At 29.6% G+C, this 139,874-nt stretch overlaps 16 protein-coding genes across 18 annotated transcripts; 10 read left to right on the top strand and 6 right to left on the bottom strand.

The window, feature by feature from the left end:
• Nucleotides 1-11,502: 11,502 nt before the first annotated feature.
• LOC124911999 (anthocyanidin reductase ((2S)-flavan-3-ol-forming)) lies at nt 11,503-13,082 on the bottom strand. Its single transcript, XM_047452549.1, has 6 exons — nt 12,912-13,082; nt 12,675-12,841; nt 12,390-12,590; nt 12,160-12,322; nt 11,881-12,094; nt 11,503-11,820 (listed from the first exon to the last, which is right to left on the bottom strand). Exons 1-6 carry the CDS (start codon nt 13,036-13,038, stop codon nt 11,676-11,678), a joined length of 1,017 nt encoding a protein of 338 aa, XP_047308505.1. The 5' UTR covers nt 13,039-13,082; the 3' UTR covers nt 11,503-11,675.
• Nucleotides 13,083-14,175: 1,093 nt separating this feature from the next.
• Nucleotides 14,176-15,790, bottom strand: LOC124912502 (NDR1/HIN1-like protein 26). Its single transcript, XM_047453138.1, has 2 exons — nt 15,375-15,790; nt 14,176-14,637 (listed from the first exon to the last, which is right to left on the bottom strand). Exons 1-2 carry the CDS (start codon nt 15,717-15,719, stop codon nt 14,308-14,310), a joined length of 675 nt encoding a protein of 224 aa, XP_047309094.1. The 5' UTR covers nt 15,720-15,790; the 3' UTR covers nt 14,176-14,307.
• A 7,509-nt stretch (nt 15,791-23,299) lies between these two features.
• Nucleotides 23,300-24,641, top strand: LOC124912537 (CRIB domain-containing protein RIC10-like). The gene is made up of 5 exons (XM_047453174.1): nt 23,300-23,600; nt 23,686-23,783; nt 23,865-23,962; nt 24,049-24,151; nt 24,335-24,641. The coding sequence occupies exons 2-5, from the start codon at nt 23,726-23,728 to the stop codon at nt 24,493-24,495; spliced, it is 420 nt and encodes a 139-aa protein (XP_047309130.1). The 5' UTR covers nt 23,300-23,600; nt 23,686-23,725; the 3' UTR covers nt 24,496-24,641.
• Nucleotides 24,642-34,103: 9,462 nt separating this feature from the next.
• LOC124911769 (polyadenylate-binding protein RBP45-like) lies at nt 34,104-36,993 on the top strand. The gene is made up of 7 exons (XM_047452282.1): nt 34,104-34,478; nt 34,613-35,066; nt 35,717-35,799; nt 35,875-36,005; nt 36,100-36,193; nt 36,408-36,569; nt 36,722-36,993. The coding sequence occupies exons 1-6, from the start codon at nt 34,176-34,178 to the stop codon at nt 36,564-36,566; spliced, it is 1,224 nt and encodes a 407-aa protein (XP_047308238.1). The 5' UTR covers nt 34,104-34,175; the 3' UTR covers nt 36,567-36,569; nt 36,722-36,993.
• Nucleotides 36,994-46,154: 9,161 nt separating this feature from the next.
• Nucleotides 46,155-49,190, bottom strand: LOC124911519 (protein DETOXIFICATION 40-like). The gene is made up of 7 exons (XM_047452018.1): nt 48,875-49,190; nt 47,549-48,180; nt 47,422-47,478; nt 47,106-47,344; nt 46,858-46,976; nt 46,424-46,510; nt 46,155-46,357 (listed from the first exon to the last, which is right to left on the bottom strand). The coding sequence occupies exons 1-7, from the start codon at nt 49,175-49,177 to the stop codon at nt 46,283-46,285; spliced, it is 1,512 nt and encodes a 503-aa protein (XP_047307974.1). The 5' UTR covers nt 49,178-49,190; the 3' UTR covers nt 46,155-46,282.
• Nucleotides 49,191-58,913: 9,723 nt separating this feature from the next.
• Nucleotides 58,914-63,505, bottom strand: LOC124911325 (tRNA wybutosine-synthesizing protein 2/3/4). The gene is made up of 9 exons (XM_047451794.1): nt 62,715-63,505; nt 62,246-62,645; nt 61,136-62,167; nt 60,938-61,067; nt 60,632-60,870; nt 59,687-59,822; nt 59,523-59,599; nt 59,342-59,448; nt 58,914-59,219 (listed from the first exon to the last, which is right to left on the bottom strand). Exons 1-9 carry the CDS (start codon nt 63,409-63,411, stop codon nt 59,107-59,109), a joined length of 2,931 nt encoding a protein of 976 aa, XP_047307750.1. The 5' UTR covers nt 63,412-63,505; the 3' UTR covers nt 58,914-59,106.
• A 19,209-nt stretch (nt 63,506-82,714) lies between these two features.
• LOC124912632 lies at nt 82,715-83,250 on the top strand. Its single transcript, XM_047453275.1, has one exon. The coding sequence runs from the start codon at nt 82,767-82,769 to the stop codon at nt 83,223-83,225; it is 459 nt and encodes a 152-aa protein (XP_047309231.1). The 5' UTR covers nt 82,715-82,766; the 3' UTR covers nt 83,226-83,250.
• Nucleotides 83,251-92,409: 9,159 nt separating this feature from the next.
• On the top strand, nt 92,410-95,565 carry LOC124911364 (arogenate dehydratase/prephenate dehydratase 1, chloroplastic-like). 2 transcript variants are annotated; one of them, XM_047451838.1, is made up of 11 exons: nt 92,410-93,048; nt 93,168-93,235; nt 93,309-93,401; nt 93,470-93,670; nt 93,753-93,833; nt 93,904-93,999; nt 94,746-94,823; nt 94,893-94,982; nt 95,057-95,124; nt 95,223-95,307; nt 95,442-95,565. In XM_047451838.1, the coding sequence occupies exons 1-11, from the start codon at nt 92,772-92,774 to the stop codon at nt 95,499-95,501; spliced, it is 1,197 nt and encodes a 398-aa protein (XP_047307794.1). In that variant the 5' UTR covers nt 92,410-92,771; the 3' UTR covers nt 95,502-95,565. The 2 variants fall into 2 exon arrangements, with proteins under 2 accessions (XP_047307794.1, XP_047307795.1); XM_047451839.1 differs by having other exon boundaries at nt 92,411-93,048; nt 95,226-95,307.
• Nucleotides 95,566-96,758: 1,193 nt separating this feature from the next.
• Nucleotides 96,759-98,950, top strand: LOC124912111 (glucan endo-1,3-beta-glucosidase 1). Of its 2 annotated transcripts, none has more exons than XM_047452671.1 (4): nt 96,759-97,030; nt 97,095-98,381; nt 98,453-98,480; nt 98,557-98,950. In XM_047452671.1, the coding sequence occupies exons 1-4, from the start codon at nt 96,916-96,918 to the stop codon at nt 98,690-98,692; spliced, it is 1,566 nt and encodes a 521-aa protein (XP_047308627.1). In that variant the 5' UTR covers nt 96,759-96,915; the 3' UTR covers nt 98,693-98,950. The 2 variants fall into 2 exon arrangements, with proteins under 2 accessions (XP_047308627.1, XP_047308626.1); XM_047452670.1 differs by having other exon boundaries at nt 97,080-98,381.
• An 8,572-nt stretch (nt 98,951-107,522) lies between these two features.
• LOC124912094 (5'-tyrosyl-DNA phosphodiesterase-like) lies at nt 107,523-108,611 on the top strand. Its single transcript, XM_047452653.1, has 3 exons — nt 107,523-107,680; nt 107,760-107,870; nt 107,953-108,611. The coding sequence occupies exons 1-3, from the start codon at nt 107,552-107,554 to the stop codon at nt 108,538-108,540; spliced, it is 828 nt and encodes a 275-aa protein (XP_047308609.1). The 5' UTR covers nt 107,523-107,551; the 3' UTR covers nt 108,541-108,611.
• A 3,800-nt stretch (nt 108,612-112,411) lies between these two features.
• LOC124913209 lies at nt 112,412-115,907 on the top strand. Its single transcript, XM_047453808.1, has 3 exons — nt 112,412-113,957; nt 114,838-115,183; nt 115,270-115,907. Exons 2-3 carry the CDS (start codon nt 114,983-114,985, stop codon nt 115,855-115,857), a joined length of 789 nt encoding a protein of 262 aa, XP_047309764.1. The 5' UTR covers nt 112,412-113,957; nt 114,838-114,982; the 3' UTR covers nt 115,858-115,907.
• On the top strand, nt 112,916-113,974 carry LOC124912892. Its single transcript, XM_047453528.1, has one exon. The coding sequence runs from the start codon at nt 112,916-112,918 to the stop codon at nt 113,972-113,974; it is 1,059 nt and encodes a 352-aa protein (XP_047309484.1).
• A 755-nt stretch (nt 115,908-116,662) lies between the features above and the next one.
• LOC124913207 (tyrosyl-DNA phosphodiesterase 2-like) lies at nt 116,663-118,415 on the top strand. The gene is made up of 4 exons (XM_047453807.1): nt 116,663-117,140; nt 117,224-117,378; nt 117,457-117,567; nt 117,666-118,415. Exons 1-4 carry the CDS (start codon nt 116,687-116,689, stop codon nt 118,251-118,253), a joined length of 1,308 nt encoding a protein of 435 aa, XP_047309763.1. The 5' UTR covers nt 116,663-116,686; the 3' UTR covers nt 118,254-118,415.
• Nucleotides 118,416-118,697: 282 nt separating this feature from the next.
• LOC124912890 (putative pectate lyase 2) lies at nt 118,698-120,065 on the bottom strand. Its single transcript, XM_047453527.1, has 4 exons — nt 119,481-120,065; nt 119,265-119,368; nt 119,038-119,176; nt 118,698-118,919 (listed from the first exon to the last, which is right to left on the bottom strand). The coding sequence occupies exons 1-4, from the start codon at nt 120,063-120,065 to the stop codon at nt 118,698-118,700; spliced, it is 1,050 nt and encodes a 349-aa protein (XP_047309483.1).
• A 1,693-nt stretch (nt 120,066-121,758) lies between these two features.
• LOC124911445 (O-fucosyltransferase 15-like) lies at nt 121,759-125,027 on the top strand. The gene is made up of 10 exons (XM_047451928.1): nt 121,759-122,336; nt 122,416-122,505; nt 122,569-122,668; nt 122,768-122,829; nt 123,126-123,214; nt 123,338-123,458; nt 123,551-123,694; nt 123,782-124,110; nt 124,199-124,439; nt 124,525-125,027. The coding sequence occupies exons 1-10, from the start codon at nt 121,965-121,967 to the stop codon at nt 124,834-124,836; spliced, it is 1,860 nt and encodes a 619-aa protein (XP_047307884.1). The 5' UTR covers nt 121,759-121,964; the 3' UTR covers nt 124,837-125,027.
• A 1,319-nt stretch (nt 125,028-126,346) lies between these two features.
• LOC124911446 (homeobox protein knotted-1-like LET6) lies at nt 126,347-129,130 on the bottom strand. Its single transcript, XM_047451929.1, has 4 exons — nt 128,699-129,130; nt 128,222-128,465; nt 126,626-126,882; nt 126,347-126,551 (listed from the first exon to the last, which is right to left on the bottom strand). Exons 1-4 carry the CDS (start codon nt 129,056-129,058, stop codon nt 126,348-126,350), a joined length of 1,065 nt encoding a protein of 354 aa, XP_047307885.1. The 5' UTR covers nt 129,059-129,130; the 3' UTR covers nt 126,347.
• Between the last annotated feature and the right edge of the window lie 10,744 nt (nt 129,131-139,874).

The raw sequence follows: 139,874 nt of genomic DNA, 5'->3' as shown, positions 1-139,874 counted from the left end.
CGTTTTATTTTAAAGAAACTAATAATAGCCAAGAGAAACAGGCGACTGCTTTTGGTAAATATGAATGCTCTCATTAATAAATTAAAGTTTTCTCCGAGAGCCCTTATGCCCTCTCAAATAAGTTATCACTGAGAGCCCTTATGCCCTCCCAAATAATTTATCACCAAGAGCCCTTATGCCCTCCCAAATAAGTTATTTCCGAGAGCTATATATGCCCTCCCAAATACTCTATTTTTTACACCGACAGGTCTATCACCGAGAAGCTGCGAGAGCATTCATCGCCCTCGGTGACCACTATCATCGAAGGCATATTATATTTCTTCGAAGGGTTTTTGCTCTTCTTAAAGATCAATTTTTTACTAGTGTTGGGTATAAGTCTGATATTTTCTTCTTTAATTCAGTTTCGTCTAGGAGAAAGATTATATTGATAGATATTCTGGGATTTAAAATTGGGATTTTTCTGTTTACGTATCTTGGGCTCCCTCTAAGGGCTAAAGCTAGCCCTTAAGCTTTTTGGGACTCAATCATTAGTAAGATGAAGTGGAAGCTTCGCATTTGGAAAAGTAAGATGATTTTTAAGGGATGTCGTTTAGTCCTTATCAAGAGCGTTCTTTCTTCAATGCCAACTTATATGATGTCTCTATTTGTCATCTCAAAGTGTGTGGTAGTGAAGATAGAGAGAACTATGTGTAAATTTTTATGGGGATCATCTAATTCCTCGTTTTTTTGTTTAGTGAGTTGAGATAATATATTATTATTAAAAGAGTAGGGGGACTGGGAATACGCAATCTTGTTTCTTTTAATAAAGCCTTATTATCCAAATGGTTAAGTAGATTTGTATATGAGCAAGAGAGTATTTGAGCTAAATTGATTAAATGTAAATATGTTTAGCATAAGTCTAGTTGGTTCACCAAGAATTCTTATAGACCCGTGGGATGCAACATTTGGGTGGTATTTTTGCCATGTGGAAGGTTTATCGGGATCATTCGAATTTTATTGTGGGTGATGGAAGTTCAATTAATTTTTGGGACGAAACTTGGTGTGGTGGTAAATGTTTGGCGAAGGTTTTCCCCGAGCTTGCTTCTATTTCTATTTATAGATATGCATCGATCAAAGATATGTTTAACATTTGGTCTAATGGTTTTGCTAACCGTGTCAAATATAGAAGAAGACTAGACAGAGAGGAAATCATATCCAATGATAGACTTTTGTTCATGGTTAGAAATAAGGGATTAAACTCGTCTTCTCGTGATTCTATGCGGTGACGTGATATGAATAACTTTCATGTGGGATATTGTTACACTTTATTCAATAAAATTAGCCTAACTGATCTTTGCTGGAAAATTTATGGGAGTCTAATATGCCTATAAATATCTCGTTTTTTGGTTGGAGTGTTATTCACAGCGGAATTTCACTAAAGATAGATGTATGAAAAAAATATGATTATCGTGAGTCGTTGTCGTATGTGTTACAAAGATGTTGAAACAAATTCTCATATACTTTTATATTGTCACGTTGTTGCAAGTATATGAAGTCTTTTATGAAATTTGACTATAATACAATGGCTAATGCTGAAAATCGTTACTAGTTCTTAGGAGTAATGGATTGAGGCGACTAAAAATGCGAGACACTTAGATGATGGGTCTCTATCCCTATAATTTTCTGGTGGACTATCTAATTGAAAAGAAATCAGAGAATTTTTAACTACGAAAGTAGGTCCATGATGTCGGAGATTAGATCCGTAAAACCTGTGAATTCGTGTGGAGATCTTATTGCTCTTCTTAAAAATATTCAAGTTAATTAATTACTCTAATGTATTCAATTTGTACATAACATTTTTTCATGTCATGTTTTTATCATTGTGAGTTTTTTGATTTTTAGATATATATAATGTATATATTTTTTTAAAAGGTTCATTTATATTAAAAATAAAAAAAAAATGTTTAAACATAACGTTACAGAATTACATTAAAAAAATACTTAAGTTATTGAAATTTTAAATAATTATTTTTTTATACCTAGTTTCCGATTTTAAAATATTCCGTGCCCATGCCTCCCCTCCTTTATAATGACAAAATAGTGAACATGTTTTGTTTCGAAGATTTGACTTCGGAGAGATCAAATCATCATAGACTTCTCTTTCTCTTCCATTTCATTTGTCTTTTTCTCTTTGTCTTCTTCACTCAGATTTAAAGACCCTTACTTTTCGGAAATCAAAGCTCTAGTCTTGAACGATACTGCCATTGTCGGAGGAGGATCCTTCACAAGCTACTAATTTATCTTTTCTTTCTTTCTTTTGGGATTAATTTGTTCATATGAGCTATGAAAGATTTCTGTTGTGATCTTGAAATAGATGTAAACGGAGAACAAACTTTCTTCCTAAATAAGGTAACGTTTTTTTACGCTTTTCACGTTTTTGGTACGCTTAACACATTATTGATACGTTTAACATGTTTTTCACACATTTAATACGTTTTTCACGTTTTGACACATTTAACACATTTTCACGTATTTGACACATTTAAACGTGCCAAAAACGTGTTAAACATGTTAAAACATGTTAAACGTGCCAAAAAAAGTGAAAAGCGTGTTAAATGTGTTAAACATGTTAAACATGTCAAAAATGTGTTAAATGTGACAAAACGTGAAAAACATGTTAAATATATCAATAATGTGTTAAATGCGCCAAAAATGTGTTAAATATGCCAAAAATGTGTTAAACATGCCAAAACGTGTTGAACGTGTCAAAAATGTGTTAAACATGTCAAAATGTATTAAACGTGTCAAAAACATGTTAAACGTACTAAAAATGTGTTAGATATGCCAAAACGTGTTAAATGTGCCAAAATTTTGTTAAATGTACCAAAAACATGTTAAATATTTCAAAACATGTTAAATGTGCAAAAAACGTGTTAAAATGTCAAAAACGTGTTAAATGTGCCAAAAATGTGTTAAACATAACCAAATGTGCTAAAAATGTGTTCAATGTGCCAAAAACGTGTTAAACTTGTCAAAACGTATTAAACGTGTCAAAATCGTGTTAAACGTGTAAACATATCAAAAACGTGTTAACCATGACAAAAAAATGTGAAAAACGTGTTAAACGTGTGAAAATATGTTAAGTATGTCAAAATGTGTTAAACATGTCAAAAATGTGTTAAACATGTCAAAATTGTGAAAAACATGTTAAACGTGTTAAACGTGTGAAAACGTGCTAAACGTGTCAAAAACGTGCCAAAAACGTGAGAAACGTGTTGAATTTGTCAAAAAAATGTTGTACGTATTAAACATGTCAAAAACGTGCTAAACGTGTGAAAAATGTGTTATAAGTGTGAAAACGTGTTAAACGTGTCAAAAACGTGTTAAATGTGTTAAAACATGAAAAAAGTGTTAAACGTGTTAAAATTTGTTCGATTGTAACGAAGATCAACGTAGTAAAAATCAAGAGAATATATTAAAGTTGAGAGATGATTTGTTTATATTTGATTAATAAGAGAGAATTAAATTAATATATAATTTGGGTAATCCTAACTTAACCCAAATTAAATCCAACCCAAATTAACTTATCCAAATTAATATTTTGGGTTAGGGTTTGGGTCAACCCAAGTTATGCTCACCCCTACTTGTCTCTCATGAGGATAGGCTGAAAGGTCTCGTTTGGATGCCCGTGAATGATTTTTAGGTCTTGTTTGATTCAATTGTTCATCGCGCTAAAAGTGGGAGAGATGGCCATAATGTTAACACTCATTGCGCGATGGGAGACAGATTGATAATATATGTGTGTGAATTTAGAAAGTCGAGAGAAATGGAGAAGTTGAAACAATGTAACAAGAGGAAACACAAATCATTACATGTAATATGTTATTAATTATCGCGACCAATTTACGTTGGCATGAGTTTTCACCTCAATGTTGAATTTGAGTTTACACACTCCAACCAACTACATAATAAAATGTGGTATGAGTTCTTTATGAATAATCGTGTGAAGACTTTGTATAGTAAATTTTATTTGTGATCCTCTTTATTTGTTTTTTTTTTCTTTTAATGGTCCTAGTCTATTTCAACATTTTTTTGTGTTACTTTTTTTTATGATTTAAGGCATGGACAGATCTATGTTGGGTTCAGCCCAACTCGAAAAAAAAAATATGACATTAGGGGGGTAATGTCATATTTTTTACGGTTAAATTATGACACTACCCCTAGTTTAAAAAAAATCAATAGAATTCACTATTTTGTTTATTTAATTATTAAAAAAAATAATAAAACTTACTTTTTATTATTCGTTTTATTCAAAATTTTCTCATTATTTATTTAAGCCTACCATAAATTTTTTTTTAAGCCCACCCACCACCGAATCCTGGATCCGTCTTTGATTTAAGGAAAGTGTTAAGTTTTGTTATTGTCATTAGAGTCAACCTTATTGAAGTAGTTAGATAGTCATAGATGTTATAACCTTTCATAGATAAATTTTTCAATTTTCGGTGACCGACTCTGAAGTGCAAAATCGTATTAGCATCCACATCTACCTCAGTTACAAGATCGACAAATGCTATTTTTTTACACTTTTAGATACCCGAGATTATTTTTTATTATTAAAAGTTACGCATTCAATAAAAATTAAAATATTTTATGTATCTTAATTAGGAGAGTGTAGGGATGGACACATGATTCAGATGTATAGTTCGAAAAGATTATTGTAAAATATGAAAATCGAGAAAGAAAAATAGAAAAAATGTAAACGTTTTGAAAATGCATCTATTTATTTATTTTTGACTTAAATTGCCATGCCAAATTTGTCCAGGTAAAATCATGTATTTTTTTTTATAAATATGTTTTAAACACAATGAAAAATAAATAGTACTCAAGTGTATTTATCCCAAATATAATTTTGAATAAAGTTTTCATACCTAATTGTTTTTATTAAAATTTAAATACTTAATATTTGATGAGTAAGCCCTAGTGGGCTTTGCTTCTCAAATGTTATTACATAATAAGGCTAATTGCTCCAACAAGTTGGCCTTTGTTAACCCTTAACGATTCTAATGGGCCAGCGTGGGAGAGTGGTGTTTTGGCCCATTTGTATACGCCCTACAATAGGCTAGTGAGTCATGCATATTTGTTAAAATGAATCCATGTTAAGAAAAAATAAATATATATTATAACTAGTTGCATTTTTAAAATAAAGCATAAAAATACATTTACAACTAAAATAATGGGAAGAATGTCAATTTTATCATTGAACTATAACGAAATATTAACGTATATCACTCAACTAATTTTTGTTCGCTCATAACACTGTATTTGAGTTTAATGTTCATTTATGTCACTGCTGGACAAAAACATTCAAACCCGTTAAATTTTCCGTTAAATGATAACACTTGTGATTGACATGTCATTTTTTTTAAAATTAATATATATTATATATTTATTTTTATTCACTATTTCTAAATAATAAAACTTAATTTACATTTTCAATGATATTAATCAAATAAATTATACATTTTGAGAAACATTAATAATAATTCACTTTTTTTAATTAATATATTTTCAACATTTATTTTTATTAACATTTTTAAATAATAAAATTCGTTAATAAAATTAAATATTGAAAATATATTAATTAAAAAATCAAATTATTATTAATTTCTCTTAAAATATCTAGATTGTTTGGTTAATAAATCTGAAAATATAAAAGTTTTATTATTTAAAATTATGAATAAAAATAACAATATATTATATATTAATATAAAAAAAATGACATATCAATCACATGTTTCATCACTTAACGAAAAACTTAACGGAGTTAGATGTTTTTGATAACTAGTGATATAAATGAACATTAAGTTCAACTACAGTGGTATGAACGAACAAAAATTAGTTCAGTGATATACATTAATATTCAACTATAGTTCGATTATAAAATTGACATTATTCCCCTAAAATAATGTAACAACATTTATTTGCTTAAAATAAACATTTATTTTAAAATTACAACTTATAAGTTTTGCACACTATCATTTTATTTTTTTGAAATGATCTTTATAGTCGTAATTACTCTTAAGAATAAAACTCGTAATTTTTTATTTATTTTGTCCGTCATTATGGCCACTTGAACTATTTTAGTGTATTCGAGCTATTTGTTCCGTTGTCAATTCTCCGAGTAGATATGCATCTACTTAATTATCAACTAATTAGAAGAAGAGTGTTATATTCATCATATCGTAGAAAATCACATATCCTTCACAATCATGACTTTCATTCACCACGTTTTTAATGAAAAATCGAATTCGTGACTTTTAATCTTTTAAAATTTATTATTCATATTGAGTTCAAATTTGTGATATTATTAAAATTTTCTTATAAGAGTATAATGCTTATAAAAATGTGACTTTTATATACAGAGGAGACCTACATAAAAAAAATATGATTAAAGAGTATTATATTGCACATTTTGAATACCAATTCTTTTTTTGAACTTTTTCATTCTTCCAATATATTGCACAAATTTTAATGCAACAAATTGTATTAGATAATCTGTAACATGTATATCCCAAAAGAATATTAAGTTTAAAAAATAAATTCGTCCAAAAATAATATACACAATATTATATCGTTATGAATTTATGTGAAAAACAAATACTAAATTTATTTCTTTTCAAAACAATTTCAAATCTTTCCTCACATATTTCCTCACTCCAACCATTTTCTACATTTTCGAATGTGTAGATCTCAAAAGATATACTTACTTTAAAAAACAAACGTATAAATATAATTTCATTTATTGAGGTTACAAATTAGAAAAAAGAAAATGATACTCCAAAATTTTAAGAGACGCCTGTGGAGTGGTATCACAAATTTTGACTAAAATTGTGATACTCGTTATGATATGATCTACTATGAGTTTTCAGATTGTTTTAACGAAGAAAAATATAATTAATTATTATATAATATATAGATGAAAATAAACTAAGGATAAGTTAAATACAACTGGCCCTGAGTTTCTGGGTTGGAGTCCGTCAGGCGGCAAATTCTGCGTCTGGTTAAATAATTAAGTGTGTTTGTGGGCTACATAATTAATCCTTGCCCCATTTTCGTTCTAAAAAAAATACAACTGGCCCTGGTCCCTAAGTAATATATTAACATGTGAGCTTCACTTCTATAAATAGCTAGCCAATTACCGAACAAGGCCTAACTTTTGAGGTTTACTTCTATAAATGTAGACCAATCAAGTTTCAAAGCATCATCATCCCAAACTCACACTAATGGCATTAATCCTCGTAGGGTTGTCTTCTTCATTGCACTTGCAGAGGATTAATGGTTCTGAAATCCATTTTCACAGAAGAAACAACAACAACATTATGATCAGTTACAAAACCAAACAACCCGTCATGATGATCAAGAACAACAACTCACGTGACCAAAACCACCCTTCAACAACAACAACTGATCATAGAAATATAGCATGCAGCACACATGATGTCGAGAAGCTGATTAAGGAAACCAAACAAGTCATTTCCAAAATGAGATCAGATCAAGACCGGCGAGATGAGAGTCTGGTAATGATCGATGCCGTCCAATGCCTGGGAATCGAGTACCATTTCCACGAAGAAATTGAAGTCATTCTTAGCCGACAATATGTTCATTTCAACAATACTCATCATCATCAATACTATGAGCGCCTTTACGAGACTTCCACCTGCTTAATTTCGACTCTGTAGACAACAAGGCCACTACATGTCTGCAGGTGCGTTACTATTTTCATAAGATGATTTATACAATTTAAAATAAAAGAATGACAAGAACAAAAGGGTCAAAACTTAAAAAAAAGATTAATTAAATTATTGATAACTACGCACCTGAGGAGACGTAATAGCCTTGTTGCCTTAAGAGTCGAAAGCATGTGGAACAGTGGAAGCCTAGTAAAGGCGCCCATTGATCATGATTATTATTATTATTATTAGTAGTACCATTGTTGAAATGAACGTAGTGTCCGCTAAGAATGGCTTCAATTTCTTCGTGGAAATAGTACTCGATTCCCAGGCGTTGGACGGCGTCGATCATTACCAGACTCTCATCTCGCCGGTCTTGATCTGATCCCATTTTTGAAAGTACTTGTTTGGTTTCCTTAATCAGCTTCTCGACATCATGTCTGCTGCATGCTTTGGTAATTCTATGATCAGCTGACGTTGTCGGGTGGTTTTGGTCATGTGGGTTGTTGTTCTTGATCATCACGATTGGTTGTTTGGTTTTGTCACTCATAATATTGTTATTGTTTCTTCTGTGAAAATGGATTTCAGAACCATTAATCCTCTGCAAGTGCAATGAAGAAGACAACCCTACGAGGGTTAATGCCATTAGTGTGAGTTTGGGATGATGATGCTTTGAAACTTGATTGGTCTACATTCATTTATAGAAGTGAACCTCAAAAGTTAGGCCTTTTGTTCGGTAATGGATTATTTATAGGAGTGAACCTCAAAAGTTAAAAGCCATCTATTACTTAGTAAACTTAGGGGCTAGCTGGGGTTAGGGCTAGTTGGATTTAGCTTATTCCCGATATAATTTTTTCTCTTAAAACTATAAATAATCGTGAAAACTCACTCTTATAATATATAATGTACGATGCTTAATGTATCACCCTTTTAGTCATTAAAAGTTTTGTTCTAAATTGACAAAGCGTCTCTTTTAATATTTCTACATATCAATTTTTTTTTCTAAATAATTAATTACGTCTATAAATGAAAAAATATTTATACGTTTTTTTTAAATAAGTATTTTTTCGAGATCTAGACATTCTAAACTGTCGAAAATGATTTGAATGACTTAAAAAATATGTGAGGAAAATTTTGAAAAACATTCGAAAAGAAATAAATTTAGTATTTGCGTTTCACGTCACTTTGTAACAACGTAACTTTGTGTAAATCATTTTGAACGAAATTATATTTTAAATTTATTAACACATTTTAAATTGTCGAATTACAATGATTTGTAATGCTCTTTAATCATTTTTGTTTATGTAGTCTCTTTTGTATTTTATCTCCCTTTGTTAGGTAATATTTTGGTGGTGTGTATTAAAGTCACGTTTTTTATTTGCATTAATTAGACCTTTAAAAGAAAACCAAACAATATCACAAATTTTAAATTTTAAACTACTAAGATAGCTCAAAGTGAAAATAATAAATTTTACAAGTCAGGATTCGATTATCACATAAAACGCCGTAAATAAAAGTAATGAGTGTAAGGTAATGTTATCTTTCTACATTAAAAAAGATAATATTTTGATATAAGTATATACATATCTATTCAAACAATTGTCAACGAAACAAATAACTCGAACTCACTAAGATAGTTCACTAAGATAGTTCAAGTGACAATTAACACCTAAAAGACCAAAAATTACGAGTTCAATTCTTACTTAAAACGTTTTAAACTTTTAAAAAATAATTGAACAAATAACTCGATAAATAACCACAATAATTACACTAAAAAGGCTATACCCTTGCTAAGATGATGTATATCTACTGAAGGGAGTTTCTGTTGAATATATCATTGTACTTAAATTTTTCACTTTTAACCTAACTCACCAAATTAAAAAAAGAAAGACCTAGAGGAACCACTAACTTTTTATTATTTTCTAAAATGTAAATAAGTGAATGATGAATCATCAATATTAATGTTAGGAATATATATATATATATATATATTGAATATATTTTTTAAAAAAAAAACATTATCAAGGATGTGTGCAAAACATACTAGTTATAATTCTTTTAAACAAATAAATGATGTTACATTATTTTAATTTTAAATGTTTATTTAAGAAATTTAACTTTTAAAACGTCTTAAATTGAAATAGTTGTTTTTTTACTTTTATCATCTTCCATTTAAAAAAATAATAAAAAAATAATAATTTAATAAATGTAACTAGTTATTATTTATATTTATTTTTCTTAACATGGATTCTTTTTAACAAGTATGCATGACTCACTAACCTATTGTAGGGCCAGGTATACAAATGGGCCAAAACACCAATCTCCCCGTAGGCCCATTATAATCGTTAAGGATTAACAATGGCCAATTAGCCTTATTAGTTGTTATTAGGTAATAACATTTGAGAAGCAAAGCCCATTAGTGATTACTCATCAAATTTTAAATAATTAAATTTTAATAAAAAAAATTATGTACGAAAACTTTATTCAACACATTTGAGTACTCTTTCTTAAAATACAATATTATATATATATATATATATATTCATCGTATTTACAAAATACTTTAAAAAAAAAATACATTTGTTTACCTTGGCAAATTTGACTTAACAATTTTAAATTAAATGTGATTAAAAAAAAGGTGTTTTCCCACCTCGCTTTCACTCCTTAATTAACTCCCAAATTACTTATTTATTCCTATCATTTTTATATATTTATCTTTCTTATTTTATTTTATTTACTTATTTTATTTTATTATTAAGTTTTTTTATTAAATATAATTAATTAATTAATTTTTAATATGTTTTTTTAACTTTATTTATTTAATTAAAAATATAAAATATTATTATTTTTATATTATAATTATTTAAAATATATTTAATATTGAAATGTGTACTAATTTAATAAAATATAAATATTTAATATTTTATTATATTAATTACATATATATATATATATATATATTTTAAAATACTTATAAAAATTAATTTTTTTTATAAATAAAATTATTTAACAAATAAAAAAGATAAAGTCTTTAATATATTATATATTAATAATTAGTCAAATTAAATATAATGTTTTACTTAATAATATAAACGATAACATTTGCATAATATTTTTAATAATATTTTTTATTAAAATATTTCATATTTAACTTTTTAAAATATTTATTTTATATAAAATTATTATTTTATTTTAATTAATTTATTATAATTTTATTATTAATATATAATATTTGAAATTAATTATATATCTTTTAGATTTTTTATCTTTTAAATAAAAAAAATATTAAAAATTAATTAATTAATTAATTATATTTCATGATCAAAAATCTTAATAATTAAATAAAATAAAATGAGTAAAATAGATAAGATGAAAGGTAAATATATAAAATTAATATGGATAAATAAGTAATTTTTGAGTTAATTAAGGAATGAAATGGAGTGGGAAAAACAATTTACTTAAAAAAATACATTTCCAAAACATTAACATTTTCAGTATTTTTTTCCTTCTCAATTTTCATATTTTCCAATAATTTTTTCAAACCATAAATTCATTCACCTAACTAAGATACATAAAATATTTTAATTTTCATTTAATGCTTACCTTCTAATAATAGAAAATTATCTCGGGTAACCGAAAGTGTAAAACAGATAGCATTTGTCGATCTTCTAACTAAGGGTAGATATGGACGTTAATACCGATTTTGCACGTCAGCATCGGTCATCGAAAATTTGTCCGTAGATACACATCAATTTCTTTTTTATAATTTTAACCCATTATATTTTCATATCCCTATTCTTATAATTAGGGAAATTGAAGCATTTTCATTAATTCACTTGATTAAAACATTAATGCTTAAGATAAAAACACACATAAAGAAATAAGAGCAGCCAACTCAAACAGAGCCTTATTTTAATAAACGCGCCCTTAATCTCAATCGCGATCGCAAACGCAAACGCAGCCGCATTAATTCTTCAAAACCCCTTTCTCCTTAAAGTAATCAATGGTATGATCATAAACATCTTCAATCCCATACTTAAAGACAAACCCTTCCTTAGTAAGCTTTTCAGACGACAATATCAACTTCGATTTCGACGGAAAATCCCCAAACCTACAATCCCAGAATCAGAATCGATTTGTAACCTTGTAAAAACAAATTAATCAAACTTACTCTGTCGGAACCTTGTACTCAGGATATCGATTGTTCAAGAACTTAGCAAGCTCCGGTAAGCTAGTGTTAGACGCACAGCAAATATACCGACCAGTAGCCGATTCTTTCTCAGCCAAATATATATGAGCAAGACAAACATCTTCAACATGGGTTATTGATATAGACCCAGAAAGCATTTGCATTCCTTTCAACCCATTAATCAAGAACTCATTTCCTGCAAACCATTTGATTGATGAATATGTTTTTTGATTTATAGTTTGGGTTTTTTTGAAAATGTACCTGTGATTAAGGCGGTGGCGATACGGATGCTGGAGGGGATTTCTTCAGTTAGAGAATGACCAGCCATTAAGGTGGGGATTATGGTTATTAGATCGAGATTTGGGGTTTCTTCAGCAAATTTCCATGCAGCTTTCTCTGCTAGTGTTTTGGATAGAAGATATCCCTGCATATTTAGTTAATGTTTTGATTAAGAAACGTTAAAGGAGTATATTATTAGTTGTTTATATTACCCAAGTTGGAGGTTTAGCAGATGCTAAGAATTCTGCATCAGTCCAATGAGTTTCATCCATGATTAAACCGGTTCCTGTTTGTTCATTTACAGAAACTGCAGCTGCTGATGATGTTAAGATTACGCGTTTTACAGTTTTCGCATTCGAACAGGCGTTTAGCACGTTTAAAACTCCTTTGATTGCCGGTTTAATCATGTCGTTCTACATACAATTAACAAAGAATTAATTTCAGGAGTTTTTTTGTTTATGATTTATGAATCATGGAATGATTGAAATTATCTATACCTCTGGGTCTTGAGAAGCAAAGTTAACTGGCGTGGCGACATGGAAAACGTAATCGCAGCCAGCGATTGGAGCATCGAAACTATGTTCATCTGTTAGATCAGCTTTGAAGATTTTTAAGGAACCCAATTTCTGAAGTTCTAACAGATGGGATGTTTTTGTCTGATTATCTGTATTCATAATCAATTAAAAAAATCAAGAATCAAATAAAACTCATTTGTATAAATTAATAATAATTACCAGGGTCTCTAACGGTAGTGTTGACGGAGTAACCCTTCTGAAGGAGGAGTTTGACTAGCAAAGCCGCCACGAAACCGGTGCCGCCGATGACACACGCCGTCTTGTTTCCGACAGGGTGAACTTCCATTTTGTAGAATCTGTGTTTTGTTGGATAATATGATCTGAAAATTGTGTGGTTTTTTATGGGGTTTCATCTTTTTTTACACTTATAGGCGTTGCTGTTTTTATCTTTCACTAGAAAAGTAAGGTGAACACGTGACCCACCTAAAACATGCTGCCTAACTCCTAGGAACTTGTTTGATATTTTTTTCAATAAAAAATATAATTATATTATTTGATTTTTGTTTTCATTAGTTAAGTCAAACTTTCATATTTTTGTTAAGAAAATTTGAGCCATATGTTATATATTATATTTAATAATTTGAATAATAAAATAAAATAAATAATTGATAATATGACAATAATTTATTTAAATTAAATACTTTGATGAAGAATATTCATTAATGGATGAATTAGTGGACCACATCACTTGGTGAGATCAAATCATAAATGAGTTTGATAAAGTTATGAAAAAAAAAGTGAAATTAAAATCTATCATAAATGAAAAATAATTTAGTTGATTGAGAGATTAAAATGTCTTAAATTTTATTCTCACTTAAAATTCAAGGGTGTTCACGTACTAATTCTCTTTAATTTAAAATAGTAATAATTTAATAGGACAACAAATTAAGTATGTAACTCGCAAACACACTTAATCATTTAACTAGACGCAGAACTATCGCGGGCTCGAACTTATGGTTAGTATCCACCTCTTATTGCCACTAGGCTAAAAGAGGGGAATAACAGATTAAATATGTAGCCCGTAAAGCTGTCTGAAGGGCTCGAACCCAGGACTTTATGGTTAATATCCATCCCTTGTGGCAACAAGAAATAGATATAGTGTGTAAATCTTATTCATTTAGTTAGTTAATGTTTGTTAAATACTAAAAACAGTACTTTTTTCTTATTGGGGTTTGACTAGCTGGTCTCTATTTAAATTGAATTTTTTTTATATCCGATGAAATTAGATGAAAAGTAATAGGTAAAGGGGTAGTTAGCTAGTGAACACTGGTCACGTTTTCTATCTGCATTGAATATTTATAACTTGTAAGTGGTAGGGCAAGCACATGCATTATCAAATCTTACCTATTATTATTTTATTAATCATGTCCCTCACTTCAAATGTCTTCTCCAATCTATACATATATAGATCAATATTGATAAATAGTATAAAATAATAAAAGCTTGTCCAATTGATACATGTCCAATATGTTCACATGAATTTAGGGTTAGCTCCATTTCTATGTTTGTTTCCTTTGGAAATGATCGAACACATGAAAACATGCATGATGGATTATCAAGTGAAATAAACACGGAATTTCTTGTCCTTGTAACTCGCCAAAACCATTCCATCGGGACCTACTCCGATCTCGCAATTAGCATGCACCTTGTGTCGTCGGCTGTTCCACGACCAGAGCTTGAAGCGGATCGCCGACATGAAATCGAGCCTAAATATCACTACACCTTTTGCCCGGTCTGCCTGGAATTGCATCCACCGTTGATTGTTAATCGTTAGGTTTTTCCCGCTCAGCACACCGTGAAGCAACGTTATATTCTTCTTCTCTTGGAAGAAGGGAGATAACACAGTGGTGGATCCAATGTCCTGGTCTTGATACGACAACACTACCTATACTTGGAATTCATAGTAAAAAAGAGACAACTAACAACAATTCGAGCAAGAAATAAGAACGGTATAGTAGATAAAGAAGAGAACAATAAAAAAAATAGATAAAAATATTCAAACAATATAAAAAGTTTAATAGTACTTTTAGGGAGGAAACTAAATTTTCTCATCCACTTTATTGTTGATGTAATTTGTTATTGGTTTATTGTTTGGTTATTTTGTAATATCGTGAATGCATGAGAATGATTTTGGATGCTTTGTTTGGATGTATTCTTTAATATAAGAACCGAAAATGTATCGAACATTTAAAATGTTTTTTTGGAGTATAGATCTGTTGAATTAGAAGATAATATTTACATATTTTGATTGATATACTTAAACAAGGAGTTATTTATAAATTTTTTATTTTTTTAATTAAGTAGAATTAACATGACACTCACATGTAACTCGCTCAAACGTTAAAAAAATATGATAGATGTGAGTCATGTGACTCAAATACAAATTGTGGTTTCTTATTAGTCGGAAAAAGACACGATTCTTATAAATAAAGATTTTGTCAACTAATATTCCCTAAAAAAAATGACTCCGCGGAGACATAAACATTATTTGTTGAATCTCGATTTTGTTATTTTATTTTAAGTTAGTTATAATATAAATGTACTAACTTTTGTCACACATATATAATTATAAGGAGATCATCAAACATAAATATATAGATATATATATATATATATATATACCTGAATGGCATCATAGGAATACCCCATATTCTGATTAGGGTTACGAGCAGTGACATCGAAGATCACTTGAGCGCCCTCGAACACCTCGACTTGATCGAAGCCTGAAATGCTAAAGTCTTGTAAATTGAACTTGGGCCGGTGGGGACGAAGACTGAGCCATAGGATGAATGTTATGATACCGACAATGATAAGAAGCCCAATGAATGTGGCACATATCAATTTGAAAACCCTAGTTGTGAGTGTTTCATGAGCCCGTTCTATGTACCTTTTTGCTGAATGGGATTTGCCGACTTGTCGATTGTAGTCGGGGGTATTGTTATGGATAGGTATTTCATTATGATGCATTTCTTTTACTCCTAAAGGAGATGTAATAGATCGTGAGATATAAACTGACCTAATAAAAGGAAGAGTTTTATCATATGATCATCATGAAAGAGAGATTCGGTTTATATGAGGAATTTAATATATAGATTCCATAGCCTTTTGCATGGGGGAAGAAAAGAATAATATAAAAAAAAAAAAACTAATTGTGGATATGTTGATAAAATGAACAAATTGAAGATCCTTTTGGTGCAAGACAAAGCAAAGAAAATACTTGAAGTGAGGGATACCAATTTTACAAAAGTAATAGTTGTCGACAAGAAATTATATTATTGGTCTAAATAATTTGTTTGTTTGGGAAATAATATTCCCTAAGAATATGTACATTTGAAAGCCATGTTTGCCTCACAAAATTTATGGTAATTGTTATATATATGGCATTTGTTTTTGTTTCACTTTTTTCTGAATTTCTTTTCACATGTAAATTTCTTAATGAGGCTAGCTCCATTCTATTTCATGATATTTTTATTTTTAATAAATATTTAAGTAAATTCAGTGTCAAGAAAGTGAATATGTGACTATATATATGCTGATAGAGGCAATATAAGTAAATTCCGGGTACCCTAGTAGACTTCGCCGGTCTTCTTCTTTGAATGGTAAAAAATAGAAGCTACCTTAAAGTATAGATCTCGAATTCTTAATGGATGTTCTACATATATCTTGGGTTAACGCTGACATTGGTTCGGACAGACCCAATGGTAATGCAACATATGCATCTGCATATCCCGTACCTTAGAGGGGTTAAAACAATATGTTCTTCCTAAGTAAACGGCTTGAACCCTACCCCTATAGTCAACAAGCCTTTTTTTTCCACTATGTGTACCTTTGCGGTTTTGAAGAAACACATATTACAATAGGGTTTAATTTATCATTTATCTTTTTTTTCTTCTTTGTGGTATGCCTTTTTAGAGGATGATATTGTTGAATCATGGTTTTAATCAAGTTTCTTAATTGTTTTTTTTAGTATGTTAAGGTGTGGAGCTAGAAAATTTTGGGGTTCATAAATGTTCATATGTACCTTTTTTTTTCAACCCAAACTCAACATCTATAAATGTTTGACGAACAAATTTTGGGTATTGAGATAACTATTTTCGATAATTTGATTTTTTTTATTAAAGTATGTGTTGTAAGTTAATTTGTGGAGACTTTTACATTCAGTTTGTGACGAATAATTGGAGTATGAATGAAATCCACTGAATTATGCCTAAAACCATTGGCTCCTAAAGTTTTTAAGCATGACAACGTGAATGGTGGGTCTTAAGAATGGGCTAATATTAATGTTATATTATCGTTAATTATTTCACTAGACAAAAATGGTTGAACGCTTAATAATTGCATTCGTATTATGAGGCTCAACTACAACTGTGTTACCATAACTTTAACTGAGATTCGTTAGAAGAATTTGATAAATTCGATAGAAAAGCTTAATATTTTGATAAGATAGTTTGGGATTTTTATTTTTATATGTTATTTTTGTGGGTATTGTTAGAATTTTTAGTCTAAATCTTTATTCTTTTAAGTCTATATTCTTAATACTCTATGTCGATAAATTAAGACAAACATAAGTTGCGGAAAAATACATAAATCTGAAATGAAAAACAGTTCATTAAATCGTTCTTCGTTATTTTTCTGATCTTCTCTTAATCTTGGATCTTCTTGTTCTGGATCTGGACCTGAATTAGAATGTCTGATGTGGTGGGGTTTAAGTCTTCCAACCATCTATCAATAGCCTTATTGAGTGTTCTTGAGAGATGAACATAAACCTTAATTGTCTGATGAGAAAAACATTTTAGGTAGGCTATCTATATGGGTTGGGAACTTGGCCCTAATATACCCATCTATTATTCGGCTCATAATGAAATAATAAATAGTGTTTCTGTTTCTACACAAATATATCCTCATATTTATTATTGATGTCTAAATAAGTTCATAATCTTTATATTTTAATAGATCATTTTAATTGAGGTTTAATCTTTATATGATTAATAGATGTTTGAGTTCGGATATATTAAATTGGATTCAGGGTCAATGTGAGAGACAGAGAAGGAGAAGATTATCCGATTGGATTCGGATATAGAGTATGTGAAACCCGATTTCGAGATCTGACTATATTAAAACTAAAAAAATATGTTTTTTTTTGTTAAGGCTTTAGAGTGATTTTTCATATATTACATTATTAGGATCATTACAATAAATACCAAACACAAATTTCTCTCTAATGACTCTTCATTTTTATTTTTTTAATAATAAAATATTATTTTTCTCTCCCTCACTATTCATCTACAACTTTACTCCTTAACTTCTCTATTCAACCTATATTATCTCTAACTTTTATCATCTATAATAATAACAAATATATTTTCATCTACGAAGTATTTAGGTAACTAATATTTTAATTTGTGTTTTTAAAAATTCAATATTTCTATTTTAAAGATATTTAATATTAAATAATGTTATGTTTCACTGTTCACACACGAACCGATTAATTAACTGAGGATCAGTTACCTGAAAAATTGTCATCTCTTTGTAGAAATAAATATTGAAAGTTCAATATTCTTTTATTGTTTCACCATCATGTTTACTCAGATTCATACAAATCATTTTTAAATCATGAGTTACTGAATTTGATTTTTAATATGGAGAAACTCTTATGTGTATCATTGATTTCTCATGACTTGACAGAACATTTTTCGAAATTGTTTATTACAGAGAAACTCTTACAAATATCCTCGATTTCTCACTATTTTGGTAATATATATAGATAGTTCATTTTGACTTGGTAGAACATTTTTCAGCAGATAAATTTAAGTGCCGCTAATTTCTTTCCACGCCGTTTCATTTGTTTGTCTAGTTTGTTTTACTTTTAACGCTTATTGTTCAAGAATTAAAATGAATTTGTCTTTGAAAAAATTTTCACCAAATTAAATAATTGTTGGATTTTTTTATTGGCAATTTTATTTTTGTGATTTTTTAATATAAACTGATATTTTGATCATCAATTGTTTATTTTAATATTTGTTTAAATGTTATCTTGTATTATTTACTATTGTTTCTAAAACAATTCACTTAACTAACATTTTATTAAATTTATTTTAAAATTATTATTTTTTAATTATGTTAGGCCTCGTTTGGTTTGGGTTATTTGAATAACTCAAATCCAAAACATATATTTTTCACTTGCTCTCCCATCAATCTTATCACTCAATTCATTAATCAAAATACTAAAATATTTTTTATTTTAAATTATTATTTTTTATTTTATCATTATGTATTAATATTTTTTTAAGTTTTTTTATTCAAAAATATTCTCACATCCTTAAAATCACTATCAATCATTATTTTTCAGATAACCCAAATTTTTTAAAAACCACTTATCCGAACCAGGCCTTAAAAAAACAATCATCCTAATATTTCATCTTGAATATTTGTGCTTTCACTCCATTTAATCATAGTATGCATTTTAGTGTATATTTACATCTCGGCGTCAGCGGCTTCGTGCCGCACTGGAGTGATCCAATATGTGCTTCCGCACGTTCCACCACTTCTCCGTTCATTTCCAATATAACTTATTTGGATCTAAAAATGACAATTCCTACAGTAATGTGGATGAATATGGATCTAAATTGGTCTAAAATTATAATTTCAATCATATTAATAGTTATCCCAAATTGACGGATTTTTATGGTGGTCATAAAAAGAAAATTGAAGAAAAAAATAGATAACATGTAGCTAAAGAGAATCAAATTCATAGTGTGATTAAAAAATTTGTCACACTAGTTAACTAATACTTATTTTAAAATTGTATGATATATAAGACTTTCTAGGTAATACTTCTTTTCTTTTAAGGCTTACTTGACAAGTATATCACCCATGTAGATCGGTCTTGATCACAAATTCACAATAGAATATGAGACTTATCCCAACCCATATACTCTTAGTTGATCTAGAAGTACCCTAAATACTTGGGATTATTTGATCTCAAAAGTGCCAAGTTTCCACTATGGACGTCGCTCTTTGGCCAAGCAAATTCATCGTATGTTTTCGGAAATACAATACTCATCAATTGTTTTATAAGGTTTTGTATAGGTTTTTTTACCCTTTTTATTTTGATTTCAAGCTCATTTTCTCTTTACTATTATATATAAGTCTAACAAAGTCATGAATAGCCCTCGGATCGAACATGCATATTATGATATAAGACTAGCATGAATATATGTCTACCTAATTAATTGTAAACCAAATGTTTAAAAATAATATAAATATTTTATAAGGAGTGTTTTGAAATGGTGGTAATTTTTTTAATCTAAACCAACATCAAGAGGGAAGCTTATTTTTCGTGCGGAATGATAATTTTGGCCTCAATATATTATGCCATTGTTTATGTAATATTTAATTATTCTCTTACAAGATTAAAGACATACATACATTGTATTGTGCTCATTCATAAATATTAAAATCACTACTTTGTCATTTGCTTAAATTGTTATATATTATATAAGCTTGTCTTCTTCCAGTTTTGCAAGTGAATGATTGAATGAATAAAACTTCTCCATGTTGACTTAGGGCCTGTTTGAATTGAATTAAACAATATTAAATCATCAATTATTTATTTATTAAATAATTAATTAAAATATTCTTATTTTATAACATTTTTCATAATATGTAATAAGGAGGATTAATTAAGCAGAGGTTGGTGTAACAAGAACAGATTAGTTTGAAGATCGAACTCGTACACTCGTAAACTTTAGAATTGGTTTTTATCTTATCATTATGTCTTTCTTTCATCTCTTCTATCTTTGGGTTATTGTTTATGTTTAAAATAACTTCTAAAAAAATATTAGGTATAGCCAATTGAATTCCAGTAACATTTAACACGAGTTCAGATCTATTTTATTTCTGGCATTAGACCCAATTAAATGAACCCCCATTTTATTTTGAGATGAACCTTTCATATTTTATATACAAGCGGTCTTGCAAAGAGATATTAAGAAAAATAATATAGTATTTGAATAACTTCTTATTGTTATTTTTGGATGGGTGAAATTAAAATTGAAATTGGCAATGGTATTGAAATTTTTTTATGAGAATTGACATTAAATTATAATTTAATTTCTATATTTTAGAAAACTATATAATTGTAATTAAATATCAATTTTTATGTTTAAAAAAAAGAATATAATAAAATAATTTTAATATATATATTATCTATTTTATTAAAAAATTAATTTGATATATCCAATTAGGATCATGGGTTAAACATTTTTCAAGTTTCTATTTTTATTAAGAAAATATATCGGTTAAAAACGTCAATTCATAGATTTAAAAAATAAAATATATAGGTTCAAAATATTTTAACTTTGTAAATTCAAAAATAAAATATCGATTTAAATATTAACTTCTTAAATATATATATATAACACATTAACTTACTTAAAAAAAGACATCGGTTCCATATTTTATCATCATAAATTAAAAAAGAACAATTATTAATTGAAAACTTTAATTGTGTTTTAAATGATAAAATAATAAATTATTTTGTTTGAAAAAACATAAAAAAAAAATTGGAATTACAATTCCGACCTAAAAAAATGGAATTGAGAACTATAAAATTACACTCTATTGAATTTTATTAAAATTTTAATTCTAAATCTAATTATTAAAATTAAATGGTCTATCACATTTAAAAATTAGAATTGAATCTTTTAATTCCAATTTCAATATCAATTTCAGGCTACCCAACACTCTTCAAATTTTAAAGATATATTTTTAATTGTTAATAAAATATTATAAAAGGAGAAATATTTAATTACAACTAAGAAGACAGTTAAAGAAAAAAAATAAAGACAATAAAATAATAAAAATTATCATAAAGATAATAGAGATTGTAATCACTAGAATCTAGATTCTTTAATCTTTATCCATTGTTTTTATGATTATATACACATATTTGGATTAATTTTCATTTAAATTTGGGATTTTAATAAGGATCAAAACAGGATTGACCCAAACATTATTTTATAAATAAATATAAAGTTATATTACTGAAGACCCTATATTTTTAATAATACAATAATAGTTAAATAATATAAAGATTTGCTTGTGTTTTCTTTGTTTGATGATTGTATTTATTTTCATCTTCCTTCTTACTATTAAAAAAACTCAAAAAAAATTAACCATATTATAGTATTGGAATCAAGTTTAAACCATTATTGATTTTTTTGAGTCTTAATTATTTGTGCAATAGTCATTTTATATTTACACAGTTTTTCAATAAATAAATAAAATTGTGGATTTGATCATATTCTTATGCCTCTATTTATATATCAAATATGTATGAGTATTTCTTGAGAAAAAAATGAAATCATGTCACAATTATATGTTATTTTGGTAGTCTATTTCACATAAGTGGGATAATATTATTTTTTTTTCGATTTTTCAATCACAACCCTCCAAGGTGTTGTTATTGCTGAGCTATTAAAGTAAATAGAAATATTTATGTATTATAGTGTAAATAAAATAAATATATTTTTACTAAATTTGTGATGAATAAGACTATAAGTAGACAGAAAAACATATTTGTTTGTTAAATTCTATAATTGTAAAAATAAAAATCTAAACCTATACTCAATCAAGCCATAACTTATTGAAAACAAATTAGAATCAACTTTATTTTTAAATTATACTTATCCCTTATTAGATGACAATTATTGAACTAAATCCAAATATAATAACAGATCATTATAGATTATTTTTTAATTATTTAATTCATTATTTAAAACATCAAGATATATTTGATTTATTGTTTATCATATTTAATATAATAATATTTTAATTATGACTCAAATAATTTGTATCAAATAGATTATTCTAAAAATAAGTATATTTCAAGATACACCCAAATCAAACAATACATTTAGCCTTAGGAGAAAAATAAATATATGTGTTTAGGAATGACATTGTGTCTTGTTCTACTTCTAATCATCCCGCCTAATTCGGTTATAAAAAATTCAGCGGGCACAATTTATATTATATTCTTACAAAAATAATTTATCGTTTTATATAATATATTAAAATTTATATTATTATAAAAAATAATTTTAAAATTCTTATAAAAATTGAAAAATCAATATTATATATTAATTTGTTTTATTAATGTTATACAAATATCATTACCAATTAAACCGGAAAAAAAGTATTGAACAAGATTATTCAATTCAAAAATTAAGGGACGAATTATAATTGATATTCTCTTTTAGCTATTAAGGGTTAATTAGTTGAAGTTATTTAAGAATATATATATATGGTAAAATATATTTTTTTTCAAAAAAGGGAATTGATTAATGAAGATAGGTAGTGTCATTAATTTGAAATAACCTAAAATGAAAAAGGATTAAAAAATATGAAATAGAGTAATAAATGAATAAATTGGGATAAAATGAATGAAACTGCAATTACAATTGAAGGAATTTGTCAAATAATTATCTTTGACAGTTGGATCCCTATTATTGTTTTTCCTCTTTTGAAAGAATTTCCATATCATACCATTCACCAGCTTTCTGATGTGGTCATCCCTCTTCCCCCTTTTGTCTTCCTCTCTCTTTCTTTCTCAATATTTTCAAGAACCCTCCATTTCCATTTCAATTTCAATACCCAGATCTCAAATCTCATATTAAACCACCTCTTCGTCTTCTTTATCTTTCCATTCATTCTTGGGTTTAGCATAGAACTGTTCTAGTGTCCTCCATTGTTAGTTGAAATGCTGGAGTCAATTGGAGAAGAAGGAATGTAGAAAGAGAAGAAGTTGTTTCTTCCTGTTTGATCCTTTCCAGCTTCTCGCTGCAATAGGTATAATCTGTTCCTTCTTTTCATTTCAATATAGATTTAGTATTTGGGAAAAACCCATGTTTCAAGATTTATGTTTGTTTTATAGGCAAAACAGATTTTGGATTGTGTCTTTATGGTTTATATGAATGGCTGGAAAAATTAAAGGGATTTATAAAAGCTTCAAGTATATAACCCAAATCTTTGGTATTTCCTTCTTCTTCTTCATCTTCTTCCATAGATTTCTTTCTTGTGTTTGTTTGTTTACAAGAAGAGTTTGGTTTGCAGTTGTGAAGGAAAGAGAGATGGAAATTGGGTATCCGACAGATGTGAAACATTTAGCACATATTGGATCGAATGGATCATCTGGCAATGCTCCAAGTTGGGTATGTTTTAAACAATTCAATTACTGATTGACTGATTGATTGATTGATTCTTTATTAAAATCGAATTATTTTGGTGAAATCCATAGATGAATGAATTCAAGACAACATCCCAATTCTCTGCAACTTCAATAGGTAACATTCATCGCACAGGAGACTCCAATACAGCTATCTCAACATGGTCATCTCAAGGTTCTTTCTTTTTTACTTAATCGTAGTTCGTTAGTTTGTTTAATGAATTGAGTGATTTGATTGATCGTGAACTCTATAGAATTAGGGCTAATGTAGCTACCCATATGCAATGTTTTCACATTTGGACTATACTGATTTCAAGAAGTGTAAAACTCAGTGTCTCTGTTTTGTATTGCTTAACAGATTTTCAAACTATGGATAGAGAACCAATAGAAGATCAACTATTCAAGGATGTTGTTACTGATAATATCCCCAATAAGAAGCAGAAACGAAAGAAATCAAAGTCTGCAAAATGCAAGTTCGTCGAAGAAAATGGAAGACATGAAAGCATAGAAGTTATGTAAGACCGAAATTGGCGATTGTTTGAAAGGGAATCGACTTGTTTCCTAAAGTTTTAAACAAACATTATTGTGACTTGTTTCTATCTGCTTGTTTTCTATGAAAAAATGCAACTTTCTTATCATCATTTGTGATGATAATTGAAGTTTTTGGTTTAAAATGTACTAAAATATGCACTTCTTTAGTGATGCAAAGAATAGATGGATACCCCATGTGTGATTATCAAACTAAATGAATTTTGCCTAAGAAATTAAATTTCAATTGCCAAATAAATTATAACAAATGTGTGACTTTTCATAATTTGGTCGGTTTATATATAGAAATACAAAACTAAATTGTTGAAGTTTCGATTTTATTTTGTTCGTCAAAAATCATCGTTAAAGAATTAAAGAATATATACAATTATTTTAAAAAATAACAAAATATATTAATAAGCTAACATGGGTTAGCCATAACATCCATTTTTAACATAAACATTTTAATTCTAAATAAACAATAAAACTTTCTAATATTAATATTTATATACTTCAAACATTTGTTAGTGTTAAACAAAAAAAAATCAATTTTTTAAATTTTAACTACGAAAAACAAATCTAAGTAACCTATGTCGGTTTCATTCGTTTTAACTCGATCTTTTTTTTACATCTAATCTCTACCTCTAAAGAACATTGCTTTTTTTTTATTATTTAGAAGTGTGACAGTCTATAATGATAAAAAAATAAATGGTGAAATTTATTACTGGATTTTTGTAAATGATATAGACATTTAAAATATATTTTATTGTGAGTATAGATAATATAAAATAGAGAAGACGGAAGAGCCATCGTCATTTCAATTTCCAATCAAAGTTAGTGGTCCATTCAATAGCCTTTAAAGTTAGTTGAAAATTTGTTAATGGGCGGATTGTAATTTCACGGACCCTTTAAAAAAACAATTATAAAAGAAAGGGAAAAATTCATGAAATGTTCAAGGGTATAATGATCATTGTGGAGTTAAATGGCAGTTGCTTTCCCGCCAATTATCTGACTTCTAAAAATTGAAAATTACAAAAGAAAAAAAATTAAGAAAAGCTATAAAATAATTATCATGTCTAAAACTGTAAAAGTTTTAATTACAATGTAATTAATAATATATATGAGATAGATAATTTCTCATTTAAATCATGCATGAACAAAATACATAAATACATTTGGGTGTTTAATATTTGGTCTGAATTAAATATCTGATCAAATTCGAATAAATCAAATTTGAATTATATTTTCGGTTTTCTAAACGAATTTTAAACCAATTTGAATTCAAATATGGTTTTCGGTTTGATTTCGAGTTGAAACAGAAAACCAATTTATTATTTATTTTTATTATATATATATATTTTATTAAATATAATTAAATAATTATAATATATTAAATGCTAGCTCTTCAAAATATATAAGACCCTAATCCCTTGAAATTTGTTGACAATGAAAGTAAAAATAAATACAGGTGCAATTATTGTAATAATGAATATGCGATCGAATTTGAATTCATCAAATTTCAATATTGGATTCAGTTTTGGAATTTGCTTAAAAAAAATACAAATTCATTATATAACTTTTTAAATAAAAATAATTATTTCCTATGTTTAACTAAAAATACTTAGTTATTGTACATTTCCTCTTTTAAAATATATAATAAATTATGTTATATATATTTAAGTTTTAATCTCACTATTTGATTGAGTAAAAAAAATTTTTTATAAAATAAATTAAAAAAATTTATTTAAACGTGTATATTTATATATTTGTTGCTATATGTATAAATTATTAAAAACAATTATCTAAACTGATGGAGAAAAATAAAAAGTCAGAGCATTTTTTATTTTCTAAACAAGATGAAAATGTTGAAAAAGAAAAGGAAGAAGTAGATTTTTTTTTTTTGAAAACTAGTATTTTATCATTTATAACATGACAATAACAATCATTTTAAAAGCTGTTAAAATAAAAAGTAAAAGTGATTTTGTTTTTATTTGATATTAAATATGTAATTATATTAGATAAAATATTTTTAGGGGAGAAATTAATAAATAAAAAAAAGTAATGTTTTGATAATTTATTTAATCAATTTATCAAAAATATAAATTAATCAAACATTTTCTAAGATTGGTTATGATTTTTGATAAAATAAAACAAAATTCATAACAAATAAGCTTGACTTGATTTGTTCACTTGTTACAATTTTTTTTATTGATTTAAATAGTTGTAATTACAACTTTTATTAATTATGGTATTATTATATTATTTTTGGTAAATTGATATTCATGTTCATTTAGCTAATTATATATACAATTAGATTTATTCTTTATTATTTAAAAGTGGGTATATTTAACTTATTAAGATATTTTTATTTTATTTTTCTTAAAAGACCTGAAAAGGGTAAATGATTACGAGAGTTCATGATTCACACAGAACAATCATTTGTCAAAAATAAATGAACTAACAAGATAAAACAGAAAAATAACCAGAATGAGAACAAACTGAAGGATACAAATAATGAAACTTAAAGCGCATTGAAATTAGAAATAAGAGTGACTTTCTCATATGCAATGCTCCATCTTTGACAAATCAACCAATTTTTGTTCACAAGTGAGAATTCACCCTCACGTTCGAATGAGTGAGTTTCCATCAAAGATAATTTCATTCCAAACAAACTCCACATCATTTCAAACCCTTGAAAATGCTCTTGCGTTCCTCTCCATCAAAATATGATAAACAATATTTGCAAAGAACCTTTTGAAGACATTTAAACTAAAGTCATTACCCTTTGTCTCGATGATTGTCATTTCCTTGATATCAGTCCATTCTTTTGGGAAGCTAAGAAGACTCATTGATGTGAAGAACTTACCCCAAAGCAAGAAAGCGCGCAAATGGGCATTCCATAAAGAGATGGTATATGGTCTCCTTATTTTCCATACAAAGAAGAAAATTGGGATTTAGGATATTCATATACTTCTTAATTCGATCGCACATGTTAAGTCTTTCACGGAACGCCAACCACAAAATGAATTGTTGTCTATGAATAATTTTCTTGGACCACACTAAATGGGACCATGAGACCACCTCACCTCTATCGCGAACAATATTTCATATTAATCCCAAGTTAAAATTGTCTTCATTTTCAACACTCTAAACTCGAGAATCCTCACAATTATTAAAGTCATAGGAAGATAGAGTATTGAGGATCCTCGTACCTTCAGGAATTTCCCTCAAAATGTTATTACATTCCCCGTTTTGACTTGTTGAACAATAGACAGTTGACATTTCTGTCTTATTCGAATAATAGAGAGGACACTATTATGAATAATAAGGTGATCCCCGAACCAGGGTCATGCCAAAATAGAGTTCCGTTCCATTCCCAATCTGAAGTTTGATCATCTTACCAACACTATCTTTGAGCTTTAGAATTTTTTAAGGGACCATGCAATTTCCATATTGATCTTGCACGTCCAAATGTTGATTTCCTTTCTAATGAACCTCAAATTAACCCATCTGATTCATATCGAGTCTTGTTTTTTTCTCCAATGCCCAAAAATGTCGATAGGTGAAAGTTTTATTCCAAGTAGCGTAGTCTTTAATTCTAATTCCACCTTCTTTCTTCAGCTTATAAACATCAAGCCACTTCACTTTTTGCCTCTGCACCCTTAAGTCCCCCCGATGAAGTTCATCATCAATTGATTAAGCTCTTTCATAACTTTCTTTGAGAGGATCATCTATTGCGCCCAATATCTGATGATGCCCATAACAACTCTCATGACTAATTCAATTTGTCTCGCATAAGATAATCTCTTTGTAGCCCATCCCATTATAGAGTTCTTCACCTTTTCAATCAATGACCTACAATGATAGATTTGGAGTTATTTTGACGAGAGCGGGATACCAAGATAACGAACTGATAATGACCCTTCATTGATTTCCATGATGTCAAAGATGTTTTCCTTTGTTTCGTGATTTACACTGCCATAGAAGACCAGACTTTTACTCTGATTAATGCTAAGACCTGTAACACTAGAAAAGATTGTTAATGCCTCCTTGATAGGTTTGACGGATTCAACATCAGCATGCACCAAGATGAATAAATCGTCTGTGAAATAGATATGAGTAATGTTTTATTCCCTACAATATGGATGGTGAGTAAATGGGAGGTACTTTAAAAGCATTTTAACAATGCACTTAAAGACCTCCATGTTGAGGACAAAAAGATAAAAAGAGATGAGATCCCCTTGTCTAACCCCGTTTTCTCTTTTGAAAAAACTTATCATGGATATCATTCAAGCTAACAATAAAGTGAGGAGTCGAAACACACTACATAATCCACTCAATAAAAATGCAAGGAAAACCAAAAATATTTAAGAACTCTTGAATATCACTTCATTTAATGGAATCAAAAGCTTTTTGGATATCCACCTTAAAAGCCACTTGAGGTGAAATTGAATTATTGCCATAGCCCTTTAATAATCCATACATAAGTAAGATGTTATGGAAAATAGATCTACTAGAGATGAATATCGATTGCAAGGGACTAATCAGGTTTGAAATAACAGTTAGCCTTGAAAAGGTAGCGTTAAAGTCATTCAACCTTGGACTTTTGTCGCCATTCATGTAAAATAGAGCTTGCATGATCTCATCCGTAGTAATAATCTCAATGAGCTTTCTACTATCCTCCCCTGTAACCTTCCTAATGACAATATGGTGTAGGAAACCCAAGTAGATTGAAGGCTCCTTTCTAGTTCTAATAAGCTCCCGATAGAATTTAATATCCTCCTAGTGCACCTGCTTTTTCCCTTGAGCCGTACTCCATCATTCTGTTTGAGTCGAAACACACAATTTCAAAAATTTATAGCAGAACACTTCCTGTAGAAGAAAGTTGTATTCTTGTCACCAAGCGATAACCAATTCTGTATTGATTTTTGGCGGGCAAAACTCTCCTCAAATGAGCTGAGTTCACGAAATTCAGTCAAAGTTTCCTTATCATCGTCATGCTTGTGGCTCATACCACGACAATGTAGATGTCTATTCTAGATTTCTTCCAGCTTGAATTTAGTTTCTAAAACACTTAAGGAAATATTGCTATATTTTTTCTTATCAATATTTTGAAACTTAATTTTAAGAAGCTTCAACTTCTGACTCACTTGGTACATCTTAGATTAATGAATTTGCTCAGCCCACACCCTATCCACAATGTCATTGAAATCTCTGCTCTTCATCCAAAAATTAAGACCTAAATTGGTCGTTTTAACTCTTTCTTTCTTATCCCAAGTTATCTTGATTGGGCAATGATCAAATATCCCAGAACTTAGAATTTGGATGTGAGTTTTTGGGAATTGAATGATCCGCGTTTCGTTAACTAATCCTCTATCGATGCGACTCATCCTCATTTGATTGTTACCCAATCATTGAAGTCTAACACCCCTTGGGTGATTTCATAAATTGGAGACATTTCATTCTCATGCCTAGTAACATTGAAGTCTCTAATAACAGACCATAGTTTGCTATCATAAATATTTTCCCTTAATCTGCTTCAAAGCTCTATTTTGTTTATATCTGAATTATTACCATAGACACTAGCAATATTGAGAACACTGAAAGTCTTCTTGCACATAATTTCAATCATAATGACTTGATAACTGTTATGAATTTCTTTAGCTTCAACCATCTTTGAATCCTAACCAACCCAAATTCTTCCGGACCTCATATTCGAATTGTGAATAAACTTATAACAATCAGCAAAACAAAGTAAAACAAAGTAAACCAATTATATCAACGTTTTTCAACTTAACTTTAGTCTCAAGGATTCCTATAATCATAACTTTCTCCTTCTCAATAATTCTTCCAACTCCTTGCTCTTGAGGGGATCATTAATACCCATGGTGTTCAAAGTCATAATAATCATAAATGTCTGTAGGATCTTGACTTCCAACTTTCCTCCTCCTGTTTACTTTTATTCCTTTTCTTAGTCTCCATTTTTCTCGTCCGTTGTGTTTTAGACTCAACAAAGTTGACCTCTTTGTCAGTAGGCGATTGTACAGTTTTATTTGAAGCCAACAGTTACAAACTACTACCATCATTGTTTGGGTTAGAATCACTAATATCCAAGGAGGTATCGTTGGTAGTTGGGTCATTGGTATCGACATTCTGCCTTGCATTAATTGCATCTCCATTCTTCGATTCAACGGTTGTTGGATTTATTGCATCTCCATTCTACTTCCACAATGTTTTCTTTGCTTTTTCATTCTCCAGGTTTATCGCACTACCATTGCTCTTCTGCCCATCATTATGCCCGCTGAGTCTGTTTATTTTCTCATATGTTCTTCTACATATTTCCTTTTTCAAGAAAATCACACTACCTTACACTTATGTCTGTTTTATTTTGTACTGTTGAGGCCCTTTATCTTGAATCGACTGAATCTCAATTATATTTTCGTGTGTTTTCCTACTTGCCTTCGATGCTTATTTGTCTTCCCAGCTTCCTATGATTTTCATCATCATTGGCATCATTAACTTTTTTTTAGCTGCTTCATTCACATTTCTAACTTACTTGAAGTGGTAAATGTTGATTTTGGGTTGAACCGTTTTTTTTGTTAGCTGTTTTTGGTCCGGTTTAATTAATTGTAAAAACCGGGTCATTCATTTTATGTTGATATAAGAAGATAGGTGGTTAAGTCTTTAGTGCATTATGTTTTTTCTTTTCTAGAGTGAGATTACTTTTCTTGAGAGATTTTGGTGAAGAATTCTTGCAAAGAAAGGTGTGTAAGAAAAGAAAAGATAGTGTGAGTGATTGTAATCTGATACTTTTTCTTTATAGTGGAATCAAGCTCCAAGATGAGCTTGATGGAGACGTAGGTCCGATTTGGGCTGAACTCCGATATCAAATCTTGCGTTTTCTTCTTATTCGTCTTGTTTTACGTTTGGATTTCTGGTTTACATTGGAATATTGTGTTGATCTTGGAGAGTATTTCTCAACAGTAAAAAAATAAGTTTAAGTAGGGGTGTTCAATATTTGGTCTGAACCGAATATCCGACCGAATTCGAATTCACCGAATTCGAATTCACCGAATTCGAATTTCATTTTTGGTTTTCGAATCGAATTTCAAACCAATTCGAATTCAAATACAGTTTTCGAATTGGTTTTCGAGTTTGGGTTTCAACTCGAAAACCAAACCGAAAACCGAATTCATTTTTTATTATTTATTCTTCCAAACTTAACTTAAGAATAAGTTCAAAATAATCAAATTAGAATATTTTGAACTAAGATTTATAATAAAAGAAAAAAATGAAACAAAAACACTAGTGGTCTAGTGGTAAATAGTACCCTATCATGGTATAGACCCCGGGTTCAATTCTTGGTTGATACATTTTATTTTGAGTTTAAAATAAAAGAAAATTGAATTCGGTTTGAATTTGAATTATTCGAAGTTAAACCGAATATAAAATTCGAATTCGGCTCGGTTTAATTATAATTTATTCGAATTCGGTTCGGTTTTCGAATTAACAAAAAAAACTAAAAAATTCGAAGAAACCGAATTGAGGAACTCTAATAACCTGAAACCGATGAACACCCCTAAGTTTAAGTTTAAGAGAGCAAAATGTTAGAAGTGAGTTCAATTACCACTAAATTTTACTTAAATTGAAGTGAGCTATTATTATGGAATCATGCTATCTTTTTAATTAAAAAAATTAAATATACATATATAAAAAAGAGAGTAAAAATAAATGGTTATATATATATAGTATTATATAAATATAAGCCATTTATAAATATAAGCCATTTGATTGTCTTTTTCCTGCAAATATATAGTTTTTGCCTTTTTGTAACAAAAGTTTCAAGAGATGACTTCTATCAAAAGTAATAACTTAAATGGAAACAATGCATTAAAATAATTAACCCAAATTCTTAGATGCCTCTTCAAATGACATATATAAATTGTTTGGTTTACAAATATAATAATATGTTTAAAAGGCATAATTTTGTAATATTATGAAAAAATATATAACAACAACAAAATAAGTTTAAAGAAAACATGTATGTTGAGTTGTATTTTTAAGAACACATTGATTAATTAATTGAGAGTTTTGCTAATAGAGAATTGTGCTATTTGTTTTTTATAAAATAAACTCATATTAAAAATAATATTTTTAATTAAATGGATTTATAATTTGATATAAATGAAATTCTTATTATTATTATATTATTTTTATCATAATTATTTTAAAATAATATAGTAATTTATAAATACAATTTTTATATAAAGAGTTAAAGTTGTATATGATAAATATTGTATTTAGCATATTTTGGGACAATTTTACGAATAAACAAATTGTAACATTTATAAAGAAAATAGTGATGTAATAATTGTATCTCAAGCATTAATTTAAAATATTATGAGTATTTAAAGACATTTTTTGTTTTTATATTTGTATTCTACTTTAATTTTATATGTACATTCAATTAATAAGGTTTTCCAATGCAAGAAAGTGAGTTAAAAATTGAAAGACATAATCTTTAACTATAAGAAGATCCTATTATGCTTAACTCATTAGTTTGCATCTAGTAATTTCATTATGGAATGTAATTTAAATTTGAGAGAGATATATAAGAAGATAAATAGAAATTTCTTATTGAAGTAGTTACAAAAGAAAATAAGATTTTGAAAAAAAAAGTATTACAAGGTATATAAAGTTAAAACTTAAATAAGATAGAAGTGAACAAAGAAGAAGTGAAGAAATAAACAATTGGTAAAATTTGTTTAGTTTTGCACAATTAAAAAGTCAAAAGTATACACTTAATTAATTAATTAAGGTTACGGGGTTGGTTGTTTGAGGAAATAGTTTTTTTTTTCAGGGTTTTCCTTAAAAACTTTGTTTATTAAATACTTTTAAAAAAATTATAATTTTTTGGTTAATTTACCAAAATATTCTTTTATTTTAATTTTCTCTCTTTTCTTTTTTTAAATAATAAAAAGTAATTTTGATATTTAAATATATAAAATGAGTGATTAAATAGTTAAGATTATGAATAAAATGATAATTGAGTTTTAAGATAAAATTCTGAAAAAACCAAAAAATAAACACAAATCAAACAAACCTTAGAGAGCCCCTTTAAGAACTTAGGAACTAAATAAATTTATTTTATTTTATTTTATTGATTAAGTCAAATTTTTGAAAAACAAATATTTCTGAATTTGTACTAGTGCACTTTACCATTTCTACATACAAAATTTGAAAAGAAAGTAATGCATACTATTTTTAGAGTAAAAATAAATTTAATAAAGAATATAAAAAAAGTTTTAAAATGTATTATTATTTAAAGTGAAATCTATAATAATTAACTATAATATTTTAAAATTAGTTTATGCAAAAAAACAGTATTTTTATTAAGTATTTGCAAATAAAAATTAATTTTTTTTATTTAATTTATATTTTTGAAAAATATAACAATTAAAAAATGTTGTGCAATTTTACATTATTTGAAAAAAATTAAAATTAATTTTGACAAAAAATTTATTTATTTTTTACCATATTTTCACACGTGCTAGATTTCACGGTTTGAGTATATTTGTTACATTCCTATATTAGAGTAAATTTACAGTTTCTTCCCAACCATATCTTTTAGGGTTCTCTTCCCCCTTTCATCTTCTTCCTCCTCCTCGAGAATGATGCAACCAGGAGCCACCATTGTTCCTCCACCAATGACGGCTCCTCCTTCAGTCGACAACCAACAAACCCATTTTCAATACCTACAGCAACCGCATCCATGGCAGCAACAGCAACCATGGATCAATCAACAATCATTTCAGTATCAGCCACAACAGGCTCTTTACTACCACCAACAACTTCCTCCTCAGACCGCGACTCAGCCTACCAATTCCGACGAACTCCGTAGCCTCTGGATCGGAGATCTCCCACCATGGATGGATGAACAATACATCATCAGTTGTTTTCCCAACACTGGCGAAGTAATTTCTTAATACATTGTTTCTTTTACAGTTGAAAATTGAGATGGGTTTGTATAGTTAATGAATTTTGTTGGGAAATAAAGATGGGTTTCCGAGTTTGGTCATGTATAGTTAAAAAGTTGTCATTTTTGTAGGTACTTGCTGCTAAAGTTATTCGTAACAAACAAACAGGCCTTTCTGAGGGATATGGTTTTATTGAATTTGTTAATCATGCATCTGCTGAAAGAGTTTTACAAACATATAATGGCACACCAATTCCAAATGCTGGACAGAATTACAGACTAAACTGGGCTTATTCTAGTTCGGGTGAAAAACGATCTGATGGTACAGCGGATTTCACGATTTTTGTAGGGGATCTGGGTCCTGATGTTACTGATGATGTGTTGCTAGAAACGTTTAGGGTTCACTATACCTCTATTAAAAGTGCCAAGGTGGTTATGGATCGTTTGAGTGGTAGGACTAAGGGATATGGTTTTATCAGGTTTGCAGATGAAAATGAGCAAATACGAGCTATGTCTGAGATGAATGGACAGTTATGTTCAACAAGGCCAATGCGAGTTGGGGCTGCGCTGAACAAGAAAAATGAAGGTAGGTTTCTGAACTGGTCCATTATTTCATAGGGCTTTTAGTTATTACTTCAGTTATGTGAATTGTCTTGCTAGTCTTTTGGTGATTGTATGCTGAATTGGATTGTTTTTATCTTCCACTCCTATACAAAGGTGTTTATTTGCGATTATCTGAAAACATGACAATTGGATAATGAGTTCTATCTATCGTTACCTTCTAGAGTTTCTTAAGAGAATGTGAATGATAAAACTTGCAACTACTTGGGTTGGTATTCTTCCAAAACAGGATGCCAAGAGGCTCTGTCATTTTGAAGCTGGGAACCGCTTCTTGCTGAAAGGTTAATCCCTAAATTTGCATGGCCTTTGCAAGGTCAGTCAGTTATTAGTTACGCTTGCCAGAGTGTCATTTCCTTTGTTCCTTGCGGTACTACAGTCGTCAACTACATTCCAGCTTCTATCTTCTGTTCCAGTCTCCTTTTATTTTGTTCAGTTATTTTGTTTTATAAAACGATGTTAGGTGATTTAGCTTCTGGTTTGCCCCAAGGACAGGTTATATCTGCCTGGATCAACTGCTATGTTGACTAAGATACCTTATGTTTGCTACATTGTTTAAAGTGTCATATATTCTGCTTGAAGAGAGAAATATGTTCTCAGTGGTTTGTCTTTGTTCAGGTGGTGCAGCAGCTGCAGCTCCATATCAGACTTATCAGGCATCTCAAGGAGCTCAGAATGAGGATGATCCAACCAATACAACTGTATGTTCTTTCATTCAATGTCTTTTTCTTCATGTGAATGTTCTTCATGTATATAATCTCCCTTTAATTTTACAGATATTTGTTGGTGGGTTGAGTGAGAGCATTTTAGATGATCAACTCAGGCATGTATTTAGTCCATATGGACAGTTAATTCATGTGAAGATACCAGCTGGAAAGAGATGTGGTTTCGTACAATTTGCTGAAAGGTGGGAGTTTCCTTCTAGTGTTACAAAACAGTTGTTTGATGGAACATTAATACCAACCAAACAAATTGTTTTCTTTTATGTATGTTTGACACAGACAATCTGCTGAAGAAGCAATGAAGATGTTAAATGGAACCCAATTGGCTGGACAAAGCATTCGGCTTTCATGGGGTCGTAGTCCTAACAAACAGGTATATACCATGGCCTGAATGAATAAAATCTTGTTTGATGTAGGCTATTGAAAATTAAGATTATTTGGGTAAAAAGACATTAAGGATATAAATATATAGTATTCAAAATAGAGGGTATTTTGGTTTATGATTTGAATGAAACGAGTTATTTGAAATTAATCTCAAACAACCCTCATCAAACAAGGCCCATATTACATTTAACGATGTGTTTCAGGCACAAGCTGATCAAAACCAATGGAATGGTGGATATTATGGCTATGCACCTGCTGGATATGATACTTATGGATACACAGCAGCACAGCAAGACCCAAATATGTACTATGGAGCCTATTCTGGATATGGAAACTTCCAGCAACCCCAACAGCAGCAGTAGAAGGTACTTTTCATCTTATTATCAAAGAACCTGATATATCGTAAACAAATTGACACATAGATCAAATCTCAACCTATCCTGTCATTTTAGCTGCTATTTGAGATTATTTTTCCATTGTAACTAGAACATGGAGCTTGTGATTTTTTCCTTTTCAGTGAGTGTTGTACCTGTTGAAAGTGGTGAACTGTGCTGCATTTGGGGGCACTGATTTATTTGAAGTTAACTGTTGAGCTGCTGCAATGATGACCATTTTCTTTGTGATCACTTGGAGTTTACTTTACTCTAAATGATGGATGATGATATGTTTTGGTTTTATTTTTAGATATCTATGATTGAATGGTATAAGCATACAAGGAGCACTTGTTGGCATTGACTTGAATTTTATTGTTGTTAAAAAAAGTATATTGACAAATATGCTTTTATTTTATGTTAGGCCTTGTTTGGAGGAGCTGATTAGAATTCAAAATCATCCATGAATCCAATACAATAATTGAAGTGATTATTTAGGGCTTTGCTCAAAACATAACTCTTTGAAAATATCTTATTTTATTATTTTTTAAGTTCTAGAAGTCATTATTATTCAAATAAACAAATTGTTTTTCAGTATTGTTTTTACCATTTAACAATAATACATTTAAGTGAAAACCTTAAATTGAAATTGGGCTATATCTTTCTTTTGCAAAAATTGATGAATGTACAATTACTTTATAATCAATTACTTTGGATGAATGAAGCATGATTTTTCTTCACAAAATTCATTTTTTTCTTCTGTAAATAAACTTTTTATTGTTCAGTACTTTGTAAAAAAAAATTTGCTTTTGATGGTTTAGGTCTGTTTGGAATTTGGATTAACTCTTGCCAATACATATTCATGACCATGACTTGGTGATGAGATTTGGATGACTAATGAGGCTCAAACAAAAGAACCAGTTGAGTGCAAGCCATAATGACATGTTAGAAAACTAGACTCATATATTGATCATAATGACATGTTAGAAAACTAGACTCATATATTGATTGAAAACCAAAGTTTATTCTCCACGATGTTAGAACAAATAATCGTCCAAGTCATGGTTTCCGATTTCAAGTTAGGATGTTCACGCTATTGGAGAGGATGTAGTTAGAGAACTATCTAGACATTAGAGTTATGATGAACTTTAAAAAATATGAAAAAAATGAGGGAAAAAATGATATAGAGATAGAGATAATCGAATTTAGAGCTTGATTTTAAAAAGTATTCAATAAATACTTTACAACTAATATATCTATCATTAATTTTTACAATTAGGGTATAGACTAGATAATATTTTTTTTGGTATTTCTATTAGATTCGTTTTTTCTATATAGATTCGTTTTTTCTAGTTAAAATACATTATTTTAATTAAAATTTAAATTGAGTTAATTATAAAGATAGTCATAAAAAAAATATTAAAATTAATAGAAGAATAAGAGATTTTTTAAAAAAATAAATAAATAAAATGTTTGCGTGCAAGATTCTTCTCAATCTTTTCATGATAAAGAGTTGCTTATTAAAACCGAATTGCTAATTATCTTGATACCAGCCAATTCCTCATGAGAAATGTCAAAAACTAATTATTGGTTAGTTGAATTGAATTATTAATGTGATTTTAATAGACTTAAAAAAAATCTAAAATATTGGAGTGTATAAGGTAAAGTAGTTAACAAAAAAGATTGCATTTTAATTTTATAATAAATTAATTACATTTTTAAAAGATAACTCGTGAGTGAAAAATGATCTAAATTTAACTATTAACAATACATTGGAAAAATTATTAAATCAGTTTCAGATTTATATTATTTTAAAGTTTAAACAATAAAATAGTTTTTTAGTTTTTGTTTACATCTGACAAACTATTTTTATTTGACATTTCACTTTTTTACTATTTTTAAAAACCAACTCAATTTTTATTGGTAATAATCGAATTTAAAACATTAATTTGATCTATCCTATTAACATAACTCAAGTACTAACGTCAATAATAGTTCTTAAGAGATCCAATATTATATATTGGATTTTCACTTGGAATTTCTTAAGTTAAAGTAATGTGATATGTCTATCTGAGAAGAAGATTTTATTTTCGACTCACGTATCTTTGAGATTCTAAAAAGTGATGGATAACGAACATCAAACAAGTCCTAAACTAAATCAATTTATTTTAACAATTGACTATGCTTTTCTTTAAAGAGAAATTAACAGTAGTGTCCAATGTCCATAGACAGCTTGCTGTTTTGAATGGTAAGAATGCTCACCACTCACAAGCCATAGAAGAAGAATAAGAAAAAGACGACGACAGTTGACATTTACAACCATTCTAGTCCAAAGATATATATCAAATAGTCGTCGACACAACTCAGTGGAAGGCTCCCACTAACTCTTTTTTTATTGTCTTTAAATAACTCATTTCAATAATAATAATAATAATAATAAAGACTTAGATATATCATATATAGACACCCCCATCCTTCTATTAGGGTTAGTTTGATGGTCTGTTTATTTTAACTCGAACCAACTTATTTGATAATCGATCTTGCACGTTTGATCAAATAAGTTTTGTGTGCATTTCTCGCGAAATTAGCTTTTGGTTATTGTTTGATTATGGTCGTAGTAGCAACTAGAATCAAACTAAGCCTAGCCTTAATGCATATTTGGCTCTTAAGTAGAAAATTAATTTAGTCATATATATTGTATATGAAATACATATGGTCATATATGGTTTCAATTACATATGGTCATATTTGGTTCTTAAGTAAATAATGGCCAAGGCAAAAAGCTGACAATAATTTAAATGAATGTGTTTTGTACAAACATGAAAAAAAAAAGGATTTGGTAAGAGCAAAACAGTATAATTGTTACATTTGTTGCAAGATATATATTCATACTTAGAGTTAGAGCAAAGTTTATGAATGACTAATTGTGAAGCAATACCTATTAGGCCAATCTTGTCACCAAATTAACATTTTAATAGACCTTTAAACTCATGTGTTAAATGGAACCAATTGTTTATTATCTAATAAATATTTCTTAATCTATTAAGTACAAGAAAATGTATGTAACGTTAAAAAAAACTATAATTAATTGAAAACTTTACCGAAAATAATAATGTTAAATCATTAACATAATACTGAATTGCGAAAGCGTACCTAAATTCGGAATGATCTTTGTCGGGTCTTGGATATCTTACTTTTAATGAGACGATTTGTTTTGTTAGACTTATATCTTTCAAGTTTCAGCCCTCTATCAATAATTCGTATGTGTTTTAAGAATAATCAAAAACTCTATATTTTTGTGCATAAAATTTAAGTAATAGATAAACTATTTATATGGGTAAATTAATTATGTAACTTTAATGTACACAATACCAGTGTGTATCAGATAATAAATAATACAGTGTTTCTTTTCAACACAAATATATATTTTCAAACACTTATTATAAATATCTAAATAAGTCAAAAATTATATACTTTAATAAATTATCTTAATTGAACTTGATTTTTATTATGATAACAATAAATATATCGTTATTAAATAATATATAATTATTTATAACTTTGCACAAACTAAAAAAATAACTTATTTGAAAATTTGTTAATTTAAGGAGAGTGAGATACTTACAAATAATTTCTTTGTTTATCTTCTTTCTCTTTTTTCAATATGATAGTATGAAAATATTTTTCCTTTATTATTTTCTCTCTTTTACATTGTGGATATGAAAATAATTTCTTTGATTTAATTCCTTTTGGAAATATTCACTTTTATTTATTTTTCAATAAATAAACCTTGCAAATTAATATATCTCATTGACCAACAGGGATCATATACTTCATTCAATTTTATTATAATTTAAAGTAATATGACCAATAATAAAAAAGGAGTCAATAGTTCACACTCAGATCTAAGTCAGTCAAACCATGTGACATGTTCCAAACTATCATGAAAGCATTTTTTTTCTTTTTTAAATCAAATAAAATTAATTAAGTTAGGTTGTTTTTATCAACTTTATTGAAATTTTGTAAAAATAAATAAATTGAATAATTATATTTTTTCCCTATATTTGAGGTCACGCCACTGTTTATCTCTAGTCAATAAAATCAAGACTTTATTAAAATATAAATTAATTATATACAAAACCAAAGGCCAAATTAGCTATGGTGGTGGGGAGTGGGGACATAATATTAACATTATTTTTTTTTTTTGACATTTGAGCATACATATACACACTATTGATTTTGTGAACAAAATAAGAAATTCACTTAAATATATTATTACATTACAATATATGCATTTATTTTATAAAAAACATATTACCAACTAAATAATTAACAAAATCATATATGATTCATAAAAACAAAATAAGTGTATTATCGGAGTTAATTAGTCCGAATTTGGTCATGAATCGATACAACTTAAAGAACTCGCGCATATTCATTCTTTGGCTAAGTTTTAAGCAAATCAAACATTACCATGATGTTAATTTATTTAATATATATTTAAAGAAAAATAATATGAAAACAATAGAAAGTGCTTAATTTAATAATTTGATGTTAAATAGTGGAAACTAGAAGAAGGCAATAATACTTGATTTGATTCCAAAATAGTCTTTGTAAAATGGCTCTATTATGTGACTCAATTTGAGGCTAATTTGGATGAGTCATCAGTCCCATTATTATTCAAAAGTATTAAATGTACTAAAAAAACCAATATTTTTGTTAAATATGTAAATAAGCCTCCAATATTTGAAAATGTCTAAAATAATCTAAATTTTATAAAAATGATAAAAATAATTCCAAATGTTAGATAATTATTTTTCACTTTAGCTTAAAATATTCAATAAATTAATAATTGTGGATTATAGACTTGCATCATATAGTCATCTCAATTATTAATATTAATATTAATATTATTATTATTACCATATTTATTAAATTAATTGTGTAATTTGTGTGCACATTGTTAAATTAAAAAAAAAAATACTAGCACAATAATTTATCTGACATAATTCACTAATTTTCACCCAATTTGTTCTGTTTTGATAAAGAAATATATAAGTTTTTTAATTGAAAGTTTGAACATGGTATTGTTTTGTGTCATGACTATCATCTCTATTTTCTTGCTTTTTCTTTGTCTTTTTCTACTTCTTTTGTTTCAATTATTTACTTTTTAGCTCCTATTTAAAGTGACCATTTTCTAATAAAATAACATAAACTTAGTGAGAGAAATAATAAGAAAACTAGTATAAATTTATGGATTTAACTTTACAAAATATTGGTATAATGTCTTTAACTTTAGAATATGTTTGTAATGTCTTCAAATTGTTGTGTTTTTGACTAACTTTTTATAGCATGGATAAGTTTCAATTTAAATGTGTGAATCATGAATTTTATTATTTTTATTTTTATTGTTAAAAGTTAAAATAACCCAAAGGTCACTACTTCTCTTCTAACTTAGGTTGTGTTTGAATTGGAGTTTTTTAAAAAGCTTAGAAAGAAAAAAATAATAATTTTTGATAATTTTGAGGAGGTGAATTGATATATATAAATATAATATAAAATAATAATTTAAAATATAAGGTATTTTAGTATTTTGGTTAATGAAATAAGTAATGTGATTATTGAAAAATTGATTTTGTTTAAATTATTTAAAAAACTCAAAGAAAACAAATCTTAAAATGTTTTAAGTGCGAATCGAACCCATAAATTGTGATCTCTTAATAACTGTTCGAACTATATTACTACTTGAAATAAAATAATTAGAAAATTAGAGTTCGAAATTGTGGGTTACTATTAATTATATATATATCCCGTTAATCAAATTACGTTGCATCATTTTCCATTCAATGTCACATCATTCTCTCATATCTCCTTTTTCAATTTTCTTGCTTAATCATTTCTAATATATATATTGTAGGGACATTTTTGCATTTATAATGAAAGTTGAGTGATTGATTTATTCCTTTAATTTCTAAAAATTAACACTTACTATAATGAAACATTTGACCTTCCTTAATAATTTATTAATACCAATACATTCCATTTCTCTATATAAATCATTCCACTCAATCTCTCCCCTCATACAAACACATATGAAAGATAGTCGATATAATTAAGGTAATCTAATGGCCCGTTTGTTTAGTGGAGATAATGAATATGCAGGTTATTCAAGAATGGAGAAAGAAGATCCAGAAGATGTAAAACACAGAACAGCCCAGTTCTTGATCTATAAAACCTTAAAGCATGTCGATGTCGGTCGCAAGAAACCTTCTTGTTGGGGGATTAAAATGTTCAAGCTCAGAATAAAGATCGGTAAAAGAATTAAGACACTTAAGAGGATCGCTATTTCTGCAACCAAACGGGGCCTATGTAAGCAAGTTATCTCAGGTCATGTTAAAGTATGGAAGCTTTTGTTTCGTCGTCATAGAGATAATAATATCTATATATCTTAATTCAATTTCAAATTTATTATTATTTGCTTCTTGATTGTTTTTCTGGAGAAGATGTTATTCAGAAATTAATTAAGGTTTGTTAATATGGAGAGTTATTATATGGATTCTCTGTTTTCTCTGTTATTTATTAAATCTTTTGGTTTTGAATTTTGATTTGTATTCAAATATCATAAAACTTGTATTGCTAAATTGATTGTAAATTCGATTGCGGAGGTTGTCTGGGAGAGGCGAAACAGTAAAAAAAATATAAAATAAATGACTGTTTTACCTCTGCATATGAGAGGGGAATATGGATTATCAATCCCCGTAATAGAGGATCCTATACCATCAGATTGGAGGTAGGATGGGAATTTAGTGGATTCGGGAGAGAAATGCGTTTATAATTCTCGTCCCATTCTAATTCGGGAATTTTATTACTACCATTTTTGTTCGGTTCGATTTTAGAGAATCTTTACGGGTCACCGTTATAACATATCTTACAAAATTTATAACTTTTATAAAATATAGAGAAAAATTAAATATATGATGTTATATATATATATATAATTATGTTTATTAGTGTTCGAGACAAAATCAAGATGATATTAAGGCAGCGTCGGGACGGAGACACAAATATCTTCCCCGATCCATCCCTGGTCAACTACGGTCAAACCGTGAAGAAAATCATCCATAATGAGACAATTTAGATCGAAAACCGTTGAACGGTCTATATATAATTGTCATCCATAATTGTGTTTATTAGTGTTCGAGGCAAAATCAAGATGATATTAAGGCAGCGTCGGGACAGAGATACAAATATCATCCCGCCCCATCCCTGATCAACTACGGTCTAACTGTAAAAAAATCATCCATAATGAGACAATTTAGATCGAAAATCGCTAGACGGATTATAATTGTCATCCATAATTATGATGTTTTATTATTGTAAGTTGGTTTTTATAATTTTTTAAATATTTTATATTTTATAAACTAATTTTAAAATAATTTAATCAAACAAAATCAGTTACAAATAAAGTGGACTTAATAAAATTAGGAAAATTTCCGTACGATAAACACGGATAAGGATAAAAATAAAATAAATTAAAAAAATTATAATAATATTTATTCAATTTTTAAAATTATTAAAATAAAAAATATAACGCCCTCATTCCACATTTTATTCACTTCGATAAAACAACTTATTTTCTCACATGTTTCGTCACATATTTTTTCCGAATGAATTTCTCATTTCGTGACTTTACACTTTCACTTTTTCAATCAAATATTTGATTAATATTTTTTAATAATTAGCATCGTGACCTCACACTTTGGTCAATTAAATATTTGATTCATATTTCTTTAATCATTTTCAAATGATACCGGTCTATTATCCTTCGACAAACCACATCTCAATCACATTTGGTTAAATATTGTACTTGTTTTGTTAGGTTGCAAGTTCGAAACATGCAAATAACATTTTTAATTTATTTTTAACCGTTTTAAATTTATGGGCGGGTCAACCCACAATTCGACCCAAATATCAATTTACTCTCACATAAATATCCAAATTAACCACAGCTCTCGACCCGACAATCCGGACACTTTAAAAATTAATCATCATTATATATATATAAATTAGTTAGTTAAAAATTTAAACTTTTATTGTTAAAATATCTCGCGTTAATTAAATTTGGTGTTGAATCTTAAATATAAAGTGTTGTTAGCTTAGTTGGTTAAAGGGTTGTATTTGTTTTGTTAGGTTGCAAGTTCGAAACTTACAAATAACATTTTTAAATTTATTTTTAACCATTTTAAGTTTATGGGCGGGTCAACCCACAATCCGACTCAAGTATCCATTTACTCTCACATAAATATCCAAATTAATCACAGCTCTCGGCAATCCGAACACTTTAAAAATTAAGCATCATTATATATATAGATTAGTTAGATAAAAATTTGAACTTTTATTGTTAAAATATCTCGCGTTCATCAAATTTGGTGTTGAATCTTAAATACAAAGTGTTGTTAGCCAAGTTGGTTAAAGTGTTGTACTTTATTTGTTAGGTTGCAAGTTTGAAACCTACAAATAACATTTTTAAATTTATTTTTAACCGTTTTAAGTTTATGGGCGGGTCAACCCACAATCCGCCTCAAGTATCCATTTACTCTCACATAAATATCCAAATTAACCACTGCTCTCGACCCGACAATCCGAACCCTTTAAAAATTAAACATCATTATATATATATATATATATATATATATATATATATATATATATATATATATATATATATATATATATATATATATATATATAGATTTTCATTTCTTACCTATCAAAGACAAAAATTAAGTTACAAATAAGAATTATAATAACTTTAATTAATATATTTTTAATTTGATAGGCAAATATCCGAACATTATACATTAGAATTTTTATATTTTAGAATTAAATCAATACCAGTTAGACAGCTCAAACTAATTTAAATATATAGTTTATCCTTGAAAATATTACTTATATTTTAAAAATATGACAAAATAAATTATATATTGGTGGCAGACTGAAAATCTATCAAGAAATAGTTTATTTACTTTTGGCACAGCTCTTTGTGGGCTGTTTTAATATAAAAAAATGATAGTGAAATAGATTTTATGATTAATTTAGTTGCACCATTTTGAAAGGAGACTATTGTTTGTCTCAATATAATAATAATAATAATAATAATAATAATAATAATAATACAGCTACAGTTATGCAAATCATGTTTTAATGTAAACTTCCACTTAATACAGCTACCCTATTTTAAAACTGTAATATATTTTATTTAGGAAATTTATCTTCTTTTCTTTTTTTTAAATTTAGTAAATTTGTACTAGCCTCTAAGCACTTTGAATGAAAATTATAGATAAGAAGTTTACTAACTTGTGCTACAAATTAAGAAATCTATGTTTCTATCTTTTAATTTAATTAATAAAAAAGATTGTGTAAGGTATACTTTTGATGTTAAAATTTATTTGTTGACTTATAAAATTGACAAGGCACTATAATTAATATAAACTCTCATTTATTACCAATGTTCTTAATTATATTTGCCGGTGCTTTAGGATGTATTTTTGGGTGTTTTCTTTATGATGGACCGAAAAGTGCAATAAAATTACACGCAAAAGATTGCAATAATAGAAAAAAGTTATTACAACGAAAAGCAACATCGAAATCTTGAAAGATAATAGAGAGGGTGTTTTGTATTACTCTTATGAACTCTCTTTGGCAACCTAAGAAGTGTCTTTCTTGAGAAGGGGCTCTCTATTGTCTTTCCATTTGTCTAAACGAGTTTTGGCTTTCTCCACCTGTGAATATTTTCAGTTATATACGAAAGTAACCAAATTCGAGAAGAATATATAGTTGGATTTTACCTCTTTATTCCAGTCATTTCGAAAAGTTACCCAAATCAAGATCAATGTTTGCATTAGCGTCCCTCCTATCATTCCCGACCATATTCCCTAGACGTATAATCAAACTAAATCAAATCAAACATCTACTATTGAAATTTCCAATATTTGCATACATGGCTATATAAAGTGTCACAAATTTGTTAGACAGATGTATCTAAATTACAATCTTGAGATAATAAAGTAATTTTAACTATTAGCCAAAAAGAAAAGTTTTATTTGATCTTGTTTCATATTCTTGTTGGCCAATGGGTATTTGGTTTAGATACTTTTTATTTATATTTATCTATCATATATTCTATTTAAAAACAATTTTTAATAATGTTATGAAACCTAGTTTAATTAGACAATTTGACACAACTTTAACTCCAAAAGTGTTTTCATAAAAGAATACATACCTTGGTGCCTAGATCAAGTTTAAATCCTAAGAAAATACCAAGTGGAATCCCTATAATGTAATAGCATCCCACGTTTACATACGCTACAAACGATTGCCATCCACATCCAACCGCGACACCTTCATTTTTCATCCACAACATTAATTTATAAACAAAACATCCAAGAAAAAAAATCAAACAAATTCCTAAAAACCATTAGAAATTTGAGTTAATAAAGTTGTAACGAAAATACATAAATCTAGACATACCCGATAACACTGGTTGAATCCCGTTAAGAATAAGAGTGACGGCTAGATAAGGACAGAGCTCGGACACTGCTTTCGCGACTGTCTCCCCTTCTGTGAACGCGTAGCTGATGACATTGCGTAACGCCATGACGACACATGCTCCAATAACCGAAAATACAAGTGAAACCAAAGTAACCACCAAAACAGAAAATGCAGCTGCTTTTGGGTTACCAGCTCCTAGTTCATTCCCCACCCTTACACTACACAATTCAATTCAAATATTCAAATTCAAATAATTAATAATAATTATTATTTCTTTAATTTACAAAGATTGTACCTAGCTGCTGCATTGAAGCCCACTGATATCATAAACATCAACCCATTTACCAACATACTGCCCAAAATAATTTTAAAAATTAGAATTAAATTAATTTAATTTTTAAAAATTATTTATTAAATTGTACCAAACAGATAGGGCATCAAGAGAAAGTTCAGGGTCCTCAAGCCAACCAGCAATGAGAATCAATAACTGCATATACCAAGTTTCCAAACAGAGCATAACAGCTGAACCGGCAGATAACTTAACAAAATCCCATAAACCGGAGAAAGCCTCCCATTTAAACCCGGTCCAAGTAGTCTTACAACGTGGGCTTATCAAGATATATCCAAATTGGGCTAACACAATTATCCACCAAGAAACACTTAATACAATTGAAGCCCCAATAAGGCCCAGCCCAAATTTATACACAACAAACCAGGTCAGCAACACGTGGAATGCCAACGTGGCAGCTGATATGTAAGCACTGGGACCCACAATGCTTTGTGATTGTAGAAATTTTTGAATTGGGAAGTTGATGGCATAAGCGTAAATTTGTGGGATTAAACCGTAAACGTATATAGAAGCTTCTGATGCAACCGACTTTGGTTCGCCGATTAATAAGAGGATTTGTTTGGATAGAGCGTAGACCACCGTAAGAGGAATGGCGGTTGTGGTAAGGACGATCACTGCCCGTTGAAAGTAGATCCCTAACATCTCATACCTGTGGGCACCGTAGGCTTGGCCGCAGAGAGTTTCTACCGCACTGCCCATTCCTAGCTGCTCATTGATCCGGTTTTTTATGTCCCGGTTCAGAGTTAAAAAAACAGACAAGAACCAAAAACAATACTAATTAAATGACTATGTTTAGCAAATATTGTATTTATTATTAATTTTAAAACAAAAATAATAAAATAAGTGTAAAATGTTAAGTAACTTTCCTTCCAACATTAAAACGAATATAAATTATACTAGAAATATTAATTTATCACTTATTTTTATAATTGATATAGCTCAATTATGAGAAATTCTTGATTGATTTTTTTTGACTTTTCTCAATCATTTTTTCTTCTCATTCACTCTCAAAATAGAGTCGGTCATGGGTTTTGGGCTATCCCAATTTCCAACCCCACGAAGAAAAAGTTGAAATTTTTAACATTTTGATAAAAAAATTGTTTTGGTGAGATTTGAACTCAAACCGAATAATATTTTTAAATTTGTCATCAATCACTCTACTACAATATTTTATGTTTAAAAAAACACTATATTTCTTAATGTTTATATTTCATAATGTTTTAGGAAATGAGTTGCATTGGGAGTGGGCTGACCTGCCCGGGTCTTTCTGGACTTACCCCAGGATCGGCCTTGCCCTCAAATATCCAACTACCGATTTTACCAAATCGATCCGATCGATCGATTTGTTCGTATAAAAAACCAAAAAAATAAAAAAAAAATAAAAAAGAAGAGAAATTACCATAAGGCCATAAGCAAATAGTTGAATTCCATTGTTGCCAAGAGAGGCGGCGGCAAGCTGAAGATTGCCGAGGTGGCCGGAATATATTCGGCTCGACATTGACATGGCGTTGTTTATTAGATACATCATTACCGTTGGAGCCGCCAACTTGAACAGGAGCCTCAGCTCGATTCCAGCTGCCACCACAACACGTTTCCAGGGTTTTAACTGCCTGTCCGAAAGCACTCTCTCTAGCTCAGAGCTGCCGCTTGATCGGCGCGGCTCACCAACTGACTCCGACCTCGACTCCACCACTGAACCCATTTTCTCTTTCTATGTTTTTTTTTTTTAGAGATTAGTAAAAGTTTAGTTTGGTGAAAAAAATGTTATATATATATATATATATATATTGGATTATCATTATCTATATTATAGAAAGAAAAAAGATTATTTTATTTTTTATTAATCATATTTTTAGTCAATTAAATAATTGTGATTAAAAATATACTTCATAAATTTAGATAAATATTATTATAGATAAATGATAATTATAACATACTGTAAGAGAAAATAAAAAATAAGTAAACATACTAAATACTAATTAGTAAAATAAAAAATATATATATTAAAGAAAGATAAAAAAAAATATTAAATTAGATTATAAAAATATAATTAATCCAATCTAAATCTATTATATTCTAATTCGTATTAAAACTTTAAATTACTAATTTGGACTTAGAATGAAAAATGTAAAATCAATGCTTTTAATTAATTATACAAATTTTTATTTACAGCTGGCTTAACTTATATTCATATATATCAGGTTCTTATTAATTTAAACTTTCCAAATAATATTGCTTGATGAAAAACTTGATTTATTTGGATTATAATACTTGACTTAAATAGTAATAAATCAAATGTAGTTAATATTGTAGAATATTGTAAAAGATAGTAAGATAATTTGAATAATGAGATGACTTCATTCCTTTAAGAATTGTTTTAGATGACTAAAAAAAAATTTACAGAATTTTTTTTTTACAATGTTTAAATATTGTGTTAATTTCTTTAATAATTTTGAACGTTAGTTATATGTTTGAGCTTGTCAGTAAAGCTTCAAATTCATTTAATAGTATCCGACTTATTCAAATACGTATTGTTGGGTGTATTTGATACATTTAATCGCTTAAATTTTTTATTATATTTTAAAATTATTTAGAGTATTCACTAAATGTTCATTATTTGATTTTATTTATACGCTATAGTTTATTATTATAATATTACTTTATTCATATTTTAAGTTCAATCAAACTAGTCCTACATGTTAAAGTGAAAATATCTAAATTCTTAAGTAGTAGGTTAAGATTCCAAATTAATTAACTTTTTGATACATTAATGAATTGATTGCTGACTCATTAGCACACAACAAGACATAAGATCAACGCCATCTCTTGTCTCTACGATAGGATTATATGATTTTAATTAATTCATTTTAAATCTCTTTCACAGAAAGTTATCTGCCATTACCATTATTTTCAATTAAAACACTGGTTTGAATTTGTAACCGGGAAAATTCTTTCATTAGTTTAATACCTATTTGAAGTACACGTGTTAATATTGGAGATCTGGAGTGGCATGAGATTATATGGTTTCAACATTGGTTTGCGTGTTAAACATTTTTTAAAACAAAACATTAATTTTATAAAAAAATTGACAAGTACTTAGATCGTTTTTAAAATGAATTATGTAAATATAATTATTTATTTTTTTCAAATTGTAATAATATGGAAATTTGTTATAATCAAATAACACATTGATTTGAAATTCAATTTAAATTAATTAATCACAATTAATTTAAGAAAATATTATTAATAAAAAAAGTGTACGTGTACAAACGTTCTTTATATCAGAATTTTGTTTTTGGTTCGAAGTTTGATGATACTCGGAAAAGAACTTTCGCACTTCATCCTCCGTACCTGTCCGAAGACGGTCTCTATATATAAAGTTGGCTTTTGAAAATCGGTTATATCTTTTAGTTTTAACCAATTATTTTTCTGGGCCTAGTCATGCATTTAGGTTTTAACGTTATTTAAAATATTGAAACATCAATATTTAAATGTTGGTATATGTTGCGGATGATAACTATTTTGGAAATACCTAAATAATATTAGTCATTTTTAAAGGCATTATGGTTTAGAAATAAACACAAACAAGCTCTTATTGAAATATTTTTGTGGAAATATCCCACAAATATTTAAAACACATTTTCTAATTTTTTGGGATTTTTAGAAAATGATTTAAAGTAAAAACTTACAAAAATAATTTTGAATTTTGAAAAATGAAACTAAATAGGCTCCTAAGGCTTGGGTCAGATTTTATCGGTTGAGGTCCAGAGACCCTCGGCCTGGGCTTGGGATCTATCGGTCTGAGTACCAGAGTCTCTCGGTCAAGGTACTAAGGACTATCGGTCCTTAACTGATCTTGTCGGTCTATGTGTAAAAACCTATCAGTCATGGAGTCATGGACTAGCCTGGGCTAGGTTTCTCGGTCCTAGATCTAGGAGATCTTGGTCTCAAGTCAAACCTATCGGTCCTAGGTTCGAATTTCATCGATCCTAGCTCAAGAACATCGGTCCTAGGTCTCGTTCCTAGCTCAAGAACATCGGTACTTGGTCTCGATCTTAGGTTGATTTTCTCTGTCCTTGGGTCTCGGTCTAGACCGAGGATCCTCGGTCGAATATCTCGGTCCTAGGCTCGCAAGGCCTCGGTCCTCAAGAACACAAATATTCATTTTTTAAATTAGTTTTTTTAGCTCCGATTTTTTGATCCAAGAGTTTGGGTAGATTCACAAAGCTCTCAAGAACATGTTGATCATCATCTCAAGGTATGGATCGATCTAGATGATGATCAATTTGTTCAAAACAATTTTTTTTTATCAAAAATTGGGTTTTTAATTTTAAGGATGTTTTGAAGTGAAAGGAGTTATCCAATAGCTTTCTTATAACATATATACTTAACTGGTACCAAAACAAGAATACTTGTTGTTCGTTTTGACCAATTCAATAAATCAAAATTTTCATTTTATTTTGAATTTTTTTATTATAATCAACATGGTCGGGATAGATCAAACATGTTGCAATTGGTTGCTCAACATCATTAAAATCATGTTGGGAAGCTTTTTGGGTTTCAATTAGGGGTGAGCAAACGGGTAAACCCAACCCGTATTACCCAACCCATATTCAACCCAAATTAAATTTACCCAACCCATAATTCAACCCATATTATTTACTAATATGGGTTGGGTATGTGTTGGGTTGAGTATGAGTTGGGTAACCCAAATTATTTATTTTTTATTTTTTTATTTAACATGTATTTGACTCATTTAACACATTTTTATTCGTTTAACACGTTTTTGACATTTTTAATACGTTTTTCACACGTTTAACACGTTTTTGACACGTTTAACACGTTTTTGGCACGTTTAACACATTTTTGACACGTTGAACACATTTTTCATGTTTTTGGCATGTTTAACACGTTTTTAACACGTTTAACACGTTTTTGGCACGTTTGACACGTTTTTGACACGTTTGACACGTTTTCGACACGTTAAAAACATTTTGAGACATTTTTGGCACGTTTAACACGTTTTAACACATTTAACACGTTTTTGACATTTTTAATACGTTTTTCACACGTTTAACACGTTTTTGACACGTTTAACACGCTTTTGGCACGTTTAACACATTTTTGACACGTTGAACACGTTTTTCATGTTTTTGGCATGTTTAACACGTTTTTAACATGCTTAACATGTTTTTGGCACGTTTGACACGTTTTGACACGTTTTGACATTTTTTTTCACGTTTTCGACACGTTAAAAACATTTTGACACATTTTTGACACGTTTAACACGTTTTCCACGTTTTTGACACGTTTTGACACGTTTAATACGTTTTTCACATTATTGACACATTTCACACGTTTTTCACATTTTTGGCACGTTTAACACGTTTTGACACGTTTAACACGTTTTGACACGTTTAACTCGTTTACCACGTTTTGAGACGTTTAACACGTTTTTGACACGTTTTGAGACGTTTTGAGATGTGTTCGACACGTTTAATGCGTTTTCGACACGTTTAATGCGTTTTCACACATTCAACACGTTTAACGCATTTGACACGTTGGACAGTATTTTCATGTTTTGACATGTTTAACACGTTTTTAACACGTTTGACACATTTTTTACGATTACGACACATTTAACACACTTTGACACATTTTTCACGTTTTGGCACGTTTAACACTTTTTGACATGTTTAACATGTTTTTCACATTTTTCACATTATTAACACGTTTAACACGTTTGTAACATGTTTAACATGTTTTTCACATTTTTCACATTATTAACACGTTTAACACGTTTGTAACATGTTTAACACGTTTGTAACATGTTTAACATGTTTTTACACGTTTTTCATGTTTTTGACACGTTTAACACGTTTTGACACATATTCTACGTTTTTGGCACGTTTAACACGTTTTCCTCGTTTTTGGCACATTTTGATACGTTTAACACGTTTTTGACACATTTAACATGTTTTTCACATTTTTGACACGTTTAATGTCAAACGTGTTAAACGTGACAAAACGTGTTAAAACTTATCAAAACGTGTTAACGTGCAAAAAAATATGTTAAATGTGTAAAACGTGTTAAAATGTCAAAAACGTGTTAAACGTGCCAAAAACGTGTTAAACATGTTACAAACGTATTAAACATGTTACAAACATGTTAAACGTGTTAAGAATGTGAAAAACATGTTAAACATGTCAAAAACGTATTAAACGTACCAAAATGTGAAAAATGTGTTAATGTGTGAAAACGTGTCAAATATGTCAAAAACGTGTTTAACATGCCAAAAACGTGAAAACATATTTAATGTATGAAAAACGTGTTAAACGTGTGAAAACGTGTTAAATATATCAAAAACGTGCCAAAAACGTGAAAACCGTGTTAAACTTATCAAAAACGTGTTAGTTATGTTAAAAACGTGTTAAACGTGCTAAAAACGTGTTATATTTGTCAAAAACGCGTTAAACGTATTAAAAATGTCAAAAACATGTTAAACATGACAAAAACGTGTTATTAGTATGAAAACGTGTAAACATGTCAAGAACTTGTTAAACGTGCCAAAAACATAAAAACGTGTTAAACGTGTAAAAAACATGTTTTAAGTGTGAAAACGTGATAAAAATATGAAAAACGTGTTAGACGTGTGAAAAACGTGTTAAACATATCAAAAACGTGTTAAAATGTCAAAAACGTGTTAAAATGTCAAAAACGTGTTAAACGTGCCAAAACCGTGAAAATCGTGTTAAACTTATCAAAAACGTGTTAAACGTGCCAAAAACGTGAAAATCGTGTTAAATTTATAAAAAAAACGTGTTAACGTATTAAATATGTTAAAAACGTGTTAAACGTGTCAAAAACGTAAAAAACGTGTTAAACTTGTCAAAAATGCGTTAAACGTATTAAACATGTCAAAAACGTGTTTAACGTGCAAAAACGTGAAAAACGTGTTATTAATGTGAATATGTGTTAAATATGTCAAAAACGTGTTAAACGTGTCAACAACGTGAAAACGTGTTAAACGTGTCAAAAACGTGAAAACGTGTCAAAAATGTGAAAACGAGTGAAAAACATGTTAAACGTATGAAAAATGTGTTAAACGTGTTAAACGTGTGAAAAACATGTTATAAGTGAAACGTGTTTAAAATATTAAAAACGCGTTAGATGTGTGCAAAACTTGTTAAACGTATGAAAAATATGTTAAACATGTCAAAAACGTGTTCGACTTAAAGTTGGAAGATGATTAGTTTATATTGGATTAATAATAGAGAATTAAACTAAACTTATATAATTTGGGTAATTTGGGTAACCCTAACCCAAATTAAACTCAACTCATACTCAACCCAACCCATACTCAACCCAACCCATATTAACCAACCCAAATTAATATTTTGGGTTTGGGTAAACCCATATTATGCTCACCCCTAGTTTCAATTGATTTATCGATTCTATCATATATGGATAGTTTCTAAATGATCATAGGATCAATATTTAATCATAAAATCACATAAACAGTAAGCATACAAGCTTTTGTAATTTGAAATAAAATTTTTAAATTCAAACTATTAATATGAATTCGAGGATGATTGGAACCTTACCACGGATTGGAGCACTCTTTGATCCTTATGGAAACTTTCTGGATGCACATGTCTGAGCTTCGAGTGCTTAAACAGAAAATTCGAAAAATCCAAAGCTTTGAAGCTTTAATGACGAATTTTGATTTTCTTTGATTTAAGGGTGCTATGTTGGTTTGTTATCTTCGGTATGACTTGAGGATGATATTTATACTACTCCTAAGTCGGTTGGGAGAGCCTAATGACTTGAATCAGCCAAAATACATTTAATGTATATTGGTTGTTCTTGAGTCAACTCGTCGGAGTAAGCAGTGACGAAGCCTACGGTTGCAGGGAGAATGATCATCATCGTAGGGTGATCATTATGGCTTTTGAATCCGTCAAAACCATCAATAAATGACTGAGTTCCAAAAATCCAAAATTGATTTGTGTTCTTCATCCTTATCTTCGCGGCATCGCGATGAGGAAGATGATCGGAGGCCAAAACAATGTCGTTTTAGGCGTGTTTTGGCGTTCCGTCTTGACGTCGTTGGCGTCTATTGTTCCGTTATCGTTCCGGCTAACAGTCTATCTCTTCATTTGCTGCGACCCGGGCGCGCTTCAGCTCGGCTACAATCGACTGTGTGGAAGCTCCTAGAGCGTTGGATGAGTTTTCAGCGTCCATCCAATGGACGCAGCTCCTGCTGCAACAGATTCATCTGTTTTCGGCTACACCCGATTACATATTTATATTATTTATTTATTTATTTAAAACCTTAAGTGTTTATTTAAAATTGATTTTTCTTTCACCCTTTTGACTTTAAATTTGATCTTTTCAAATACACAAAATATTAAAATAAATATTAAAATAAATATTACAAATATTTTATCAAATTATTTTATTTTATTTTTGTATACTTCTAAGATTTAAATAAATAATTCTCTTTAGATGAAATACATATAACAATTCATTAAAATTATTTATTTTTGTCAATAAATTTTCTAAAACTATTTTGAGATATTATGAGTAGAACATTTATTTCAAATAATTTTATTTTTTTATTTTGGGCTTAACTCTTAATTAATTTGATTAATTAATCATAATTAACACATTAATTAATCATAATTAATTGTTTTAAATAGATTTTTGACCATGGGTTAATTATTTTGATTTTTTTTATTTAAAAAATAATTCAAAATAATTATTTTTATTTTATAAATTAAAGTGTAGATTTTTAATGTTTACAGAATTGCGCTTACATTACGATTATATAATAAGTTAACATAGTTTTAAGAAATAAGTTCTATGGTATAATAAAATCAAACATAATGAAAGTTTTTAAAAAACGGAAAAACTATCATGATACCTCATAGTCATGGTTCTTCATTTTCATATGAAAATCGAACCAATGATATTTTGGTTTTTTAAGTGACTATTTTTACCTGAACACTCTGGTGAGGCAAATAAATTGTATAAATATTTGAATCAATTAAAAAATATAAGTTAAAAAGATTAAATGTATCAAACACATAACATTAACGATTTGAATAAGGTGAATAATATCAAACATAGAAGTGGATCTATGTTCAGCTCATCCCGGAAAAAAATATATTACGGTAAAAATGTGACATAATTTCTTAATTTCTTGAAAAAAAATCAATTTATTTCCCTATTTTTTCTCTAATTCATAGAAATGAAACAAAATATACTTTTATCCACTTATTTTATTTATAATTTTCCTATTATATTTTAAGTCCACCCAACTCAATTTTGGATTTGATGATTAGCGAATAAGTTAGAACAATAAGTTAGTTGAATCAAACTAACCTAGATATATTTACATTTAGCAAACATTTGAGAGCTATTTTAGGTTGTATGTGAAAAAGTCCTTATAATAACAGCATGTCTTTTTAGATGAGTTTAATTTGTAGACACTGACAGAGTGTCCCAAATTTTGGGCTTCCCTAAAAAAAAAAAATATATATATGGATTTTTTATTTATCTAAGTCTAATTTTAAAAAATTATAAAAAAAAAAAGTTATTTTCAGTAATATTTTAACTTATAATCAAATAAAAATTATATTTTGTTTATCACTATTCTTCAAATCTATATATATATAATGACACTTAATTTTTAAAGTGTCCGAATTGCCGGGTCGAGAGCTGTGGTTAATTTGGATATATTTGAGAGTAATGGATACTTGGGTCGAATTGTGGGTTGACCCGCCTATAAACTTAATACGGTTAAAAATAAAATAAAAAATGCTATAGGTATGGTTCGAACTTGCAACATAACAAAATAAGTATAATTTTTTAACCAACTAGGCTAATAACACTTTATATTTTAAATTCAACCCAAATTTTGATAAACGCGTGACATTTTAATAATATAAGTTCAACTTTTTAAATAACCAATCTATATATATATATATATATATATATATATATATATATATATATATATATATATATATATATATATATATATATATATATAATGAAGCTTAATTTTTAAAATGTCCGGATTGCCGGGTCCTGTGGTTAATTTAGATATATATGAGAGTAAATGGATACTTGGGTCGGATTGTGCGTTGACCCGTCCATAAAAATTTTACCGTAATATTTTTTTACAGTTTTTATATTATTGCTCGTGCAAATGCACGAGATACATACTAGTTGTACAAAATAACACTTGACCCTGTTTGAAGCGGTGTTTTAGATTTTTCTTAAAAATTCGTATTTGATTAAAATTAGATAATAGAAATCAATTTTTTTACCAAATTATATTTTTTCTCTCTCTACATTTTTATTTAATAATTAAAAATAAATTTTGTATTTTAATAGATAAAAAAGTTATAATTGAAATGATATATTAAGTTTATGATAAAAAAAATTATGACATGAAATTCATTTCTTCAACCTTAATTATATATAATTGTTTGAATGAAAAAAAAAAATCTACACTTAAGTAATCAATATGATTTAAGTGGGTGTCAAAGTCATGATAACATCTTTTATATATATATATATATATATATATGAATGAGAAGGACAATATTAAATGTACGTGTTACTTTCACCACCAACAAAAATTTGTGTGCCACCGGTTATAATCGGATTTTAATTATACAATTGATTAATTAGATCTTAAATATATTATTTTAAATAGATCTGTAAATAATAATAAAATAATTTTCTTACTTTGATCATATTGAGATTATGAGATGTTCACTTATTAAGTAAAAATAGTTATATAATAGAAAATTACAAATTAAAATAAAAATAAATTAGTACTTTAATTAATAAATTATTTTGTACTATTGATATTTTAAATAAGTAAAGTAGTGTGAATATTCAAATAATATACATGATTGATATAAGTTTTTTCAAACAAATTTTATGTATAATTAATTTCAAATAATATAAAAAATAAATTATACAAAAATAAGTTTGAGTTATAAATATATATATATATTATTTAAAAATATATATACACATTCTCTAATCTACATTTTCAGGTGCATTGTAAAATTTAAAAATTTCTTCAGAAAAATTTAATTTTAACTCATTTATTTAGCGAACCGAATATCACCCTATCGACAGTTTAAAGTTTTCTCGTGTACATTTCAATACCGAACTGAACAGCTTGCAACCCTATTTTATATAAAATAGCAATTTTAGGTTTCATTTAAAAAGTCACAAATAGATCAATTTAGGTTTCATTTAGGTTTGAATTTGTAAAAATATAGTTATGATAGGTTATGCCAATGGCACTTATTAACTCCTTGCACATCAGAAAGATAAGATAGAGATATTGATCTGTTGTTGTTTCTCTGTGGAGTAAGCCCAGTTTGAGATAAAAGGCAAAATCTTTACCAAAAGTGAAACATGAAGCTTTTGAACATAGACCATTGGAGCAAGAATTGGTACAACTTTCTAAAAGTTAACCGAAAAGTTTAAATAATTCTGTTAAATTATTCATTTAGTGACGTATCGCGGATGAGAAAGATTCCTCTTTATGTTTCAGCCTTTAACAAAATCATGAAAAAGGCGACTAAACTTTATGAAACTCAATCACACCTATGAATCTGACTGCATCTTATGTCTACGACAAGGTGCCGAATGTGAGGGGCATACCACTTTACTCTCTCCACATGCTGCACCGAGACATCCCAATCGTAACCTGACAGTCAAACAACAATCTTTAACACAAATGAGTCTGTTTTTTGTATTTGAAACCTATTAGTCTAGGTTTAGTTTACAAATGTAATCACATCTGACATTGCATTTGAAACAAAATCTTACCTTCAGATGCAGCAATCTCGGAGATGGACTTCTTAACGTGTTCAGTCCATGATACTTCCTCGACATCTTTCACAGTTCCATGCACATGCAATATTCCACCTTGGCTCCTGCGTTTTAAATTACTATTATTTATTTATTTTTACAATGCAAAGAAAGCAAAGTTTTCAGTTCAATTATAAACCTTAAAGCCCTAACAGCCGTAATCCAACTGCCCTCGCTTGTGGGCAACAAACCTAGAGAGACTCGATCAGCTATTCCCTGTGAGTAGATCGATGGGTTAAGGCACATAAACAAACCATTCATTATTAAAACATAAACACTAGTTGAGTAATATCGTATACTTACTTTAGGTGCCATAATTGTGTTATCTCCTTCAAGTACAATGCAACGATCGTCCACTGAATTGATTCGAAGGTTCCTTTTCAAGGCCTCAATTGCATGAGGATTCCACTCACAAGCATAAACAAATTTTGCATTTGCCCTTCTCAACCAAATACAGTAGAGGATAATAAGATTTAGCAATGTTATAAAAAAAAATCTTTTGAGACAAGGGACTTGTTCCATCATGGGATATTTGGATAACTAGAGATCATTTGGGTAAAATGACATTTAAGGATATAAAGATATAATGAAAAAAAAATTATATTTAAAAAAACAAATTGAGAGTAATTTAGTTGATGATTTTGAATAAAAGGATTGATGATGGGACAATAGGTTATTTGAGATTGAATTCAAATAATCCATATTGAACAAGGCCTCATATAACTCTTCATAAAACAAGTCCTTATTGTTTTTTTCTTCTTATCTGGATCCGTTTTCAAATACAAAAACATAAATAGATTTTAGAATTTGTGTCTCCCACTAAATTTAATTTTCAAATGTATATGTACGTTGAAACGTATCCAGATAAACATGAACAATAAGTATTTTCAAATGGGGATTTATTAAAACACAACAGGGTAACTCAAGTAAAAAAAATGATTATCTAAGAGGTTAAGGTCTCATATTCAATTCTTACCAAGAACGTCCTGATTCAAGTGTGTTGTCATGCTAGACTCTTCAAGATAATAAACTATGGTCACAAAATAAGAAATGGGGCCTATTATATTTCATCTAGTCCCATTTTCTATCGTAAACAAAGCCCACAAATTTTTTTCTAGAGCAGGTTAAGTGGCTAACACAACATATTGTTACCAATGAACCCTAATACTATCAAGGTACTTTAAGTGGGAGTAATGCAATAATATTAATCTAAAGAAAGTTTTTGTGGTGCCTTGACGGGTATTATACCTGACGAGAAATGGCAAAACAAAGTAACCGATTCCAGCAAACAAATCTACGACAGTTTCTTCTCTACAATCAAAACGACCCACGCGAAGCTTCTCCGATAGATTACCCCACGAGAACATACATTTGGTTGCATCGAATGAATAAGTTATTCCATTTTCACGGTGATCAACCCAGCCACCACCATCGCCAAAAACTATCTCCAATTTACTATCCCTAGTCCCGGTTGGAGCGATTGAACCCTATAAAATTAGTTACACAAATAATCAAACCAACAATTATAGGAAATTAAGAAACATTTCAGCTCACCTGTTTAGCAAGACGGTTGGTTCCTAGTGAATCTGCAACAATAGGCCAAATCTCCTTCCCTAGTGAATCCCATACTGTATTCTTGAAACAAGTCACCGGAAGTACAACAATGTCCCCCAGCCGTTCCCATCTGATCTAGAAAGAAAAAACATTACTAAAAATAAATCAAAAGAAAAGGCAAAGAGTAATAATAAGAACCTAGTTGGTAGCTCCTCCAGGAGTTCAAGGGGCAAGCCTTCACGTTCTAGCACAACCCTTATTGCTTCTCTCATAATTTCCGAAGGAGGGGTAGGAATTTTTCTTCGTTCAGCGAATTGATCGATGATCTTCTTCCCTCCACATGCCTTTAGAAGGTCTAATGCTTTAGAACAAGACAAATTTTGGATGGTATTATCCTCTTGTAATATATCTTCAGATTGATTTTCCTTTTTCAAGTATAAGGAACAAAAAGTTTCAGTCACAGGGAAACAAATATTAATGCCCTTTTCGTTTGAGTAAACCTTTCTCGCGGAATCCAACCATCCGAATTCTTTTAATATATCCTTTCCCAGCTTGGCATGTTGCCTTTCAAGCTGTAGGGAAGAAACCATCTGCAAGACAATGTCATCATCAGCTTGCATTTGCTTTTCTTCAACCTGGATCTTATTTGAGGATATAAGTGGAAGCAAACTCAATTTCATCGGTTGACTGAACTTAGTTCCAAATGCATAACAGGCTGCACCACCACCAATCATGATTAAATCATCGCCCACAACATTAACTGTCGAACGAACAAATAGTTCTTGGCCAATAGAATTAAGCCTAACATGTCTCCATTCACGATTCTTTAAATCGAGCAAGGATAGTTCTTGATAACGTTGTCTGATAGGGCACCCACCTAAGATACCTATGTAATTTTTGTAAACAAACATCAAATGTGAAAATCTTGGATATGGGTATCGCCCAATTATTTCATTTTCGTTCTTCCATTTGCGGGTTTGAGTGTCGAATGAGTAAAGTTCACCGAGTGCCTTTTCACCGTCATAACCGCCAAACATAAATAGTTGGGATCCATTCGCGACTAAGGAATGGGAATGACGAGGGCATGGCCATTCTCCGCCTTCGTTTGGAATCTCATACCACTCGAGACTAATGGTGTCGAGAAAATAAAGTTCTGATGAGACTGTATCGTTAACGAGTCCCCCAAATACATATATCTTTGAATCGACAGAAACAGATGCATGGCGATGCCTAGAAAAAAAACATATTCTAGTTAAATCAGCACATAAAATTTCTAAACTACATATCAAACAAGGTTAAGAACATCACCTGGGGGAGAAAGTATTGGCCGAAACTTGTAAAAGGTTCCATTTATTTGTTTTTGAATCTAAAACCCAAACATCATTCAAGATATTAACCGGGTCAGCTCTGCCTCCAATAACAAACATAAGATCATCAATCATGCAAGAGGAATGCCCTAACAGTGGACATGGAGCCTGTTCACAATTGATAGAATCCAGTTTTCCATTTAATGGGTCAAGCACCAAACAATCGTTTCTCCTAGAATGTCGACCAATCCCTCCAAAGCCACCGAAAATGTAAACTAGCTTATTGTCTACATTACTCAATGTGCAAGCAGTGTGGCCCCAAATGAATAGCTTCTCAACAGATTCACCAGAAATCTCAATTTGGTCCATACATAGACCTGAATCCAGAGAACCCAATACGCCTGCTCAAAGATTCAAACATTCAAACTTTCTGACACAATAAATGGGTTACAATCAAATTAACCAAATACCTGTTTGAGAAACCTCGCCATGATCAGACACATTGATCTGACAATCAGATTCCGGAGCCTCTGAACCGCCAAAACCCTTGTCCAACAATGCTCTATGAAAATTGTCTGTCCTCCGCTGATTTGAGTCCATTTTCTCATTGGCAATTCCAATGAGAAACTTCACATACTCCGGTGACACCATAAGTTTCCCAGCATCTCCTAGTGGCACTTCCATCCGTATGGAACATCGAATCGCAACGATAACTCGTTTGCTCACATTAGTAATACCCGATTCCCGGAACCCACAAGAGATAGCTAAAGAAACCAACGACTGAGCGGACGAGACATCTATACACTCAATGGCTATAATCAACGGTTCGAAACGTAGTACGAGACTGGAATCATAAACTGGATCTTCCGGCGATAAACTGGTGTTGAAAAGAAGGTCGACTACTGAATCGGGTTTGACAGGGTCATGGGAGATCAAGACCCAAGACCCGCCTTTGGCTTTCTTCTTGGAAGAGGCAACGGCAGCGTTAGGTTGGGAGAGAATGGAGATTCGACCGGAGCAAGAACTTGTAGTGAAGTAAGAAGAATGGGAATTGATGGCGGCAAGTAAGGGTATGATTGGTGCATCAATGTTGCCTTTTGGTGATTTATCAGGCGCCGGCGAGTTCATATCTGCTAAAGCTACTGCCTTTCTTTTCTCGAAATCCATTCTTGAATCTATCTACCTCTAATTTGAGCTTACCAAGCTATGGAGGCTGTGATGGCTGCGGCTCTCGTCAAAACAATGGAAGACCTTCCTCTGAATCGGCGGGGTAACGAAAGATTGGATTTTTTTCTTTCTATTTTGGGAAATAAGTTCATTAAACCCCCCACCAAGTTATACAAAATTTTGTTTTTCTTCCTTAAACTTGTCATATGTTTGTTATGCTTCATAAACTTTTATAGATGGATCAAATTATTATTTATTGGCTGATTTTCTTAATATTTTGATATACATACACTTGTGTCTTTAATAAATTGTATATGGATTAAGAATTTAAAAAGAGTTACAAATTAGATTATTATGTGATCCTTTTTTATCTTAGATTCAAATGACTCCTAAAATTTTGAGAAAGTATGTTTGAACAAAATGTCCTCACAATAAATTATCCATGAGTAGATCTTATCAAATTAGAATTAAAACATATATATGAGACAACTAGAAATATAAGGATATAAATGTAGTTAAATATATATTTTTTATTTTATTTAAAAAAAAATCCATACAATATGACAAGGAATGTGTAAAATTGAATGTGATGCTTACTCAAATCATATAGAGTAAAATCAACATGACATAAAGAAAGCATGAATTTAAATGATGTTTGAAAATTGAAAGTATTCTTTCTATTTTCATTGTTAACACTTAACACTAAGTATATATATTTTATTAAGTTTGTAACTTCAACTTATATATTTATTTATTATTTTATAAAATTGTGATCATATTTAATAAATAATATTATATATACATAAATATATGATGTTGTATATATTTTTAATATTAGTCATTTTAATTTTTATAAATTATCAATAATATATAATTCATTAGACAAAACTATCAACATTGTCAAAGAAAGAAGTTAAATGATAGATAGTAGGATTATATGCAAATAGAAAATCCTGTCTCGAAATCTAGAATGTCTCGAAATCTAGAAAGGATTATTTCGACTAGATTTTATTAATGATTGAAAATATTATTACTTGAAATGTTTATGGGTTAAATGATGGTGTAAAGAGATGTATCATTAAGTTGAAATGTTTATGGGTTAAATGATGGTGTAAAGAGATTGCCGGATCGAGAACTGTGGTTAATTTGGATATATGTTAGAGTAAATGGATACTTGGGTCGGATTGTGGGTTGACCCGCCCATAAACTTAAAACGGTTAAAAATAAAATTAAAAATGCTATAAGTATGGTTCGAACTTGCAACCTAACATAACAAATACAACCTTTTAACCAACTAGGCTAATAACACTTTATATTTTAAATTCAACCCAAAATTTGATAAACGCGTGACATTTTAACAATATAAGGGCATTTGTACCAGCTTCCCTATTTTGTATCCCTAAAAATAATAATATCCATATTTTAGAGAATCAAAATATAAATTATTCTACATCAGCTTCCTTATCTTTATCCATATATCATTTAAATATTCATTAAAACAATCAATTTTCCAGCCACCTCAACCACTTAATTACTTATTCATATATATTTAAATATTTATTGTTAGCCATGAAAGAGAAAATATATTATTTTATTATTTAGGGATGCTACAGTAATCCCTAAATATAAGGATTCACTGTTCATCATCCCTAAAAAATTATAAGGATAGGGAATTTGATAAAGCATTTTTTTTACAACTTTTATGTTATTTATCTTTATAATAGAGATAGAACACATTTTAAGGATTCTGCTACAAATGCCCTAAGTTCAACTTTTTAACTAACTAACTAATCTATATATATATATATATATATATATATATATATATATATATATATATATATATATATATATAATGATACTTAATTTTTAAAGTGTCTGAATTGCCGAATCGAGAGTTGTAGTTAATTTGGATATATGTGAGAGTAAATGGATTCTTTAGTCGGATTGTGGGTTGACCCGCCTATAAAAATTTTACCGTAATATTTTTTTTACGGTTTTTTATATTATTACTCATGCAAATGCACGGGATACATGCTAGTACTGTTTTAGTGAGACTAAAATCTAGAAGATATTAGTGGATTGTTAGAAATCTATGTAATTGGCGGTTATGGGGTTAGGTACGATCTTCAGTCGTTCGCCACTTTCTGTTTGAGACTATAGGGGCGTCAGGTGGATTCTTGTGACATTGAATGAAGACATGTATAGGAAAATAGATGTTATTATTAAGAAATTAAGAGGATAATTTCCGATAGTAATTTTTGTTGTCAATGGACAAGTTCTTTCACAATTTAAAATAGAGTTCTTTAATGAGATAAAGAATGTGGCTAGTCTCTAGGACTTACAAATTATTTTGGGGGGCAACATTAATGAAGTTAGATCCCCGTCCGAAAGAAAATGGGCTAATAAGCTTAGTAGCATAATGCGCGAGTTCTTAGAGATAATCGAAGACCTTAAATTTATCGACTTGCCTTTGGAAGTAAGGATGACAATTTGAAACCGCCCCATGAAAATCGAACCGAATTGCCTCGTTTGGGACAGTTTTTCCCGAAACCGAACGGGGATGGGACGGGGATGGTATTTGTGTCCCCGCCCCGACCTGCCTCGATCTCACGCTAGTTATGCCCCAAACACTATAAAACATAATTAAGACTGTGTTTGGTAGGAGGTACTACACTGTTAGGATAGAATAATTATTCTAATAGTAAAATTGTAAAGGTGTTTGGTTGGAATTATGTTGTATCTACAGTAAAATCATGATATAATTTATATCTTGAAAAGGGTATAAATTTGTAACACCTTAGACCTGTTACAAGGAGGTATTAAATTCTTAATTTATTTTTACTATTTATTTGTCTTATTTTTTTTAATATTAATATTTGTTTGTGTATTTAATTTTCATTAAAGTTTAATTATTAAGTTTTTATTATTTTTAATTTTAGTATATAATATATATTTTTATTAAATAAACTTAGTTTTAAATTTTTTATTAATTACAAATTTAAATAATTTAAAATTTTATTTATTTTTACAAAGAAAGTTAATGTTTATTTTATAATTAGTAATATAAAAAAATAATAATAATAATATTAATTATAATTATTATCTCTTTAACTCGTTAGTTTAATAATTTTAAAAAATATATTATTTTTCATATTTTAAATAAAATTATGAAATAATACTAATTATTTATTTTTATATATTATTATTAATTTAAATGATAGCGTAATTATATTATTATTTATTTATTTGATATAATATTTAAATTAATTAAAATAAATTTTAAATAACATTAAAATATCAATAAAGTTAATTAAAAATAATATTAAAAATATAATTAACACAGATAAAAATAAATTATTATTAATTTATTCTTATACTTAAATTTTATACTATTTACCGAACAATAAAATTATAAATTTATATTATTTATATAATGTCTTATACTTTCAACCAAACAATAATAGTATATACAAATTATACTATTTGATATCTCTATACAATTTATACCATTTATAATTTATACCTAATATAGTTGTATTAGGTAACAAACACAGCCTAAATATATTAAATCATCAATATATTTATTTATTCACTATATTTTATAAGAATGGTAAGTTTATTTCTTTATAATAATATACAATTTTAATATATTATATTAAAATCTGTTTATATAATATTATTTTATAATTTTTTTTTTAAAATATTTTATTAAAATGGTGCCCCGTGGGAATCCCTGAAACTGAAAAAAACCGAACGGGACGGGGATGGTATTAAAAAAATCCCCGAAATAAAAACATTCCCCGCCCTAAACCGCCCCATTGCCATCCCTATTTGGAAGGTGGTCAATTCACCTTTAAGAGAGGTAATGGTAATGGGGTCACGTTCATTCTTGTATCGACAAATTTCTAATTAGTGAATCAAATTTTCGAGGGTTTCTAAAATATTTCAAAAGGTCCTTCCATGGAGTTGTTTAAATCATCGACCGATCTTGATGGAACGCTAAATGATGGAGAGAACATGTCGACCATTTAGATTCGAAAATAAATTATTGATTAAGGAAGACTTTATATCACGTGTGCAATCATGGTGGGCGAGTCAGACATCGGTTGGTTCTCCGTCGAGTAACCTCTTTTTGAACTTAAGGATTTTAGTAAGCTTCTTAAAAGTTGGTTCGTTAAAGATTGTGCTTTATTTTGTGCTAAAATCAATAACTTGTGTAATAAAATTAATGCACTAGGCTAAGGAGATTCGTGAACTCTTCATTAAGGAGGCTAGTTCTCAGATTTACATTGTTAGTAATTTGCTCGATATGTGTAAAGAGGAAAAAATTGGGACACGCCAGCGAAGTAGAGCTATATTATTAAGAGTCGAAGATAAAAACACCAAATTTTTTTATTGGATCTTTAACGAACAAGCAAGAAATAATGTGATAAATTTTATCTCGGTCGAGAAGGAAATTCATGATAGTGAATCTCTACGAGTATTATCAAATTCTATAAAGGTTTATTTGAGAAGTCATTTAAGGTCAGACCTAAATTGAATAATATTAATTTTGATTCAATTAGTACACCACAAAAAGATATGTTGGAGACTCGTTTTCGTTGGAGGATGTTAAAGAGGTCATTAAGGGTGCGAGAGTGATAAAGCGTTGGGATGCGACGGGTTTTCTTTGGCTTTTTTTAAGTATCCGTGACATTTTCTTAAGACTGGGATTATGGAAACAATTGATCATTTTTAATAATTTGACAAGAATTTTAGCTCTACTTTGATATGTCTCATTCGTAAAGCTAAAGGGACTATTGATGTGAATAACTTTAGGCATATTAGTCTCGTTTCGTTTTTCTATAAGATTGTCGCAAAATGTTTGATCGATGGGTTATGAATGGTGTTAAAGACGGTCATATCTAGTAATCAGATAACGTTCATCAAAGTTCATCAAATCTATGATGTCGTATTAATAGTCAATTATGAGCATATTGACTCAACTAATTCAACAGGTGACAAATGTGTTTTTGTCATGTTAGACATCGAAAAAGCTTATTATCACGTCAATTGAGAGTTTTTGTTTGATATAATGGACAAAATGGGAATGAGTGGAAAATTGATTTTATTTTGTCTCACGACGGTTAAGTTTTATTTTATTATTAATGGGAGTTCTTAGAAATTTTTCGAGAGCTCCTAAGGGATCATGGTGATCCACTCTCTCTTTTTTTGTTCGTCATTGTTATGGAAACCTTCTAAAAAATTATGGTTTTCGTAGAAAACTTGAGACTAATTCGTGGAGTGAGTTATGAGTCAAAGTATATATATCATTTTGCTATATTAAATTTGTTTTTCGTTGATGACACGTTCTACATGGTGTAGACTAACTACCTACATAAATTTTAAACACCTTCAAGATATTTTATGGTTATTCAGTGCATTTTTTTTTATCTTCGAGTTAATATTAATAAGTTGAACAACTTTTTCTCAAATTATGTTTGGAATAGAAGAAGGATGAGATTGGCAAATGTGTTGGGTTCAGAATCGGCAGTCTTCTTTCAACATATCTTGGTATGTCATTGGGTGCTAAATTACGATCCAATGTCTTTTGGAATCCGATTATCACTAAAATATAATGTAAATTGTCTAGGTAGAAAAGTAAAATAACCTCAAAATGGGTCGTTTAATCCTTATTAAGAGTGTGTTATCATCTATGCTCACATATATGATATCTTTATCCATTCTCTCTAAGAGTGTGGCGGTAAAAATGAAAAGAATAATGTGTAAATTTCTATGAGGATCTTCTAACTCGTCGTTTTGTCTTTTAGTTAGCTGAAATAAGGTTAAATGTTTTAAAGATTAAGGAGCTCTAGATATTTGAGATCATATTTCCTTTAATAAGACTCTTCTATCAAAATGATGATGTAGATTTGCAACGGAACCGAATAGATTTTGGGCATCGATGATCAAATATAAGTATGGTCATCATTGGTCTGGTTGGTTCACCAAAATGTCTAATTATCTAACGGGGTGTAGAATTAATAGGAGAATTTATTCTATGTGGAGAAGTTTTCGTGATCAGTCTAGATTCATTGCGAGAATGATTTTTTTAATTAGTTTTTGGGACGACATTTGATGTAGTGTTAAAAGTCTAGCTACAACGTATCTTGAGCTTGTTTCTATTAATGTTATATGTATAAATGTCATAGTTAAGGACATGTGATTTCGTTAGCCAAATTATATATAGAATGAGATTAAACACTAGGTATAGTTCGTCCCATAATAAAGTTTTAATTTTGATAGGACGCAAACAAGTGTCCTCGTTTGAACAATTCGTTATACGTTGTCATGACATTGATAGTTTCTATGTGTGGGCATTTTACAAATTCTTTGTTAAAATGATTCCATATAATTTTTGTTGGGAGATACTTTAGGAGTCAGAGATTCCATCCAAGATCTCATTCTTTGGATTGAGTGTTATTCACGGTAGAATTTTTACGGTTGATATTTTCATAAAAAAATGTTGTATTATGGTTAGTCGTATGTCTCACAAGAATGTTGAATCGGAAATTCACTTAGTTTTGAATTATCGAGGGGTGACTAGTATCTAGAGTTTTTTGGAGTATAATTGAGATTTATTGTGTGATGCCCGAGTCTTTGAGTAATTTCTAGAAAGTTTGGATTAATGTTGTTGATATGTCAAGTATGCATATTTAGGTTATCATATCAATTAGTTTTTGTTGGACTATCTGTTTGAAGAAAAATCGCCAAACTTTCAATGATCGTACTCGTCAGATGCATATATATCATTCATAATGTTATTATTATGACACTTTCAATATTCGTTCCGGAGAGCTAGTATAGTCCGTCGGAGAGTTAATCACTCTTCTCGAGAATTTACGAACTTGATAATCTGTTGAGTAAAATTTTACTTTTATTTTTTATTTTATTATTATTATTTCTTTTTACGTGAATTCAAACATTTTTTTTAATATACATTAATCTTTAAAAATATATATATATATATATATATAATTCACTATTTAATTATATATATTTATAAACTTAATGTTTTTATTTAAAATAATTTGATTTTTTTATTAAATTACTTAAATTAAAATATATATATATATATATATTAAATAAATTATATGAATATATTAATTTCTACAAATTTTATATTTGTTTTTACTTTTATTCATATATATATATATATATATATATATATATATATATATATATATATATATATATATATATATATATATATATATATATATATATATATATATATATATATATATATATATATATTCCTTATAAAAAAATTAAAATTTAATTTATTAATCTTTTTAACAATTATAAAACTAAAAAATATATAATATTATTAATTTTCTTATTGTTTGTGAAAATTTTAGGTTGCGACACTCACTCGTATATTTCTGTTTTTTTTCTAATATTTGTATCTAAAATTTATTATTAATTGTTTAGAAAAATAAGATAATATTATATTATTTTAAATAAAAAATATAAATAAGGTGAAGATATATATATATATATTATATTTAAATTTATGTTTTTAGATAAATAGTTTTATGTAAATTAATTTAATAATTATATATAAGAAAATAATATATATAAGAAAAGAAAATTAATAAAAAGTAGAAAATATGAATAAAAATACTTTGAAATGTGATCAAAGAGAAAAAAAAAGTTCATATTATAAATTTAAACACTTAGATTACAAGTTTAAAGCCTTATAAGATTGGTATAGAAAGAAAATTACATTTAAATACTAATGTATGTGTTTAATTATAATTTTTGAGTTAGTTTATTAGTTAAAATTACTCTAATAAAATATTATGTAAACACAAAAAATCTCAATGCAACTTAACTGAATCAAACAAAGCCTTAATTCAGACAAACACCACATGCAAACATCAATATTGAACTAACATGGATGTCCCTTACAATTGTTGAATGTTGGATGATTTTAATTAAAAATAATGGGCTTCATTTATTATGCCACAGTCCATGTCTAACTCCAATAGCCCCTTGAAAAAAGCTAGCACCTTCAACATCATCATGCTTTGCAGTTTTTAATGTTTATCTAAAACTTATATTCCCTTTCATGAGTATTCTTTGGACTTGTGGATGACCTAATTAGGGATTGATGTGGAATGGGTTAAAGTTCATTATATCTTTGACACATATACATTGATATAAAGTTTGGATAAGAATCAATTAATTAATTAATTAATAGTATGAGGAATTTAATCAAGTTAAGAAACCATTGTGATTGGGGAGTGGTTTAAGCTAGTGATAGGTGATGTTTAACTAGTTTAATTAATTTGGTGGGAGCAGGACATTGATGGGAATATCATGATGTGGTTGAGGTTAAAGTTAGAAGGATTAAGAGTGTGTTTAAAAAATATGTAATAATTATGATTAATATATAATTAGTTGTAATTATAATTGTGACTGCCACAACAGTTAATTCATTGCCCCACCTATTTTTCTAATTGAAAATATATTTCTACAAGGCTATCTACCTGGCAATTCATGATGATGAGTACTAAGTGCTGGTGGGTATTTATAGTTTTAATGTGACCATTACAAATTATAAAATAGGAGAGATGGAAGTTAGGCATTTGATGTGGGTTATTCAAATAAGTTTATTTATATTGAAATTAGGAATAATTGAAAAATATTTAAAATATATATTTAGTATTTTGATTGATAATTAAAAAGATGTTAAAGAATATCGATATTCCGCCTCATTGAGATGTCCTGGGTTCGAGCTCATCGACAGTAAATTCTGTGTTTGGTTAAATGGTTAAGTGTGTTGGTGGGTTAGGTATTTAATTTCTTATGTCACATTTTTAATTAAAAAAAATGTTAAAGTAAGATGTAATGGGGGAGGGAACTATCAATGATATATAAGATCTAATAGTATATATGGAATAAAAAATAAAGTTATTTTAATATACTTGATTACCTAGTGTTATGTAATTAAAATTTTAATTATTTTTGAAAAATGAAAAGTAGAAATTTATCTTATTTATATTATGAAAAGGATATTAAATAATTTATTGAAATTTCATAAAATATTTTTAACAATATTCTTTTTTGTGAAGCTGTCTACCAACACTTCAAGCACCTGAGAAGTGGTGGATACTTTTTTTCCATTGAAACTAATGTTCCCACTCAAGCACAAGTGGATGTTGATTAACTCATGAAAAATGAGTTCTGATCTAATGTATCGAAAGGATAATGCAGTGATGTCGAAAACACTCTTCGAGATAATAGAGATGGATCATCGAAGTTATGAAAAAATTAGTCTTGAAAAGACTGTCCCAAAAAATACATGTAACCGTTATTTAGAGAAGATATTGTGAAGAGTATAAAAATAAAAATAGAAAATCATAACTTTAAAGAGAAATGTTCATGTTAAAACGGTGTTAACTAAGAGGGTCAGGTCAAACATGATCATGTCGTAATCTCGATTATATTTCATTTTTATTCATGTGTAGTTTTTTTTTGTTTATTGTGGTGTGAGATTTTTTGAGTTTATGTTTGCTATTAGGAAGGTAATTTATGATTACTTTGGTCAGTAACTTAAATTTAATTATTTAGTATATTTTTCTCTATTATGTGCTGCGTGCATTTCATGATAATAGAGAGACAATTATTTGTAATAACTTTAGGTAAATAGAACTTAAAATACGCCTTCTTAAATGATTAAATGTGTACGTGGAATGCATATTTAATCCGTTGTTTTTTTTTAATAATGTATCCTCACTGTATGTGTAATTGTTGAATTATTGTTTATCAACTTAATAAGTTTGTAAATAATATTTTTAAATCTAACATCATTGTTTTCAATTATGATTCATTTTAAAAAACTTAAAGTGGGTACATATGGAATATAATTTATCACTATAAACTTTATAATATCTCATTTATATATTTATTTACATTGGTAGGCCTAGTATGAACTCCCCATAACATATAATTATTGAGTTTATTAATTAATTTATTTATGGTGCTAGTTAGCTAGTATTGATGTATACTTGTCCACTATAATGAGTCAGCATGCATGCATGCATTTATAATATATGTCCTATCTTCTTAAATTTCGAATATTTGATATAATAATAATTAACACTTATAATATTGTGATTGATCTGTGGGTCTTGTTTGTTCCTTTTCTATCTTATTATTATTATTCATAAATATTATTTATCTCCATTTATTTATTCACCGCATAATAAAATTAATAAATTAAAGGGCCACCAATTAATTATGCATCATTACAAATTTACAACCCCAAATTGAATGTGGATATATTTTGAGAATTAATCACAGTATATATAATTTATCAATTATATATTTATTTTCTTTCATTAACATAAGTGCTGTACTATATCTGTAAATCAGTGCAGAAATAAATATGATATTTAATTTTAATTGTACCACAAAAAAAAATATTTGTTTTTAAGTTGAAATCATTTATCTATATTATCAGTGGTACCAGAAAAATAAAAATAATAAAAATATAAATTTTCTCCTGAGTTCACGACAAGTAGTTCTATGATCTTTATGAACTGACAAGACATACCCACCGCCCTTCTTCCTGTCATTTATTTATCGTTTCAAGAAAACTCTAATTTATTTAATAATAATGTACCTGTATAATTAAATTTAAATTTGAATTTAGTATACAAGCAAATATTTATATTCAAAAGTCAATAGTAATCTTTTTCCTTCATTTGAAACGTCCTTTTTTTAGGTTTGGTGTAATATTATGATATAATCATTTTGCGTAATAAGTTTACGTAATAAATTATAATTAAATATATTTTTACGTTTAAAATTTTATTAAATTTACTTCTCATAATTTAAATTTATAATCTCAACATTTTTTTTCATTATTTTTTAATATTTTTTTATTTATTCAGTCTCATTTAATTCATTTATTTTAATTATTTTATTTATTATTTCTTTTCAATTTAATCTATTTTAAATCATTTTACTCATTCTCTCATCTATTCTATATTTATATAAAATTAATATAATAATAATAAATATATTTAAATACATTTTATTTATTATTTATAATATATATATCTTAATATATAAAATAATTAAATAAATTAAATATAAAATATACTATAATTTTTTTAATTTATAATTATAATTTTGAAAATCAAACTAATCTTAATTAATTATCTGAATGAATGTGACCTAAATAAAACAGAACATAATGATAAAAGAGAACGGAGGGGGTCAAAAATTAATTAACAATTGATTTGGTAGAAAGTGTGAAAAGATATATAATAATAAAAAATTACTTTTTTTAACGATGATTTATCTAAATATTTTTAAAAGAAATTGAAAATAAAAATAAAAATGGAGATTGCAAATTTTAAAATATTATTAAATATTTATATGTTGTTTATATCATATTTATATTAAATATATATATAATTATATATTTATAAAAATGAATAGATTCATATCATTTCTTTTAAAATATATTATTTTTTAATTTAAGTTATTTATTCATATTTAAAATTATATATTAATAAAAAAAATTATAAAAATTAATATAATTTATTTTTAAATATATTATTTTTTAATTTAAATTATTTATTACTATTTAAAATTAAATTAATGAATAAATATATAATATAAATATATAATATTCATTATTAAATAATATTATAAATATAAAAAATAAATAAATTTGACGTATAAATTGAATTAAATATACCAAAACTTAAATAAGTTAGATAATATCAAACGTACCTACAAATAAACTAAATAATTTAGCTAAATAATTTAGCGTAATCTGAGACCTTATGTTGAATCGCATTTCTTCTTAATAACAAAGGAAATGAAGTAATTACCTGATCCGAAATTATTTTTTTTATTTTTTCAATAAAGAGTTACTAAAACGAATATTAAGGTTTCTTTCAATTATTTCAATGAGTTTCTCACTTTTTGACCATATATATTGATGGTTAATTATCACTTGACAAAAAAAATTCAAACGTTGATCATGGGTTAAGAACAATTTATACTGTCGCTCAGAATATTTTATATAGATTTTCTCGATACCATTTGATTGAGTTGTTCTACATATATATACTTTATTTTATCCCTCATCGTTACATTTATGGATTTTTAATCATCATGAAAAAATAAAATAACATTCTATCTTATTCTTTAAAATTTTAATTATTACAAATATGTTATATTATTTAATTTTTATTTAATTGTTTTGATTTCATTAATATTATTTTACAATTTGATTTTTTAATAGGTAACTCCGGATTCGAGTTAATAAAAATTTATTTATTTTCAAAAAATAATAATAAAATAAATTAAATAATGGTTGGAATAACTAAAAAATGATGTTGGGAGGATATTATAATTTTATAAAAATTGATTATAATTCAATAAATTTATAAGAAATATATAATTATAGTTCTTAAGAATATTTATTTATCATATTCTGCATTATAGATCCCTATTATAAATAATAATTTTTTTTACATGTTTGACCAAGTTCTTAAATACATATATATGTCACATTATACGAAATCATAACCAGCTGCAATGATTTCAAAATTGAAACTAAGGTATTCGGTTAGTTGTAAAATAACTCATTCAAATATATTTTTATTCCCATCTCATTAATTACATCACTTAATTCATTACTTAAAATATTAAAATACATTCTATTTTAAATTATTATTTATTACTTTATTATTATATATTAATATTTTTAAGTAATTTTATCAAAAATATTTTCACTTTCTTAAAATTATACCCCATCATTATTTATTTTCTACCTCTAAATTATTATATGAAAAACCCGAATCTGAACCAGTTCAGGCTAAGTTAGGAACTTATAATGGGATATATAAACATAAAATTATAATAATTAATTTGGAATTGTAATTTTTCTTTTTGTTTCTGATTAAGATATTTTTTTATGAAGATAGTATGAATTATGAACTGTTATTAATTCCTCAAATTAACATTTTTAATTAATTAAAATCAAACATGAGATTTATTACTGTAGTTATAAATATGAAATGTGAAATTAAAGATTAAAAATCATGCATATACATTTTAATTTCATTTTGAATTGTAATTACAGTTCAAAATAACTTGAGTAATAAAACAAATAACCAAAATATAATTGAAATTCCATTTCAATTTCAAAGATATTCTTGCAATTGATCAACTTTGTTATTATGGATGTCTTTCATAAAATTGAAAATTAAGTATTTAATTTGATAATTATTTGAAAAATCAAAACTATCAGAATTTTAAATATATATGTATATATATATATATGCAAGTTAATTTGAGAGAAGGTGAAATTAATATCTTACAAATATTTAAAAACTTTTATTTATCTATAGTTGTATAGTGACTACTTTAATTAATTTGTAATAGTTAAAATTATTAATTTTTGTTTGATGAATAACTTGTATTTTAGAAAATAAACACTTTACTCGCGTGTTTAAAAATTAATTAAAAAAAGTACATATGTTTAACTTATGTTAAATTTTCGGCGATTGTGCTAACTTGGCAATATGGCGCAGCAAAATTGAGTCTGGTCTATTGATTACTGAAGAGAATCGAGGAATAAAAAATTATTGGATATCGAAAAAAATATTGCAGTTTTGGAGATGGAGAAAAAGAATATGGTTGAAGATGAAGATCAAACTGAAAAAAGAAAGATGTCAAGAGGGCTAAGCGATGTGAAATTCACTTTATTTTATTCGGTGACCATGAAAAAAATTAGATTATCAAAGACAATGAGTGGTCTAATCATAATCTTTTCGCCATCTTTTCACCGAATATGAAAAAGAAATATAAGATGATGTTGTCAGTATCTGACTCCATTTATCGGTCATGTTTTTAGATTTTAGAGAAGAATACATTGTCCAGTAAATAAATAGATAAGAAACTAATTTATTATGAATTTAGGGAAAAACTACTCATAACAAACTAAATTTAATGAAATAAATAACATATTACTAGCTTTTTTTTAAGCATAAAAAACATAACCCAATGGTTTGAGATGAAAACTTAAATGTATTATTAGTTTTGGTTCATAATCTTGTTCAAAAATTAGTTTTTATCAAATATTTTAATATTATTTACAGAACTTTTAACCAGCGAAAGTAAGCCATTAAAGATTATACACAATGTCATTATCATGACGATGTCGGAGATTAGATTTAGAACATTTATAAATTCATATAAAGATCTTGTTACTCTTCTTAAAGATTTTCGAGTTAATTTATTTATTCTAATATATTTAATTTTTTTTTTCATGTTATGCTTTTATTATCGTGTTTAAATAATTTTTTATTAAATTAATCATACTTTATACATTGTGACTTTTACTTCCATTAAAATATTTTAGTTTGATAATCTCTTAAAAATCCTTTTTAACCTTTAAACTACCTTTTGCATGAACAAAATATTAATTTTTTAGTTTTTTTAATCAATGAATAACTATATAAATAAATTTGGATTTTTAAAAATATCAAAACAATTAAATAATAAACTGTGATAAATCAAATGAACTTCTTCCACTCTAATCAATCGGATAAGGTGACAGAGACTCAAAAAGGAGTAGGATAATCCTATCACTGTCGGCCATTATTTTATCACAATATTGAATTTGTACACGTAACCTAATATCAATAGTATATATATCTTTATATATATAATTTGTGACCCGATTTGATAATATTTTTTGTTAAAAATTAATCAACTTATGAAAAAATAATAAATTAATGAGTCACTCATTTTGGTATGATATTTTATATTTTCTGAACTGTTTAAAAAGTAAGAAAAAATAATAAGAAGTGTTTCACGAAGGTCGATCTCTCTAGATGTAAATGAAGATTATGTCATTGATGAACAATTTACCAAAAAGAAGCAAAGGATCAAGCTAAATTGTGGATAATTCAAAGGTATTATTGAAAATTTTCAGATATAATTACATATTTATTTGTTTGTTAATAATAAATTTAATTAATAATATATATATATATATATATATATATATATATATATAATATTATCACAACAATACAATAAATTGTGATAATATCCATATTATATTATATTATATTGTATTAGTTTTCTTATAAGCCTAATTTAATGTCTATATAAAAGACATATCATATATATTGAGATCATTTAATACAATCTCCTTCTATATTCTTAAATGGTATCAGAGCTAAAAAAATATTGTCTTTTAGCATAAAATATAGTCTTCCACTTTAAATAAAACTCTATTACCTCTCTCCATTTCTTTTTCTTCCTCCTCCTCTTTGCTATAATCATTTGCGTTGTCCACTAACTCATCTTCTTCTCCGTTCGGTTCATCATTTCAAATGTCTCTTCAAACCCTAACCCCAACGTCATCCGCTTCAGCAAGTGGTGCCCCTGCCTTCGGATATGGAACAACTGGTGTCTCGGCTTTAGCCACTTCCACACCTTCCTTTGGAACAACTGGTGTCTCGACTTCAGCCGCTTCCACACCTTCCTTTGGAGTTGGCGCAATTGGAGCCTCTACTCCTTTCGGGTCTGGATTAACCAACACAGCGACTCCACAACCTCCACTCCTTCATCAGGATTTGCATCAACCGTCGCTAGGTCTTCGCCATCTCCTCCTTTTGGGATGACAATTAGTGCATCGTCGTCTCCTTTTGGTGTATCTACTTTTAGATCATTTGCAACCTTAGTAGCATTTGAATTTTCATTTGCTGCTACTCTGACTGGGACACCTTCTTCGATCAGCTACTACACTATTGTTGTTTGGGGTTTCTTCGGATTTTTTTTGTAGAGTTTCGATCCAATCTCAGTATACATCACTCACCTGCTTCGATTGCGGGGGTGTAATAAATATAATCAATCTAATATATTGGAGATATAATATAAAGATAATATATCTGTAAGATATAAGATATTATCACAATATGATAAATTGTGATAATATTGATATTATATTATATTAGTTTTAATGTTTATATAAGAGACATATCTTATGTAATTCAAAAATCATTCAATACAATCTTCTTCTATATTCTTACCGTTAATAATAGAATGAATTCGTTGATAAAATAGTTTAAGTCCGGATATAATATATCGTTTGAACAAATTATTATGACAAAAATGTTACCTTAAACTTTTCTTAAAAATCAGTAGACTACATGCATGTCTATTATAAATTTTAAAAAGGAAAAAAGATCACTTAGACGTATGTACTTGTACAACTAGCTCACTTAGACGTATGTACTAATAAAAGGTCATTTAAACATATGTACTATCAAAAATTGGCTCATTTAGCCTCCTTTAGTAACCATGGTTAACTTTTATTTTTAAATTTATATATTTATTAATTAAATATTAATATATTTTCTCTCTTTTCTTTTTATTTATTATTTCATTTATTACTAATAAATGAACTCTCTATCTTTTTTTTCTTTTTTATAATTTTTTATTATTTTTATATGAGTATTTATGATTGATTATTTTAATTTTATTTTATATATATATATAGATGAGCATTCATTGTTAATTATTTTAACTCTATATTTCTTTTTCTTTTATATATATATATATTTTTTTATATTTACATTAATTATTAATTATTTTAAATTTGTTTATTCCAATAATTGAATATAACAATGAAAATTCTTTCAACAATAAAAATTCTTCAACACAAAAATAAATTAATTAAGAATTAAGAATTGGATAATAATAAAAACTCATTCATCAAACACCAAAAGAGTAATAATCAAATATTAGACAAAACAATTCATTTACTAATATAAGTCGTGAATAAAAATTAAATAAAAATTTATTAATTTCATTTTTATTTATATTAAACTAAATAAGAAAAAACTCTTTTTCATTTTTATTATATTAAATTAAATAAGAAAAAAACCCTTCAAAAAAAATATTACAGTAAAACATAAAATTCATAAATAAGTTGTTAAATTTTTTTTAAAAAAATGAGAATTTAAGAAATATGAGAAATAAAAACTAATAAAAAAAGATGAAATATAAAATAAAAATTAATATTAAAATAATAAAAAATTTAAGAATAAAATAAATTATCTACTTTAATTAATGAAAAAGAAAGAGAGAGAAAATATATTAATATTTAATTAATAAATATATAAATTTAACAATAAAAGTTAACCATGGTTACTAAAAGAGGCTAAATGAGCCAATTTTTGATAGTACATATGTTTAAATGACATTTTATTAGTACATACGTCTAAATGAGCTAGTTGTACAAGTACATACGTCTAAGTGAGCTTTTTTTCCTTTTAAAAAATTATATACACTAAAATTTAGTAAATAATTTTTTTTTCTTGAATTCAGCTATTTAATTATAATCTCTACATAGATCCGTTCCTATAAACATACCTAAGAGATTGTGAAAATTAATGACAAGTTTAATGCTGACAAGTACAATCTCTTCCTATAAACATACCTAAAAGGTTGTGAAAATTAATGTCGAGTTTAATGTTGACAAGTACAATCCTTAGTTAGGTCATTACACATAATTAAGTTTAGTACAATCCCTACCTAAATCATTCTTGAGCAATACATGCATGAGACCATAAGACAAGTTTGACGATGACTCACTACTAGATTTTGGTCGAGACAAAGACATATACCCAATATGTAGAGGAAAATCTAGATCCTAACACGATCCCATAAGAGGATGAGGAACATATATGCCAAATATGAGAGGGATTTGTAAGCGAGTCATCGTCAATCCAATGGTGGAGGTTAAGCCCACCCTGAAAAATATAAAATTTATTGTATGACTTTGACATGATTTTGATATCTATCGTGAAAAAATGTAAAATTTACGTTCATCTATCCGTTTTGTTCATAATTTTTTTCATTATTTTCTCAAGTTCATTCCAATTTTTTTAAACACACCCGAATAATAATTTATGTCTCGAATGTCAAATCTTGGACCGACTTGTATGACTTGTTCAAGAGGTCTTCAATTGTTTAGTAGAACTCACTATTAAGTTATTAGGCATATTGGACCTTTTCCTTTTAGACGAAGATCTAACTTTGTTTCTGTCATCTTAAAAAATAATTAGTAAGTCTGAAAGTTTATGCACATTCTTCATCTCATTATAAAACTTTGTTTTAAATTGTGAAAAATCGGTCAATAAACCACGAAAATCACCAACATTTAAGTTATTTTCTGATGGACTATTTAGTTAAAGAAAAATTACTAAAATGAACGTATTTGTTCGATACTTATCCTTCCATAATGATATTATTACAACGATTTCTCATATTCGTTACGAAAACTAGTGAAGTTGGACGATAAGTTAATCGTTTTTCTTGAAATAAGCTTGATAAACTATTGAGTAACATGTTTGTATTTATTTTCTTATTTTCATGCTATATCAAAATTTTATTTTATTTTCTATGTTAAGTTTCCTTTTACTTAAAAGGTTTTTTATAAGTTTTTAATATTCATAAACTATTTATAAAATGAATGATAACTTATTTTAAATTTTTGATTGAAAGTTTTATTGTAATTTTTGTCTGTTACAATAAAAAAAAAAAAGTATTGTTTTGTCAGAAAAAAATTTATAACATAAACAAATACTTATTATTCATATAATATAACATGCCTAACAAGTAGTGATATATTTATCCATTCATATAATATCATTTTTTAATTTTTTTTAATAATAGTGATAAAGAAGAAGTAAATTGAGTGATTGAAAAACATAGAGGAAATGATAAAAAAAATACTAGAAAAATAAAAATAAAAAAAAGTGTGAGAAAGAGTAATTTTTGCACACATCATTCATCCTAGTTATCTTTATAAATTTTCTTTCTGTGTAATCTCTTTTATAATTATAATTTTTTTTTTCAATTGTATTATCATTTCTAAATTTTTTATATTAAATTCGAACACTCTTAATTTTAATGTTTTTCTGGATATTGTTGGATTGGATTTATTTTAAAAATTAATTATTAATTAATTAAATATTATTTTATTATATCTTATCAATTCAAATCATTTTATTTATTAATCAAAGTATTAAAATATTTATCATTTAAAAAAATAAATTATTTTAACATTATATATTTATTCTAAATATATTATAATAAATCCAAACCGAGCCTTATTTCTTCACTTGTGACTCATTATGTCCTCATTCTTTTCTCTCTCCCTCTGTATGTGTGCCATTTAATAACTATTTAATCTCTCTCTCTTTGTGTATTGCAAAGAAACAAGCTAAAGAGAAAGAACCAGACCATCAAGATATACTAAAATGGCAGATGGAGATCTTGAAGAAGATGAAGTTTGGTCAGTGAAATTATCCTCATCCGAGGATTCAACAAAAAAGTTAATGATGAAGAGGAGGAGATCATTGAACAATAATAACCGAGTCCCAGTTGATCAAAAGACATCGAGTAGTACTATAGTGGACAATATGGTTAAACATTCATCAGCATCCATGAGCAGAATTTGCAGAAAACCATCAAAAAGGGTTGACATTATAAATGGTAATTTTACTCATCATCAAGAAGATTATGATTATGATTATGATGAAGAAGGTGAAGAAGAAGAGATGGTCCTCCCACCTCATGAGTTCTTGGCAAGAAAGCTAGAGAGGAGTCAGATTTCATCTTTTTCCATGTGTGAAGGTGTTGGAAGAACACTTAAAGGAAGGGATCTTAGCAAACTCAGGAATTCCATTCTCATTCAAACTGGTTTTCTTGAGAAATAAATTCCATACTTATCTCTTAATTGCTTTCTTCTTGAAATGGTTTTCTGCCATAGATCTATCTAGACCAGCTTGGTTTTCTTTTTTTATTTTGTTTCTTCCTAAATTAATATAACTAATAAGTACTTTTGGCGGCATATATAATATCACATAATTTGTTTAGTTATATTTATTGTTGTTTTTATATATATATATTATTTATGTGGACTTTAAAGGATAGTAAGAGATATATATTATTTATGTGGTTATCTGTTGAACTTTAAAGATTGTAAGAGATATATATTATTTATAGTGGTTATCTGTTACTTTGAAGATAGTAAGAGGTTGTATGAGATAAGTTTTAAATAGTTGGTAGAGTATGTTGGAAAATTGGATAGATCCAAGAAAACAGAAGTATGTTGAATATTCAACACTAATCAATCCATGGTTGCATAACTCTATATATAGCTAGAACAATCTCACAAAATGCAAATATTAATTTGTTAAGAATAATTTGTATTGAAGCTAGATCGTCTTTTGCTGCAATCGAAATATTTAGAATTCCCTAACTTATTTGTATTTTCCCCTTATTTTCATGTTTCTATAAAAAAAAAAAATTATATTTTGTATTTTATTGTGTTTTATAATATTACAAATGAACCATTTAAAAATATATATTATTTCTACAATATGAAGTAACAAATTAATTAAACACCCCAAACACCATATTTGGTATTTTTGATCAATTCTCTTTACATTTGTATAATTTCACTTCATTATATAATAATATTATAAAAATAAGAGCCAACATAACCAACAAAACTAAAAATTAAATCCCCTCCCCTACTAGAGCTTGTGTTTTTTATTAAATTTTTTTTGGGGAAATAAATTATTTAATAAAAATAATAAATTATAATAGTGAATAAAAAGTGATTTTTTTCGCATGCTAATGACTGAGGTGAGTTCAATTTTTTTTTATCTCTTTATTAGACGATGGCAAAAGTGAATCCTAAGAAATCAAAATTTTTATTTTAAAAAATGCATTGTAACATTTTAAAATATGAATGAAAGTCATAATTATGGGTCACGTGAGTTCTTATCTTTAATCAAATTCCTTTTTTACATTATCATTTCAATTAAAATGTATAAAGAAAATATTAAAATTTAATTAAGAAGTTTGATAATAATCTTGTCTTTAAATTATAAAAGGATATTATAAAGAAATTAAATAAACTAGAATATCAATTCTCTTACATTTGTATAATTTCACTTCATTATATAATAATATTTTAAAAATAAGATCCAACATGACCAACAAAACTAAAAATAAATCCCCTATTAGAGCCTAACAAAACTAAAAACAAATCCCCTATTAGAGCCTGTGTTATTTTTTCACGAGAAATGATAGAATAAGCGACGCTGGAGCACCGACTCTCCACCTGATACCCATGTGGATAAAATATGTCAGGGTGGAAACAAAAAATTAAAATGAATAAAAATAAAGCGCTCACTCTTCTTCAGTTTTGATCAAATCATAGTCAAACTATAATCAAATCATAGTCTCCTATCCAAAAGAGTTCAAAAGTCCGAGCTTTAGATTTCTCTTTCAATGAGAAACCTAAATCGAAGCAGGCGACGACTTAGAAGATGACTACTGCGAAGAAGACCGCCGAGAAGAAGACCGCCATGAAGACCACTGCGAAGAAGACGACTACCGCGAACAAGACAACCACCGCATTATAATGTATAAACTGTAATGTTCTTTTAAGGTGAAGTGTAATGTTTAAACTTTAATGTTATTTTTAAAACTGAAGTGTAATGTCTAATAAACTGATGTAAAATATGTTCAGAACATATCCATGTTAGAGACGAAATGGACCAAAACATGTCCATTTTGGGGACGAAGTGGTCCAAAACAAGTCCATATTGTGGACAAAATGATCCAGATAATGTACATGTTGGGAACGAAATGGTCACGAACATGGACATGTTAGAGACCAATTGGTCCAGAACATGACCATGTTGGGGACAAAATACTCTAGAACATGATCATGTTTGGGACAAAATGGTCTCGATTATGGCCAAAATGTAACATTTCTGAAAATGTCTAGAACCTATATAACTGCAAATTTAATGTTGGTGCAATTTCTAAACCTATATAACTGAAAATGTTACAAATTAATTTAAAATTTGGAAATTAGCTTAAGATAACTTTGGCCAGATTTATAAATCTATATAATTTTGGCCAGATTTACACATTTATAAAACTTTATCCATATTTGAAAATCTATATACCTTTGACTAAATTTACAAATTATTTTAATATTTCCCATTATAACTCAGTTTGGTTATTATCATTAACATGTAATTACAATAACAAATACCTAACATAGCACAATATCAATAGTAAGTATATTCTAATATTTATGTTTTTGTTTCTAAATATGTGTGACTAAGGATTTTGTAAATGGATAAAGATCCACAAACCAGAAATAGAAATATATTTTTTTCAAACTATAAATCAAGTTCCCGAACATGGACATGTTCGGGATAACCCTAATTACATGAAGATCATGTTTGAGAACTTACCTTCTATTAGTGTTGGACTTGAATGTAGTTGAAGGAAATTGATTCTCCTGAAAAGTAAAAATAAATTATGTTACTCAAATCATTATTTTTATGATTAATATATTGTTGTTCGACATTGAAGGTTTATCATTTTCAAACTTGCTAAAGAAGATACGCAGAATAAGGAAGAAATCTGGGAAGTCTGAAGTCGCGGAAGAAAGGGATATGCTGAAATCGCCGAAGTCGCTGAAGAGAGGGAAACGCTGAAATCGCCGAAGTCGTCGAAGAGAGGAAAACGTCGAAATCGAAAGTGAAGATAATGAAGAAGAAATTGAAGAGACGAGGAAGAACTTTAGGAAGTCCGAAATCGCCGAAGAGAGGAGAATAAACGTCGAAATCGAAAGTGAAAATAATGAAGAAGAGACTTAAAGGGAAAGAAACTGAAGACACGAGGGTGGGAAAATTAAAAATAGAATACGGATTAAAAAAATTAAAAACAAATTATTATTAATTTATTTTTTTAATTCCATCGTGACTTTTTTTTCCACTGCTGCTAGGTGGGGTCGCTGCCCCATGCAGCGTCGCTATTCCTATTTTTTTTTTATTTTTTTTTTCCGAAAAAAAAATGTTTATTTAATAAGAAATAAATTATTTGAGTTTTTAATTAATTAATTTAATATAATATTTTTTATTTTATTTTTATAAAAATAAAGTAAGAGTATAGTTAATTAAAAGTTTTTTTTTTTAAATGCTAATGTGTGAATTCAAAATTTTCGAACTCCTTATGTGATCACAAAAGTTGTTCATTAAAGTTCAAAATTTTATCATGGTCACTTCCTACCTTCAACCAAATTTATTTCTTTTACATTACCACTTAAATTAAAATATATGAAGAAAATATTAAAGTTTAGAATTAAGATGTACAAATACCTCTTAGTGAGAAGCCCTAGTTCCTTAATTAATTAAGGTTTAGGTAATTATATGCATTATTTTATATTCTTCCATTAAATGGTTATAAGTTTGAAACATATGAAGTTGGAGAGACTTGGATCTATGCAAATTTAACTTTTATAGTTTTTTTTCTTAAAACAATAAAAATAATTTAAATTAGTTGGTTAGTTGTTTATTTTTTTTATAAGATTAACGTTTAGGGATTCAAATCTTTATATATATATATATATATATATATATTGTGAACATTACGTACGTATGAGCATATGTTGCATCACCCTTTTTTATTTTTATAATGTTTCACTCTTGTGATAATCATCCAATTTTAATTTTTTTTAATTATATATTTTTCAAGGTTTTGTTTTGATATATTCATAGGATTGAAGATGAGTGGTCATTCATATAGTGAAACATTGGGTCTTATATTTGTTTGGGTTATATGTGTTTAATACTTTAATCTATCCAATTATATTCATATTATTTCTATTATTATTATTATAAAGCTGATTATATTATGTTTTTTAAGCATTTAACATGTAACTAAGGTTGATTTTTTTTTTTTAAATAGGAAAGGGAAATTGAAAACAATGTGTGATCTTATATAAAATAACCATTTTGAAAAGAAAAAAAAAATTAAATTGACTCTCATGTCACAATCTTATTGACTTCTATATTTAATTGTAATTTTTTTTTATAATGATAGAGAGCGATAATTTAGTGTCATGAATATGTGCTAACACATGATTGTACTTGAAAAATAAAATTTATCTCTTCTATTAGATTTAAGTTCAATCACGTGTTGACACATCATTCTCGATATCATTCATGACATTAAATTCTCGTTCTCTATCATTACTATTTGTTTTTTTTAGATAACTTCTAACAAATTTGTTTTTAATATTTTTTTTATTAATTTCATATTGATTGATATAATCTTTACATTACTATGGAATATGGAATATTGATTTTTTTTATAAATTAAATGTAGAAAATTAAGGTCATATATAATTTAAATCAATTTTTTTTGCTAGAAGAAATCTGAAAATCTGTTTTTGTAAATATATTTAATATTTAAAAAACTTCATTCTTTCACACAAGATAAAAGTTTTAACATATAATTCTGAATTCTTCTCTCTTTTTTTTCAAATTTAATTTTAAAGCAAATTGACCTTTATATATAGTCACATGTATGTTCCTACACAATGAAGACTCTATGTGGACAATTTTTTTTTAAACGATATACTTTATAAACTCATCATTATCATTTTTGGATAGTGTAAGAAACAAAGCTAATTCATAATGAATTTGGAAGAGTATTATGTGGAGCCATAATCTCTCTTTTATCATCATAATATGAGATGACAAATTCTATCGGGTAAGACAACCAAGATTTGAGAACATAAATGGATTCCACCAGGTACCAAGCTAAACAACACATGTAATTTTTCTCAAACTCATGTTAACGAACTATTACTAGATGATGAAAAAATTGGAATATTGAATTCTTGCACAAATTTTTAATAATGATATAATATCAGAAATCTTGTCAATCACTTTAGCAAGTGGAGAGGAAGATGATATTAAAGTTTGACATTGGTCTAATGATGAACAATATAACGATAATTTTGGTTATTTGGTTGAAACTCAGATCAACAATCAGAATAATTTGTAAAACGATTTTGATATTTGGGGGAAAATTTGTAACCTTAGGTACTCAATAAAAATAAAAATAAAAAATTATGTGGAGAGTTCTTAATGAAGCAATGACATCAAAAATGAATCTTTAAAAAAATGTGATCACTGAAAAACATTGAAAGGAGAGAGGATGATGAGTTGAAAAAATTTACATGAATATGCTGGGAAATATGGAAGATGGAAAATAATCTTACATTTAGAAATCAAAATATGAACGATAACTGGATTATTATAACTGCCGCAGAATTCCGAACATATGGTCAGGCTAACTTGAAAGAAAATTCACAAAAAGGAAGTGAGTTCGACGAAACACGAACAGATTCACCTAAATCAAAACATTGCACATGTGGATGTGGCCATCAATAAGAGTATAAAAAAAATTATGTTGCAATGATAGTGTGCATGCCAAGTGAAGAAATTATTACAAGAGGGACAAAATCTTTTGTGAGTGTTGATGTCACAATTGTTGAAATGGAGGCATTAAAACTAACAACAAAAATGACGGAAGAACTACATCTCAATGATGTTATCATATTCCCTGACTGTCAATTGACTATTCAAAATTTCAAAACGTCAAAATTGAACACATACAGAAAGGTGAGACTGATAAAAATATACATTCTTAAATGTCTAAAAATCAACAAGGGTTTGAAAATAGTTTGGACTAAGGGAGAATTCAACTATGCCGCACATTGGATTGCAATGAAATGCAAAGAAATCGATTCACTAATGTACTTCTCACTTCTACACAATCGAATTGAATCAAGATAACTTGACGGATAAAATGGAGTGAAAATGAAAGAATTTGGGAAACGTATATGCAACTAAAGTATTTAGGAGTCTTATTGAGTTCATTTCTTTCTTATTTACATGATTTATTCTTCTTAGGTTTGTTTGTTTTAAGAATTTTAATATTTTTTTTTTGTTGGTCTTCCCACCAACGGTAAACTATTATTGTATTTTCTTACTTACAATTATGGGTGTAAACGAGCCGAGCCGAGCTCGAACTAGCCCTGACTCGAGTTCGGCTCGACTCGTTTTTTATTGGCTCGGCTCGATAGGCTCGATAAGCTCGAAACTCGAAACTCGAATTTAAATATATTTATATATAAATATCTTATATTAAAAATGGGTTATATATGTCAACAACTACTATATAGATTTAGTGCTTAAAAAGAGCAATAACTGAACAAGATTTAGGGTTTTACCAGAGCGAGATTTAGGGCTTCAAAACGAGATGTAAGTTTATTGAAAAAGTATCAATGAGCAGTCTCTTGAGTCTTCTTGCAAAATAGTTTTGAAAATAAAATACTTTATAGTAAAATAAAAATACATTTATATCTTATAAAATGTATATAAATATTGAGATTGCTTATATTAAATAATATTATAATATAATTATATTTTTTATATTTGATTTTTAAAAAATTATATTTTCGTAATTAAATTAATATCAATATATATATTTCCTTATAATTATTATATAATATATATTTTTTAATTTATAAATATTATTCTGGTACATCTTGATATACCAAAATATTGAAAATCTCATACCTTGTATGTACCAATAATTTTGGTATCAGTATAATAAACAATAAACTCATAAATAGTCTTATGGGTGTTTTAAATTTTCATTAAAAAATAAAATATAATAAAAAAAATATGATTAGGCTCGTAAAAGCTCGGCGAGTCTTACCTAAACTCGAATTCGGTTCGAATCTTAAACGAGCTGGCTCGAGCTCAGCTCGAATTCGATTTTGACTGAACTCGAATCGAGCTTTGACTGAGCGGCTCACAAGCGGCTCACGAGCGACCCGACTCATTTACACCCCTACTTACAATATGTCAATATACATCACATTTGAAAAAAAAAATGCTTATTAAAACAATTATTAATGTGTTTGAATATATTATATTTATTTAAGATTGGATACTAACTTTTTAAAATAATACAATACCACTGGATTGTAAAATATACACATTTGTCCAATTTCAACATGTAATTAATTATTATTATTTTTTTTTTAAAAGAATGAGGTTAGCATGACGTACTTCAATTTAAGGTATTTTAAATGAGAATCGAATTCGTGATCTTCAATCTTTTAAGAATTAATTTGGTCACTTGAACTACCTTATTGAGTTAAGGTGGAATTATTTCATTATAATCCATCTTTTAAGAAAAGTGTCTAATAGATTAGAACATTATAAAAAATAATATATATATATTAATAATATGTGAAGAGAAGAATTTAAGTCAACTCTTGATTATTTGTACTTTAAATTATGTTACATTTAAATAATTATTTAAATAGGAAATTTAATATCTCATCAAAAAGTCTAACACCAAATTTAAACAAATGAAACCCTTGACAATAATTTAAGTCCTATGAATTTAACTACGAAATTAAATATTTCAAATTCGACTCCTGTTAAGAACACTCTCATCTAAATCTCAATTTTTGTTATCTTATTACTTTATAAAATGGTTCTATTGTTTCAAAAAATAATAATATATATATGTAAAGTGAACACCATTCATATTATGAATTTAATAAGTTTGTGACTAATTTGTTAGGACGGTGCTTTCACTAGCTAGCAATATTAATAAAGGTCATTATCTGTATTCTGTAATAGGGGTCATCAATTAACTTAATTTATGTGAGATGTTTATTTCTATATTTGATACTATATTAATTAAATAAACAATTGGCAAGTTGTTTCATGGTCTCTAACATTGTTAGTTGGTCTATTGCCAAAACGTTATTAAGGATGATAGTTGGCAATTTGTGGTAATATATATTATTATATTACCACAATGTTATTAAAAATATTAAATAGCTCATGTCATGATTATTTATTTTATAAAATATCTATAGTATAGATAATTTTATTTTCCTAAAACTCAAAATATGGTAACAAAGAGTTTGGGCATTGTTGGGTCAAAGTTCCTTTAATTTTTTTTTAATTTTTTAACAGTTTTTAAAAGTAATTATAGATATATAATATTGTAACATTAAAATTAATAAAAATAATTTTACTTAGTTGGTTATTTATTTTTTTATAAGATGAATGATATAAGTAAAAAGTTTAAACTTAAAAAATATACATTTTCATTTTTTATATGTAATTTGATAGAATGTGGAGTGCCTTTAATGTATCACCAAATTGTGAATTATGTCTCATAATTTTTGTGTTGTTATTATTAAAGGAGACTGAACTATTCATAAATTTGAGTGGGGATAAAATTAAAAAAATAACAAAAAATAATGAATAACGAGTGAATAAAAGTAAGTTTTTCTCATTTTTTTAATAATTAGATAATGAATTAAATTGAAAAAATTAAGAAATTAGAGGGGGTGAACTTCAACCCCGAGTCCTAACATAAATTCGTCCTAATTGTGTCATATAAAACTTGAATTATCACAATTTTAATATTCAAGCTTTTCTTAATTGGACTAAACATCCCTCCTCTTATTTTAATGTATTATTTTCATTTTGTAATTAATTTGCTACATTTTTTTTTTTTGAGATCTACACATTCTAATTTGTCGAATGTTGTTTAAGTAACTAAAAAAAGGAAATTTGACGAAATGGCCCTAAAGATGGTCTTATTTGAGTTTTTGACCGGCGCATAAAATTAAATGCACGGATGACACCTTATTTTGTTTTGGACGATTTTACCTCAGTAACTAGACGTCCACGTTCGCGAGACCCAAATATGGGTCATTTAGTCAAATTTTCCCTAAAAAAAATGTGTAATTTAAAAATTATTTAAAAACTTCGAAGAGATAAATTTAAATTTATTTTTAAAAAAAAATTAAAAGGACATAATTTTGTGTAAATTTGACCCATTTAAAATGTATTTATATTTTTTACAAAATATACACTTCAAATTTGTAAAAGTGAAAAAACCCATTGTTTTGGTCAATGTGTGTGAAAACGGGTATGTTTTTCCACGGAATGCATATATATATATCTGTGGGTTAAACCCGGTGGGCGTTTGCCGTCTATTCATCGGTGAAAGAGACTGGATTTCGGGTTTACGAGTCTTCATCACTTCACCCCCACTGGATTCGGCGTAAACGTGTTCTTCTACCTCTCTCCGTCGCCTACCCACTGTAATTCTTAGCCCAATTCTCCATTTCTCAAAAACCCACTTCTAAATCCTACCCTTTCTCCTTTCTGGGCTCCACCCCTAGCATTAATGGCGCCATACTCGAACTACTTTCCCCAGAATGTCACGCCAGTTTCTCCATTACTCACCAAGACCTAATTGCTTTCTCCGCTCCTGATGACTCTAGGGTTTCTCTATCATCTCTGTTTACATACTAAACCTTCATTTTCTCTTTTAAAATGGCTCTAAAGGCTTCTACAATCTGGGTTTCCGCCGACCGTTGTCGTACTCAATTCGGTTTGACCTCTTTAGGATCCCATCGTTCTGGGTCACCTTTCAATCTAAGATTCGATCTTGAAATTAATCGGAAATGGGAGTGTTGTGCGTCCCTAACTCATACAGCAATTGAAGATGATCAGGAGAAACTAAGACCTGGGGTTATCTCAATTCATGGTAATGTTGATCATCAAATTACTGAAACCAGAGGTCTCCTTAAGGATCTGAGTTCTCTTCCAAGTGAGTATACATTGTCTTTCATTGTAATGTAAAAATCTAATCTTTATAGTGATTTTTCCTGCAATGTAGCTGTAATAACCTGATAAGTTGATTATATCTATCTGCATGATATATTGCAGGACCGCTATCTGCAAATGATTTTTCGCCTTCTGTTGGCGATGTATCCAAAGTTCGGGTTGCTTATCAGGTATGCAATGCAGTACTATAGAATAACAATCAAAATGCAACAAAAGTAATTAAATTGGGGATGATTATTGCAGGGAGTTCCTGGTGCTTATAGTGAAGCTGCTGCAATAAAAGCATACCCGGAATGCGAAACTGTACCCTGCGATCAATTTGAGGCTGCGTTTCAGGTTCAGTTATCAAAATATGTTAGCTTTCTGATTTTTATATGCGAAATTCAATTAATATTCTATGGCAGGCGGTTGAATTGTGGTTGGTAGACAAAGCGGTTCTTCCAATTGAGAATTCGGTGGGTGGAAGTATTCATCGGAATTATGATCTTCTACTCCGGCATAGACTTCACATTGTAGGAGAGGTTCAGTTGGTTGTTAATCACTGTCTATTGGCATTACCCGGTGTCAAGAAAGAGGAATTAAAACGCGTTTTAAGTCATCCACAGGTTCAATCTTTCACTTTCCTTATATTTGCTCAAGCTTTTTTTTGTCTCTGAATGGAAAATATAAAATTAAATCTCCTTCTAGGCACTTGCTCAATGTGAAATGACGCTGCATAAATTGGGAATAGTTAGGGTGAATCATGATGATACTGCCGATGCAGCTCGGGTAATGTCCACAAGTCTTTTTGTGGCGATTTCTTACCAAAACAATTTTAACAATTTTTTTTGTGGGACAGACTGTAGCTACTGAAGGTGTAAGAGATGTTGGAGCTGTTGCAAGTGCTAGAGCTGCAGATATTTATGGCCTTGACATTGTTATTGAAGGAATACAGGTAAGAACCTTGGATGAAGTTTATTATTTGTTGCTCTTAAATTTTTTGCCATGATGGCTTCTGGCCCCAAATCTAATGAGTGGAATGATAGCAAAATCTTATGTGATTGTTATTGGTTTCCTGACTAATCATTCTTGGATTTTGTTGAATATTGAATATGCAAATTACAAACGTAAAAGAGTGGAAATCAGTAGAAATTTATTCCAATCGCTAGCCATAGATTAAATCGATTGAATTATATTCCATGGTTTCAATCTGTGTTAATCTTCATATATGGAAAAGGCAAAAAGTGATTTATATAGGCTATAGGCTAAATGGATTCAATTCTTTCCTCGGTTGTGTGAATCGGGGAAGTTAGAATTAGGGAGGATGATTGGCAGTGCTAAGTTTGTATCTAGGCTATCCATCTTCAAAGTCTTTCAATTCCTCAAGTTGTCACTGTTGGAAGAAGATCTCTAATCTTTCTTTTCTAGTTTCAGTCAAGGTACAAATAGTATAGATGATGTTATGCTATGATCTTCTTTCTTAATCTTTTGAAAAATTTAAAGCATCAAGAAATGGGTATTTATTTATTATTCTAGGAATCGATATATATCATCATCTTCATATACTTTTCGATTGACCTACATGTACATCTTATAAGCTCCAGTATGAGTAAAGAATCTGTAACTATTGCTTACACATCTTTAGATTTCTATGTTTTCTCTTCTCGTTCATTCTTTTTAATTCTTTCTTAACTTTGACAGGATGAGTCGGATAATATCACCCGTTTTCTGATACTAGCAAGAGAACCTATAATTCCTGGCCCAGATAAAGGCTATAAGGTATACAGTTTCCTTATTGTTCTGTCAAAATGTATCCATCCATTTGAAAATAAATTGTTTTCTTGACAGACGAGCATTGTCTTCACTCTAGACGAAGGTCCTGGAGTGCTTTTCAAAGCTTTGGCAGTGTTTGCTCTAAGGGGTATCAACTTAACAAAGGTAAATTCTGGACACATTGGGTTTTATCAGTGCAAAATTATAATTTTTTTTACTGAAATTGTCTTAATTTGTAGATTGAGAGTCGACCTCAAACGAAAAATTGGGTAGGGGTCATTGATGACACTGATCGAGGAAATACCAGGTAAATTTACTATGGACATTTGTCACATTTTGTTCTGTCTATCTATATGAAATGAAATAATCATATGATGTTTTCGAACTACTTCTGAATGGTGGCAGCAGGTACTTTGATTATCTCTTCTATATTGACTTTGAAGCTTCAATGGCGGAGCCTCGAGCACAAAATGCACTCGGACATCTTCAGGTTAGTTGTTATTGCAACAAAATTAGTAAATTTACCAAAATCAGAATAACGTATCCTTTCTGTAGAAGACGAAAGTGCGATCTTATATTGGATGTTTTCATAATAATCAAATTCATCGTCTCTACACATTGCAGGAATTCGCTAGATTCATTCGAGTTCTTGGTTCTTACCCTATGGACACTACTATTCCATGAAGAGATTATCAATATCTGTTATATGTTCATACACTTGGTTTCCAAGTATGGAAGACAATTTTCTCAATAGCCAATGTCCCCTAGGATTTTTTTTCTAGAAGCTTCCATTGTTCCATATTATTTTTTATCTTCAATTAGGTGAAGGGTTGTTCTTTGTCATGGATGTTTTTTATTTATTTATATGCTCTTAGGCTAGTATTTTTCTTTGTTGACATATCTTGTTTTTCGATATTTATTTTAACAAAGTTGAATACATTTTGCGAATGCTATTAGATAGTATTTTTTTTAAACAATATTCAATTCTTCTTATTTGTAAGATATCTTTGCTTGTGTTAAACCATTCATGTCATTTGTTTCATAAAGTTAGGTTTTCATCTCTGGAAGACAATTTTCTCAATAGTTAATGTTCCTTAAGGAAGTTTTCTAGAACTTTCCATTGTTCTATATTTTTTTTTCTTAAACGATGAATGAGTTATTAGGATAAAACTTAGTTTTTATCTCAAAATTTAACCATCATATTATTAATCAAATTAAACAATTTTTTTTAAAAAAAATTAAAAAAAACCTCAGAAAAACCCACTTCCTCAAACAAGCTCTTAGTTGGACCCATGATTGAGTTTTATTTTTTTTTGTTGTAATTATGAAATCTTATATAAAATTAGATAAATTATTAATAAATGGTTAATTTTCTTAGTAAAAACATTCATACAATAAAGGGCCAAAAAAAACCAGCTGGAATTCAACTGCCATGCCAGTAGGACTGCTGCAAATATGCTGTTACAAAAAAATTGGACCCATTTTTATTGTATTTACTCTAAAAATAATTTCCATCTAGAATCTTTTTTTTTTTCTTTCAAATTACTTATTACAAACATATTTCCTTTTTCTATTGCAAATGGGCCATCTCAAAATAATGCCAATTTGAAATAAAGAGAGAGGTTTGATCTTTTGTTATTAAGTTTTTTTTCCTAAAAATATCATGTTTTTTTTATTTAAATAGATAAAAATGAATGATTAGATAGTTAAATTTCGAAATAAAAACTCAAAAAAACCCAAAAAAACACTTTCAAACCGAGCACTAAATGTAAATATTAACACAATTAAAGTCTATATTTCTATTTTAAATACACCATATATCAATACTTATAAGTGATTGAATTTCAAAAGAGATTAGTTAATTAATTCATTAGAATCAACTTGGTTCTATGAGCTTATTATTATTAAACTATGATTATGCAAAAGCTCACAAGAAAGATCTATGTCTTTCTTTCTCTATCTAGTATCTTCAAATGTCGTCTTCTTCATTCTTCTCTTACGTTGTCCAATCTCCCAATTCAAACCTTACTCCCACCAACATCAACAACTGCAAAAACATCGATATTTCCTAAGATTATAATGCTACTCATCTTCCTTAATGGGTAACAACCAGACCTCCCACTTATCTCTAATGGCGAATTCTAAGCTCACCCTTTCACTCCTCTTTCTCTTCTTCCTCATCACCCCTTTCAAAGCTTCCCCTTTCAATCGAGGTAAGAAAACCCACAACACTTACTAAAATCGTTTGATTTTCACTTAAAGGTTTCATTTTTGCAGAAATTAAGGAGCAACAGAAGCTGGGTAGGGAAGAACCCTACGTGGGAGTGAACATTGGTACAGATGTTTCCAATAACCTCTCTCCTACTGACTTAGTATCGTTCTTACAGTTGCAGAAGATAACCCATGTCCGTTTATACGACGCCGATGGTGATATTCTCAAAGCTTTAGCAAAAACCAAGATCCGGGTTATAATCAGTGTCCCAAATAACCAGTTAATCGGAATTGGCACATCAAATTCCACCGCTGCTACTTGGATCGGTAGAAATGTAGTCGCTTACTATCCAGATACCCTAATAATCGCAGTCGCCGTCGGCGATGAAGTTCTAACCAGTGTACCTTCATCCGCACCTTTACTAATCCCAGCAATTGAATCGCTTTACGCCGCACTCGTCGCCGCGAATCTTCACACGGAAATCAAGATCTCAACACCCAATTCCGCGTCTATCATTCTAGACCCATTTCCTCCATCTCAAGCCTTCTTTAATCAAACCCTTTCCCAATACATATCTCCCTTGCTTCAATTCCTATCGCGAACGCAATCTCCCCTGATGATGAATCTCTATCCCTATTACGTCTTTATGCAGAACAAAGGCGTTGTACCGTTGGATAATTCTTTGTTTAAACCATTAACGCCTTCAAAAGAAATGGTCGATCCCAACACTCTTCTTCACTACACCAATGTCCTCGACGCAATGCTTGACTCGGTTTACTTCTCAATGAAGAACCTAAACATAACTGATATCCCTGTTCTAGTAACGGAATCAGGTTGGCCTTCCAAAGGGGATTCAAAAGAGCCATATGCCACAATTGACAATGCAGACACATACAATTCAAACTTGATCAAACATGTCTTTGATCGAACAGGGACGCCTCTTCATCCAGAGATAACTTCGAGTGTTTACATATACGAGTTACTCAACGAGGATTTGAGGTCACCACCCATTTCAGAAGCGAACTGGGGACTTTTCAATAGTAACAAATCGCCAGTTTACTTGCTTCATGTTTCTGGGAGTGGTAGTTTCTTGGCGAATGATACAACGAATCAAACTTTTTGTGTGGCAATGGATGATGTTGATCAGAAAACATTACAGACTGCTTTGGATTGGGCTTGTGGACCGGGGAGAGCGAATTGTACAGAGATTCAAGCTGGGGAGAGTTGTTATCAGCCGAATAATGTGAAGAATCATGCTTCTTATGCGTTTGATAGTTATTATCAGAAGGAAGGAAAGAGTTCTGGATCTTGTGATTTCAAAGGAGCTGCCATGATCACCACTACTGATCCAAGTGAGTTTTCAAATAAAGTCATATAAGATTAGTGTTTATTTGGTTTGTGATGTGTATATTTTTGGATGTAGGTCATGGGAGTTGTATATTTCTTGGAAGGTGAGTGTAATTTTCATTATGTTCATAAATTAGTTTGCAATTTGCAATTAGGTTGATTTATTGGTTGTTTTTGCAGCAAGCAAGTAAGCAATAAGACAAAGCAGGTAGTGAACTCAACTGTAGCCAGTGTTAGCTCGCACCACCCGAGTGGAATGGATAGTGGTTTATTCGTTTTCTTGGCCTCTATATTGTTGTTACATTCATTCTCATGAATGCGAGTCACCCCCTCAGTTTAGTTTTGTGGGTTCTTTCTTGATTTGGAGAAAGATCGGTCCTTTTGAGCCTTAACCCGATAAGGATAAGGGAAATGAGGAGGCGAATTGAATCACCATTGCTTGTCATTGTCTAAAAGGGGTCTTGAAGATTCAAAAATGTCAATCTTTAGGTCAGAATGCATTAGTTTATATATTTATATATATATATTTTTGTTCTTCATTGTTCTGGTTTTTTGAAAAAGTGTGGCTGGCTTGACTTTATGATGCGGTGCGAGTCGAAGAGATTGGAAGATAATCTAATTAAGGAAGGGATTGGAAGATATATTCTAATCAAGGAAAGGATTATAATATATATTCTAATTAAGGAAGAGATTACAAGGGATATTCTAAATTAAGTAGGGATATTCTTGTTATGGAAGGAATATCCTAAATTAGTGTAATTAAATTGTAATTAGACGTAATTCCTAATTTAATACGTGTAAGTCCTATAAATACCCTGAAGGTATTCCATTGTAAGGGAGAAGAAGATTATTAATCAGAAAACGAGGTTTCCTCAATATCTATCGACTTTCGGTATTCGTAAGAATCAACGAATCTTGATAAAGGTTCATCCTAGCCACGCACGCTGCATCAGTTGGTATCAGATTCCAGTCGACCCTGAGGTATGCCGCCCCGAAGACAGCCGCGCAACCCTACCCCTGGTGCTGATGATGGTGACCTTGCTGAGTTGCGACGTGAAAACGCTGAGTTTCGCCGTGATAACGACGATTTGAAGCGGCAGGTTGAATGGTTGACGCAGCGGATGGATGCATCTATGCACATGCACCACCCTGAAGATGATGTTACGATGACAGATGAAAACCCCTTCGGTGGTCTTCGGAATCGATCCCCTGAACGCCCCAATCATCGCTGGGAGCAGGCTTTCAGGGTGGACATCCCTAAGTTCGATGGTAGTCTATCACCGGAAGAGTTTATTGATTGGCTTTCTCAGGTTGAAGAGATTCTGGATTTCAAGGAAGTTCCTGCAGATCGTCGTGTACCCCTTGTTACGATCCGCTTACATGGTCGTGCACAAGCATGGTGGCAGCAGTTGAAACAGACACGTGTTCGTCATGGTAAGGCAAAGCTCACGAATTGGGACAAATTCAGGAAGCATATTAGGGCTGCGTTTCTACCATATAATTACGAACGTAACCTGTACCAGCGGTTCCAGAATCTTCGTCAGGGTTCTCGTTCCGTGGATGACTATTCCACTGAGTTTTACACCTTTGTGGCTCGTGTTGACCTGTCTGAGTCCCCTCTCCAGTTGGTTTCTCGCTATATTGGTGGCCTTCGCCTCCAGTTGCAGGATATTTTGAATATGTTTGATCCCTTGACTGTTTCTGAGGCACATCAGCGTGCTTCACAGGCTGAGAAACAGCTAGCTAGGCGCGGTTCGGGTAGCTTTGGAAAACAGGTTGTCCCCACTAGTGGCATTGGTTCTTCTTCCCAGTCGGCCCATCCCACCCCAGCCCCCCCTCGCGGCACTACAGCCCCCCCACAGGGACGTCCCGGTGGCTTGCGTTGTTTCGATTGTGGTGAAGTTGGCCATCGCCAAGCAGAGTGTCGCAACCCAAAGTCCACCAATCGTGGTCTTTTTACTGAGGTGGATGATCCTGACTCTGCTCTTCCTTCAGATTCAGCCCCAGTGTATGATGTTTATGATGATGAGGCAGCGGAGGAGTATGTTTCTGGTGATGTTGGCCCCCTTTTGGTGATTCGTCGATCATGTTTAACCCCTCGTGCTCCTGACAACGAGTGGTTACGCAATAATCTGTTCCATTCCACTTGTACCATCGGTGGCAAAGTTTGCACCTTCATCATTGATGCTGGGAGTTGTGAGAATGTGATTTCTGAGGTTGCAGTTTCGAAGCTGGGTCTGTCCACTGAACCTCACCCCAAGCCTTATCGCCTGTCCTGGCTGAGTCAAGGTACGGATGTTACAGTTTCCAAGCGCGTACTTGTTAATTTTTCCATTGGTTCCCATTATCGTGATGCTGTATATTGTGATGTGGTTCCTATGGATGCTTGTCACCTTTTACTTGGTCGCCCTTGGCAGTTTGATCATTCCGTTATACATGATGGGCGTGCTAATACCTACACGTTCTTATTTCATGGTACCAAAATTGTGTTGATGCCAAATCAGCCCAAGAAGGGTGCTGCCCCCACTCATCATGCGTCCCCCCCTACCACCTTGTTGTCTCGGGGTCCTTTTCAGACCGCCATGGTCGAATCGGGCATGGTGTTTGCTCTATTTTGTTCGCTGATTACCTGTGGTGCTAGTTCTAAGGTGCCTATTCCAGTGCAGCCGCTGTTACAGGAGTTTGCAGATGTTTTTCCTGAGAATCTGCCTTGTGCCTTGCCTCCTTTGCGTGATATCCAGCATCACATTGACTTGGTTCCAGGTGCTGCCCTACCCAACCGTCCTCATTACCGCATGAGTCCCAAAGAACATGAAGAGTTGCGTAGACAGGTGGAGGACTTGCTGGCTAAGGGACACATTCGAGAGAGCCTTAGTCCCTGTGCTGTCCCGGCCCTTCTTTCCCCAAAAAAGGATGGGTCTTGGCGTATGTGCATTGATAGTCGTGCTATCAACAAGATTACAGTGCGTTATCGGTTTCCTATTCCCCGGTTGGATGACTTGTTGGATCAGTTGGGTGGTGCTTCTGTGTTTAGCAAACTGGATCTCAAGAGTGGATACCATCAGATTCGTATTCGCATGGGTGATGAGTGGAAGACTGCCTTTAAGACTCGTGAGGGCTTATATGAGTGGCTGGTTATGCCGTGTGGTCTGTCGAATGCTCCTAGCACCTTTATGCGTATGATGAACCAGGCTCTTCGCCCTTTCATTGGGAAGTTTGCTCACAATCATGCTGTTAATCGCTCCACTGGTTTCAGTCCTTTCCATGTGATTTACGGGCTGTCTCCGCGTGCTCCTCTTGATTTGTTAGCGCTGCCCAGCAAGGTGCGTCCTCATTCCACTACTGCGGATTTTGTTGGTCAGTTGGCTCAGGTTCATCAGACCACTCATGACCGCTTGGTTGCTGCTACTGCCAAGTACAAGGAGAAGGCTGATTCGAGAAGGCGTGCTGTTGATTTTGAAGTTGGTGACTTTGTGTGGGCTATTCTGACTAAGGATCGTTTTCCAGCTCATGAATATAGCAAGCTTGCTGCTAAGAAGATTGGTCCTGTTGAGATTGTGGAGAAGATCAACCCCAATGCTTATCGTTTACGCCTTCCCAGCCATGTGCGTACCTCTGATGTGTTCAATGTGAAGCATCTTGTTCCTTTTGTGGGTGAGTCTTCTTCTGATGAGGATGATGCGGTTCCAGATTCGAGGACGAATCTTTTCTACCCTGGGGGGAATGATGCGGTGCGAGTCGAAGAGATTGGAAGATAATCTAATTAAGGAAGGGATTGGAAGATATATTCTAATCAAGGAAAGGATTATAATATATATTCTAATTAAGGAAGAGATTACAAGGGATATTCTAAATTAAGTAGGGATATTCTTGTTATGGAAGGAATATCCTAAATTAGTGTAATTAAATTGTAATTAGACGTAATTCCTAATTTAATACGTGTAAGTCCTATAAATACCCTGAAGGTATTCCATTGTAAGGGAGAAGAAGATTATTAATCAGAAAACGAGGTTTCCTCAATATCTATCGACTTTCGGTATTCGTAAGAATCAACGAATCTTGATAAAGGTTCATCCTAGCCACGCACGCTGCATCACTTTAGCTTGATGCATTACATTAGTTTATCTTGTAAATTATTGGGGGATGGATAGCCTGCCTGATGCTTCTAATCAAATGACTTTGATCACTTCTTTCTTGCCTGGATTTGGTGTTTCATAATTGATTGGTTTATGTCATGAAAAGAGTGAATCTCTATTGGAAAGATCCAAAATCAAGATGTGAGATTGATGATAAATAGATTACTAAGTTTATCCAAACAAAAAAACTCTAATTTTAGATTGGATTCAGTCTTTTTTTTTTTCAAACATATTATTTCAGTTCGGGTTATACTTAATAACTAATTTTAATCCACTTTAATATTAATTAAACAAAATTAACTATATAAATTCAACATAATAACAATTTTAAACAATGACAAAAAGATAAAGTTGGATATTTATTATTACATTGAATTAGTTTGGTTATTTGAATTAGGGGTTTAAATGATTTAATTCGGTCGTTTTTAAAAAACAAAAAAAAATTATCCCTACCATCGGTGTTGATTTTTCAAAAAATTTATCCGTCGATTTGCAATTATACATCAACTCGGTTTTAACAAAAATATACATATAATATAATAAAGAATATAAAAAGTAATCGAGGAACATCTTCTAAATAAAATTATAATAAATTATGTAAATATATTTGTAAATCATTTAAAACGCCATAAAATGTGTGTCAAGATATTTGAATCTTAAAAAAAAAAAAAAAAAATTGGTACAAGAAATTATGACTAAATTTTATATTCCACCCTAAAATAAAAAAATAACTCTCATCAAACTTAAAATTAAATAACATTTAAAATTGGATTAAATATCCATTTTATTTATATCTATTTATTTAAATAATAATTATTTAAATATAACAAATTTATATATATATATATATATATATAATAATGCTTCATTTTTAGTTCATTTTTAGTGTCTGGATTTCTGGGTGGAGAAATGTGGTTAATTTGAATATGTATGTGAGAGTAAATGAATACTTGAGTTGGGTTGTGAGTTGACTCGCCCGTCCATAAACTTGAAAAATTAAATAAAAAATATGATATAAGTTTCAAATTTACAATCCCACTCTACAAATTTAACATTTTAACCAAATAAGCTAATAATATTGTATAACATTTAAATAGAAGTGACGTGATTAAGTAATGATAAGATTGTTATTTTGTTTTTAACATGAATATTTTTATAATATTTTAATTTATTTTACATATATATTTTAAAACAAGATTGGTATTTAACCGTTTAACAAAAATATGAAAAATGACATTGAGAGAAAGCGGCAAAACAAAACAGAGGATAAACTCTTCAAAATGGCATTCATCAAAACCCAATTCCAGTTCAACAATGGCTTCTTGGCCATGCATCATCAAGTGCATCTTCATCAATCCTGCATCCCAGAAGACAACATGCCCTCGCATCGATTGCGCCCAAATGGTCCTGCACCTTCCCAATCCCTTAAGATTCGCGATTCCCCGGAGGAACTCGCCGATCACTCCGTCGATCCAAATGGGTTTCGTGGAACCAAACTCTTGGCCACCACAGGTTATGTTTCAATTCCAATGTATTACTTTTATTCCTGCTTTTTGTAATAGTTTATTATAGGTCTAAAGTTAAGCACTTTATCCTACTTTATAACTCTCAGATTTATAAACAGGAGAGGGTATGTGATCCCTTCACGTTGCCTCAATATATTATTCTCTTTGTCAACCCTAATCTGTCTGATTCTTCTACCTTCTTCAATTCAATTGATTCATTTTACTAAATAGCTTGGTTGACTCGCATAATATCAGAACACTTGGGATAAAACTTTCTTGGTTTTAACATCATGGTGAACCCACTCGTAGAGGTGGGTGATGGATCAACATCGAATCAGAAGAAGAAATACAACCTTGATCAATTATTCCTTCATAGAGTTGACAACCCCAATTCTATCATCTGTTCGACGATTCTAATAGGTGACAACTACTTTGGCTGGTGTAAAGCAATCAAGTTAGCCTTATTGGCAAAAAATAAGTTAGGGTTTTTAGATGGATCCTGTCCTAAGCCAACTGATCTGGTTGACACTCAACAATGGATGATTGTAGATACTATGGTTCGGTCGTGGATTATGAACTCGATCTCTGAAGAACTGAAAGGAAATTTCCGAGGAACCTACACTACACAAGAACTCTGGGCTGAAATCAAAGAGGGTTATGAAAAGAATAATGGACAAAGAAGATATGGAATCAAGAAGGAGATTAGCAGCATCAAACAGGGCTCTTTAACTTTAGAAATGTACTATTCTAAATTTAAAATGTTTTGGGAAGAGCTCAGGGGTCTTAAACCATTAGCCTGTAGTAAGAAAGAACAACCAAGTCTTGATGCTATTGAGGTTGGCCAACAAGTGATTCTTGATGATGAGGAAGACAGGCTGCTGGAATTCCTTATGGGTCTAAATGATAGTTATGAGCATGTTAAAGATCATATTTTAACTATGGATCCATTTCCTAGCATCCACAATGCCTTCACGATTCTTTTAAACGTGGAAGCAAAAAGGGAGGTTAAGATTGAACAAGCTGTGAACTTCAATGCTATGTACCGTAGAGACAATCAAGGATTCAATAGCCCGAAGTTTGGAAGAGCTGCTAACTTCTCTACAAGCAAAACTGGAACAAGGACTGGAGTTGAGAAAGGAAAATATTCTTTCAAAAATGCAGATATATGTCAACATTGTAATATGACAGGGCACGTTCAAGAAGGATGCTTTAGAATTATTGGCTACCCGGAATGGTGGAATCAATCGAAGGATCAAAACCAGAAAAAGAAAGACTCCGCAAATGCAGCCACCACACCTCTTGATGAAGAAAGTAGCCCTGAAATCTCATTCGCTGATTTCAAAATTTCCATGAAGAAGGAACATGGAGGAAGCAGCTCCAACTTTAACTCAGGTAATTTTTCTCATTGACCACAAGAGAATATCTCAAAAAACAAAATGTCTAATAAACAATTTTCTTAAAAAGATTAACTCTGTTATGACTTATGAGTTTCAGCTAAGTCTAAATGATTTAAACAAGTTAAATACAACTTGAATTATTCTGGAGCTCTTATTTATATTTGTAATAATAGAAATTTTTAATGCATAACCTTCATACTATAAAAACACCTTTAAATGTTTTTTCTACCAGATGGTAGCAAAAAACTTATCAATGAAGTAGGATTAGTATTTATTAAATGAAAATCTACAACTTGTAGATGTTATGTTTGCACCAGATTTCAAATAATATTTGATGTCGGTTGCAAAACTTATTGAAGAAACTTCTTTCAACTGAATATCTTGTGCATGACCTTAAAATGAATGTTATTTTGGGAAAAGCGACTAGAAAACATAACCATATTTTTTTTATAAAGACTACTCTTTTGGAAAAGCTTTGGGGACTACCAATCTACCATCATGTAGACAGTGTAATTCTACTGCTTTTGAAAACGTAAATGATAGTCTATCATCGAGTCCCAAATGTACTTTTTAACCTTTGGCAAATATTAGATTCACTTGATTGCAATACTCTTTATACGAGATCCCTCTGATATTATTCTAAAGAAAATTTTCCTCAAGGGAAATTTTAAACATAGTGAAACTTGTCCTATTTCTAAAATGACTAGATCTACTTTTCCTATGAGCACTTCTAAAACAAAAACAATTTTTGACTTAGTACATATTGATTTATGGGGTTCAAATAAGGAACCCTCAATACTCTTCAAACATTCATTAGATTGGTGAAAATTAGTTTTTACATCTTGTATGCAAATTAAAAAGGAGTCTTTCTTTATGGTCTTAAGCAGACCAGCTGACAATGGAACAAATAATTCTCAGTGAATCTTGTTTTTTTGGATTCAAACAATCCCCTCATGACCATTGCCTCTTCATAAAAAGAGAACAATCTATTAATACTATTGTTCTCATTTATGTTGACGAATTGCCGACAATAGTCTTGAGGCTATTAAGCATTAAGCATTTATGGGTTTAGAAATAAGACGAACATTTAAAGGCTTATTTATAAACCAACAAAATATACACTTGATATTATTGCTGATTGCGGTTTAGTTGGGGGGTAAAACCAGCTAAATACCTAATGTGTAAAGGTATTAAGCTGGAATTAACACATGACAATAAGTTCATTGAGCCTGAAAAAATTAGGTGACTTGTTGGGTGATTAATCTACTTGAATTTCACTCGCCCAGACATTGCATTCTCTGTCCAACAGTTAAGCCAATATATGCATAAACCATCTACTTTTCACTGGACTGCTGCAATTCATACTGTTCAATATCTAAGGAGAATGCCACCCCATAACAATTTTTATCCATTTATTAATAGCTTCATTCTTGAGGCATTTTCTGATGCATATTGGACAAAATATTTTGATAATAAACGTTCATTAACAGGTTATTGTAAAGCTTGATTTAGTAACAATTTCTTGGAAAACCAAGAAGCAAATACTATTGTTTGATCCTCGGTTTCTCAGGAGTCTAGCAACAACTGTTTGTGAAGTTAATGGTTATTCTTTTTACTCTCTGATCTTGGAGTTTCTATTGAACTACCCATCAGCACCAAAACCTTTGGTGTGACAACCATGCAGTCATTCATATCACAAAAAATCAGTATTCGACAAAAGAACAAAGTACATTGATTTTAGTGCAAGAAAAGCACAAGGAAGGCTTCATCAGACTACCACGTATATCTTCAAAATCACAAGTTGCAGATGTATGCACGAAACCTCTTGAAGATCAACATTTTATTATAGGGAGCGTGCAAAAAAGCTGGAATATAGGGACCTATTTGTATTAATGGTCTAAAGTCAAGAACTTATTCCTACTTTATAACTCTCAGATTTTTAAATGGGAGAGGGCCTATAGGATCCTTCATGTTGCCTAAATCTATTCTTCTCCCAATCAAACCCTAATCTGTCTGGTTCTTCTATCTTCTTCTTCAATTGATTCATGCTGCTAAATAGCTTGGTTTACTCACATTTTCATTTAAAGAAAACTGTATGATTTGGTTTACAGTTAGCAAAGATTCAAAATTACCAAGCATGGATTCAAAACCCTTGAAGATTATGAGCTATAATGTCTGGTTTAGAGAAGACTTGGAACTTGAAAGTAGGATGAGAGCCCTTGGAAGCCTCATTCGTCAACATTCTCCAGATGTCATATGTTTCCAGGTCTTCTTCTTGGTTTTTTTTTTATCATTTTTAAGATATATCTAGTCTTACAACTACTGGTGCTTTTGTAAATTTGCAGGAGGTTACCCCCAATATATATGAGATTTTTCAGAAGTTCAACTGGTGGAAAGCTTATAGCTGCTCTGTTTCACTTGAAATGGCATTGACAAAAGGCTATTTCTGTATGCAGGTGAGATTCAAAACAAAACAAAGGGCTATTTATTTTGTAATAGCATATGCATGATGTTGTTCTTGTCATCAAATGGTGGCAGATGAGCAAACTGACACCGAAATCCTACAGCAAAAATCCATTTCTTAACTCCAAAATGGGTCGAGAACTTTGCTTAGCCGAGCTCGAGATCAAGCCTGATTTGTCTTTACTGATTGCCACCTCTCATCTGGAAAGTCCTTGCCCTGGACCACCCAAATGGGATCAAATGTATAGCAAGGAAAGAGTTCAACAGGCAAAAGAAGCCATGAACATCCTTAAAGAATATCCTAATGCCATTTTCTGTGGAGACATGAACTGGGAAGATGAGTTGGATGGTCATTTTCCTTTTCCTAATGATGGATGGTTTGATGCTTGGGAAATGCTAAGGCCAGGTGAAAATGGATGGACTTACGATACTAAATCGAACAAGATGTTGTCGCGTAATTGGACCCTTCAGAGGCGGTTGGATCGTTTTGTATGCTGCCTGAAGGATTTTGAAGTTAGTGGAATCGAAATGATCGGTTTGGAGGCAATACCCGGTTTGACTTATTTAAAGGAGAAGAAAATTAGAGGGGAAGTGTGTGAATTCAAGCTGCCTGTCTTGCCCAGCGATCATTATGGTTTGATCCTAACAATCAGCTTGAAGTAGCTTCAGCTCTATTGCAAAAACTACCCTTTGTAAGCAACTTTTGTTGGATTTTTTTTGTTATGTTTATGTTGTTGTATAACAATTGTATTCCAAAACTTTGCCTTAAATATGAATGATGAAGTGTCTTTCTTTTTAATTAAGTTCAATAACTGTTATATAATAGATTCCATTCAAATTAAGTTTTAGCATTTGACTATGTAACTCGTTAAAACTGTATAATCTAAAAAAGCATAATTCTAACCTTACAAATGAACTTAATTTTCTCTCTAAAATAAGAGTAAATTTTGTTTGGTAAGCTATTTTTCCATAAAATTTTCTTTAATTTGTATAATGGTTGTAGAACTTTATCAATTTTTTATAAATTTCTATTAAAAATTTTAACTTTCACATATACTTATTATTACCGTTCCATCAGATTTTGATTGAATTAACGGTAATCATGGAGAAAAACACAAATTTAATGCAGTTCGGAAGATATATACCAAAAAGAAACAAAAAAATCATTAATACAGAAAAATGGTGGACAACGTCATCTCTTTTAGCTTTACATGTACGCCAGTGTGAAATTTTGAATTATATAATGGTTTTAAATAAATAACATATGGTTTCTGCACGTGCTCTCTTTAAATCTTGAGTTTGGAGCGTGACAAGTTGAAGTTGAGAATTTTAGAGAAAATGTTATATTCTATTACATATAGTGACGCAATCATTGGATTTGAATTATATAATGATTTTAAATAAATAACATGCGGTTTCTGAACGTACCTTTTTTAAATTATGAGTTTGGAACGTGACAAGTTGAAGTTGAGAATTTTAGAAAAAATGTTCTATTCTATTACATTACATATAGTGATGCAATCATTGGACTAATATGGTTGAATAAAAATATTATAGAAATGGATAACGAGAGTGTAGCCAATTTTGGTACGACGTGAAAGGAGAAGACAAAATAATATCAAACAACAAACAGAAAAGGGAAGCTTAAAGAACGGTAACAATTGAGGATATTGTTAAACAATGGTGGGAATACCACAACAATATGTACCGGCCAAAATGTTTGCCAAATTTAAGAAGTTGATCCGCCATACTTTGAAGGTAAAGTTGATCCAATGAAGTTCTCGATTGTAGCGAGATAGAAAAAATACGATCTGCGGCGTTTCAATTACAAGGAAATGCATGTAACTGGTGGGAAATGGAGAAGCTAACATACGTGCATGATATAAGTAAACTCTCCTATGAAAAGTTTAAAAAACTTTTTATAATAATTATTTCCCTAAGAGTTTGTGGCAGAAAAATGAGATGAAGTTAATGAATTTAGAACAGGGAAACATGACGTAACTCAATATGAAGCTCGGTTCGTGGAATTGGCAAAGTTTGCTCAAATATGGATTGGGAATGAGATCACGAAGGCAAGGAAACTCGATATGGGTTTGAGTCCCCATATTCGACAAGTGTTGGTTCCTTTTCAACTATACTCATACATTGATGTTGTAGAGAAATCGCGATTAATAGAAAAGAAAGTTAGGCATTATAAAGAAGATTAGAAGAAAAAACTCAAAAAAACGAAGAAATTCAAATATCGGTGAGAGGAGTCCAAATATCTTTACAGTACGACTCGGAGATCAAGGAATATTTCGTCACATAATCAATTTATTCAATGTTCACGCTGTTTTAAAATTATCCTACCGAGATTGTCGTTGACGAAATATCCAAAATCAAGAGGTGAGATTGATGATAAATAGATAATAACTTTATCAAAAAAAAAAATCTGCTTAAAATGAAGGTTTATTATCATCAATATATTGTTTTTTCTTTTATAATTTTAAATCTATTCTTACGGCTCTTTATACATTATCAAGACTAACATAAATTAATTTTAAAATTTATTATAATGAAATAAAATTAATTATAAAAAATCAACCTAATAAAAAAAATCGAAGTTAAATATTTAATTTTATATTTGAAAAATATTCATGTATATTAAAAATAAATAAATCGTTTAAACACAACGACAAAGCATGACATGAAATAACGAATAAAATAAAAATAAAAAATAAGAAAAAACAATATTTAATAAGTTATCGAACTCGTAAAATTTCGAGAAAAACGATTAACTAATCTGGCTTTCCTAGACGAGTCTCAGAAATCATCATAATAATAGTATTATAAATGATACGCATCAGACGACTATGATCATTGAAAGTTCGACGATTTCTCTCTAAACAGATAGTCCATCAACGAATAATTGGGATAATAACCTAAATATGTAGGTTTGTCATATTAGCCGCGTGAATCCAAATTTCTCAGCAACTACCTAAAAACTCGACATCACCCAATGAATCCTAGTAATACTCCACAAAAATTTCTAAATACTAGTCACCATCAATAATGCAAAAATAAGTGAGTTGTTGATTCAACATTTGTCGAAGTTAAATATTTATTAGGATATCATAACTTTAATTAATAATATTTTAGGTATAATCAATTTAGTACAATTATTTAAATAAATTTTATATCACTCAAATATATAGAAAAAAATAAAAATAAATAAAAATACTACCTTATCAAACTTAAAAACAAATAACATTTAAAATTGAATTAAATATCCATTTTATTTATGTTGGAAAATTTGATGAAATGAACATAATAATTGCTTTAATTAGAAAAATGATAAGCGCCTAATAAAAATTGCACAAATGACCACTCCCTATTTTTCGGACGAAAATACTCTAATCACGTTTCACGACGAAAATTAAAGTTTGAATTGAGTATAATTGTTCAACACGATCATCTCGCGACGGCACGATCGTCTCATGACGAAAATTCAAGACTGAATTGAGTATAATTGTTCAGCATGATTGTCTCGCGACGAAAATTTAAGACTAAATTGAGTATAATTGCTCAACACGATCGTCTCGCGACGAAAATTCAAGACTGAATTGAGTATAATTGTTCATCACAACCGTCTCGCGACGGGTATATTTTCGTCCGAAAAATATGAAGTGATCACTTGCGCAATTTTTATTAGGCGCTGATCATTCCCCAATTAAGGCATTCATCAAATTTCCCTTTATGTCTAATTACTTAAATATTAACCTTTTAACAACTTAACTATTTAATACTTTTTAGTTTTTACTAAGGGTGGGGAAAATTACCGATATTAAAAGTATATCAAAAATATCGTACCGTAATATATCGACTTTTAAGGTATACCGAAAAAAAGGTAAGGTATGATACTGATACCGTAATTATTGGTACGGTAAAAGTATGAGATTTTTAAAATTTTGATATATCAAGATATACCGAAATAGTATTTATAAGTTAATATATATATAAATATATATATAATACTTATAAGGAAATAATTAAATAGATTTAAAATTAATTTAATTATAAAAATATAATTTTTGAATAATATCAAAATATAATTATATTTTTTTAAAATTAATATATTTTTTATGTATCAAAGGTATAATACCGATACCGAAAATAAGGTATACCGAAATTAAGGTAACGTAAATGTATAAATTTTTTATATACCGAAATTAAGGTATATCGAAACAAGGTATACCGAAATCAAGGTAAAGTAAATGTATGCATTTTTTGCGTACTGAAATTTTATGTAAGGTAAAAGATATGGATAAAATATTAAGGTATACTGTAACGAACCCTTTATAAATTAAGGAATTATTTAAATATAACCAATTATATTATAAAGAATATTAAATAGTTCAGTTATTGTCGTTAATCAAATGAATATTTTTATAATATTTTTATTTATTTTACATATATTTTAAAATAAATTTAGTATTTAACCGTTTAACAAAAATATGAAAATATCAGCGGCAAAACTAAACAAGAGGATAAACCCTACTCCAGTTCAACAATGGCTTCTTGGCCATGAATCAAGTGCACCTTCATCAATCCTGCATCCCAGAAGACAACATGCCTCATCTGCTTATCTTCACCTTCTCCTTCCTCTTCTTCGTCCGCACCGATTGCACCCAAATGGTCCTGCAAATCCTGCACCTGCCTAAACCCTTAAGATTCGCGCGCGATTCCCCGGAGGAAGTCGCCGATCACTCCGTCGATCCAAATGGTTTTCGTGGAACCAAACTCCTGGCCACTCAGGTTATGTTTCAATTCCAATGTATTACTTTTATTCCTGCATTTTGTAATAGTTTATTATAGGTCTAAAGTTAAGCAGCACTTATTCCTACTTTATAAACAGGAGAGGGTATGTGATCCCCTCAAGTTGCCTAAATATATTATTATTCTCTTTGTCAAACCCTAATCTGTCTGGTTCTTCTATCTTCTTCAATTGATTTACATAGTATCAGAACACTTGGGATAAAACTTTCCTGGTGTTGAAATCATGGAGAACACACTGGTAGACGGATCGACAACGAATCAGAAGAAGAAACACAACCTTGATCAATTATCCCTTCAGAGCGCTGACAACCCCAACTCTATCATCTGTTCCACGATTCTAATAGGTAACAACTACTTTGGCTGGTGCAAAGCGATCAAGTTAGCTTTATTGGCAAAAAATAAGTTAGGGTTTTTAGATGGATCGTGTCCAAAGCCAACTGATCCGGTTGACGCTAAACAATGGAAGATCGTAGATGCTATGGTTCGATCTTGGATTTTGAACTCGATCTCTGAAGAACTGAAAGATAATTTCCTAGAAATTTTCATAGGAAACTACACTACACTAAACCTCTGGGTTGAAATCAAAAGGATTTGTGAAGGACAAAGAAGATATGGAATCAAGAAGAAGATGAGCAGCATCAAACAGGGTTCTTTAACTTTAGAAAGGTACTATTCTAAATTTAAAATGTTATTGGAAGAGCTCAGGGGTCTTAAACCCCTAGCCTGTAGTAAGAAAGAACAACCAAGTCTCGATGCTATTGAGGTTGGCCAACAAGTGATTATTGATGATGAAGAAGAGAGGCTGCTGGAGTTCCTTGTAGGTCTAAATGATAGTCATGCGCATGTTATAGATTATATTTTAATTATGGATCCATTTCCTAGCATCGAAAATGCCTTTAAGCTTCTTCTTATAAACGTGGAAGCCAGAAGGGAGGCTACCATTAAACTAGCTCCTACTGCTAGCTTCTCTACAAGCAAAACTGGAGGAGTTGAGTATATATATTCTTTCAAAAATGCAAGATGTGCAGATTGTAACATGATAGGGCATTTTGAAGGGGGGTGCTTTAGTATTACTGGCTACCCGGAATGGTGGAATCAAATGGATCAAAACGAGAAAAATAAATACTTCACAAATGCAGCCATCACACCTCATGATGAAGAAAGCAGGCCTAAACTCTCATTCGCTGATTTCATTTCCAAAACATCCATGAAGAATATGAAAGGCTTAAAGGAACATGGAGGAAGCAGCTCCAACTTTAACTCAGGTGATTTTTCTCATTGATCACAATAGAATATCTCAAAAAAAATGTCTAATAAACAGTTTTAAAAAAATCGGTCTAAATGATTTAAACAAATTAAATACAACTTGAATTATTCTGGAGCTAAAGGGTCAGTTAAACATATTATCAAAATCGGTCAAATAGTAAATTAGGAATCTTATATTACAAAATCGGTTAAAAATTTGTATTTATGATATATTCGGTTCTGTTTTTTCGATTTTGCTTACACCCCTACATAAATCATCTACTTTATTTGGAGTTTTGCAATTCAGATAGTTAAATATCTAAGGGGAATTCCATCTCATGGCAATTTTTATCCATTTACTAACAGCTTCATTCTTGAGGCATTTTCTGATGCAGATTGGACAAAATGTTCTGATATAACAGGTTATTGTGTTAAGCTTGGTAATTAGTAAAGCAAAGTACTTTTGCTCTTTCAGTCTAGCAACAACTGTTTGTGAAGTTAATGGTTGTTATCCTTCTTACTATCTGATCTCGGAGTTTCGATCAAACTAAATCAGTATTCCACATATATCTTCAAAATCACAAGTTGCAGATGTATTCACCAAACCTCTTTAGATCAACAATATGAAAAACTCAAACACAAGCTCAACTTGCAAGATTTTCATCTTGAGGAAGCGTGTAAAAAAATATTTCCGTTGAAATATAGTGACTTATTTGTATTAATTGTCTAAAGTTAAGAACTTATTCCTACTCTATAACTCTCAGATTTTTAAATGGGAGAGGGCCCATAGGATCCTTCATGTTGCCTATATCTATTCTTCTCTCATTTGATTCATTGCTGCTAAATAGCTTGGTTTACTCACATTTTCATTTAAAGAAAAACATATGATTTGGTTTACAGTTAGCAAATATTCAAAATTACCAAGCACTGATTCAAAACCCTTGAAGATTATGAGCTATAATGTCTGGTTTCGAGAAGACTTGGAACTTGAAAATAGGATGAGATCCCTTGGAAGCCTCATTCGTCAACATTCTCCAGATGTCATATGTTTCCAGGTCTTCTTCTAGGGTTTTTTTTATCATCTTTAAGATATATATCTACTCTTATCACTACTGGTGCTTTTGTAAATTTGCAGGAGATTACCCCCAATATATATGAGATTTTTCAGAAGTTCAACTGGTGGAAAGCTTATAGCTGCTCTGTTTCATTTGAAATGGCAATGACAAAACGCTATTTCTGTATGCAGGTGAGATTCAAAAAACAAAACAAAAATGTCATTTTTTTTTGTAATAGCATATGCATGATGTTGTTCTTGTCATAAAATTGTGGCAGATGAGCAAACTGACTCCGAAATCCTACTGCAAATATCCATTTCTTAATTCCAAAATGGGTCGAGAACTTTGCATAGCTGAGCTCGAGATCAAACCTGATTTGTCTTTAATGATTGCCACTTCTCATCTGGAAAGCCCTTGCCCTGGACCACCCAAATGGGATCAAATGTATAGCAATGAAAGAGTTCAACAGGCGAAAGAAGCCATGGAAGACCTTGAAGAATATCCTAATGCCATTTTCTGTGGAGACATGAACTGGGAAGATGAGTTGGATGGTCATTTTCCTTTTCCTAATGATGGATGGTTTGATGCTTGGGAAATGCTAAGGCCAGGTGAAAATGGATGGACTTACGATACTAAATCAAACAAGATGTTGTCGCGTAATAAGACCCTTCAGAAGCGGTTGGATCGTTTTGTATGCTGCATGAAGGATTTTGAAGTTATTGGAATCGAAATGATCGGTTTGGAGGCAATACCCGGTTTGACTTATTTACAGGAGAAGAGAATTAAATGGGAAGTGTATGAATTTGAGCTGCCTGTCTTTCCCAGCGATCATTACGGTTTGATCTTAACAATCAGCTTGAAGTAGCTTTCAGCTTTTATTGCAAAAACTACAATTTGTTGGATTTCCTTGTTGCGGTTATGGTTATGTTGTTGTATAACTATAGTTTTATTGAACTTGTCTTAAATCTGAATTATGTTGTTCTTTTTAATTAAGTTCAATAGTTGTTGTATAATAGCTTAAGTCATTTCATATTATAAAACTCCTAGCTTGAGTAATTTTGTGTATTATAAAACAATAACTAATTTCAAAATTATTTCATATTAAAACACCTACATAGAAAGTAGGATTGACAAAACAACTCGGGTATATGGACCATGTACATATATAGTAAATCTCCATTTTTCATCGTCGGGATTCTGTGTTACAAAATCGTCCAGGTGCCCTTTCATAGGGAGGGGTAAAAATGTATTTTTTTAAATCATTACCCTTTCCTGTGAGAGGGCACATGAACAGTTTCATAACATAGAATTTGGCTGCATTTTTCAATATGTCCATACTCTCGTCCCTCTTTCTTTGTAACTCGTTAATTTAATGTTAATTTCTTGAAGATTGTTGTGTTTTGACATTCATATGTACTTTCGCAAACGTAACCTAATTTTACAAATTCAATCTAAGTATTTAAGTAGTTAATATTGTCATAATACTTAAAATTTATATAAATTTTTTAAATAACAAAGGTAATAATAAGAAACTCCACATAAATGGAATTATTTTTTTCACTATAAAATAGAAAAACTGAAATTTAGTATAGGTTACAATTAAATTAAATTATTTAAAATTTTATAAAAACAAAAATATCAAAATGACCCTTTAGAAAGAAGCGGCAAAACTAACAGAGGATAAACTCTTCAAAATGGCAATGATGATGATGTTACATCGTCTCAAAATCTTTGCTCCTCTTTCCCATAGTGTTTACACCCAACCTTCAAAACCCTATTCCAGATCAACAATGGCTTCTTGGTCCTGCACAAAGTGCACCTTTATCAATCCTTCATCTCAAAAGACAACATGTCTCATCTGCTTATCTCCACCTTCTCCTTCCTCTTCTTCATCCGCACCGATTGCGCCCAAATGGTCTTGCAAATCCTGCACTTTCCTAAACCCTTTTGATATCTCCAACTGTCAAATCTGCGCCACCCGATCCTCACCCTTCTCTCTTTTGTCCACCATCGATGACGATGATTTAGACCCATCTATTGGTTCCGTTTTCTTGCCTTTACGGCCTTGTAAGAGAAAGATTCGCGATTCCCCGGAGAAACTCGCTGATACAAATGGTTTTCGAGGAACCAAAGCCTTGGCTATTGCAGGTTATGGTTCAATTCCAATGGGTTACTGTTATTGTCTTTGTTCTGTTTTTATCTAAAGGAAAAATGTATGATTTGGTTTGCAGTTAACAATGATTCGAAATTACCAAGAAATGATTCAAAACCCTTGAAGATTATGAGCTATAATGTCTGGTTTAGAGAAGATTTGGAACTTGAAAGTAGGATGAGAGCCCTTGGAAGCCTCATTCGTCAACATTCTCCAGATTTCATATGTTTTCAGGTCTTCTTTTAGGGTTCTTATTTATCATCTTTAAGTTATACCCAATCTTTACCAATACTGATACATGTAAATTTGCAGGAGGTTACCCCCAATATATATGAGATTTTTCAGAAGTTCAATTGGTGGAAAGCTTATAGCTGCTCTGTTTCACATGAAATGGCAATGACAAAAGGCTATTTCTGTATGCAGGTGAGATTCAAACCAAAACTAAACAAAAAATGTCATTTTTTTTTGTAATAGAATATGTATATATGATATGTTGTGTTCTTTTCATCAAATGGTGGCAGATGAGCAAACTGACTGCGAAATCCTTCAGCGAAAAGCCATTTTTTAACTCTATAATGGGTCGAGAACTTTGTATAGCCGAGCTTGAGATCAAGCCCGATTTGCCTTTACTGATAGCCACCTCTCATCTTGAAAGCCCTTGCCCTGGACCACCCAAATGGGATCAAATGTATAGCAAGGAAAGAGTTCAACAGGCGAAAGAAGCCATGAACATCCTTAAAGAAAACCCTAATGTCATTTTTTGTGGAGACATGAACTGGGAAGATAAGTTGGATGGTCGATTTCCTTTTCCAAATGATGGGTGGTTTGATGCTTGGGAAATGCTAAGACCAGGAGAAAATGGATGGACTTACGATACGAAAACGAACAAGATGTTGTCGGGTAATAGGACCCTTCAGAGGCGGTTGGATAGGTTTGCATGCTGCCTGAAAGATTTTGAAGTTAGTGGAATCGAAATGATTGGTTTGGAGGCAATACCCGGTTTGACTTATTTAAAGGAGAAGAAACTTAAAGGGGAAGTGCGCCAAATCGAACTGCCTGTCTTGCCTAGCGATCATTACGGTTTGATCTTAACAATCAGCTCGAAGTAGCTTCAAATCTTTCGCAAAAAGTGCATTTCTTTTCAACATTTTGTAAGCAAGCAACTTTTGGTGGAATTTTTGTTGCGGTTATGTTATATAACTGTCATTTTACCAAAAGGAAGAAGGTTCAACTTTGCCCTACATCTAAATTATGAACTCTTTTCTTTCTAATTAAGTTCACTAACTTTTTATATAATAGATTCAATTCTTTTGACTAATATGATTTTAACTTAAATTATAACCTTTTTTCTATAAGATTTTTATCATTTTCTTTGCAACATTAGTGAAAATTGTGAATATCTGAAAATAGTTTTACCTTAACTTAGAGCCATCTCTCCATTGGAGGATGACATGAAAATGGAAAGTCAGATTACAAAACAAAAAAAAAAAGTAACAGAGGGCCAGCATTCGGCCATCTCTGCATTCGACGTCAAAGTATGCGACCCGTAATTGTCATAAACACGATCTCCCAACAACACAGTTAAGAGGGCCTGCATTCGACGTCAAAGTGGGCACAGCGGAACCATCAGCAACTTGAAACGCTTGAGAGCGTGAATAAGTGGGGGCTATGGTTCCATATCCCGATTGAACAAAGTAGGCTCCGCCCATGAATATGTCCCTCGACGATCTCCATTTCCAATTTGTCCATCCTCCATTCGCCTCTCTCTTTGTAACCTATCAATTGGAAGTAAATTAATTGAAATAAAGATCTTCATTTCAATGTTCCACACAAAATTGAGACTTTTTTGTGATTTTGTTCAATCACACAATCGTAAAATGATGAAAGAAATACCTGTTTGGCATTCGGCTTATTAGGAGCCACAAAATAGTTTCCATCGCTGAAGATTGTGGGGTTTGCGCTTCCGCCAATGGCATACATTTGCCATTCGTCGTACCTATTGTTCGCGACGTGGGCGTAACCTAACCTTACCCTATATATATTACAAATTCAATTTGAGAATTGAAGTATGTGAACCTATTTTATATAGTGTTTTCTTTTCATGAGAATTATGTAATTACCTTGGCATTCTTTGGACAAGACCAGCTCCAAAGCGGTTGAAAACAACTGTCACTTTCATAACTTTATCTTCTATGTTGTTGTCATTGTGTCCAAATAACATAACCTATATATACATATAATCATAGCATTTTTTTAACCCATTATTATGAATTTATATGATAAAAAAATGATTGGTCTAGCCGAAAAATAAAAGTTAGGTAAAAGAAAATTGGTACCTTATCATGATGAGAAAAATAGTTGTTTGAAATAGTAACACCGGTAGAAGCATGAATCACATCAATTAAACCATCATAACAACTAGCGAGGAAGCAATGATCAATCCACACATTCGTGGATCCAAAAACCGTTATGGCATCTCCATCGGATCCTAGACGATGACCCACATGAACCGGGCTACTCCTCACGAGGCCAGCCATCCCCGGTTTGCAATTGTGTACACTAATCCCATGTATAATCACATGACTAACATATTGTATCGTGATGCATGGACCATTCGCAATCTCAACCTTAAAACCTCTTCCATCAATGGTCTTGTAGCTATTCATTATGAGCTCATTCTTCAACTTTATAACCATATCCTTACCAAAAATTATCCACAAAGGCTCGGCTTGGATCACTCCATATCTTAACGTTCCTGGTTTAGGATTAATCGGGTCATCAGAAGGGTTTGTGACAACATATGTAGCACCAAATTTCCCCCCTATCGCGCCCTGGCCAAAGCCCACAACACAATCAGCTAAAGATCGACGATTGGTTGCCCAATTGGATTGGACACGCCAACACGAGTCGATTTTGTTCATCGTTGGGGTGGGAACATAATTGTAGGCTTTCGAGTAGGAAACATAACAAGAAGAGACGAGGAGAGAAATGATGAGTGAAAGAGAGGCCATTTGATTGGAGATGGATTGAGTTTGGGAGGTTTAAGGAAGGAATGATAATGTATTTATATATGGAAATGGATATGAATTAGATGAAGAAGGTGGTGGACACGACCAATTCAGATTAGTTTGGTTCAATTAATAACTAAATTCTTTGTATGGAGAAATATATACTTAATTAGACGTGGGTGCACGAGTTAAATTAAGGTTGATCACTTGCTATAACCTACTTATAAGTCTCATGAATCATGATGTCGGTGTTTTCTTGTTCTTGATCAATGTATATTCTTCATGGTTGACAAAATTATGTATAGTTAATTATGAATATATGAGAAAACCCATTGTTTATATTCTTATGTTATTTTTATAATTAATTGACTTCTCTAGTATAATCTATCATGTTGGTCAATTTGTATTTATATTTCATATCTAATATATTTTTGAAAATTGCAGGTTTTAGAAAGAAAAAAAAAAGGATAGAAAGTTAAGTTATTTGGGTTGTTAAGGATAATTTATTAAGATGTTTTTTTATTTAAAGTTTAAAGTTAATAAAAGTAAAGAAGATATTTATAGTATTTTAATTGATGTAGGTAGTGGTTTAGTGGTTAAAACAACTAATATAAATTTGTTTAAAACTTAAAAATACTATAGACATTTAGATCAAACAAGCTCTTAGACTTTATTAGGTATAAAAGGAGAGTTATTTAGTAAAAATAATTAAAATATATAATGATAATTTATTATTATTATTTCTTTATCTCTTAAAACTTTTGCAAGTTTTTTAGTTTATGATAATTTTTTTTATATTTATATTTTTTTTATTATTCTCAAAATGGTTAATCTCGTGAGTGAATGACAAATTTAAGTTGGGTTTAGCTTAGCCTAAAAAAGAATTTATGATAAAATTGTGATATTACTTTCTATTTTTTTTTTAATTTAATTCATTATTTATTTATCTAATTCTACAAATTGACAAAAATTCCCATTTATTATCTGGTTTTATCCATAATTTTCTCTTTAGTTTTTAAGCTCATTAATATTTTTTTCAAGTCTATCTCAACTCTAATTCAAGAATTCGTCCATGAAATCTCATTATGCATATGTTTGACGACACTTTAAACATAGTGTTTATATATTACTTTTGTGTTAAATATTTAAACAACTCTGGTCTATACCATGTTATATCTTGTCTATACCATGTTATATTGACTATTTTAAATAGATATACACTTTATATTTCATGTTACGTTTTGGTCAGTTTTTGGTTTATATTTTGATTATTTCTCTCAAAATTGTTAATAGTGTGTTTTAGTTTATTTAGTAACAAGATGAACAATTATGTTTATTTATTGTTTTTGTTGTTTATATCCTATTACATCATAACAAAATAAAATAATAAAAAGATAAAAATTGGGATAAGATAAATGTATAGAAGATAACAATGATTAAATTGAATTAATTTGAACTAAAATTTGCCTTATTAATAATCTTACAATTGGGATTTGAAACTTGACCCTCTTTTCTCATATATCAAGTGACTACAAAGATTGTACCTTTTTCTGCACAAACTCTAAACACATAAATATGTTTCCTTAACAAGCTAATTAATAATGTTGTTTTGGCTCAAACCTTGAAGAAGAATTTGAAAATGTTGAATACAAGTCACTAATTTCTCATCTCCTTGAACAACCCTTGATCATATATAACCTGCCAAAAGTAAAGCCATGATCTTTCACGTCTATCCGTGGCACTTCCATCGTTGATTTCTCTACCCATTTCATCCAATACACCCTATTATCGTTGCATTAGAAGAACAAACTCATGGTAGAAGAAGGGGATAGATCTGAGATTGGATCCTCTGATCAAGTCAATGGATTCCCAAATTCTTTCCCTTCTCCAAGGCGGCGGAGTTCTTCACGGAATAACTCTCCTCGATCTTTCTCTTTTCTCTCACCCACTTCCTTCGATACTCAATTCCCTTCATCTTCGTGTTTCTTGACGATTCATCGATTTTTTAGAAGGAAAGGTGTTAGAACTTGGTGGAGAAGACGAGCTAAGGCTTTGGTAATCGTATCGGCAGTACTGGCTTGTTTCCTTATGATGAATTGGTTGTTGTTATCTCGAATCCAGGATCCTATTCGTGGTATTGAATTCAGAACCTTAAAAGCTAATTCATCTACATACTCAAATCAGGTAAGCTCATAATACAGATATCTTGTTATTCAAGTTTAATTGAAGAACCTTGCTTTTATAGCTTTAATTGATGTTTCAGGCAAATCCAAAATGGCATGGAAAAGGGAAAAGGCCTCATAAAACTATCTATGCTAGACTTTTGGCTAAGGCTTCTCATGCATTGGCTGAGGTATTCAATTTCAATTCATTTCTTAAAATGGTAAGATTGTAATATATGTTTGAACTAAACTAGGGTCAGAACAAACCCGAGCCGAAAGACCTATGGGTTGAGCCATTTGTTGCTGCGTCGTCATGGAGACCCTGTTCTGATCAACTGAAATGGAAACCTAATGGTGATTCTGATTCCAATTCCAATTTCAATTCCTCATTGTTAATCCCCTGAACAAGGCACACTGACTGTTTTTTTGTTTTACATCTTTGGTTGTGTTTAGAAGGGAAGAATGGTTACATTGTAATAAGTGCTAATGGTGGATTGAACCAACAGAGAGTTGCTGTAAGTCATGTTTATCTTTACATTCATACCTCATTCTTGAAACTAATTTCTTCTCCCAATTTCCACTAGCATTCTGTTATGAACCCTATTTCGGTTTTTTAGAGTTGAATCAAGAAAAGGGGAAGACTTAGTTTTTTGGTTCATTTGGAAACACCCTAAATGTTGATCCAGATATAGATTATAGTTTCTTTACCACATCCAAATCCATATTGAGAAACTAAATTGTTTCCAAATGGGGTGTCATCGCATGATTGGCCCTTCGAAACCTAATTTTTGCATCGCATTCCTGATTACAGGTTTGCAATGCAGTTGCAGTTGCTCGATTGCTTAATGCCACACTTGTAATTCCCAAGTTTCTCTACAGTAGTGTGTGGAGAGATGTAAGGTAATGAATGATACATCTCGATCCTATTTGGAAAAAAGATATTCAACAATTCGATTTGTTTAATGTTTGTTTTATCAATTGTTTTACTTACTATCTGTGTTGAATATGGCAATTATTTGTCAGTCAATTCGACGATATATATCAGGAGAAACATTTTATCGAATACTTGAGCTCTGATATTCGAATAGTAAAGGAACTTCCTCTGGAGCTACAGTCATTGGACTTGGAGGCAATCGGTAGTGTGGTCAGTTATTTGTATATATGATTAACCTTTATCTCGAAAGACACTTTAAATTTCCTATATGCTTCATTGTTATTGTTCAAATTCTATTTCAGGTGACTGATGCAGACATAATCAAGGAAGCAAAACCAAGTTTTTACATCAAACACATTCTTCCCCTCTTGCTTCGAAACAGAGTGATACATTTTGTTGGTTTTGGAAATCGTCTGTCGGCTGATCCATTACCATTTAATTTACAAGTAAGTTTGTATGTCGTTTTGGCAATGATCCAACTAAAGTTTTGATAAAAATTTAAAAAAATGTTAATTTTGTGGGACTTCATCTAGAGACTTCGATGCAGATGTAACTTTCACGCCCTCAAGTTTGTTCCCAAGATACAAGAAACAGGCGCATTGCTTCTACGAAGAATGCGTCAGAACACATTGTTTTCCGGACCATTGGATCGTTATCTTGTGGGTCCATCTGGAGAACCAAAGGAAAAAATAGGAAATGAAGTAGAAAAGATCAGATATCTTGCTTTACACCTTAGGTTTGAAATTGATATGGTGGCTCATTCTTTATGCGAATTTGGTGGGGGTGAAGCAGAAAAACAAGAACTCGAATCATATCGTGAAATTCATTTTCCTGTATTGTCGCAGTTAAAGAAGACGAAAAAGTAAGCTGATTAATTAATATCGATTTGAGCTTCTTCTTTTGTTCAATTTTCTGTATATTGATAGAAAGAATATTTTGATTTAGTGCAGGCTACCATCTTCAGAAGAGCTGAGAGGTGAAGGCTTATGTCCTTTAATGCCCGAGGAAACAGCGTTAATGCTGGCGGGTCTTGGTTTCAATAGAAAGACACGAGTTTTCTTGGCAGGTGCACAAATTTATGGTGGCCATTCTAGGTTGGCCTCTTTGATCACCTTGTATCCCAACTTGGTCACTAAGGAGGGCTTACTTTCTTCATCTGAAATACAACCATTCTTGAATTATTCATCCCAGGTATAAACTCTTCTTTCTGGATCTGGGCATACATGTATGCATGTATTAATATGGTAGAAATGTTATTTTGTTGCACCCGAAACAGTTAGCAGCTCTGGATTTCATAGTGTGCACAGCTTCGGATGCATTTGCGATGACAGATCCTGGAAGTCAGTTGTCATCGTTGGTGTCAGGGTATCGCGTTTACTATGGAGGTGGGAAAATGCCCACTATAAGACCGAACAAAAGGAGGCTGGCTGACATCTTCATCAAGAATAACACTATCGAGTGGAAGGTTTTCCAAGACAGAATCATGAAAGGATTCAGACAAACTAAACGCATCCGAACACGCCCAAAGGGAAGGAGTGTATATAGATATCCTCGATGCAAAGAGTGTATGTGCCATGTAACCAAATAGACAGTATAGTTTCTAGGAATTATGATTATTTGTTGTTTTGTTTCTTATGTAACATCATTGTTATTCTTATTCGTTGTGCTTAGACCGATTCGAAATTTGGTTGTGCTTGATAATAGACATTTTACACTGGAAACATTAACAATTTGACTACATATAAACAGAGTTTTTTTTTTGCTTGGAAACAGAATTGAAAATTAATTTTATTTCAGCATGTTAAATAAGTCCTACATGAAATCTGACCTTTTTATTTTTTTTTTCAAATTGAGCAAGAGAGTTTGTTTAAGACTAAACTGCACAAGCATAATATTAGAGAAAGTAATAAAAAAGAAATAAGATAAAAATTACAAAAACATGAAAAGAAATAATATAAACAAATTATTAGATCTCAACAAACTTTGTAGGTGTATAAAATTATTTAATTAATAATAAACCAAATAATTTTAAAATATCCCTTCTTCAATCAAATAAATTATTTTATCCACATTTTATTTATTTTTTTAAAAATATAATTAATATTTTCACTTAATAACATAGTTTTAAAATACGCGGTAAAATCGACGATTGAAATGATCTGACCGCGAAACGAGTGAATGTATCTTCTCATTTTTTACTTTTTCGAATCGTTTAACATCTAAATTGATAATTTTTTTTGTTCAAAAAGTAATCCATTGCATTTGATTAAATTAATGACATCTTATTTTTATCAATAAGAAATATATTTTATATATTATAATATTTGATTATTAATTACATAAGAAACACAATTTTTATTGATTTGAATATTATTAAGAACTTAAATAAGTATTGATAAATGAGAGTATAAGAATGTGATTAACTATCAATCAACAATATTGTGATAATTTTTTATAATTCACCTTAATCACAAATATTTAAATCTAAAAATTTTAAATATTTTAAATCCGATTCACCCGTGACAGGAACAGTTTTCAAAACCTTTTGTCATAATTCAATTATTCATAACCCAAATCAAATAAGTTAAATAACTTCAAATCATAATAGATTAGGTATTTCTTTCTCATAATGCTCTTGTAAATATATTATTTTGATAGTAAAATAGATGTTACAATTGTAAAAGACTTATGAAACATAAAATCTTGCATATGAAACAACTTCGATCAATATAGACAAAACATTTGCATTAAAAGAAACCATTACAAAGAAAACATCCACCTTAAAACTTATGTCTTAAATAATCTATATATTACACACCCTTGGAATAAAAAAAAATCCCTTACAAACAAAAAACATTCAAAGGTATTAATTTTTTTTAAGTAATATAAATGCATCAACTAAAATTAGCAAAACATGTCTTAGATAAAATATGTCTGGAAACATTATCAATCATTCTGTTACATATACATTACTTACTACATAATAATAATATATAATATGATAACCTGCATCATTTCAACATCACTAATGATGCAATAAAATACATTTCAACTTAAAATCAAGCACAATCACAATAATTAGCTTCAACTACTAGCTATTTAAAGAAGGGAAGGAGAAAGATCCATTGGAAAGGGATTACCAAGAACATTGTCCATATAATAATGAGGGTGACCCGCATCCATCACCACAAACTGCATATCCTCCGATGGCTTCCAGTGTCGTTTCCTCTGGTTAATGAACCAATTGTTTATTTGCTTCTGATCCAGACCCGTCGATTCTGCCAGCGCAAGTTTCTGGGATTCCTGTTTTCAAATCGTGTTTAAAGACTTATCTAAAAGAATTACTGAATTATTTGTAACTCTAGGGTAAGTAGTACCGAAGGGTATGGCCATTTGTAATGACGGCTCCACCAATCGAGCAATTGTTGCCTTGCTTCTTTGGGCAGTTTTCCTTTCTTTCTTTTCTTCATGAATTCTTGTTTAAGACTGCCAAGATAACCGCTGTATTTGCGCAAGAGTTGGCCTTTAAGCTCCCTGTCTTCTGCTTGAGGATCAATCATGCTGTTGTTGTTATTCAGATCGGTCTCTTCTTCTGATGAACCATTTCGCTCCAAACCCTCGCCTCCCATGCAGGCTGCAATGACAACATTATGTTAGTTCATACTTCATTCTTGAATCTTGATCATACATATTTATTTTAACAATTTAAGCTCAAGTTGATTCATTAAATGGTTTGAAACTTATGATTATTATGCAATAAGTTTGAGATTTTTACAAAATTATTGACTCATGAAATGGTTTAATCTTTAGAAAAATAAAACAAATGAGAATTCTCAATGATACTCATAGCTATTAGATTGTTTAAACATGAAATTTTGTTACCATTAATTCCTTGTTTTTTTTTTACTTTTACCTTTGCCTTCTCACCCTAGAGTAACATTTTCTACCCTAATAATTGGTCGGTTCCAATATGACTTGTGAACACTAAAGTCATGATTGATCTTCACTCTACAAAAATTTGAATTAGTGAAATAGGGTTTCATCTTTTCAAACAAAATATTAAAAAATAATGACAATAGAAGTTGAATCTCATTAATGGAGGTAAAAAACCGGCACTATAGAAATTAACTTGAGTTAATACACACATAGACTGTAGCAACTTTACCAATTTGGGGATAGCCATACAAGGGTTTTACAAAGTCTTGATTAAGAAATTGAAAGGTCAGCATACATGTTCAATCAATTGTAATTTCAGATCAATAAAACCTTTTTTTGTGAATAGTAGAAGCAACCTAATTAGGGTTTGCACTCTACGCAAAAAAATAAGTGGATTAATGGAATGTATAAGTACTTTCAAAAAGACAAATTAAGGTAAGTTTAACTTTAAAGAAGATTAGGGTAAGCACCAAAAGGGACACAATCCTGGTGGTGAGATAAGATTGCATAAAGTTCGATGTTTCAGATAAGATTAAAAAAATGAATTCAAATCAACATGAATTCAAGAATTAAAAAGAAAAATGAAGAGAAAATACAAAGAAAAGAAAAGTTTTTAATTTAAAATAAAAGAAACACAATATTCAAGAAAAGAATGAAGATCATAGTAGGCAGCAAGATATTAAAGACCTAGTCTACCTACTCTCTTCTATAGCTAGAAGAAATAACATGAAAAGCTTACAAAATAGTTTTACAAGAGATTCGACATCCTATCAGATAGATAGATAGATGCACACAAAATAAGAACATGTAGTCAACTAAAGGACCATTGCAAGATTATTGAACATTTGTATATTATTGAATAAACAACACACCCCAAATTAATTATTATTATAATTATGTACTTAACTAGCACAATAATCTCATGCACAATAGCTAGGTTTTATATTATTAAGAAATGATCAACAACTTTTAACCTAGGAAACTATCATTAAACATGTGGATAGAGAGAGAAAGAGATATTAGGGCTTTGAATTTACCAGAGTCTGAAGGGGTAACTGTTAGGGCTTTGAATTGACACTCCATTCTTGAGAGAAACACCATAGCTTCCTTAAAGGGTTTCGATAGTTCTTGCTCGTACTTTGTCAGCATCTCACAATAAGCCTCCATGAACTGATCCAGCGCCGGATCTTCCCCGATGCAGCTAGACCCAGATCGGACCATCCCTCCGGCAGAACCACATGCTTCCTCTAGCCTTGCCACCACTTCCGGTGGTGCTCCGATCTGTTTATGTATATGAAAACCCAAAAATAAAATTCAGTCAGCTGTCATTGTCATAAATTCTTTTTTTTCCTAGATAAGGGTTTTGAAGCTCTTCAATGTAATACGAGGTTGGGAAAATTATTTCCATGAGTAGGAAGAAAACGTTAAAGACCATCGCTTTCATATAACCCTTTTCTTTCATTTAAAACAACATGACAAAGAAATCAAGTTAAGAGTCTTGAATTTTTCGTTACCTTTTGGCAATTGGCATAGGCAGACAAGAGACGTTGGTAGTGAGGATGAGACATGATCTTAGCCTTAACGTTGTCAGAATTAGGGTTGTTTGTGTCTTCCATGAGATAACAGGGTGAAGGGTTTGAAGGAAGGAGAAGAGGTAGAGGAAGAAAAAGAGAGTTGGGATTAGTAGAAGTATTAGTGGCAGTGTTATTAATATTATTATTAGTATTAGGTGAAGGAGGAAGAAGAGGATGAGAATTAGGAGGCATCATCATCATCATTGGACATGGACATGGCCCGGCCCCTCCTCTTACTCCATCACTCATATTATTGTTGTCTCCATAACCGCCTGATCCACCACCACAACCATTGTCCATTCTTTTTCTTTATCTCTCTCTCTCTCTCTTCAAAACCCTAATTCTTTTTATTCTTTTTTTCCCTTGAAGAAGAAGAAGGAGAGAAGGGTGTGTGTAATAATAGAGGAAAGATGCAGTGCAGAGAGGTCTCCCGAGATTTATGCTACTTTTTTTTCAGACCTCCTTTTACAGAAAATCCTAAACACTTGTTGGGGAGGGAGGGAGGGAGTAGTCAGTGGTTTTTTTTATGAATACAAATCAAATGGATCTCGAAATTTTTTGTCTATCAAACACACCCATAAAACTTTACAGTATCAAATGGGGTGTGATGAATCAAAAAGACTAGCCAGCCCTAGGCAAGCTATTTAGTTCTATTTGTGATGGATGAGAGGAGATCTGTGTGAAAGACTTTTGTCACTGGATTTCCTTTGGAAAATGGGTGTATTTAGTTTTCTTTCTTTCTGGTGATGATGATTTAAGGGGAATTAAACACACATCAGCACGCGAGAGTTTTGTTTTTACTAGTCTTGTTTATGGGTTGTGGAAGAAAGCTTTTACCTTCCCGATGACCTCTCTCTCCTCTCTCTCTCTCCTCTCTCTCTCTCACACAAACAAACAGGCAATTTGTAACACTGGCACTGATGCTCTGCTATAACAGGCAATTTCTACTTTCTTTTTAGAGAGAGAAAAATAAAAAAACGATTATATCGAGGAGGGAAAGGATGGATTGGAGCGAAGTAAGGAAGAAGGTAAAGGAAAGGTTTTCTCTTCGGGCCACGGAATCCCGTCTTGTACCCCTCCACTCGCCTTTCCACTGTTTCTCCACTCTTTTCTTATCATGTTTTGGAAAAAACTAAATTAGGTCATAAATAAATAATTAAATTTTGTATTATTAAAATTATTTTCATATTTTAATTCATAATCTAAATAAGATCTTTAGTTGGTATTTGCTGTGAAAAAATAAAAATAAAAATAAAAAATAGATTCTTCTTGTTTTTCCATTTGGAGGTGTAACTAGAGAAAAGTGAGAGAATTCACAGTTCCTAAATTTTTGAGAATGTTTTTACAGTGAAAGAGAAATTTCGCACGACCATCTTTGCTTTCATCATTTTTTAAATGTTTTCAACAATTTTTGATATAATCATATCTCTCTTATTTAGTTGTTTTTAAATGTTTGTTCTGAATTATTTCTTTTTATGTATTCAATAGTGTTTTACTTCTAGTAGTAGGCAATGGGCGTTTATTAGTTTCTTGTAATAAAGTTTTAGCTCTAACTTTATTTATGAAATTCTGAGATATTTATTTATTTATTGAGTTATGAATGAAAAGTGTTGTGTTTAAAATATGGAAGTTATTAATTTAGAATATTGTGGGATGAAAAAAATATTTTGAAATATTTTGTATATTTAAAATTTATAAAATTAATGTAAACTATTTTTATATTTTAATTTATATTATGTATATATATATATTTAAAATTAAACTTTTTAAATAAATTTTGATTTTTTATTCAACATCAATTAAAATATATATTTTTTAAATAAATATTTTTTTCATTAAATATATACATTTGAATTCTAAAGATTTTTTTTATAAATAGATATAAAAAAATTAAGCTATTGTTAATATAGAGGTTATTTAAATAACTTAGTTATTTAAAAAATAATTTTGAATGGTAGGGATGTAAAGGAAACAAAGTTACTTGTTTAAAAAGCTCTTTTAAACTCGTTTAAAAAACTCGAAAATTTAAACGAGTCGAGTTTTAGCTTTTAGACATTCGACTCGTTTGCTTGCGAACATGTTTGTTTAAAGCCACGTTTATGGGTTTGCGAATATGTTCGTTTATAAATTCGTTTAAAGACTCTTTTAGAAACTAGTTTAAATGTAATTTTTAAAATATTGTATTAAATTTATAATTTTTTTATGAGATTCTTGAATCACTATCTACATTATTACACTATTATATAATGTTATAAACGAGTTGAACGCGAAAAGCTCGCGAGCTCGACTATAAAATGTTTGAGCTTGGCTCGAGCGATTAGTCATTACTTGATCACTTTTACTCACTTTCTATACGATAAATTCGTTTATGGAATATATGCTAAATGAGTCTCAAAAGCTCGGCTCGAGGTCGCATAATATTAAACCAGCGGAATCTGAGCTTGATAATATTCGGCTCGGTTCGTTTACATTCCTAATTTGTGGTGATTTTGAGGGAGTGTACAAATTTTTCAATAAAAAAAATTTAAAAAGTATTAATATATAATAATAATAATAATAATAATAATAAATAATAATTTAAAATAAAAAATAATTTAAATATTTTATGAATATATTAAATAGTAATAGAGTAGATATATTGAAATATATATATATATATATATATTTTAAGACGTGAGTTATTAAATAATCTAAACAACCTATGAAAGCTAGTAACCCAATGGATTTAAATAACCCCAATTCGTAAGGGTTTTGTCATTTGGGAATAATTGTCAGACGAGACATGTTGATGTTCTGTGTGTCTAGTACGTAGAGTAGAGTTTGATTGATCTTTGAAATTTTAGGTTTTTTTTAAAAATATTTTGATTGATTGATCAAAATTATTTTAAATTAATTTATCCTGGGCCTTGTTTTTGTTCAGCATTAGTTTTAAAAAATAAATTCATAAAAAATCAAACATTACTTCATTTCTCTTCTCATTTATCAAATTATTTAAATCATTAATTAAAATATTAAAATATCTTATATTTTAAATTATTATTTTTTATTTTATTTATATATATTAATATCTTTTAAACTTTTTAACCAAAAATAATTATCACCTCTTTAAAATCATCGGCCATCATTATTTTTTTCTCTTTCAAAGTTTTTATAAAAATTCCTTAGAGGTCGTTTGATGAAAGGTTTTTGGGATAAAACTCAATTTTTATCCCAAAACTCAAACATTTTATCAACTATCAAATCAAATAATTTTATCATTTAAATACACTATCCTTCTAATTTTATTCTCTTTCTCTAAACTATCACTCTCACTTACACCATATCCTCTAAAGTCAAAAGATAAATTAGTTTTCAAATTTTAAAAACTAATTTTTTCTTAATTTTTAATAAACAATAAATTTTAGAATAGAAACCAGAGAAAACCCAAAAAAAACTCTTTCCTCAAACAAGCCTTTGAGAAAGAAAAAAATAATAATAATTTTGGTCAATAAAAAAAAAAACTAGATTTTTAAAAAATTTCATCTCAATAAAAAAAAAAACTAGATTTTTAAAAAATTTCATCTCTTTCATGAGAAGCTCGTAGTCCGGTCATATGACGCTGACATGCAAAGATTGTTTAGGCCTCTCATCTCAATAGGATCTTTTCACCTTTTCAGAAAATTTCTCCTTAATAGATTCATCTACACCATCTCCATTATTAATTTCAATTATAACCCATCAACATTTTCAGGTTATCTTTGACCGACCCCAGCTCTCTGGGTTGGACAAAGTGATTCATGGTGGTCGTCATGAGATTCCTCATGGGATAACGGGTCAACATATAAACATCATTAATATCATAAATCACATGTGAAGCATATATATATATATGCATGTTGTTGCAAATTTATGTACAAGTTGTTAAAATCATGAGCAATTAATTAGATCTTATAACGGTTGTTACCAACAAACAAAAACAATAAGAATGTTGGTAAGTGGGGGAAGGAGGAGTTAGGATGAATGGCGCGTGAAGGGAGGGAGGGAAGGTGTGTCAGCTTGAAGGAAGGGGGGTGGGCCAAAGTCTGAAATGGAGTTAAAGACAATTAAGCAGCTCAATTGTCTGTATTTACTTTGGAAGAAGAGGGTATATATTCGATGGTCAGTTTCTAGGAATCTCCATCTCACTCCTACTGTTGGACTTCAGTGTGAACCTTAAGGCCTCCATTCAACCACACATTGGTAACATGTCTAGGGCATGTCTTTCTACATCTTCTTCCTTTGCTTATTTGGATTTTGTAGTAAATGTTGGATGAGGATCGAAGTAGATTATTTATAATTTATTATTAGTTCTTTAATTTGTTGAATTATTGTAATTTTTTTATTTTAAAAACATCGTTATGTTATTTAATTAAAAACTTAAAACACATACTCGATTTTAGAGATTAAGGCAAAACAGACATTTACCTTAATTTAGATGAAAAATAGACAACAACTAGGAAATAACAAATACAACGGATTAAAAACAAATTGAGTGACTTCTTCGTAGAGGATGCATCATCTTTGACATAACAATCAATTTCTTTCGCAAGTAGATATTCTCCTCCACGTTCGAATGAGTGCATTTTCATAGAAAATTATGTCTTTCCAAACATGTTCAAACCTTACTTCGAACTCTAAAAAAAACTCTAACGTTCCGCTCCATCCAAATATGGTAAATAATAGCGACAAAAACACTTAAAGACGTTTGAAGTGAATACATTATCCTTGGCCTTGATGAGAGCAACATCTTTAATATCAATCAATTCTCTTGGAAAATTAAGAAGACACATAGATGTGAAAAACTTATTCAAAAATAAATCAACAAATATGATAAATAATAGCGACAAAAACACTTAAAGACGTTTGAAGTGAATACATTATCCTTGGCCTTGATGAGAGCAACATCTTTAATATCAATCAATTCTCTTGGAAAATTAAGAAGACTCGTAGATGTAAAAACTTATCCCAAAATAAATCAGCAAATGGGCAACCCCAAGAATGTGATTTATGGTTTCCGTACACACATAAAAAGACAAATTGAATCTTGAATGTTCATGTCCTCTTAATTCGATCTCGCGTATTAAGTCATTCACGAAACGTCAACCACAAGATGAATTGATGTCTATGAATAACTTTTAAAAATCAAACCAAATAAAACTTATGTACCGATTCCCCTCTAGCACGAACAACATCTAATGCTAAACTCAAGGAAAACCTGCCTTTGTTTTCAACATTCCAAACCTGAGAATCCTCACTATCACTAAAATGATAAAAAGATATAAAATCAAAGTATATTATTCAGAAGATCATTTCATTTCCCGTTTTTATTTGACAAATAGTAGCAAATTGACACTCCCTCCTGATCTGAGTAAGGCCTTGTTCGGTATAGGTTTTTAAAAAAGTCTCATACAAATCAAATATCATTTCACTATCATCTTATATCATATCACTCAATTCATTACAAAAAATATTAAAATACCATATATTTTAAATTATTAATTTTATTTTATTTATATATATCAATATCATTTAAGTATTTTTACAAAAAATAATCATTACCTCTTCAAAATCACCACTCATCATTCAATTTTTTTTCTCTCTTGATTTTTTTAAAAACCCATTGTCGAAGCAAAATCACTATTAAGCATAATCGGTTGTTCCTCGAACTAAGGGTCATGCCAAAACATATTTCTCATATCATTTCTAATATAAATCTTGAGTTTTAAAATCTTTTTTTAGAGACCAACAATTATTTTTTATTTTACACATTCAAATATGATAATTCGATAGTTTAGTGTGATTGAGAGTGAATTTATAAAAATTAGGTAAAATCTCAACAAAATTCAAAATTTTCACATCATACTAACTAAGAGATTTTGAGAAATGTTTTTTTTATAAAATAACTTAAAAATGTTAAAAATATTTTAGTTAATTAAATTTGTGTTATTTGATTTATAATAAAATAGATGAATGATGTTTGATTTACTTTCTTTTCCTTTTTAAATAATTTTATAAAAGAATCTCAATTGAGAGCTTAATTTAAGGTTTCTAATTTGATATGTAGTTTTTATTTTTATTTTGCATTATTTGAATTGGGGTTATTAAGTTATTTAAACATTTTGTTAGATTGAGATTATAAAAAAATTGAGTTATTTGATAATAAAAAAAGTTACTTATATATATAGTAAAAAATTATAAAATGTTTGAGTATATTAGTTAATAAATTGATTTATTTTATTTATTTGTACTAAAAAGGCTAAAAATTGATTAAAAATTATCTAATAAAGTTATTAACCAAGACTTTGATAATTCTATCTTCATTAACAATGTAATAGTAAAAATAGTTGGAAATAAAATGCTAATTTGTTTATTGATATTTATTCCATAGTGATTTTTTAAAAAAAATATTATTCTTCTTATGAAATATAAATAAAGTAATGATATATATATATATCATTTTTGTAAAAAGGATAAGAAAGAGAAAATAAATCTTGAAAAAAATATAAAGGAAAGAAAAATAATTTCTATATTTTGCCAGATGAGGTAGGTGTTATACAAATGTGCTGTAAAAGTGTAAAAGGGTGCTGTATATATCATTACTTTTATATATATCATCTAAAATTTGAATGTTTCCTCTTGATTTTTCAAAGAAATGATATATACAACACTTACAGCACCTCTGATTTGACAAGAAAGATAAAAATTAAAAAGATGTTGTATAAGGGTGTTATATATATCATTTCTCTTTTTCAAATAATATATATATATTAATAATAAAATAATTGTGTTAGTGGGTTAAGTTGGATAGAAACTGATTTTATTAATGGAAATTGTAGTAATATGTTTTCTTTGCAAATGTTTGAATTCATTATTGATTTTAAATATTGTAGGAAGGGAAAGGCTATCTGATTAGTTATTTAGGCTTCGTTCGGATTAGGGTTTTTCAAAAAATATAGAGAGCGAAAAATGTAATGATTGGTGATGATTTTGAGGAAGTGATGAATATTTTTGATAAAAAGACTTAAAAGGTATTAATATATATGAATAAAATAAAAAATAATAATTTAAAATAGAGGGTATTTTAGTATTTTGGTTAATGAAATGAGTGATGTAATTGTTGAGAAGTAATTGATTGGAAAATTGTTTTGGGATAGGTTTTTAAAAAACCCAAAGAGAACAAGGCCTTGGGGTTAGTTTGATTAAGCTTATTTATTCAACTTATTATCAGGTATGTTTGATATTATCTCAGCTTATTTAATCGTTAAGTTTATGTATGTTTGATACAGCTTATATGTCCAACTTATTTATTTTTTATATTTATAATATATTATTTAATAATTAATATTATATATAGATATAATGTTATATATATTTATTAATTTAATTTTAAATAATAATAAATTATTTAAATTAAAAAATAATATATATTTAAAAATAAATTATATTAATATATTAATTTTTATAAAATTTTGTTAATATATAATTTTAATTATTAATAAATGACTTAAATTAAAAAATAATATATTTTAAAATAAATGATCATATGAATATATTAATTTTTTATAAATATATCATTTTAAATATATTTAATATAAATATGATATAAAAAATATATAAATATATATAAAAGTATTTAATAATATTTAATAATATATCATTTTTATATTTTCACTTTTTTGTGATCCAATCTCAATTTATTTTTGTGCTCTCTCACATTATTAGTATTATTATTTATTTTTGAATTCATCTAAATTCTAAATTATTGTAATCGGTCTTTACTATTTTAGATATTTAATTAAGACAAGTTTGATTTCTAAAACTATAATTATAAATAAAAAATATTTAAGTGTATTTATATTTCATATTTTACTTAATTATTTTATTTATTAAGATACTTTATATATTATAAATAATAAATAAAAATATATTTAAATGTATGTTTTTTATTATAATAATTTTATATAAAAATATTATAAATATATAGAATATATGATAGAATGAATAAAATGATTAGATAAATATTAAATAAATGAGAAAAATGAATAAAATGATTAGAAATAAATGAAATAAATAAGAGAGAATGAATTAAAAAATATTTAAAAATAACTAGAGAGAAAAATAATGAGATTATAATCTTAAAGCTAAGGAGAGAGGTAGAGAGAAAATTGAGTTTAAACGCAAAAGTGTGTTTGATTGTAATTTTTTGCTTGAGCTTATAACGCAAAGTTTAGTGTATCAACTTATTACGCAAAGTTTACTAGGGATGGCAATGAGGCGGTTCGGGGCGGGGAATGCAATTACCATCCCTGCCCCGTTTTAATTTCGGGGATATTTTTAATACCAATCCTGCCCCGTTCGATTTTTTTCGATTTCGGGGAATCCCGCGGGACACCGTTAATAATTTTTATTTTAAAAAATAAAAAAATATTATACAATCAAATTATATAAACCAATTTTTTAATATAATATATATTATAATATATTAAAATTTTATATTATTATAAAGAAATAATTTTAATACTCTTATAAAATATAGTAAATAAATAAATATATTGGTGATTTAATATATTTAATAATGTTTATGATATTCGGGGCAGAATCGGGGTGAAATCGGGGCGGGACGGTGCGGGGGACACAAATACCATCCCGCCCATCTTCGTTCGGTTTTGGGGAAAAACCGTCCTAAACGGGGCAATTCAGTTCGGTTTTTGCGGGACGGTTTCAAATTGTCATCCTTAAAGTTTACTGTATCAACTTATTACGCAAATGTCTATATAAGGCTTATAGACGCAAATCAAACGAGCCCTTAATTAATTGGTGACATTGATAATGGTGAGAAAATAATTAGTAAAAAAAGTAGTAGGGGAATAAAAAAGTAATATTTATGGGGAGGGGAAAAGAAGCAAAGAGGAGGTTTCTGTAGAGTGTACGTAAGTACTGATTGCTGGGCTGGACTCGACTGGAGGAAGGGTTAGGTTTTCAAGAGGAGGGACATTAAGAACTTATAGCTAGCACCTCAGTAACCTAATAAATCATTATTTTATTTTTACCTTTTCTTTTTTTATTAGGAGGGTTAGGTTTCTCCTCCACTACACTACTACGATTTTCTAGAGAGAGAGGACAGAAGAATTAACATCCTCAACTTTAGTATACTATTTAAAATGTTCAATCAACTCTATTAACGTCAACTTTGTGATTTTATCAATATGGTTTGTATAAATATTCTTTGTTACATAATTTGTAATCATCAAATCACTGGTTATAATTTATATAAAAGGATATATGATTAACTAAACAAATTAAAATTGAATAAGTTGAGCCACCTCTCATTTCTCGTTTGTTATTGTTATGAAAATTCTATAAAGATTATAGTTTTTACAGAAAACTCGGACTCTGAGTCAAGAAGATATCATTTTTCTATATCACATTTATTTTTTGGTGATAACACGCTCTGCATGGTTAATGCTACCTATATTAATTTTAAACACATTCGGGACATTTTATGAATATTCAGTCATATATATTTTTCTCATATCCTGTTTCGAATAAAAGAATGATGATGTTGACAAATGTGTTAGGGTTTAGAACTGGTGATCCTTCATCAACATACATTAGTATGTCATTGGATGCTAAATTATAATCTAGTTTTTTTTGGACCCGATTATCTCACTAAAATGGAATGTAATTGTCTAGATGGAAAGTAAAGTAATCTCAAAAGAGGTCGGTTAATCCTCATTAAGAGTGTGTTGACATATATATATCCCCACATATATGATATCTATATTCTTTCCAAGGGTGTGGCGGTGAAAATAAGTAGAATAATGTGTAAATTTCTACGCGATTCGTCTAACTCATTATTTTTTCATTTAGTTAGTTGGTATAAAATTAAATATTTTAAAGATCAAGAATGTTTGAATATTCGAGATCTTATTTTCTTTAATAAGGCTCTTCTATCAAAATGTTGTTGTAGATTTTCCACGGAACCAAATAGCATCGATGATCAAATGTAAGTATGGTTACGATTGATTTGATTGGTACTATAGAATTATCTCTCAATATTTTTTGGAAGGAAATACCAAAAGTCAGTAGCAAAACATTAGTCTAATTAATTTGCTAATTGACCGAGAATGAAATATTAACCAGTAGTAAATCGATTAGACTAATTGATTTGCTAATTGATAAATCAATTACAATTCATATAATTTTATTTGATTCACTGTTTAAATCACTTTTTTTTCCTGTAAATGTAATTTTCACTATTTAAGACTAGACTTCTTATGTAATCACACAAGGAATGAAAATTCTCTACAATTTTCTCTATTTTAAATTTCTACATGGTATCATAGCAGATTTTTCCATCTTGAAGAAACTTGTTCACAATTTTTCGTTGCCTCCTCCAATGGTGGAAATAGGGGTGTTCAATATTTGGTCTGAACCGAATATCCGACCGAATTCGAATTCACCGAATTCGAATTTCATTTTCGGTTTTCGAATCGAATTTCAAACAAATTCGAATTCAAATACGGTTTTCGAATTGGTTTTCGAGTTTGGGTTTAAACTCAAAAACCAAACCGAAAACCGAGTTCATTTTCTTATTATTTATTCTTCCAAACTTAGCTTAAAAAAAAGTTCAAAATAATCAAATTAGAATATTTTGAACTCAAGATTTAATAATAAAAAAGTAACAAAAGAACCAATGGTCTAGTGGTTGAATAGTACCTTGCCACGGTACAGACCCAGGTTCAATATCAAATTCAAATTCGGTTCGTTTTAATTAAAATTTATTCTCGAATTCGGTTCGTGGCTAAAAAAAATAAAAATTCGAATAAACCGAACCGAAACTCGAATAACTCGAAAACCGAACCGATGAACACCCTTAGGTGGAAATAGCCATTGGAGGAGAACTCAAATGATTATATTATCTCATATTTCCTAAGCATTTTTTATCTCTATTTTATCATCTACTATGTTAAACAAGTGAGACATCGTTTCAAAAACTATACTTTATATCTCGACCGATCTGTTCATCTTCGTGTCTCGACATATTTTTCCTAGACTTAATATGTTCAACCATCATCAACATTCAGCGACACTCCGA

Source organism: Impatiens glandulifera, chromosome 8 (assembly GCF_907164915.1).
Source record: "Impatiens glandulifera chromosome 8, dImpGla2.1, whole genome shotgun sequence".
NCBI lineage: Eukaryota > Viridiplantae > Streptophyta > Magnoliopsida > Ericales > Balsaminaceae > Impatiens > Impatiens glandulifera.
This window is presented reverse-complemented; position numbering and strand designations above follow the sequence as displayed.

What these genes read in the sequence shown, in the direction of transcription:
- LOC124912892 (XM_047453528.1), top strand. Translation starts at nt 112,916, where the DNA reads ATGGAGAACACACTGGTAGACGGATCGACAACGAATCAGAAGAAGAAA.
- LOC124912632 (XM_047453275.1), top strand. Translation starts at nt 82,767, where the DNA reads ATGGCAGATGGAGATCTTGAAGAAGATGAAGTTTGGTCAGTGAAATTA.
- LOC124912094 (XM_047452653.1), top strand. Translation starts at nt 107,552, where the DNA reads ATGGATTCAAAACCCTTGAAGATTATGAGCTATAATGTCTGGTTTAGA. An exon ending in CAGATGTCATATGTTTCCAG is followed by an intron (nt 107,681 to 107,759) that starts GTCTTCTTCTTG and finishes GTAAATTTGCAG; the next exon opens with GAGGTTACCCCCAATATATA. An exon ending in AAGGCTATTTCTGTATGCAG is followed by an intron (nt 107,871 to 107,952) that starts GTGAGATTCAAA and finishes AAATGGTGGCAG; the next exon opens with ATGAGCAAACTGACACCGAA.
- LOC124912502 (XM_047453138.1), bottom strand. Translation starts at nt 15,719, where the DNA reads ATGCATCATAATGAAATACCTATCCATAACAATACCCCCGACTACAAT. An exon ending in ATTCCTATGATGCCATTCAG is followed by an intron (nt 14,638 to 15,374) that starts GTATATATATAT and finishes TTCCAAGTATAG; the next exon opens with GTAGTGTTGTCGTATCAAGA.
- LOC124912537 (XM_047453174.1), top strand. Translation starts at nt 23,726, where the DNA reads ATGGCTGGAAAAATTAAAGGGATTTATAAAAGCTTCAAGTATATAACC. An exon ending in GTATATAACCCAAATCTTTG is followed by an intron (nt 23,784 to 23,864) that starts GTATTTCCTTCT and finishes TTTGGTTTGCAG; the next exon opens with TTGTGAAGGAAAGAGAGATG. An exon ending in CTGGCAATGCTCCAAGTTGG is followed by an intron (nt 23,963 to 24,048) that starts GTATGTTTTAAA and finishes TGAAATCCATAG; the next exon opens with ATGAATGAATTCAAGACAAC.
- LOC124913207 (XM_047453807.1), top strand. Translation starts at nt 116,687, where the DNA reads ATGGCAATGATGATGATGTTACATCGTCTCAAAATCTTTGCTCCTCTT. An exon ending in CAGATTTCATATGTTTTCAG is followed by an intron (nt 117,379 to 117,456) that starts GTCTTCTTTTAG and finishes GTAAATTTGCAG; the next exon opens with GAGGTTACCCCCAATATATA. An exon ending in AAGGCTATTTCTGTATGCAG is followed by an intron (nt 117,568 to 117,665) that starts GTGAGATTCAAA and finishes AAATGGTGGCAG; the next exon opens with ATGAGCAAACTGACTGCGAA.
- LOC124912111 (XM_047452670.1), top strand. Translation starts at nt 96,916, where the DNA reads ATGGGTAACAACCAGACCTCCCACTTATCTCTAATGGCGAATTCTAAG. An exon ending in GATCACCACTACTGATCCAA is followed by an intron (nt 98,382 to 98,452) that starts GTGAGTTTTCAA and finishes TTTTGGATGTAG; the next exon opens with GTCATGGGAGTTGTATATTT. An exon ending in AGTTGTATATTTCTTGGAAG is followed by an intron (nt 98,481 to 98,556) that starts GTGAGTGTAATT and finishes TTGTTTTTGCAG; the next exon opens with CAAGCAAGTAAGCAATAAGA.
- LOC124911446 (XM_047451929.1), bottom strand. Translation starts at nt 129,058, where the DNA reads ATGGACAATGGTTGTGGTGGTGGATCAGGCGGTTATGGAGACAACAAT. An exon ending in CCTATGCCAATTGCCAAAAG is followed by an intron (nt 128,466 to 128,698) that starts GTAACGAAAAAT and finishes ATACATAAACAG; the next exon opens with ATCGGAGCACCACCGGAAGT. An exon ending in AGTTACCCCTTCAGACTCTG is followed by an intron (nt 126,883 to 128,221) that starts GTAAATTCAAAG and finishes TTGTCATTGCAG; the next exon opens with CCTGCATGGGAGGCGAGGGT.
- LOC124911519 (XM_047452018.1), bottom strand. Translation starts at nt 49,177, where the DNA reads ATGGGTTCAGTGGTGGAGTCGAGGTCGGAGTCAGTTGGTGAGCCGCGC. An exon ending in GATTCAACCAGTGTTATCGG is followed by an intron (nt 46,977 to 47,105) that starts GTATGTCTAGAT and finishes TGAAAAATGAAG; the next exon opens with GTGTCGCGGTTGGATGTGGA. An exon ending in AACTTGATCTAGGCACCAAG is followed by an intron (nt 46,511 to 46,857) that starts GTATGTATTCTT and finishes TTATACGTCTAG; the next exon opens with GGAATATGGTCGGGAATGAT.
- LOC124911325 (XM_047451794.1), bottom strand. Translation starts at nt 63,411, where the DNA reads ATGGATTTCGAGAAAAGAAAGGCAGTAGCTTTAGCAGATATGAACTCG. An exon ending in GCCAATACTTTCTCCCCCAG is followed by an intron (nt 62,168 to 62,245) that starts GTGATGTTCTTA and finishes TTTTTTTTCTAG; the next exon opens with GCATCGCCATGCATCTGTTT. An exon ending in ACACAATTATGGCACCTAAA is followed by an intron (nt 59,600 to 59,686) that starts GTAAGTATACGA and finishes ATCTACTCACAG; the next exon opens with GGAATAGCTGATCGAGTCTC.
- LOC124911364 (XM_047451838.1), top strand. Translation starts at nt 92,772, where the DNA reads ATGGCTCTAAAGGCTTCTACAATCTGGGTTTCCGCCGACCGTTGTCGT. An exon ending in AAGTTCGGGTTGCTTATCAG is followed by an intron (nt 93,236 to 93,308) that starts GTATGCAATGCA and finishes TGATTATTGCAG; the next exon opens with GGAGTTCCTGGTGCTTATAG. An exon ending in ACTGATCGAGGAAATACCAG is followed by an intron (nt 95,125 to 95,222) that starts GTAAATTTACTA and finishes GAATGGTGGCAG; the next exon opens with CAGGTACTTTGATTATCTCT.
- LOC124913209 (XM_047453808.1), top strand. Translation starts at nt 114,983, where the DNA reads ATGTTTCCAGGTCTTCTTCTAGGGTTTTTTTTATCATCTTTAAGATAT. An exon ending in AACGCTATTTCTGTATGCAG is followed by an intron (nt 115,184 to 115,269) that starts GTGAGATTCAAA and finishes AAATTGTGGCAG; the next exon opens with ATGAGCAAACTGACTCCGAA.
- LOC124911999 (XM_047452549.1), bottom strand. Translation starts at nt 13,038, where the DNA reads ATGGAAGTTCACCCTGTCGGAAACAAGACGGCGTGTGTCATCGGCGGC. An exon ending in TTGCTTCTCAAGACCCAGAG is followed by an intron (nt 12,591 to 12,674) that starts GTATAGATAATT and finishes AATTGTATGTAG; the next exon opens with AACGACATGATTAAACCGGC. An exon ending in CGCCACCGCCTTAATCACAG is followed by an intron (nt 12,095 to 12,159) that starts GTACATTTTCAA and finishes AATGGTTTGCAG; the next exon opens with GAAATGAGTTCTTGATTAAT.
- LOC124911445 (XM_047451928.1), top strand. Translation starts at nt 121,965, where the DNA reads ATGGTAGAAGAAGGGGATAGATCTGAGATTGGATCCTCTGATCAAGTC. An exon ending in TGGAGGCAATCGGTAGTGTG is followed by an intron (nt 123,459 to 123,550) that starts GTCAGTTATTTG and finishes ATTCTATTTCAG; the next exon opens with GTGACTGATGCAGACATAAT. An exon ending in CAGTTAAAGAAGACGAAAAA is followed by an intron (nt 124,111 to 124,198) that starts GTAAGCTGATTA and finishes GATTTAGTGCAG; the next exon opens with GCTACCATCTTCAGAAGAGC.
- LOC124912890 (XM_047453527.1), bottom strand. Translation starts at nt 120,065, where the DNA reads ATGAACAAAATCGACTCGTGTTGGCGTGTCCAATCCAATTGGGCAACC. An exon ending in ATTTTTCTCATCATGATAAG is followed by an intron (nt 119,369 to 119,480) that starts GTACCAATTTTC and finishes ATGTATATATAG; the next exon opens with GTTATGTTATTTGGACACAA. An exon ending in CTTGTCCAAAGAATGCCAAG is followed by an intron (nt 119,177 to 119,264) that starts GTAATTACATAA and finishes TAATATATATAG; the next exon opens with GGTAAGGTTAGGTTACGCCC.
- LOC124911769 (XM_047452282.1), top strand. Translation starts at nt 34,176, where the DNA reads ATGATGCAACCAGGAGCCACCATTGTTCCTCCACCAATGACGGCTCCT. An exon ending in GTTTTCCCAACACTGGCGAA is followed by an intron (nt 34,479 to 34,612) that starts GTAATTTCTTAA and finishes TCATTTTTGTAG; the next exon opens with GTACTTGCTGCTAAAGTTAT. An exon ending in ATGATCCAACCAATACAACT is followed by an intron (nt 35,800 to 35,874) that starts GTATGTTCTTTC and finishes TTAATTTTACAG; the next exon opens with ATATTTGTTGGTGGGTTGAG.